The following is a 144,179-nucleotide window of genomic DNA, read 5'->3' as shown; positions in this document are numbered from 1 at the left end:
TGAATGGGAACCTCATGAGGTTCAGTGAGGGCAGGTGTAGAGTCCTGCCCCTGGGGAGGAATAAACCCCTGCATCAGTGCAGGTTAGAGGCTGACCTGCTGGAGGTCAGCTCCACAGAGGACTTGGGAATGCTGGTGGACAAGTTGACCAGGGGCCAGCAATGTGCCCTCATGGCCAAGAAGGCAAATAGTCTCTTGGGGTGCATTGAGAAAAGTGTGGCTAGCAGGTCAAGGAAGATTCTCCTCTCCCTCTAGTCTGCCCTAGTGAGGCCACATCTGGAGTATTGTGTCCAGTTCTGGGGTCCTGAGTTCAAGAGAGACAAGGAACCGCTGGGGAGAGTCCAGTGAAAGCTACAAAAAGGCTGAGAGGACTGGACTATCTCTCTGAGGAGGAAAGGCTGAGAGACCTGGGCCTGTTTAGCCTGGAAAAGAGTAGATCTTCTCAATGCTAAGCAATATCTAAAGGCTGGGGGAAAGAGGATGGAGCCAGACTCCTTTTAGTGGTGCCCAGCAACAAGAAAAAGGTCCACAAAGTGGAACCCAGGAGGTTCCATCTGAACACAGGGAGAAACCTCTTTGCTGTGAGGGTGCTGGAGCCCTGGCCCAGGCCATGCAGAAAGGCTGGGGAGTCTGCCACATTTCAGTGCATGGATTGATTTTCAGCTGGAAATCTGAACTGTTTTCATTGTTGACAGAGCTGTTTCTGTTCATGTGGGTTATTTCATAGATACTGATGATATAGATAAAAAAGTATGACTTAACGAGATTGCCTTTATGCTCTGAATTGAAACATTTCATTTTGACAGGTTAAAATATTGTGTTCTGCTTAAAAACTACCATAATATTCAGTTCCAGATGGAAAAAAAAATGTAGGTCAGGTCCAAGATGTTTAAAATATCTGAGTTTTCTTCTATGTAAAGTGACATCAAGCAAAAAACCTTAAATACCCCAAGTCAGGAAATCTCTCAAACCTGGCCAAAAGAAATGTAGCTGTCCACTTTGTAGTGAATTAATGCATTGTCCAAAGAGCATGTGCTTTGTACAGGCATAGGACTTTCTTGCAGTGGTCCCAGCTGTGTAGTGTAGGACCACCTGTAATAACAATAGGGCTACTGGGATGGCTTTTTATGCATCTACAGCAGCCAGGATTGAATCCTGCCTATGCAGAATCCCAGCGTGGTGAGGGTTGGAAGGGACCTCTAGGCATCATCTAGTTCACCCCTGCTAGTACAGCAGGGTCACCCATAGCAGGTTGCCTGGGATCACAAAGTCCAGGAAGGTTTAGAATCCCTCCAGAGAAGGAGACTCTACAGCCTCTCTGGGCAGTCTAGGGCTCTGGCACCCTCACAGCAGAGAATTTTTTCCTCATCTACAGATGGAACCTTCTGGGTCCCACTCTGTGCCTGTTGTTCCTTGTCCTGTCACCGGGCACCACTGAAAAGACTTTGGCCCCCAGTCTGAATTGCTGAGCATCTATCTGTGAGCCAAAGGGGAACTGAGATATTTCCTAGTGAAACAAATCTTATCAACAGCCTACTGGAATTCCCAAAGGAATCCTTCCCAAGGGCTGCTCAGTCTTCCTCATTCCTCCTACAGAAAACCACAAGTATATTGTCATATCAATGTGACTGTCTGCTCCTTGTAGAACGGAGGAGAGACCCAGAGGGAGAGTCCATTCCCATCTCCCATCCTGGAGCTGGAGACTCTGATTGTCTGCCCACATGTCAGTCTGCCAAGGGACAAAGAGTTAAAAATGTTTTTTTACAAGTTATTGCCATAACATAATCAGTGTTTTCATCTCCTGTAAAATGCCATCCTTCCTCGAGTTACACAGGAAATTATCACTATGTAAATCCAATAGGAAAACATGAGATTATTAATTCATCTGTAGTTTTGGGCCCTCTTTCTCTACACATTTCCAGGCTGATGACAGCTGGGATGTCATTTTGCAGAACTCTGTATTCCTGCATTGATTTCTAATGCACAGCACTTGCTGTTTCCCACTTCTCCACTCATTGTTGCTGCCTGGCTGAGAGCTGTCTTGGTGTTTATTCCCTGCCTGGCTTAATGTGCAGGAATTCCTTGTGAAAGACTGGTGAACACGGTGCTGCTAATTACACTGGAATGGCAACAGAACAGGCTCCAAACTTTCTACATTTATTTTTTTAAAGGATGGACCTTAGGAACATTCATTAAATCTCTGTCCCCTCATCTAAATGTTAAGAACATTTCATTAGGGTTCTTATTTATTTGCTTACTCTTACGGAGCAAGGATACCAAGCCAGGCTTTGCTTTCTTTTTTATACAGTTACAAAATGTGCTGAATCCAAGGGAAAAATTATACTAGAAAGAAGAAGACACCAACTGTCAAGAGCTTTTTTTTTTGGCTTGGGTAGCTGGAGATGCTTTTCTTTCCCTGAAGAATTCAAACATGCTTGTTTGAGCAATGCCATCTGCAGGCTTTCAAAGACAGTGGTTTTGTACGTTCTGGTCTCTTCTTTCGAAGACTTAAACCCATCCTAACTGTTACATGTTTTGTTTGGGCCTACTGACTTGAACAGTAAAAGAGGTGAGGAGTGGGGCCGTGGTGAGAAGACCCAGTTTGCCATCTTTGCCAATAGATGAAAGGACAAGGGGCGTTGGTTTTAAACTAAAAGAGGGAAATCCAGACTACATAGAAGGAAGGAGTATTTTACACTGAGGGTGGGAAGATACTGGCCCGGGTTGCGGAGAGAGGTGGTAGATGCCCCAAACCTGAAACTATTCCAGGTGAAGTTGGATGAGACTCTGTGCAACCTGCTCTAGTTGCAAATGTCTCTGGTGACTGCAGCATGGGTGGACTAGGAGACATTTAAAGGTCCCTTACAACCCTAACTAGTCTGTGATTCTATGCATTAGACAGATAAAATGTGCCATACAAATGTGTATGGACCAGCACATGTAGACATCCTGCAGTGGGTTTTAGCAGTGGATTTGTTAGTGTTAGGTTAATGGTTGGACTCAATGACACATCTGCCTCCTATCTCCCCGCTGATGGCATAAAACTCCCGTAAAAAGCAGCCTGCCATGCATGATGGCAAGTCCCCAAACTTGTTCTGAATCTCAAATTGTGAACAGGGACTTCTGAACAGTGCAGGAAACAGACTGGTTTCAACGCTCTTTCTCCTAGTGAGCCTGCACACAGAGGTCAGTGACTGTAACCTCATAGTCCAGCTCTTTCCACAGTTTGACTTGATGTACCTTTTTTCTTTTCACTTGAAGAATGATTGAATGCTCTGAATCTTGGGTATTTTCCAACTCTTTTAGTTAGTCTAATAAACCTCTTTCTACACACCTGCTGTTGGTTACACCCTTAGGCCATCACAGGTACAACACCACTTACCAAACCATGCAGCTCAAAAATAACAAACACATCTGGTTTGGTTTTTTTTTGTCTTTTAACTTCCTTATCAAGATGAAGTGAAATGTTAGCCCTTGAAATGTCATTCTGTGAGTGCCATGAGCAAAAGCAGGATGGCAGGATGCAGAAATGCTAGTGCTCTGAGCCTTGGCTGGTCTAAAACGCAATAAAGACGTCGTTTCCTTTAAGACCCTGCAGTCACTTTCTTTTCCTAACTCATAGCACTAATGTCTCGTATTTCTGCACAGGTCTGACTCCTTGAAAAGGTCTTTATAAGGTTTTGTAGCTCCAAACCATCCTTCTCTTAGTACCTAAATTTTCTTAGAAGAATCTTTTTTTGTCGAAAAATTGAAGTCAGTTTCTCTTCTTGGCACTCTCAGCCATTACGTCTGTGAGCTAGAAGGAGCAAGGCACATGTGATATATTAACTGCATTAATGTTTTAGTGTGAGAAAGAGCAAATGATACATAATCCTTGAAGACACCACTGGAAGTCCAGAGAAGGCCAAGCTGTTTTTCCTGAGGGCTGTTGCCCTCCAGAATTGCAAAGTTATTTTGGCCTAAAATAGATGGAAAGATACAGAATTGTCTTTCATCTGATATTGTGGTATCTTCATGCTCTTATCTAGGAGTGTGGTCTCATGCTTATAGCATGGGACAAGAAGACAGAAGAAATTCCTTCATTCCCAGCACTCCCCCAGATTCTCTGAAGGACTTTAAACTACTCATCAGAGGTGGTAGAACTAGATGGACAGTGGAGTTGGTCAGAGTTCAGTTTGCACAGTTTTCCAGGGTAAGAAATGAGGGAGACAGTTTTCTCTGTTCTCCTTGCCTTCCAGTAATGGCATGCACTTCCTTAGCTCTAAAGATGATATTTAATCATTGAGGGGTAATGGAAGAAGCTCGATTTAGATTAAACATTAGGAGGAAATTCTTCCCTGTGAGGGCGATGAGGCACTGCAACAGATTGCCCAGAGAAGCAATGGAGGCTCCAAGCCTGGAAGTGTTCAAAGCCAGGTTGGATGGAGCCTTGGGAAACCTAGTCTAGTAGGAGGTGATCCTGCCCATGATAGAGAAGCTGGAACTGGATGATATTTAAGGTGCCTTCCAAACCAAACCATTTTGTGATCGTATGATTTGGCTATCTCACAGTTACATCACTACAATGAAGGAATGGTTTCTAGACTGCACTGCACTGGTGGCTTGCAGAATACCAGGTGGCTGGGTCAGGATATGCCAGGCAGAAGCTGGAAATCTTACCTCTAATGGTAGTAGCTACAGAGGTGATGATGGTACTTCAAAAGATATGACCCGAATACAGGAAATCATCGAGCTAAAGGAACCCTGTTTTTCTGGTAAAAATAATTTCTGGTGAAATCTAAGAGTTTCTGAGGCATAACTCAAACCTGATTGTCAGCCAGAGTAGGTTATAATAGAACAACATCGCTTCTGGAGGACAGAACAAACAGGTCAGAAGGATCAGCTTTAATTAGAGGCGACAGAAAGTGGGCAGAATATTAGGTTTTGAAGGCAGGCCATGGAAAGCATAGCTGTCTCCCTCCTCTACAAGGCTGGTGGCATACAGTGGACCTTAGGTTCACCTCAGTCCTCATTTCCTGAGGTTCTTTTGACACCACTGAACTGTATTACAGACAATCTTCCCTGGCTGTATTTCAGGAGAGAAGGGATATTAAGAAATGCAGCCAGAGCAGAATAAAAATAAATGATCATCATTGTGTGTGGGGAAGGGGCACACACATGTAAGTAATCTGGATTTGAACTGATTTTTAGATGAAATGATATCAGATGCACAAAATGAACAGGGGGGAAAAAAAATATCTGCTCAAAAATATCAGAGGAGTGATTCGTACTGAAGCTGATGCATCAGGAGAAACAAATGAGAGCTTGGTTGTGATGTTTCACACAGGCTTTGTTGCATCTCTTTGCCTCTCGATAGGCAAGTAGCTCAGGGCCAGCACGCTGTGTATATTAGCAGGTTAACACACTGGGCCATACTTGCACTTTACTGTAAATGTTTTTGGTACTTCTTCTAAGGCAGTGTTTACCTTGGGTATTTTTTGTAGTTCACACATGTGAAATAACAATTGGGACTTGCCAAAGTTGAGCAGCCAAGTGCTGCACAAGTAATAGCTTTAAAACTAACACAGGTGTCCCAGATCTCTTGCGTAAACAGCAGCACATGATGAAGAGTGGCTCGGACTCCGCTCCCCTGGAAAGGATGTGTCTTGAAATGCTCCATCTGACAATGGCTCTGGTCTCTCAAGAAAGATGCATCACTCTTAGGTTCTACAAGGAATTGTACTACCTTTTTGAATGAACAGAAATGTATAATCATAACCTGAACTCACCAGTTTCTACCCCTTTTTTCCTTTCCTTTTCTTTTCCAGAGGAAAGGGAAGTTAATCTAATGAGCTCAGTTCACTCCTGGGTCACACCAGTAGTGGAAGAACAAGACCTCCACCACTGGGAAGACCACCCAGAGAGAAGGAAGCTGTGCTTGCCCAGGAAGGAGGGAAGCCCAGAAGGTCCCAGCATTTATCCTCCAGAGCCCAAGCCATGAGAACCAGCAGCAGCCCAGGGGCCTGTTTCTTTTCAGTGTGAGTACACCTCATCTCCTTTGTTCTTGCTGTAAACAAGAAAACACAATTGCAGTAAGCCTCTCAGGTTTGCTATGTTGGCTTTTTCTTTTGTTCAGAGTTTTTGTGTCCATGATTTTACAATATGCTGTTGTTTCTATATCTGAAAGAGAAACAAACCAGGATGCAGTAGAGCAATGGCAGCTCTTATGCACAGAGGAGGAACTTGCCCTGGGTTTGCATGGATGAAGCCAACCTGGAGTGAGTAAACATTTGAGAATCACACTGATAATGCACAGGAAGAACAGGAACTCAGGATAAAATTCAGAGAATGTTGTTCTGAGAGCAGTTTTGGCTCCATGAAGGTGACACACATAAAAGGGATATGCCCATGGGGACACCTGTGCCATCTTGTTGCTTGCCTGGGAGCAGACAGACAGGCCTAAGCACATGCAGGAAAGCAGAGCTCCTACCAGAGCAGCATCACCATGCAAGGAGCCCATTGAGAGCAGCTTCCAGAGTACTGTCAGTGAAGACACTCACTTGGCAAAGCTCACTCAACAAGAAGCTGAATTTTGCATGGTAATTCCATTGCCCTGAACCTTCTCATGGAAGTGTATGATTCAGAGTGTCTGTAAGGAGACAGAGGAAGCTGGGGGAAAAAAGCTGTCAATTCCCTGGAATCAGTGTGCTCAGCTTAGGAATTTGTGAGACCAGACAGAGGTTTCCAACACTACAAATACAACTAGTTTTGACAAATAAATTTGCTTTATTAGTGCAAGCATACAAGACCCTATGGAGGTATCTGAGGTTTGCTGTCTCTGAAATAAGAGCTAGGCATTTATTTCTAATTACACCATGAATAGATTTTCCATGGAGAGGATAAAAAAAATGCACCTGAGAATCATAGAATGGTTTGGGTTGGAAAGGACCTTCAAGGTCATCTAGTTACAATACCCCTGCCATAGGCAGGGAGACATCCTACTAGACCAGCTTGCAGAAGGCCCCATCCAGCCTGGCCTTGAACATATCCAGGCTTGGAGCCTCCACAAAAGAATCACAGAATCATGCAGAATCTGGCCCAACCTTTCTAGGTAATAGCATAGTTTAAATGAGCTGGTCCAGACCCATGTCAAGCTGAGTCTTCAAATGGTCCAATGCTGGGGAATCCTCTACTTCTCTTGGGAGATTATTCCAAACTCTAACTGCTCTCATGCTGATAAATTTTCTTCTGGAGTCCAATCTCCCCAGTAGTAACTTGTACCCATTACTCCTTGTATTTTCCATGTGGCTCCCTGTAAAAAGGGAGTCTCCTGGTAGCCACCCTTTATGTACTGGTCCATGGTAATAAGGTCTCACCTAAGCCTTCTCTTCTCAAGGCTGAGCAAACCCAGTTCTCTCAGCCTTTCTTCAAATGACAGGCCTTCCAGTCTTCTGATCATTCTCATGGCCCTTTTCTGGACACTTTCCAGACTGTCCACATCTCTTTTTGTATAGCAGGGACCAAAACTGAATGCAGCTTCTCTGTACAACCTGCTCTAGTGCCTCACCATCTTCATGTGGGAGAATTTCCTTCTAATGTCTAATCTGAATCCAGCTTCTTCCAGTTTGAAACCATTACCCCTTGCCCTCTCACCACATGCCCTTGTAAAAAAATTCCTCTTCAGTTGTCCTGTAGCCTCCTTCAAATACAGGAAGGCTGCCTAAGGTCTCCCTAGAGCCTTCTCTTCTCTGAGCTGAGCATCCCCAACTCTCTCAGTGTGTATTCACAGGAGAGGTGCTTCATCCCTCAGATCACTTTCATGGCCCTCCTCTGGATTTGCTCTAACAGCTTCATGTCCTCCTTGTGCTGGGGGCTCCAGAGATAGGCCCAACACTGCAAGTGGGCTCTCAGCAGAGTAGAGCAGAGGGGCAGAATCCCCTCCCTTGACCTGCTGTCCATGCTGCTGGCGATGAAGCCCAGGAGATGGTTGGCTAGAAAGGGTTAATTATGGAAACAGCCAATGTCAAAAGGCTTGTTTTCACCACAGGGCAAATATAGACTGAACTTCATTGGGTCTCTGTGTCTGGAAGTTTGCCTGTTTTGTCCAGCTCTATCATTTCACCTCCCTGAAGATCAACTCAGGAACTGATCAAAGATCAGGAGCTCACCTTGCCAGTTTTGTAGCTATTGTAGCTCAGTGTTGATGAAACACAGCTTAGTGTTTCATCCTGACCTCTCCATGGACATAAAGGTATCTTTGATTCAGATCTAGACTCCTGAATGCTTTTCCCGTAGTTCTTCCATGCTGTGCCTGTCCAGAACAGAATTAGCACAGCATTAATCAACCACAGGAGAATCAAGGAAGCGGATTAAAGCTGCCTCACAACCCAAAGCTGATGATCCTGAAGGTAAAGTCCGCTGATGGGGAGGGACATCAGATGTAGAAAGCAAGAGTTAATGAACTGCTTGGAGAAGAAGGTAAAGGCAATTTATATTCTGTCTTCCTAGTATATTCCAGTTATCCTTTGGGATAACTACATTTTAATACAATGCCAGCTTTCTTTTTAATACGATGCTTGAAATTCTTTTAGGTCACCTAAAATGTCAGGGCTTTTTCCTTCATCAATCAAAGCCTATTTTCTCTAACTGCAGGATGTTTGCTCAGTGTAGCTCGTTATTTTTCCTTCATTGATTTTCCTTCTAACATGCAGTTGCTGAAAACTTAATTTTGAGTTCAGTCAGCTTTGTTCAGGATGCATTGCTGTTCCAAGTAGAATTCCTGGTATGTTTTCTGCAGTCCAGTGTGAGGGACAGATGGCATGATGGATGATGTTTGGAGTGGAAAGCTGAATGAATACAGACATTACTGAAGCTGCTGTCTTGATCTGGAAAAAGAAATCCCTTTTTCTCTTGCTCCTTGATAAAGAATTTACAGTGACACAATGTTGGAAAGAATTCCCTCTGAAAAAGAAATACTACCTTAAATTTTATGGGCTTTGTCTTTTGTATAAAAACCTTGTGAGTATAAAAACATATACAAAAGTGTTGGAGGGGAGTGTGTTCCTATTTCTACTTTACAGAACTCCAGAGTCTCAGCAGGGTAGGGGTTGGAAGGGACCTCTGGGCATCATCTAGTTCGACTCCTCTGCTAAAGCACAGTCACCCACAGCAGGCTGTCCAAGATTGCTAAGTCTAGGTAGGTTTGGAATCTTTCCAGAAAAAGAGACTCCACAACCTCTCTGAGCAGCCTTGTCCAGGCCATGCAAGGCTTTGGTGGGGAATATTGTGTCACTAAGCCTTCCCCCTCCATCTAGTTTGGTTGCTGGGTTCTTTTTCTGGAGAGGCATATTTCAGAGCAGGGAAAACAGCTACTTGTCAATTATTTTGTTCCCTTGAGTAGTGATGAAGGAGCACTCAGGGACTGTTCAGTGTTGTACACTTGAGAGCTGTTGTCTGTTACTCATACTGTTGGAAGATAAGCTGCCTAAGCACCATGACCAGTTTGGGTGGTCTTTAAGGAACAAGGAACCGTGGAGCACAGCCTGCTTCTCATAACTGCTGTGGAGAGTGAGTAAAACAGACTTGAAATTAGATGTACATTGCCTCCATATTGCTTGCAACCAGCATGCTTTGGAGACAATATAAAAGCTGTTCATTAAGCAGTGATTTTTTATCTATATTCCTAGATCATTAAGAAAGCAAGGATGGTGTCAGCAGGTCTAACGTCACTGTGTAAGGTCTGAGCACCCAAAGATGTGGCAGCCTGACCAGGATTGAATACACTGACCAGGAAGAGTGCAGCTCTCTTTAAATGCAGGATGGGAACCCATACACACTGTTTATTGTCTTTGCATTAGCTCTTGATTGTTTGGGTGTATTTGACCATGAAAAGCATCATTAGGTTTGAGAATGGACGATACAAATGAGGCAGCATCTTTCAACACCAGGCTTTGCAGGTTTCATTTAAATACTGCTGTTGTCTGTCTGGTGGCTTCAGAGTCTTGTATGAAACCTGCAGGAAACACTGCAAGTCCTTGCTGTAAAACAACCAAACCATCTCTTCCACAAGCAAATCCTTGTTATGGCTTCAACAAGCTAAATTTTCCATCAGCACAAAGCTGTGCAGCCCTGACCCTGTTCCAGATGTGGTTTTACACCAGCCGAGAATCTGGGCCCAATAGCTTCATGCTTCCTGCCCTGATAGCGCTATGTAGTGATAACAGAAGTGATAACAGCCTTACACACAGACAAAATATCAGGTTATAAAGGCCTGAGTGGTGCTGGAGTGGAAAATGCAGTCTTTCAAGCAGTTTGAAGGCTGGGGAAGTCAAAGCACACTGATCCAACAGCATGAGGTAGAAAATACAGTGACAGATAGGAAAGCTTAGGAATAGCTTTGTTCTGAAGTGCACAGGCAGATTTGGCCTCAGTACCTGCAGAATGAGTTGCTATCCCCTGTGATTATCTTGCTGATATCACAGAAATCTCCCAGGAAAGAAGCTGTGTCTGAGCCACCACTCAAATCCTGACAGGTTCCCCCCAACACCTCTCCCCTCACATCCACACTCTTCTCTCTGTGTTTTCTGATGCTGGTTGCTTGTGAGGGGAGGAATATATAAACTTCACTGAGTGTCACAAAGAGATGGGAGTTTCCCAGGGGATAGCACTGATGGCTGGCTCGAGCAGACATCAGTCATTTCATAGAATGTCACTGATGTCATAGAATCATTTTGATTGGAAAAGACCTTTAAGACCTCAAGCCCAAGTGTTAACCTAGCACTGCCAGGTGATCACTAAATCATGTAACTCAGCACCACATCTACATGGCCTTTCAATCTCTCCAGGGATGGAGACTCCACTGCTGCCCTGAGAAGCCTGAGCTTGACAAGCCTTTCGAGAAGAAATTGTCCCTCATGTCCAACTTAAACATGCCCCAGCACAACCTGAGGCCATTTCCTTTTGTCCAGTCATTTGTGACTTGGAAGAAGAGACCAACCTCCATCTCACTCCAATCTCCTTTCAGGGAGTTGTAGAGACTGAGAAGGTCTCCTCTCAACCTCCTTTTTCACAAACTAAACAACCCCAGTTCCCTCAGTTGCTCCTCAGAAGCCAAAAACTGCTCCTCATTTCAGGAAGCTCCACTGCTGCTATCCAAGAAACACATCTATAATCTTCATGACTGTAGAGAGAAACCCTACTACCTGAGTTCCTGACAACTCAAAAACCAAAGAAGAAACCCCATTTTTTTGAAGTCAAATCTGCTTTTTTACTTTCTTCCTTTCCTTCTGGCTGCGACTGAACCCCAGGACTGCTGCTCTCCAAATAAGAGGCAGCCACCAAGGCTGGCCAGTGGAGCTGGGACAAGATTGGCCTCCTCTTCCTCCCCTTTTCCACCTGTCCACCTCACATTTGTGAGCAGAAGACAGGGTGATGAACCCTCCAGTACTACCCCACACCTACAGTGGGTCAAAGCAGAGGATGGGAGTAGGTTGGTGCACAAATTGGGGTCTGCACAACATGTCTGTGGGCTCATGGCTGAACATCCTCAGACATAAGAATGTGCCGCTTCTGTCCATGGGTAAGTAAAGCCCAATGCCTGCTTCCAGACAGCTCTCAGACATCCCCCCAAAAAGGAAAAAGGAAGTTTTGAAAGGTGGGATCTGAGGAGAGGAAGTGACTCATGAGCTCAAAGAGCGATGGGCAGGGAGCAACAGCCGGCTGAGGCAGCAGAAGCGATCCCCAACTGTGCCGAGTCGTGGGAATGGGGGTGAGGAAGGAGCCTGAGGCTGGGGGAGCCAAGCTTCAGAAACAGCTACAGACCTATGCTTGCCTCCTGGGTGTAGGATTTTTAAAGCATCCCCCACAGCCAGCTGCCAGGCTCACTGGTGTGCCTGGCTGTGGTACTCATGCGGTTTGGAGATGACTGACCCCTTGCAGAGCTTCCTTGTCAGGGTGGATTTTTCCCCACCAATGAGATGCCCTTTTTTACCTGGCTGAGGCACAGGCTCCTTTCCTGCACCTTGTCTGTGTAGCCTCTGGTAGAACAAGTTTTCTCCCCTAACAAGGAAGTTCTGACAGTCAGGACTCTGTGAAAACTAAACAAGGAATTTCCTGGCTTTCAAACAATTTCCCCCCTTAATTACAATGTTCTGATAATATTATTATTTTTTTTTTAATTAACTGATCTGTACTTGATCCCTTCTGTGCAGAGCACTCAAATAATGAACTGGCTGTAGTTCTGTGGGGTGTCTGCTAGAAAGGAAGTGAGAGCTGAGATAACGTGAGGTTACCTTTTGTTCTTTTACCTCTTTATTACCCATTTATCTTTAATGAGTTGTCCTATAGACCGAGGAAGGTAGATCAGATCAGAATATTCATGTTGACTGCTGAACAAGACCCTTTTCTGTTTAGCTCAGTAGTGTAGGACTCACCCAACACTGCAGGAATATTGCCAGTCCAAGTTCTGCTGGCTTTTGGCTCTGTGGCATTGACTGGCCTATTTAGGATGTGTGTGTAGACAGAGTTGTGTGTCAGGTAAGCACTTCAGGCATTGTTTAAAGAACCTTCTTCCCCAGAGGACTACAGAGCTAGAACTGGGAAAGAACTATTTCCACCATCACTGAGGTCAGAGGATTGGAATTAAAACAAATGGTAAGAGCTGAAACTAATGCTCTTCTGTTACGTCTTCAAGAGTTGCAAGTGACTGTGCTCTGTGTACACCTCCAGAACCAAAGCATCACACAGACACACAACTCCCTGCAGACAGCGTTGGCCTCTGAAACTGAATTTGAAATAGGATGCGTCTAAACCCCACCATCATTCATTAAGGGTAAGATGTCTTTTCTTCTATGCCCAAATGAAAAGCAGTGTATTGTAGAACTTTCCTGAGAGTTAAGAAGGGTTAAGATTCGGTTCTTGGCTACAGCAAATGGAGTTCATGTAATCATTAATTTTGCCTAGTTGCTTAAAGAGATGATGTTTGCATGTGTCAGCTCCTGCTATTGGATCTTACTTTTTGTCCCTCTCAGGCTTTTCTGTACTCTTAGCTTTTCTTTTTTCCCTGTATCTGTAAAACTCTGACATGCATCCTGAAGATACTGCCCTGGGTAGGGCAGGAAAATTATATGTCTTGGGTTATACTTTTATGCCAAACTTCTTCAGCTTTTCCTAGGACCTACTTTTGGCTTAGTCAGATCCTACTGAAATTCTGGAAGAACCTTTGTGTCAGGTAATTAAATAAGGAATCACAATGACATTTTTTTATCCTTCTCTGGTTCAAGTGCCTCATCACTTGGTCTGCTAAGTCCATTTGGGCCATCTGCTCACCTTCTTACTTATTTTGTATTCTACTCAAGGTAACAGTTGGATCAAACAGTGACCATCTGATTGGTAGCCAAGTTTGTAGGAAGTCATACAGCACATTAGATTTTGAAGCACTTCTCTATGATACTCACTGCCATCACCAACATTTCACATGTAGACACTGGTAGAATCACCTCAGTGCCTCATGACACCATGCTCCTCAATCTTTCATTTGAAGAATCAGCTTTTCTCCAGTCATCACCTAAGCTATCAGCACTTTCAGCAGACCCTGTCCATTGTATGAAGAAGCCCCTGAGGCCAGCTTGTATATAACATCACTCCTGTTTTCATTCCCCTGATGGTGTTGCACAGATGCAGCAGCAGAGCTCAGAAGCATGCTTCCAAATTATTATGTGTTGTTTGGTATTTGGCTGCCTACTTTGCTTGATCCTCACCTCAAACATGTATCTTTTGGTAACCTAGAGCTCTGATGTTATAGTAATTGTGAGGCCCAAAAGGCTCTTCTTAAACTCTCAGATGCCCCACTCCAGAACTTTTGCATCTGTGTGGATCATGGTGAGTTAGAAATTAGCGTCTCTGTGAAGCCCAAAGACAGCTTAATTCTCACCCCCATTTTTTTCTCTGACTGCCAACCCCAACATGCCTTCGCTGGCATTTAAGAGAGGTCATGGGCTCCCTCTGGTGGCTTCTGGAACTAGAACACTAGGAGAGCAAATAAATCAAGAACCAGGAGTTTCGTGCCTTGTTTGTTGATGGTTTGCAGAAGTCTGCATGACTAATTCCTCCTCTGTCTGTCACCACACTTGGTTTTAAGCTGAGCTCCTTTTTTTATTGAGTCGTTTTGCTGTAGTGATGAAGCTTGAGAGAGAAGAAACACAAGTTGATATATCAGAGAATTCTGCTGAGGGGCTGAGCTCTCCTTCACAGTTTCACCAACAAAACCCCCACGTTTCCACTAGTTCTTCATCTCCTTCTAACTAGTTCTTCACCTCCTTCTACTAGTTCATCTCCTGCATTGGATTTTAAATTACTCCATAGCTATTTACTGTAGAAAAAAATATAGTTCTATTTTTTATTTTTTCTTGGTAGGCTCTGTGCAAATTCATGACAGCATAAAGGAAGAGTGTCACACCCCACTCTTAAACAGCCATTTTTTCAACAGAGCTTTTATACCTGGACACTGAACGGGAAGTGAAGAAAGAAAACACTGACCTCACAAGAAGTTTCCTTTTCTCCCCAAGCACAAAAATGGGAATAAGCCTTTGGCTGGTGAAAGGAGAACTGGTACAGGAATTCCCTGTGTTAACTCACAGCTAATTACAAACATCGAGGCCATGCAAGGTGAAAATTGCTTCTAATCATGTTCTGCCTCTGCGGAGGTCAGTGCTGGCTTGCACATGGGCTGGTGGTGGGCTGGAATTTCAGAGCAGGCATGAGTAAGGTGAATGAAGCCCCAGTTCTGTGTCCAGGACGCTCAGACGCTAATTGTGCATCTGATACCGGAGCATTTGAGCAATCACATGATTACTGGATCCCAGGAATAGCTCTTGGACAGTCCCCTCCTCCTTTTCTATCACCACTCTGAAGGATTTTTTCCCTCAGTGATTGCATGATGATCTAGAGAGGAAAGCCTTTGATCTTCTGGAGACCAGAGGCATCATGGGTAAACTCCCAATAGATTTTCATAGAATCATAGAATCAGTTTGATTGGAAAAGATCTTTAAGATCATCAAGTTCAACCATTATCTAACTTTGTCAAGTCTGGTGCTCAGCCATGGCCCTCAGCACCACATCTCTGTGTTTTCTAAGCACCTCCAAGGATGTGAGGTGTTTAAACCACCTCCCTAGGGAGCCTGCTCCAGTGCTTGAGAATCCTTTCAGTAAAGAAGTTTCTTCTAATAGCGAACCTGAAACTCACCTGGTGCAACTTGAGACCATTTCCTCTCATCCAATCACATAATTTTCCTTCCTTTCAAAGTAGAAAAGTTGGAGGGTTTTTTAATTGTTTGACATTAAAAAATAGTTGTAGAGAAGGAGTTTTACATTTACAAAGGTGTGTGATTGGTCTCAGAATACCTCTGACCTATTGTCCAGCTTTGGCTAACTAATTTTATTATTCTCTCTCGTTTGATTACAATTCAGGACACAAATCAGTTGCATTACAATAACACAACCTCCACCTTTCTTATTTTGCTTGTATTAAGCAGATATTACCAGATAATTTGGTCACTGGCCATAGGAAATTGCCCTTTAATTTAATATTAGAGTTAAACTTGGAGTTTGAAGAATGCTCCAAATCAGTCTGTGTCATGTAACAAGGGATGAGCAAAATCCTGGACCCATCACAGAAATGGCAATGCTCTTGTTTTGTTCCATGGAACTGTGATGTTTGTCCAAATTACTTTTGTTCCACAGAACCATGACTTTTATCCAAATGGCTTAACTAAAAATGTTGTTTGACTCTATATGCATAGTTCTGTTTCTACAATCTGTAGGTATTTCCCATCCAGTGGCCTCCTGCTTCTGAGGGCAAGTGTTACAGGCATTATTTGCCTATAACAGTTAGAAAATATGGGTCTTTTTTTTTCCTATTAACAATAACTTTTATTCCACCTAAGAAATTTGCTCAATATTCAGAATTTCCACCCTGAATGCCAGCAAAGCAGCCAGGCCTGCAGGGTGCTCAGCAATGGCTCCCATCCAGCAAAGAATTTAGAGAAGTCTTTACTCCCAAATAGGGCTCTAATCCCCAGGACTTCACAGAATCATAATTCCAGCATGGTGTGGGCTGGAAAGTACCTTGGGAGATCATCTACTTCACCTGCCCTGCTTAAGCAGACTGTCCAAAATGTCAGTGTGCAGGCGGGTTTGGAATCTCTCCAGAGGAGACTCCACAATCCAAGGATCCACCAATGAAAGTTTATCCTCATGTACAGATGAAACCTCCTGTGTTCCATTTTGTACCTGTTGCCCCTTGTCTTCCTGCTGGGCACCACTGAAAAAAGTCTGTCTCCATCCTCTGGTCCCCTACCATTTAGATATTGGTAAGATCCCCTCTCAGTCTTCTCTTCTCCAGTTCACAGATGCACATATTGCATCACATTGGAAGACATCCTCAGATGCCGTCTTGACCAACCCTGCTGTAGTCAGCAGGGACACTTCCAACCAGATCAGACTGTCCCAGGGCTACATCAAGTCTTATTTTGAATGTCTCCAGGGACAAGGCCTCAACCGAATTCCTGGGCAACCTGTTCCAGTATTTTGCCACTCTCATTGTAAAGAACTTCCTCCTTATGTCTAACCTACATCTACACTGACCCAGTTTAAAACCATTGTCCCATGTCCTGTCTCTACATGCCTTTGTAAACAGTCTCTTCCCACCCTTCAAGTACTGGAAGACTACCCCTCACTACAAGAAGGACCTGAGGTGCTGTAGTGTGTCCAGAGAAGGTCAACAAAGCTGGTGAAGGGTCTAGATAAGAAGTCTTATGGCTGAGGGAAGTGGGATTTTTTAGACTGGAGAAGGTTGAGAGGAGACCTCATTGCTCTGTACAACTCCCTGAAAGGAAGTTGGAGTGAGATGGGAGTCAGTCTCTTCTCTCTAGTACCTGGTGATAAGAAATGGCCTGAAATTGTGGCAGGGGAGGTTTAGATTGGATCCTAGGAAAAAAATCTTTATGGAAAGAGTGGTTAGGCACTGGAATAGGTTACCCAGGGAGATGGTGGAGTCATTGTCCCTGGAGGTGTTTGATAAACATGTGAACATGGAGCAGGCAACCAGCACCAGAACAAGAGGACACAGTCTCAAGCTGTGCCAGGGGAAGTTTAGGCTCGAGGTGAGGAGAAAGTTCTTCACTGAGAGAGTCGTTTGCCATTGGAATGGGCTGCACAGGGAGGTGGTGGAGTCACCATCGCTGGAGATGTTCAAGAGGGGATTGGACGTGGCACTTGGTGCCATGGTTTAGTCATGAGATCTGTGGTGACAGGTTGGACCTGATGATCTTTGAGGTCTCTTCCAACTGTGGTAATTCTGTGATTCTGTGATTCAGGATGTGGTTCAATGACTATGGTGATGCTAGGCTGATGGTTGTACTTAATGATCTTAGAGGTATTTTCCAATTAAAACAATTCTATGATTCTATCATCCATTTACTAAAAAACAATGCAGTCTGCTTCCTTTCTGTACGGAAGACAGCAAACCAAAAGATGATCCACCAAGGTAGTCATTAGATACAGAAATGAAACAGTTTGGCTAGTGCAGTTGTAGTTACACAGGGAAATCACTTCACCAAGGAGAAGTTGAAGAGCTTGGTTCCCTGCAGATGCAACCCCCAAACTTTACCTCCACTGGTCTTCTTGCAGAGCTTCCATGGTTTTGTTGTAGTAATATGGTAAGAATTAAGCTGATGGTATTAAGGCATTGTTTTAAGAATACTCCACAAAGATAATCCACATTGTATCATGCAGCAGATCAGCTTTCAGACCAGGAAAATGAGGTTTGATGGGAGCTTCATCTCTTTTGTTTTTAAGTACGATAGGGAGCACTCTCAGAGGATTTGATGTGATTTTCATTAGAGCATTTATAATTCTTCAAATATTTCTTCAACAGTTAAGAAACTTGGCAAAGGAGAACCTTGAAAACATTTATCGTGGCTCAAGTGTTCAGGTGGGAAGAAAATGGGGCTTTCTCTCACCTTTGCAAAGGGTCTGTGACTTCTATTCATAGGATTGTAGAACCACAGAATGGTTTGGGTTGGAAGGGACCTTCAAGATCATCTAGTTACAACCCCTCTGCCATGGGCAGAGACACCTCCTACTGGACCAGGTTGCTCATGGCCACATCCAACCTGGCTTTGAATACTTCCAGGCTTGAAGCCTCCACAGATTCTCTGGGCAACCTGTTGCAGTGCCTCACCACCCTCACAGAGAAAAATTTCTTCCTGTTACCTAACCTAAATCTAGCTTCTTTTAGTCTGAAGAACTCTGCTTCAACAGAGCATCTTGATGTGGTACAATGGTGGAGCCCATTTCCTGCCTTACACACACACACAAGCTCTGTAAAAGTTGTTCGGACTCCTCAAACCACACAAATGCTGCCCTGAAGCAGTGCCTTTCCCACTTAGATGCCTGGGGATCATTTCAGCAGTGTCAGATGTGCCATTCCACATCTGCAGCATGCAGCTCTCCAGGAGAGAGATGAGTAAACTCTCCCTCCACCACCTGAAAGGTTTGTTTGCTTTGTGGTGATTGGCAGTGCTGTCACATGAAATACCACCGGGCAAATTCCACTTGATTAAATAATTATCACCTCTGACCAAAAAAATGTACCATGATGTGTGAAAACAAATTAACAGCCCTTCCCCACCCCCCCAAATTCCCTCCCCTTCCTCCTTTGCTCTGTTAATCACTCTTTTCATAGGCAAGTGACACAATTTTTGACTTTAGACTTAAAAGGTTACAGGGTTAGGTATGGAGCTTGGAATTTCAATTTTTATTCTGTGCTGATTACATCTTTTACACAGCTTATTTAAATCATCCTCCCTCATACAAGGTGGAAAGTCCACTCCATGGGCCCCAAGTAGTTTTCAGTATATTTAGTCCCAAAGAACTTTTCCTAGGAACTGAAAGGAGATTGTCTCTGCCTCCTAATGCAAATGTTTTGGGTCTTTTTTTGTGGCCCAGTTTCTCCAGGCTTTCTCTGGGCACAATTCCCAACGACTTTTGTGCAATCAGGATTGTTTAAAAGACTCATGGGATGACTTCCAGTTCTCTAAAGGGTGAAAAACCATGAAAATGGTGAGTACCTCACAAATAGCTACGATCAGCTGGATGCAGGCACTGTTGCAATGGGTGCTGGGGACAGGGTTTCATGCCCACACGAGTAGCGTGGTAAAAACATTATTAATGCTGCCTGCCAATCTTAAAAAGAGAAATCTTGTCCCCAGAGAGACTGGTGGAACAACCACCATTTCTACGCTTGTTTTGTGCCCTCTGCAAAGACAGACAAGGTAATGCATGGATCTGGCTGGTGAGAGGAAGGTCTGTGATGCTGCAGTGCCACCCTCAGCTGACAGTCGCAACATCAGTTGGAGAGAGTAAAACTGGAGGACACGTAGGGAAAGTTTGGCTGGATTTTTTTAGGTCCTAATTTCTAAATTCCTTTCCTTTTTCACTTTGTGCTTCATATTTTAGGCACTTGCTTTCAGGATGAAGGTCTGCATTGCGCCTTCTATCGCCAACAGCAGCCCTTCCTCTGACTTGCAGGAGGAGATGTCTTATCTTCTTTCATGCTTTTTATGTCTTTATTTTCCGAAGTGCATTGTCCAGCTCAGACTTTAGGTATTTTCCAGCTCAAGCTTTGTCTATAAAGTCCATGCTAAAGGAAAAGTGTTTCATTCCTGAACATCTTTGGCAACATTTCTGGACTCTGGCCACTTTGAGTGGCATCACTTCGCTTATGTCAGTACCTTGATGGCACTACTCTGGATAAGCCTGACCTGGTGAAATGAGATGTTTCTCATACTAGTTTCTCAAACTAAAGAGGCTGTTGCTATTTCAGGTGGCTTAAAAATATGTGCACAGTTTGTACTTTGAATGTTTAATAAGCTTAAAACATGAAATATATAATGCAGCTTGAACTTTCTAGTGTTATTTCATCACCAAAAAAGCAAAGTCTGGAGGCTCAGCAAATTGCCTTTGTCAGAATGTAAATTCCAGCGGGTAATACCCGGGCTGTATGTTTCAGGAAATCAGTATTAACCTATTAGCATGCCGTTTTCCTTGGAGAGGAGCCATCTTCACACTGAGCCTGTATTCCTGCCTCAAACCTTCCTGTCACTGTTCCGTATCCACGACCCAGCCTAAGGCTGCCTTTGACGGTTCTCCAGCCATTTCCTGCACACTGCACTAGCACTAATTGAAAATTTGGGTGGCCTTGCTTATTTATTTTCCTGGAATGCAGCGGGTTATATTTTCATGGCACTTTCTCAGCAGTGCAACGTTTCAATTTCAAAACCGCTGCAATCCGAGGAAAAGTGCCCCCCTCAGCCCCCCCAAAATTCAAAAAGCAACCCTCAAAAGCAGCATACCTTTGATTAATTTTTACAGTAGTTCTTTTGTGAAAATACAGAAAAGGGGAAAAGAATCCAGTGCTGCTTTTGTCTCTCAAGATCAGAGGCAGAAGCAGCAATTTAAACGCCCCTATGAGATGATCACACGCAGACACAACGAGGCATGAAGCTCTACATGGGCAGATGCCGTGGAAATGAAAAGATAATACAATGTGTGTTCTTTGCAAGTCTTGCAGAGTTCAGCAGAGACATAACGTGTGTGGAGGGGTGAGAGAAGCAGCCCCCCTGCGCTCACCAGGAAAATTCCAGCTATGTCTGGCTGTGCCATTGGCACTAGGGCTGTACTTTGCCTCCCTGGATTTCTGCAGGAATGCAATCCCAGTGGCCGGGGTTAGTGTGTCACTTCTGTGCCTCTGTGCTCAGAGGTACTTGGGGATAAGTGTGTTAGATTTCAAGCTCTGATCAAGTATTTTTCCCAATTCCTCTCCAAAATCTCAAATCCACATCATAGGCTTTTTTTTTTTTTTTCATGTTGTCTAATTCTTTTGATTTATTGATATGTTTGTGTGTGCAGGGGTAAAAAACCAAACAAAAGGTTGGTGCAACCAAGTCAACATCAACAAATAATACCCTGTTTGCTTTTTACTTCAAACATTAAGTGAGGTCTTTTAGGCATCACATTTTTGTCCTCAGAATGCAGGCATAAGGATATGTGTAATGATAAATATGCTACTGCAATAGAATAATGGAGTCATTAAGGTTGGAAAAGATCTCTAGGCTCATCTAGTCCAACCATTAACACAGCACTGCTGTGTCACTAGACCAAGTCCCTCAGCACTACATCTACCTGTTTTTTCAGTCCCTCCAGAAATGGGGACTCCAGCATTGCCCTGGGTAGCCTGTTCTAGGGCTTGAAAACCCTTTTGAGGAAGAAATTGTTCCTAACATCCAATCTCTTGAAGAACACACCAGGATTTCTATTGGATCATGACTGACATTGTCTTTAACCTCAGCTAATCATTTTGGGAAATGGAAAAGGGAAATGGAAATTATTTCAGCCAGTCTTTACATGCCACTTTTTTGGGGGCTTGGTGGTAGGGTTTTTTGTTTGTTTGGGGTTTTTTGTTTGGTTTGGTTTGGTTTGGTTTGGTTTGGTTTGGTTTGGTTTGGTTTGTTGGTTTGTTTTGGTTTTTTGGTGGGTTTTTTTGGTGGCTAGAAATACTTGCCCAGGCCAAAAAGTTGTCTAATCCTGCTGCTTGCTCAAAACTGAATCATGAAACAAGTTCTACATTGGTGAACACAAGAGTATCAACACAGAGGGCCAGCCAGCACACAGCCCAAGCCAAAACCAAGCCTGACACTGAACCTGAGATTTGCACAAAGCTAGAAGACACCGTATGAATGGCCTGGTACATCCTGCCTTGCAGGGAAGAACTAACCACAGCACCAGAAATAGCATCATTCCTGAAGGGCCTTTATCGAGCTTCCTCTCGAAGGCTTCCAGTAAAGAAGGCTCACTTCATTTCCTAATCCAGTATTTCATTGTCCCTAGCATTACAGCTCTTACTAATACCTCACCTCAAAGCTTTTTAGTGTGGTGTCTCCTGTTTATCACTTTGTTCCTCCTAGATAAGAAAAACTGACTCCTAGCCACTACTGAGGACTTCTCTCAGGCCTTCAGATGTAGCAAATACTGCCCACAAGCTGGACTAGGGTGTGCAAAAGACAATAAATGATAAAAACAATGAAGAAGAAGTAGAAACAGGACAGGAACTGTGTTGTAACTGTATCCAGATATTGACCATAACATATCTTAATGTGACCATAATGTGTTAAAGTGTGTGTGTCTCCATGCAGGCTCTCAAAGCGTCTTTGGTGACAAGACAGCCCTGAAATCTGTAATGTGCTTGAGCATTTTTGCTGCTGTGACCAGTCCCACCACTGAAATCATGAGTAAGGCCACTCAGGGTCCAGCCATGTGCAGAAGGGGCCTGGGGTCTGTGTAAGGCTGTGTGTAAGGCTGAGGTAAACAGGCTGCTTAACGTGAATGCTTAATTGGGAGTATCTGCATTTTCCTAAAGTGAATAATAGACCTCAATGTGTTTTAAAGTTAATGGGAAAGCCTAAGTGCTTTCTTGGCTCATAGCCAGAGAGCTCCTCACACTGTGGGGCTAAAAACAGATTTAGCAAGCTAAATTTAGCCCCCCCTGTTTTAAAACTAACTGACCAACATTCTTTGTTGAAATTTCAGTGGAAGCTGCTGTAGATCTGAAGTCAAGGCCAAGCAGCTCTCCTGTGTACACAGACTTTGGCATCTTAAGAATAGATGTTAATAAGAAACATTAAAGACTAGCACTGCAGTTAATTAAACTCAACTATTGTCACATATTTTATAGGTTTCAGATTAAGATGTCTGATCTGGAACCTCTGAGCATACATTTTGGGCACAGATCAAACCCTGCATTTTAATGTTAATTGCTTGTCTGTTATATTAAAATGTATTTTTTTCTCTCCAAAAGGAACTTCCTAATTACATCTATTTGATATTAAAGGCAACTTCTTGCTTATAGCACACAGTTGTGATACTACTTTGGACTTAATTTGAGTTATTTTTTTGAAAGAACAATTATACTTGATCCCAATTGCACAGTTCAGCCAACCACTTCTTGGCATTCTTGTTCCTTCTCCCCAGCCCTATTGTGCTATTTTCCCATTGTTTTTTGCCATTGGAGAATTAGAGATCAGGAGGATTGGAGGAAGAAGAGAGATGCAGACAGGGATACTTAGCAAGAATTTAAAAAAATGCAGTTAAGGAGGGGCTTAGAAATAGGTGGATGCATAGAATCACAATTCCAGAATCCCAGCATTGTGGGGGTTTGAAGGGACCTCATCAAGTCCAACCCCCATGGCTGAAGCAGGGTCACCCACAGCAGGTTGCCCAGGATTACAAAGTACACGTAGGTTTGGAATCTGCCCAGAGAGGGAGACTTCACAACCTCTCTGGACAGCCTGTTTCAGGGCTCTGGCACCCACACAGCAAAGTTTCTCCTAATTTTCAGATGGAACCTCTTGGGCTCCAGTTTGTGCCCACTGCCTCTTTTCCTGTCACTGGGCACCACTGAAGAGAGTCTGGCCCCATCCTCTTGCCTCCCACCTTTTAGCTATTGATCAGTGTTGAGAAGATCCCCTCTCAAGTCTGCTCTTCTCCAGGCTAAACAGGCCCAGGTCTCTCAGCCCTTCTTCCTTTGAGAGATGCTCCAGTTCCCTTAAGCATATTTGTAGCATTTGCTGGACCCTGTCCAGTAGTTCCTTGTTTCTCTTGAACTGAGGAGCCCACAACTGGACCCAGTAATCCAGAGGTGTCCTCACCAAGTCACACTAGAGGGGGAGGAGGACCTCCCTTTATCTGCTAATACAGTCTACTTAATACACCCCAGGAGACCACTGGCCATCTTGGCCACAAGAGTAGGCAGCGATGAACAGTCCTATGGCTACAGCTCAGCACAGGAGATCTGATCTCTGTCCTCACACAACATGATTTCAGACATCTGTGAAAAAAATATTTAATGAACAGCTTTTCCCTGCTTATTCCCAAAAGCACAGAAATGAAAGGAGATGTGGCAGAGTTTGGTCTTGTGGAAAAGAAGGATGGAATTTCACTTGAGACAAAAAACGTCAAATGGTCTTTGAAGTGTGGTGTTTTTTGTTTTCCTTTGAGAAAGAAATGTGGCAAAATGTGAAGCTGGTTTAGGTTTCAACATTCACACACCCACCCTCCCCACTTTCCCCCTCCCCTCCCCCCAATCTATTTGAAAAGACAGGCAGTAGAATCACATTGGTCTCAAGAAGGATTTAAATTGATGTGGGTTGGTAGTGACCCCCTTGGCAGAGCTGCATCAGACAGCAGCCAGTATTTTTAGCTGCACAAAATCACTTAATAACTTGTTTCATTGGTGCTGTTTAGAAAAACAATGCCTTTCGGTCAGTAGTGCACGGATTCCTTGGACAGGCCTTTGAAAGGGAAGAATTAGGATGGTGTCAGCCAAGGAAGTAAACCAGTGAGAGAATTCTGTGTACTGATGGAAATGGTTTAAAGTGCAAAAGACTCTGTTTTTATGTTTGATGTGGAAAAAGTGACTGTATGTGTTCTGGAAGAGAACTCAAAATATCGTGTGCATTAATTTATATGTTGTTGCTCTTGAAGCATACCAGAAACCATCAGGGGGAAAACACTGGGCAGTGAGTTGTCTCTTCCTCTCCTGCCTTTCAGCTGAGATAAAAACATTTCACTTCATAACCAAGATTTATGGCTTAAACTCCCAGATGAGAATCAAAATGCTGCCAAGGTCAAAGAACTTAGTTCTGCACCTTCACATACACAAGTATGAGGTTCAAGTGAATCACTTCCTGGATGTTGATTTGACAACAGAGATCCAGGTGATTTCTAGTTTAGGAGTCCAGCACATGAAAGGTGCCTGGAAACAGAGATAACTGTATGAATTGTTCATAAAGGCTGCTAGAGGCCAACATCTGCAGGAGTGTTCCATCAATAGATCAAGAAAATAAAGGAAAATAGAATCAGTGATGTGGAGAAAGGTCATGCAGGGATTACAGATCTGTTAGAGCAGGTAAGGATGGGTTGGGCTCCTTGGCTCTGCTCCTAGCTCTACCACCATGGCTTTGGCAGGTTATGGATCTCTGGTTCAGAAGACACCTCTCATGGTTGTGGAAGCAGTCCTCTTCACTTCCATCAGGCTTAAAGTTAAGTCCACACAGGAAAAAAAAAAGAAGAGGTTGGTGTGTTATAGGTCAGGTAGCTTCAGTTTGGGGAAGTTCTCAAGCAAACCATCTGTAAATATCAGAAGACAGACAAGTAACAACAAACACAGATTTGTCAAGGAGAAATCCTGCAAAACCAATCTGATCTCCTTTGCCAATAAGGTAATAGGTGTTCTACAAAGAAGGGAAGTATTAAAAAGTCATGTGTCATCATCTTAGCAAATGCTTCGTGGCAACGCTTCTTGGCAATGCTTCTCAAGAATAAGCAAAGACAATATGGTCCAGATTGAAAATCCCACGGAGTCAGGAAATGCAGTGCTGAGGAAGAGATAGCAAAATGAAGCCACCATCAAAATGGAGACATGTACTGAAAGAGGTTCCTTCAAGGGCCTCTATTTTGCCTTATACTACTTATAAACCATCTGAAGAGAAGAAAGATGAAGCTTGTTGCATTTGGAGAGGACAGGAAGAAGGGAGCAGCTAGAGGTGTGCTGGAGAACAGAATTAGAATTCAGAGGAATTTTGTCAAACTGGAGTGTATTTTTTTTTTTTTAGAGAAAATGCCAGAAAGTAGCATTCAATAGGTTCAAGTGTAGCATATCAGACAGAGCATCATCCGTTCCCCAGAGACAGGAAGGGGAAAAGTAAACAGGATCACAGTGGCATAGAAAGAAATGTAGAGTGAATCACAGGCTCAACCCACGTCACCACTGTTATGCTGGTGTGAAAAGGCAATTGCCACACAAGGGGGCCAGGAATAGGAAGAGGTGGAAGAGGCAAAGCAATTATTTTGCTCTGCTAACCCAGGGTACAACTTCGAGTTTAGTTTTATGTGTTTAGTTATGTGAGTATAGTTTTATGTGTTTAGTTTTATGTGTTTTGATGTGTTTTTCACCCAGAGCATGCTTGCCTTGGGGGACTGTGATCCCAGAGTGGCACTGAATGACTAGAGAAAAGTGTAGCAGAGATCAAACTTGATCACCAGTTCAAAAAACATTAAATATCAGGATAGTACTGAAATAGTTTGGATTACTAAGGAAGAAAAGATACAGGGGATGGAGCCTTTAAAGAAGTAAAGGACAGTTATAGAGGGAAAGCAAGCAGTCCATTCTCTGGGGCCAGCCAAGGCAGCCTTTTCATTAATGGACTGAAGTTGTAGTGGGGATAAAATCAGAGTATACATAAGGGTAGGGAAACACTGCAAAAGATTGCCTGAGGAGGTAGGAAAAGCACCACACTGTGAAGTCTTTAGGAACAAGATTGATAAAATAGTTCTGTTAGAACAAAGGAGTAGTTGATCCTGTCTTGGAGCATGGGAAAGGACTAGCAAGGGTGAATTCTTAAGGGCTTCTTAGCTTTTTTCTGTGCCTTAGATTTCCCTGGTTAAAACGTTCGTCTCACAAATTCAAACAGAAGTAGGGAGAGACCCAGTGTGCACGTCCACATGTTAAAAAGAAAGTACGGTGATAACTGTGAGCTTGGAGGCACTCAGTAAGGAGAACAGTTCTGGAAAGGCAGAATCAAAGTTAATCCATCAATTCATCAAGGGAAGGTGAGGGAGTAACTGCTGTGCTTTACAAACATCTTCAAAAGGGAGATATTTCTGTTAACAAGAAGCAGGCTTGCAATGGGCAGATGCTGTGGTTAGATGAATTTACCCTTTCAAACAACAGTCATGTTTCTATATAGGATATTTTTCACATGTCAGAGTCACCACCGAGAAAGCTTCAAAAGTGCAGTGATGAATTCACAGTTTCTCCAACTCTTTCAAACAAAACAAAGATGTCTTTCTAAGAAACCACTCTAGTAAGATCCTGGTGTGGGAACGGCTGGAGGAAATTCAGCAGCTTTCAATATCGAGGTTAGACAAGATGATCGTCATAATCTCTCTTGGCTTTCAGATCTGTTTACCCAACTTTGTAGAGAGATGTAACGTTTAGAGATCACTGTCAAATCTGCATAAATGGATTAGAAGCAGGCATGAATGAGCAATTACTCCCATGACCTCTGTGAGGTATAATACCATTTACCAGGTCATTATATTACAACTTGCAACTTCTTTCCTCAGTTTTAACAGCATATATTAATCTCTTTAATGGCATCTGGAGTTCCATGGAGTAATATATTTATATTAGCAGCACTATATATGACAGAAAATATATACTATATATTATGGTATATACATTATAAGCTGCATATATGAGAGATATATGTATTAACAGCACCAGTTTCCCTCTTTTTATTCTAAAGAGATGTGTGGGTGTTTCTTTTCTCTAGTGGGTCAAATCTACAGTCAGTCACCATCACCTTTGTTCTGGAGTCACCAAAGGGGTGGGTGACGGTTGCCACACGTCAGCTGGGAAAACCACCCACACTAGATTCGACAAAGTGAATCTACTGGAAGATGCAGGAAGCTCTTCATGGACATTGTCCAGGGCCCCTGCAGGTCCCAAGAGTCCTGGATACTGCTCTTTGCAATAGGAGGATTTGTCTGTGTGGATGCCTCTGATGAACCTACATACACCACTTTCAAGACTTGTGAGGAAACTTCTGTCATGGCCACAATGCTTTTTACATTGCTTAAATTCTTTGAGGTTTTACAAAAGGTAATTCATTTTCCCCACTAATATCCTGGTTTAGGCTTGGTTTGGCAAAACCAAGAAACAGTTTCTTCCTCCTGTATTTTTTCTCTCATTGCTTTTCCTCTCCTTCACTTTAAGACTTGGTCTGAACTTGGCTTTCGCAACTGAATTTCAAACTATTGCAATAAAAAGCGGGGAAAAGAAGTTCTCCCAACTTTCCAAAACAAGCCCATGTTCAGGACACCCCCCGGACAGACAGCATGGCGATAAACATTTGTACTTTTTCACTGAAAAGAGAGCCCTGATTGGCAGTACTCGGGGTTGACAGCACTACTATGCACCACCCACTACTATTTCCCCCACCACCCTTTCTTCGTCCACCCTCAAGCCACTCCTCATGCCATAGCACGGGCGTCCCCACAGTGCCGCTGTATGGCGGCCTCGCTACAGTGCTCGGGGCTGGTTTTCTTCCCATTTATTGTTGTGGCTCTGGTTGTTGTTATTATCGTTATAATGATTCTATTTCTCCCTTGCTCTTCTTCCTCGCCAGGGCACGCGGCCGCACTGCCGTCCACGCTTCCACGGTTCACACGGCGGGAAGTCACGGCGACCGCTGGGTGGTGCTTGGAAGAGGGCGGAGCTCGGCATCCCGAGCGGCTCCTCCTTGATGTCTCCGCGCTCCATCGATTGTCTCGGTTGGCAGCTGGAGCTGCCTGCGCCGGCCGGACGCGGAGGCGCTGCTGGGAGCGGAGCCGCCCCAGGTGCCGGATACGAACGCGGCGGCGGCGGCGGGTGAGTGACAGTCTCTGGCCTCCCGCCCCGCTCTTCCTCCGTCGGGCTCTGTGGAGCCAGCGCTCAGCGGGACAGCTCCGGCTCCTTTCCCCCCTCCCCCTCTTCTCCCTCCCCTCGCTGTCCGGGGCGGGGGGGGGGGGTTGTCCCGTCGGGCGGGGTCGACTGTCGCGTCCCACGCCCCGCCTGTGCCCGGGGATCGGGAACAGACCTGCCGTTACCGGCCCTTCGAGCGTGGCAGGTTTTCTGCTGTCTCCAGCCTTTCTGGAGACACCTGCTGGCCCCGCAGCGGAGACGCGCCGGTACCGGCCCGCTCGTCCCCTTGAGGCTCATCCAAGCCTCCTCCCGCATCCCCTTGGCAGGGGGCGGGGCTGGCCGCGGCGCTTCCCCTTCCCCTTTGAACCCCCTACCGGTGTCCTGCTGGCGGGTGGGTGTCCGCTGGGTGCTGGTGGCTGCCCTCTGCTATTCCGGCCGTTAGTGGGATTGTGCGGGAGCCCTATTCTTGGCCCAGCAAGGCAGCGGCAGGGCAGCAGCTCCGTGGCTTTGGCCTTGATTTCCCATCGCTGACAGTTCCTGGGCTCGCTTGGTTATGCGGTGACATGAATCTGGTTTTGAGCTGCCTCAAATCGTTCAGCTCAGTGAAGCCTGTGTGTGCGAGTAGAGGAAATAAGCAAGGCAGAGGCGCGGTGTGCCCAGGAAAAGCTGTTTCATTGGAGGTCTGCTTTGGTTTTGTTCCCAACTTTCATCTAGCGATGAAGTCTCAGAAATCGCTCCCCAAAATATGTGTGTGCTGCCACACACACTAAAGTACCGTAATAAGGAAAGGGTGGGGGGTGGGGGCGCAAATCATAATAGCATATAGTGGTTGAGAGGTGACTGCTTTCATTGGTATCTGACTGGAAATGTTACACTTCCTCTGTGGCTTTTTTACTTCCTACCCAGTTCTCTATTTCTCCTCCCCTTCAGTAGTCCAGAAGGGACCATGAGCTAAGTGACCAAATTCCTTGCCCCTTCTATATCTTAATTAGGAACATCTTTTAATGAGGAGTAGGCGATGTCCAAAATTGGGGGTAATCCTGTTTCCAAAAGGGAGCTTCCCATTCTGTCCAGTTTTACTGGGTTTCAGAGTAGCTCTCCTTCTACAACATCACCTTTTCTTTTTCTCTTTCCCCTCTGCTTTCAGTGTTTCCAGTAATTTGCTTCTTACTGTGGATTATCAGCTTCTAGCCGTACACTCCAAAGCTTTGCAGTGAAAGCCAGTGAAACATTAGCCATTTTACCTCTGAGAGAACATTGAGTTAAACCTAAATTTACAATAGTCAATACAGTATTTATACCCAAATATATTTCTTCAATGTTTAGTTTAAAATTATTATCTTGTTTGAAATCTCTGGGGCTTTCTGGTCGTTCTTAAGTAGAGTCTCTTTTCTCTCTAGTCAACTGTGTGGATTTCATCACTGTAAACTCTGTTTTGATTTTGATAAAGTTATCAAAACAGTTAAAGCCTTGGCATTTACTTGGGTTGGTTTGCTTGTTTGTTTTCTTTTGTGAAAACTGCAAATAAATAAAGGTTTGTTTCATTGCTTTCCCTTTTGCTCACCTGAAAATGAAAAGCTCTGTAATTCCTGGTTCCCTATTTCCGTGGTGTCTGTTGAAGCAGCAGAAGGCAAGTTCTTTCCCGTGGATAATGTACAAATTTTATGATTTATGCCCACCCTTGGGATTTCTTTTGTCTTAAACATCATTTAAACCAGGGTGCAGTTATTTTCTTTGTACTGGTATGACTTACCTCTGTGAAAATACCAGTAATCCATGTTGTAATGGTAAAGGGGGTTTCTGCGTGGAAAATGTAACTTGTTTCCTATGATAATATCTAATTAAAAGCATCTTAATCAAACTTGTGCTTTTTTTTTTTTTTAAGCAAAATGTGAAGCTGTGTTTTCATGGCCTTCAATAAATTAGAATATTTTTACAGACTATATAGACTTTTTTAATGCTTTAGTTGCTTCATCAGATATTAGTGCTGATTAACAGCCTAATTGATGGACATTTCAAATGAATTCTAACACCCACCTCCCCCCTTATTAAAGTAAAAATAAGCCTTTATAGAAAAATATTCCATGCTGTGTCTTTTGAGTAGTGGATATTGTTGTATGGAGAAACTGTTTTGTCGATAGTGCAGAACGTACTGCACACTAAGTGTTTCTGAATCTGTAGTATTCTGATTTATTTTGAGTTGTAGGATTTCTTGTGAATATAAGCAGAAGGTTGTTTTTTTTGCTGGCTGTTGAGACTGTTTGTAGGGAAAACAGACAATAAAGAGGTGAAAATGTATAATCTAGCAATTGTTTTTCTGAGATCCTACTGAAAAAAAGACTGTATCTACTTATACAATCTCTTCTCCAGTATGCTGCTCCTCACAGGGAAGCTGGACTAAAGCAAAAGAAGCTGTTTGACTAGAAGGAGAGAAGCCAGTGACTTCTCTTAGTGATTAACACTTTGATGTGTTATGTTAAACAACGCTTAACTAATTTCTTGCAATGTGCTGATATTTTTAGCTGTTAATTCAGTAGGTCTCAAGAGCTGCATTTGAAACTAAAGATCAGGTTTGAGTTATTTTAGTCCTGTTTATTCTGTGCTTTTCTGCTTTCCCGATTAAAAAGAGAAAAGAAAAAAAAATCCTGATAGGATGGTGGCAGAAGGCTGAATATAAAAGGTGTTCTTAAAAGCTTGGATTCTGACAGCTACTGAAAGTAGCCACGAAATAATCTAGAGTCGGAGTTTTGTTCTGCGGGACAAAGCAGCCTGTGAGACACAGACACAACCTGCTGTATGTTTTAAATAGCTGTACATCTCCACTTCATTACCCAGACAGGCACAGAAAATCTTCCACAGGCGAAATCAGTAGTGCTTTATTTTACAGTGCAGACTGGAAAATAATACCTGGAAGACTGCACATCTCACAGTGAATTTATTTTATGTGTGTGTGTTTTCCCTCAAAGTGGAATCTGCCTCTGTACTGCAGTGTGCCAAAGGTTCAAAATCCCAACACCAGCTAAACTAAGATCATTTCGCATAAGTCAGACATTAGGTCTTCAGCTCCACCTTCTGTGTTGGACCACCTACGTCTGCAGATCTGTGCTATGCACTGTTGTCTTTCGAATGACTTCTCCCCGGGGAGAAATACAGTGCTTGGTAATGGGGGAAAACTTGTTTGTAAAGGTGCTTGTAGGATGAGGGGTGATTAGACAGCACACTTGTAGCGCGGTCACCTTGGGTTGGTGTTTTGGCTTTGGCACTGCACATGAAAGCAAAGTCTGTGTTTGCAGCTTGCAAAGTATCGGTGTAAAAACAAAGCTGATTAAAATGTTTGTACCTCAACCTGAAAATTATTTCCTAGAGTGCCTGTCAGTGGTGCAGCTCAAAATCAGTTGGATTGCTCTCCCAAGGTCAAAAGTTAGAGGAGGAGGGAAGGGCAAGAGGGAGAATTCATTTCTGTGATTGCCTCAAAAGGAAAAAGAAAAAGAACTTGAAGCAACTTTGCACAGGGAAAGCAGACTAGGTATTTAATACTATAAATAACACAACCCCCTCCTTTCCCTCCTTTGGAGGAACTGTTTCTAATTGTCCTTTTAATATTATTTTGGAAGTATGTAGTCTTTTCAAGAGGCGGTTGGGCAGTGTAGCCATTTCTTTGCAACAGAAGCTGTTAATTAGTTTGCAGACATTAAATTCAGCGTTGCAGTAGAAAATACTGTGAGCACACTCAGTGCTGGCTGTGAAAAAGCCAGGTTTTCCTTTCTAATTTGGTTTGTTTTGTTTGTAAGGAAAACAAAATTTTCCAGACACCAATCCCTTACTGGGACTGCTTTTCTCTTGACCTTGAGGGAACTACAGATTCTCAGGTTTTCAGTTTAATTCTCAGAGGCAGACCCCAGCCTATATTGTACGGAAGCTGGTGGGGACTTTGGTGGTGTAAAAGTGTCTGTGCATTTGATTACAATACAAAACAGTGATTTTTAGGCATATCTAAACTTGCACTTTTCCTTTCACTTTGTGGATGACACGAACAAAGTGTACGCTGTGCTTGAAAGCTCAGTGAAAAGCTGGCAGCAGTAGTTAATGATGCAGGGCTGTGCTGAGCAACAGTTCCTTTTTAAATGCCCACTTTTGTACTGGGGACAAACTAAACTGATTTTTGGAGATAACCCTGAAGTGCCTCAATTTAATAAAAAAGCAATTTAAATTTCCTGCTTAATAATTTTCTGAGCCTTGGGACACTGTGAATCTCACTGTGTTCTTTTAAAAGGTACCTAGCTTCTTGCTGGAAAACAATGTTGGACTTTAGGCAAAAAAGTTAGACTTATGTACCGAGCTGGTGGGTTTTTCTTGTGGTTCCTTTTCAGCAGCATAGAAGGCAGAAGAGCTTCTGTTTCTCACAAGGCAGCTTCATTCCTCTGAAAGCACAATAGTTCCTTACAGGAGTTAGGATTTTAGGTGGAAATAGAGAGTATGTAAGGCAGAGTCAGGCTGAAATATATCAGAAAAATACCTGTGTGCACAGGCTTTAAGGCAGTGAAAGGTTTTAGTCCATATTTGAGTGTGCAGGTTGAGAGAGCTATTAGAGCTAACGGCTTCGGTGCTTCCCTGAAGAGAGGCTAGAAGGCGAATTTGGGAGAAAACATGAAGAAGACAGGGATCTCAGTAACACAAGTGCATGTCTCATCCCTTACATGTTGCTGAAACAAAAGGAACTGCCAAGAAAGCCACACAGCAAATGTTAAATTGAGTGTTACAGCTCCACAAGCACCCAAATTAAAACTCTGGCCATGTGAGATGTGTCATTACAGTGGTTATTGTGGGTTTACAAAGATATTGTGTAAAGTTACAGGGCTTCAGGAAAAAAAAAGAAATCGGGGTGTGTGTGTCTTGTTTCTTTTTTCTAGGGGGGTGGAATATCTCATCCCACTGGGACTTCTTTAGTTTATTTTTCTGAACTTCTGGATCTTTCTGAATGCATTTGCATGAACAAATGTGAAAGGTTTTGCTGCTTGGAGCATGCTTTTCCAGTTTCTGCCTGGGACTAACATAAGATAGGGGGATGATGAGAGTATTAAGATTCTTTCCCGTTTTCCTAAAACCTGAAATAACAGAAAATTGTGAACAGCTCTAGAGCAGAACCAGGATGAGTGGTTTAACTGAAGGACAGTAAGAACAGCTTCCAGGTGAAGCAGGGTTTGGATGGTGGAGGTACAAGCAGATGGGGGACGGCATGTGTTTCGTGAGCATGTAGAAATTAATGGGAGATTTATGGCCATCTGTGATATGGTTTTGTGTACAGCCAAGTTGACTTTTTTCCCTCTATATGTTTATACAGACATGTTTAAGGCTTTTCTTCACAGTGCTGCTAGATTATAGTGGTGTGTCACGTAATAAATACAGAAGCTTTTAGCTGAATAGAGGGCTGAATTTCTGGGGAGCTGCAGTGCAATTTGTAATGAAAAGAGCGGAAATTTTGGGGAGAAACATCTGTGTTCAGAGTGTCTTAAATTACATTTTCTTTGATGCTTTTGGCCTTTTCTGGCCAATTTAGTATGACCAGAGCAGATGTTCAGAAAACTTAAACCGATTTGACTGGAGTCTTGGTTCTGTAACATTGAATATACTAGCAAGAGTGCTCATTCAGGAACTGGTATAAACCAGCCTGTAGAGCTCAAAAATAAATTGGGGGAATAGTACTTTCAGTGTGAAGTTATTGAACTTTAAAGTCAACTCTTTTGAAAATGAAATGGGAATTTTCCTTTGAGATTTGCCCCAACAGAAGTGTCCTAATCCGTGTTTATGGGGCCAATACTGTCATTTGGGTTGTTGTAGTACTGTCACAGTCACTGAGGTAGAGAGATCTGGAGCTGAGGTCAAGATGGATTCTGTGGTTCTGGGGTTTTCATACTATATATGGATTACATCAAATTCATATCCTGGTGTGATGGAAGAGGTTTGTGGGTTTTCATGGGATTAGAGTGGGGCAGAGAGAAATCTTTATTAAAGCTGACTAAAATAGGTTTTACTACGCTTCAACCATTTTATTCAGGTTTTTCTGTTTGAACAGGTGATATATGTGGCAGATGAAGTAATTTTTCTGAACTAGAAATTTCCCCTGACAAGTACCATTTTGAGAGTCTCTGCTCATTTATACTATAGATTAATAATTCTTTTAAATCTATTTTTAGAGGTCTGTTAGTTTTACTGCTTGCCGATGGGTCACAAACCTAAACTTGCTGATGAGTCACAAACTTTGTTGGTTGCAGTCTCCTTAATTTCCTTCAGGTGGTTTATCGTGTAAGATGCTAATGAACAAAACTCCACTTCAGAACAGAATGCCTGTGGGGAAAAAAAAATGAGCCTTTAGATGTTGTAATGGCATTTGTGTGGTTAATTTTTCATTGAGGAGAATCTCCCCTTTCCCCAAATAAATAGCATGACAGAATTCCTGACGTAGGAACACATCAATATCTTGGTATCTTGTACATGTAACTGATAAGATACTGCCGTTTAATGAAATCCGAGAAAATGGATTGGCGTTGGTCTGGATTTCTTTCTTTTGGCCGTGTGACCGATAGAAGGTTAATTGATGTTAAATGGCTACTTTGTTAGCCCTTCATCAGCCGCTAAACTAGTACCGAAGGAGTGCGGATCATTACTACAAAAGGCCAAGATCAGTATGTTTTCTTAGCGAGGTTTATAGGTCTTTTTTTTTTTCCTTTTTATCCCGGCCTTCTTTTCCTCCTTCCCAACCACACAGGACATCACCAGCTGTAAGGATGGGAGGAGAGAGCGGGCAGCTTCTCTAAACACACACTCGGGTTCCTGCCCCCCGTTCTGCTCCTCGTACCTCCGCAGAGTGACAGCTTGGAGATGTTGCGTGCGAGCGAGTTCAGCTGGTGCTGTGTGGTCCGGGTGTGTGGTCTCCAGCTCAACCCAGAGGCTGCGAACGGGGTGGAGGAGAGAGAGCAACACTGTTTACTTTAATTTATTTCGGATGCCGGAACTGTGCCCGGAGTTTCTCCGAAGCTGGGTTCCACGGTGAGCAGTGTCAATCCCTCACAGCTGAACTCCTCTGCCGAGGGCTCCCGCAGCATCTGCCGCGGGGCCAACCTTTTCATCCCCTGGGACTCAGAAATGTTAATGGCATCGCTGAGTGCTGTGATTATTTTGCTTTCACTCCCCTCAAGATCTATAGCCATGGAGATGTACGTTGCTGGGTCAAGGGATGCAAGACCTCAGATACGGAGGGAATGCACAAGTCTGGCTGTTGTGAAAGCAAAACTGCTGTGCTACCCCAAACTAAAATCTTTAGTACACCCTTCGCAAGTGATTGTGATGTTCATGAGCCCTTTAACTAAGAGAATGGTACCATATTATGTCATCCAGGATTCCAAATTTAACCTTTTTTTTTTCTTTGCCATTTTCCCTGTCCATCACAAAACTTGCCCATCTTGCAAACTGGAACTAATTTTGGCATCTGATGTTGTCCTGCAGGTGAATGTGTTTGTCAGTGTTAACCATTGGCTTGAATCAACACATGGGATATACCAAAACAAATGAGGCTTGCTTTGTTCTGTGTGATGGGGAAATTACCCCCTTTTTTATGATTGCTTATCTTTTCATCATAGAAGTATAGAATGCATCAGGTTGGACGGCACCCACAAAGGTCATCTAGTCCAACCCTCTGCAGTGAGCAGGGACATCGCTCACTATAAGTAGCTTAGTGGCATTTTGAAGGGATTCTTCCCCTCTGTCCCAAAATGTAAGATTTGTGAGTGCTCCTTGTTTAAATTGACAAGTCTTCTTTTATTATTTAAATAAACAGGCACAAATTCTTAATATCACTTGGAATTTCAGCATTGTTTAGCTTATTCATTTCCCAGTCTCTTCTGGCAGCCTTGCAGGAATGGACTTTGTATTATTAATGCAGTGTTGAAGGCTGTGGAAATTCTAGGGCACTGCAGATCTCCAGAGGGGTTAATAAATGTCAGTTATTTTCACAGTGCTTCTTTTGAGATGCTTTTAAATCGTGGTTTACGGAGATTATCTGTCTGAATTTATGTTGTTGGGCAGATAAAGCACAGAAAAGGTTGCAATAGTGTTTTTCATCATTTTGTATTGGTCTGGAGTACAAACACGTAGGAAGCTTTTTTTCCTTGGCTTGTTTTTCTTCTTTTTTTGCTTTGTTGCCCTGCTTGGGGTCAGTTGCTGTGTCCCTTTACTGACTTGTAGTGTGTTGTACTTGAGGGACTCTCTGGGTTTTCCAGTGAAGACAGATTTTTAGATGTATTTGGTAGGAGCACAGGTTTGTGTCGTTTAAGGCGAAAAGACCATCAGCTAGCTTCTGGCATCTGACTATTTATGGCTCATTTAAAAAAGGGCATTTCATTTGGAAAGCATTCAGTGCTGTGGTTTTAGTGTGGGGAGCACCTCAGCAGTGGGGTTTAGGTTGGCTTGTGCTTTAAGAATTAAACACCAGCATCTGAGATGTGCTGTAAGTTGAACATGGATGATACTTTGATCATTCCTGCCTCCAAACTTTTAAATTGCATTCTGTCACATCTGTACGACTGAGAACAAAGAAATATTTGACACCTGAAGACTTGACTGCTCGCTTGTAGCTTAGACTTTCTCAGTGATGACAAATAGCCTTTTTCTTTCCTCCCTTCTTGACAGCTGAGATTCCCTTTGCTAGATGACCGTGGCACTTGCATCGACCTTGAGCCTGTCTTGCTCCAGGAGAGTCTTTTAACTTGTGTCTGTGACAAAGTACAACTGAAAACTTCAACTTAACTGAATTGTCTCTCACTTGCTCTCTTGTTTTAGAAGTTAGAAAGTCCTTTTTAAAATTTCAGTTGTCAATTTTAACACTGGTGACATTTGTAAGCTGGCACCTGATTGTTATTTATCTTCTGGAGTTCTGTGTCTTCATCATGTTTGCAGTTTTCCTCTGGGCTTTGAACTTACCAGCCTATTTAATATCCTGAACTTATGGTGTTCACTGATTTCATATTTTATTGCTTCTCCCAGGGTAAGCAACACTCTGCTCTGCTCCACAGAATAGAGAGCAGCATTGGGCATTTGATGGTTTTTCTTCTCTGCTCTCTGATGAAAGTTGGATGAGGAAGCCTGTATAAAAGCTCTGTTTTTAAACCACTATGCTTGTGATTTCCATTGTGTTGGGCCACATTCTGTGCCTTCACAAATTGTTTTTGAAATGGCTTTACCTAGGGTGAAGAGTGAAGGTGTCCCCTCTTAGCAAGCTTGTAATAATCAGAATTATCTGTGTTGTGGCTTTTATTATTATTTTTTTTAACCAAACCTTTGTGAGAGGACAGCTTATTTGAGAGGCTCATGGAAAGACAAAGCTGATATTTATGAAAGGCATTTTTTTTCACCATGGCTTTGTAGTAGATGGTCTTTCCAGGGGCTTTCGGACTCCTTGCGCTTTCATAACAAGAATTATGACAGAATAATGGAATAATACGGGCAAGATCATGGGAGCAGCCAAACAGATGTCATCCCTGCTAAACTGTTGGGAGATACTGTGAGGAAATGAAGTTTAAAGTGGTGGAGGGAGTGAAGAGACAGAGTCCTCTGTTAGTTTGGTGGTAGACTGTGCCCTGCAAAAACCTTGTTAATGCTTCTTCAGTGAGCCTGGCTACTCCGAGGGGATAGCTTGGATAGAGAATGGGCTTTATGCTGTCTCCCCTAGTCTCTGGAGGAAAAAAAATCTTTCAGTAAGAGGGCTGCTTTATTGTTATTGTTGTTACTCTTTTTGTTGCTATCATCATCATTATTTTATACAAAACAAAACAGAATTTCTCTCTGGGGCAATGTAAATAATTGCAACAAAAGCTCTTAATTACATTATGGCATCTTTACATGAAATGGAAAGCAGATAATTGTTGTTATTTTTTTTAGCTCTGCCTACAAACCTGCTTTTGGCCACGGCAGGACACTGGCTGACTTTCCCAATAAGTGGTTTGGTCACTTTTAACTATTGACATGTTAGTCAGAAAGAGGAGAGGAGATCTAAATGAATTGACGGCTCTCAAGCATTTGTTTGGTACTTGTAGTAAGGACAGGCTCCAAAGAGTTCCTTCACTTACTCTTTGGAAGAAAGACAACCCATTGCTATTTAAAAATGCTAATAATAGGGTCAGGGTATTGTAATGTGTTGAGATTTACTGTGGTATTCTCATTCCAGTGAGGTATTTTAAAGCAATTCTGCAGTAAGGATGGAAATACTTCAGAAGGAATACTAGACCTCAGGAGGCTCAGCATTTTTATTACATTTATTTAGCTCACCATGAAGAGGGATCTAGTGCCAATTTCTGAAATCCAGAAAAATACCTTGTAATATTACTTTTGAGTTTTGGTATTGATTCAGGCCAGTGCCAGTGGTGCTTGGGTATTTTGAAATAAACAATGTCTGCAGTGCAAGGGAACCATAATATTTATTGGAGGTGGAGGGAATCAACCAAGTAATACCCAAGTAGCTTCAATTTTACTTGTTCTCATCAAGATTTTTTCCTCTCCTGTTACCCCTGAGTTCCTGAAGATGGTTTTTTGACATCTGTGTTACTGAATAGTATTCTTTCTAGATCTTTACCAAAAATCATGCTAAAAGAGGTGGTTTATTTTGTCTTAATGGTCTCTAGACACATGCTTTTCTTTGAAGAAGGTGACTGTGTGTGTAGATGTGATCCCTCAGGTTCTTTACAGCTCTTGTGTATCTTTGAGGTCTGCTAGGGATCTGTGAGGAAAGCTGCACGGATTATGTTGATAACAAAAACCTTGTATGGAATGGTTCCTACATCAGCACCCTGCTCAGAACCAATACTGTGGCTACAAAGATGATGAGACTCTTTTAACAAGAAGTCCCATGGGAAAGATGAGGGGTAATAATTAATATGCAGGGGGATTGTGGTTGGACACAAAGAAAATGTTTCCCAGCAAGAACAATCAGCCATTGGAAAAAATCTCCTTAAGGGAAGTGGTGGAGTCCTCAGTAACAGAGGATTGAATAGAATCACAGAATCATAAATCAACCAGGTTGGAAAAGACCTCAGAGATCACCAGGTCCAACCTATTACCTAATACCTAACACCTCATGACAACTAAACCATGGCTCCAAGTGCCACATCCAATCCTTTTCTGAACACCTCCAGGGATGGTGACTCTACCACTTCGCTGGGCAGCATATTCCACTGGCCATTTACTCTTTCTGTGAAGAACTTTCTCCTCACCTCAAGCCTAAACTTCCCCTGGTGCAGCTTGAGTCTGTGTCCTCTAGGATAGGGTCATTTTGAATTCTAACACAGATGAGTCAGAGCATGTATATAGGTTCATTAAGCATTTGAGGGTTTAGTATTTTTCTGAATATAATTTTATTGGCAGCTCAGAACTAGACCTTGACTTAATTTAGCAGAAGAGGTGTAGATATTCTTGATGGGTTTATGACTGTGGCAAAGAGGCTTTGAGCAATGTTCCATTTTTATGTTCATATTTCTCTACCATTTCAGAACAACTTAAAAGCTTTTTGTTATTTTTTACATAATGTAATTATTGGTTTTGTTGTTGTTTTTTTTTTAATGACTGTTTCTTGCTGAACAGGTGAAAAGTAACTTGGCTCTCAGTAACTGAATAGACATCATGTCTCGAGCACGGCAGCCCCCACTTGTCACTGGCATCTCTCCCAATGAAGGCATCTCATGGACAAAAGTGACAATTAGAGGAGAAAATTTGGGGACTGGGCCAACAGACCTCATAGGTAAGCTGAAAACTAACAACATACTTTTGAGAATGTAGAAGGTCACATTTAGGATATGGTGAGAGAGTATTCTTTTGACTGGTAAAATCTATGCTGTGAGGAACGGCCTTTGCACAAATATGGTCTTGAATCCCTAAATTTAAGGATGCATCCAATGTGTATTAATCAGAGTGACCTTACTTTACTAGATGAACACTTATCCAGACTTAGTGTCTGGCTTAGTTACTGTACATTAAGAATGAATGCCTGTGGGAATGTCCTAAAGGAAGGCAGATGTATGAGATGCTCCTTAGTTACTTTCCCAGGCAATGAGAATTTCAGCATGGAGCCTTTCCTATCAGAATTCTGTGTTTTCAATGGATTGAGAAGGTCATTGAGCATCACTAGTCCTTGAGTTAGTGTATCTGAGCAGTTCTGCCAAAGTTTCAAAGGTTCAGTGATTTAACTATGTGTTCAGTGAAGAGTCATTTCCGTTGCTGTTTTGATTTTAACATACCAGCTGTATCTAACGCATCACAACTCTCTCGCTGAAAGAGGCAACAAGCAATTTTCTCTGATTCCTCTGACCATACGCACATTGCTCATCGCTGCTTTGTTGTCTCTTTTCCAGATTGAAAAGTTCTTAAATTTTCTGCATGTATCTTTGACCTTTCTTGTTGCTTTTCAGTCAGTCACTACCAGGCAGGGGTGAAGATCAGCTTGGTTACCTGTAGTGTTTGAGAGGTGAATGCTCTGTGCATAATGCTGTACCTTCACTTTTGTATTTCTTCCATGGGATTCAGTTTTCTCTGTAACACCTACTAAGCACTGAGCTATTTTTTGTTATCCAGCCTGTTACAGTCCCATGGTTTAATGCTTGGGGGCAAGTAGTCAAGGTTTTGTCTGTGTGTATCATGCTATTGAATTTCAGCTGCTGTTTTATAGCATCTACATCACAGAATCGTTAAGGTTGGAAAAGATCATCAAGTCCAACCATGAATCCAGCACCGCTATGCCTACTAAACCATGATGTAAAATGTCATGTCTACATGTTTTTTGAACACCTCCAGGGATGGTGGTTCTACCACTTCCCTGGCCAGCTTGTTCCAATGCCTGACCACTCTTTCAGTAACACAATTTTCCCTAATGCCCAACCCGAGGCTCCTCTGGTGTAATCTGAGGCCATTTCCTCTCCTCCGATCACTTACTGCTTGGGAGAGGAGGCTGACCCTCACATGACTACAACCTCCTTTCAGGTAGTTGTAGAAAGCAACAAGATCTCCCCATTATGGTGTATCCACACAGTCTCATAAGAATTGTCCCATGTCCTTCCTAGTTTTTAGTCTTTACATTCTGAACAGATTAACATCAGCAAACTTTAACCTTTTTATCTTATTTAGGAATACATTGAACATAAGCAATCCCAGCACATACCCTGTGGAAGCTTTTCCAGACTGAAAACACACCATTTAGTGTAACCTTATTTCTATCTTAACAAGCTGTTTAACCCTTTGAGGCTCATACCCTAAAGCTCATTTTCCTGGTCAAATCTTCTGGAAATCCAAGTTAACTCCAGCTACTGGAATTTCCCTTATTTCTTTTGTAAGTTGATCATATGTGTAATTCAGTGTTCATTTTAGAGACAATTTATCTAACATGTTGTGGAATTGTGACTCCTCTGAAGTCCACTGGAATTTTGTTTGGCTTTGCTAGAAACTATTTTTCACTTCATGGCTGTAAACCAAGATTCCCAAATTCCATCTTGGCCACCACAATGAACTTTATGGCCAAGCTTAAGCTACTATAATTTTCCCCTTTCCTTCTGTTTGCTGCCTCTCAGAAGGGGAATTGGAATTTTTTCTGAGCTGCTAGACAAGATTGTAGTACACTGAGAAATCTTTACTGAGAAATAATCAAGTAACTGATGATTGTAGAGGTCAGTGTATTTCTGTTTGTGTGTGTGGTTGATTCATTAGTTCAATCCTCTTGGACATCATCAGTGCTGGGGTTTTGGAAGGAAGATACCTCCTGAACGGGTGCCTCACTATTACAACTGACTAACTGCTAATTTTTATTCCTCATACTGGTTTTGGGAGTGACTCTAGTATCACATAGCTGCTGATAATCTCCTGCTTTGAGGTAAAAATAAGACTATCCATGATTATTATTTTTTTTTCCTTAGCTCTGTTCTCCGCTTCCTCCAGTGAGTGACTAAGGCTCCAGATATGTAACTATTTCTTTTCATGGTTAAATGAAGCATGTAAATATTGCCTGTGACTTGAAGGAAAGTACTTGCAAAAGGGAGCCTTGGTAGGCATGAGATTGATGCAAGCTCAAGTGAGAGTTAGATACAGTCTATAATCTGCTTTTTGCATTAGAGTAAAATGAAAAGCAAGAAACTTTTTAATATGTACAAGCAGAAAATCACATGATAGAAGAAAATACCTTTTAGTTTCATTTAGGAGAGGACCTCCTGGTAATCTTTGTCTTTGAAATCAAATCAGCTCCTTATTTGTAGCTCTATAGCTCATGGTACAAAAAGTCCAGTCCAGGAGATACCTGTAACATTTAGTTTGTCTTTAAGACATTTTCAGCTGTATTTTGTAGTCATTGTAAAATTATATATAATTATTTATAATGCATAATCATAATGAAAATTGGGAAGTCTCTGTAATAGAATTACTTCTGCCTGTTAATTGAAAAGCACATAAAACCTAGAACCTCATTGTGATGTTCTCAAAGATGTTTGTGCCATGCAATAGATTAAAATGTAATGTTATTTAAAGGGAAGTTTCTTCTCTGGAGGAAAATATATTGTATGGCCTCCACCAAAATGCCTTTAGTCATTTTGGAAATTGTCTCAAGCCATTACTCTATTTAGGGTGGCATAAAAAGTGTTAATATAGACTTCATTTCTTTGCATTTTTAAGATGCAGGCAAAAGCTTCATTTCAGGAGTGTCAGATTTTGTGGTCTTGTCTGCTTTAGGAACCTCTGAGTAGAATATAATCAACACAAGGATCTTTAAAACAGTTGTCCAAAAATGTTTACCCTGCTAAATTGCTATAGCTCAGATCATGATTTGAAAGTATTACTCAGTTTAAGCATAAATTCAGACCTTTAAAATTGTGGGGTGAAATCCTTTGTAGATGGTTCAGACAAATGACTTCAGTTATTCTTAGTTTCTACCCCAGTGTTTTTTTTTTTTCTTTCAGAGAAGTTGCTAACATAAAGCCAGAAGAGATGTTACAAAACTAGGAGAGATGTGAAAACATCCTCAGGTTAAAACCAGTGCTTCATAAATGTGTTATGTTTTCCTTTGTCTCTGAAAAAGAAAATGTAGCCTGATTAAGATGTTGCAAATAAATAGTAGCCAAAATATTTTTGTATTTTAAGAGGTTTTGAGGTTATGTATACTATTTTTGCTCTCCCCTTCCGGCATCTTTTAAGCACCAGGTCTAGTGTCCTTGCTGCAGTCACATCACTCTCAGTTGTAACACGATTCGGTGCCTTTCTGGGTCTTTATTTTTTGGTCCTTGTTTTCACAATAGTTTTTGGCAGGGAGCAAGGCATTTTTACATCTGACAACCATGAGAGCTGCCAAATTTGTCTGCTGGGTAATGTCAGAGACTTAACATTGTGAGAAAAAGTAAGTGTGAGGCTTTGGTGCTGAGCCACTTAACACTGACCCTTTTCTGTCTGTTGAGTATTTTTTAAACTGTGCTGAGCTTTCTATAAAGTAAAAACAAAAGCCAGGCCAACAGGGAGGAACTGCTGTGCTTGACTAATTTATACTCCAGGACAGCCAACACTAGTATAGGAGTGTCCTTTTGGACAGCAGGCAAAATGTTTTTAGGTAAGGTGTTATTTCAGAAGGACCTAATGAAGTTGTTCTCCTAAGTTAGGATCTTGTCAGTTCTTCAGAACAACGGAGGTCTGATTAGGAATCTGGAATGTAGTTCTAGATCTGAGAAAACAAGCCATCTGTTGCAGCATCCAGCATCCCAAGCTGACCAGAATCACATTGGTGAAATCATAGAATCAATAAGGTTGGAAAAGCCCTCAGAGATCAAGTCCAACCTATCACCCAAAACCTCATGACTGACTAAACCATGGCTTCAAGTGCCACGTCCAATCCTTTTTTTGAACACCTCCAGGGATGGTGACTCCACCATCTCCCTGGGCAGCCCATTCCAATGGCTAACTACTCTCTCTGTGAAGAACTTTCTCCTCCCCTCAAGCCTAAACTTCCCCTGGTGCAGCCTGAGACTGTGTCCTCTTGTTCTGGTGCTGGCTGCCTGGGGGAAGAGACCAACTCTCACCTGCCTACAACCTCCTTTCAGGTAGTTCTAGAGAGCAATTACCTGAAAGGAGGTAAGCCATATGAAGCCCCAGGTAGCCTTGGATCTTATATTGAGGTGTACCTTGACTCTTCTGTGTTAAGAGATGTCCTTAAGTGCTAAAGTTTGACATATTTTAATGCACCTTTTCCTGTGAGAGAGCTTCACGGTTAAAATGTTATGTATTTTGATTTCATAGTTTATCATTTGTACTTCTGTTATAAGGAAGCTTTGAAAGGGAAAGGTATGACCTTTGCAAGAATGTCCTTTCATACAAGGGCAGTTTATTCAGCAGAATCAGTCTTGCATCGTGGATTTTGTAGAGGAGAGATTGGGACAGAATATTTGTCAATTAATACTTTTTTGACCCAGAAACCCTTGTGTGTCCACAGAAGTGCAACTAAGCATGTGAAGTTAAAGACACACTGTTCATTGTGAATATTTTGCAGAGGTTTTTTTAATGTATCTTTTTTTGCAGCAAACTTAGGAAATAATTTTTTTTTTCCAGTTTGGAAGTTTGATGTAAGTATGATATTGAACAGCAGTTCTCTGGTGCCTGGCAAACAGAAGATCTGTTGTACAGCCTGAGGTCAAAGTCGCTGTGGCCCAGAGCTGGTGGAAGAGGTTAAAGTAAGTTTTGAGCAGCACGTGAGGTGTCAGTAGGCCAAAAAGTCCTGAAGTCACCTAAGGAACATCTGGAAAGTGAACTTGTGACTGTCATTGTGGTTGGCCCTGAAGGACTGCAGAAGGGTCATGAATTTATGTAAAATCAATGGAGCATCACAAATGTTTTTTGCAATGCAGGATCTCAAAAGGTACTTCTGTTCACAGTGAGATACTTCTTGTTGTCTTTTTCCCAGGTTTAACAATCTGTGGGCACAACTGCCTGCTGACTGCTGAGTGGATGTCTGCCAGTAAAATTGTGTGCCGAGTTGGGCAGGCTAAAAACGACAAGGGAGACATCATTGTAACGACCAAATCCGGTGGCAGAGGGACTTCAACAGTTTCCTTCAAACTGCTTAAGCCTGAAAAAATAGGTATTTTCCTTGTTCAGATTCATCTATTTACCTTGATAAGCAAATACATGACTGAGCACCTCTTTAAAATGGATCCATTTCAGGACAGTCTTCAATTGTGTAAAAAAAAAAAACCCTCAACATATCAGTAAACTGTGCAAATATATACGTGGATGAATTGATGGTATACATGAAACTAACCCTATCTCAATGTCCTGATTAACCCCTCAGTGACTAAGGAAAAGTAACCCTTTATTTCTCTGTAAGGAGCAGTACTAAACTTCTGAGATGTTTAAAAATACTATTCAGAACAGCTCCAGTATTGACTCCTAAGTGTACCAGGTAAATACAAAATACAAATCAGCTCATGAGCTTTACACCTAAATCCTGAGCTGACAGTTAATCCCTGAAGAAAAGTAGAGTCCTCAGTGCTGTTTCTCACTGGTAATTCAAACCACCCTGCAAGACAGAAAGTCTTAAGGATTTCTCATGAGATGCTTAACCATTAAAATAATGTTGCCAAGCAGTCTAGGACCTCTGCTTCACCTAGAATCCAGCCTAAATACCATCTGGATTGAAATGGCTTGTTTTCAGAACAACCTGTTGATGAAGCTGGGTAGTTCTCTTTTCTAACACAGGGCTTCCCACAGGAACTGCCTGAGGCTTTTCTTCTCTGTGGTTCAGTTAGCGTGGCTTCTCCCAAGCTGTGCTAAGAACTTAATTACAGAAAGGTCAATCGAGTGCAACTGTTGCACAGTCAAGTTTTTGGTGATGAAAGAGGAGAATTGGTAAAAAAAGGATGAGTGTGGGGATGGAATAACCTGTGGTGATGAGTTTCTGGTGGATATGTTAAAGAAGGGCCAAGAGTATGGCTGGATGCATTTTGGGTCTATGTTGAGCCTTGCTCCCATGCATTGTGATAAAGGCTTTGGAAATAGTCCTGTGTCCTTTGACTCATCCATCTTGGAATACAGCCAAAATTCACTTAGTTTTGGTTAGTGAGTGGCACAGAGAAAAAGAATTGTCCCTAAAACACGCAAGTAAGACCATCTCCAGGTAACCACTCGTTTTGGAAGTAAGGGATGACAAGGCTTGGACAGACACTGAAAAATACTCTGCAGCCAGGAAACTGCTCTTAGTTTAGCTGAAACTGTGCCCTGTGTCGGAGGGTAACACTTGATGCCAAGCCATGAGCACCGTTTCAGCAGCTGTAATAAAATAATGTAGCGTAATTGCATCCAGGTTGTTTTGTGGTGTATCTTCCAGTATATTACCTAGGCATGCATTTTCTATTTATCAGGATTTCTCAAATTAATTCAGCATGTCAGAAGCTGATGGTGCTGGAAGGCCCTTGTTGTTTTAAGGATCTGTGCTTTGTTTTCCCTAGGTATCTTGGATCAGTCTGCTGTCTGGGTGGATGAAATGAACTATTATGACATGCGCACTGATAGGAACAAAGGGATTCCCCCCTTGTCCCTGCGTCCGGCTAATCCGCTTGGTATTGAGATAGACAAGTGAGTACCAAATGCCTCTAATCCACTTTTTTAGTGCTTTTCTTGATATGTGCCTTGGTGAATTCCAGAGAAGTTGAATGCTTTATGGGGCAGGGAAAGATTTGAAAATACACAGTATGAGCTGTTGGGATGCTGTTTGGTACCCGAAAGTTGTTGGTATTTAGGTCATCAGGTAGAACTGTAGGTAACCTAAAATTGTGATTCATAGAACCCCAGAGATGTTTAGATTTTTAAGGACTGGTAAATAACCTCAGGCTTTGGATTTATATGTCGCAGTTATGGAATACTTACTGTTGCATCAGAGTTTCACGGGGCTTTTAAGGATGTTTAGATTGCCAAGGGTTGCTAAAATTGCCCTGTACAATGTGAATTATCATCAACTAGTTCATGTTATTGAAATATTTGTACTGTCTTCCAACCCACAGATGACTTCTGTTCATAAGCGTAGAGGAATTTATGACGTTTCTGTGTATGGAATAGAAACTTTCTAGTGAGTGATAAATGGAATCAGAGGGCTTTAAGGTGGGTTGCCTTTAGGGCTCCAAACCTGCCCAACTCCTAGAAATAAAATGAGGAGTAATATTTCTCTTGATCAGGACACCAGCTCTACCAAACCCAAAGGCTATTTAAAGTTAAGCTGTTGCTAGAGGTCTCACCTGCTCAATGTTCTGTTTGTGAGTGGGAGTGCAGTGGAGAAAGCCTGCAGTGCCAGTTACCTTCTTGTGGTGGAGAAACTGCACTGTCCCAAAATCTCTATGGGATTCTAATGGATCCATCATCACTGTCTGGCCTCTGACTTTGCACCTTTCCTGCTTTGAAGTAGTATTTTTCTTTCTTTTCAGAGTACTAACCAATTTTTTGTAATAAGGTGAATTGTTTATCTCCAAGTACTGTTCTCCAGCCTCTGACACAATTTCTGACAAGTCCTTCTTTCATCTTCTCTGCTTTTCAAACCTTATATAACATGGATGCCAGGACTCTCCATTCCAGCCTCTAGCTAGTAGACTTCTTGTGTCTTCTTCACTCTCCATCCCCTGTTTTATTATAAAGACCCCTAATAATCCTTTTTACCATGGTGCTGGACTGTCAACCAGCAGCGAGTGGCTTGTTAGCTGGTTCTCCTGGCTTGATAATCAGGCTGCTGGAATAGTTGCTTGTTATTCTGCAGAGATGGGCTTGATTCCTTTATCCTAGTGGTATCTTTTGGCATTTGACTGTATTCCTTTATTTGTTCTTCCTTGACAAGTCTGTCTTCTCAGTCCAAATGAGTCATCTTAATGCTTTTACCATTTGCCAAATCCTTGTAAGAAATAGTTGATGACATATATTGTAGAAAGAACAATATAGTCTCAAAATATGCACTAGAATTCTCTTTTCATATTGAAATGTTGCAAGAATGCAGGATGAGGACTATGGGTATGCACTCACCTTCCTGGTTTTTACATAGTCAAGACATTTCCAATGTTCTATGTGTACACAGTGTGCAAGCCATCAACTTTTAGCCTGCAAGGTGAACAAGCAGTAAGTACACAAAATTTCTGGCCAACAAATACTTCCTATTTTCCAAGAATTAATTTCTGTGCTTGTGCTATACAACTAACTGAGGATCTCACTTGTTAAATAATAAAATCATTTATATTGGAATGGAACTTGAACTCACCGATCGTTATGCTTTAGTGGTGAGCCTTAAAGTCAAAAATGTGTTGGTGGAGAAGTGTTTGCCTGTGGTTGTTTTCCTGCCTTGCTAAGAGTTATAGAATCATAGAATCAATAAGGTTGGAAAAGACCTCAGAGATCAAATCCAACCCACCACCCAACACCTCCTGACAACAAAACTATGGCTCCAAGTGCCACATCTAATCCCCCCCTGAACACCTCCAGGGATGGTGACTCCACCACCTCCCCAGGCAGCACATTCCAATGGCCAGTCACTCTCTCTGGGAAGAACTTTCTCCTCACCTCCAGCCCAAACCTCCCCCCCAGTTGTTTGTCATCTTTTAAAACATAGTTGATACAGTTAGCTGAGTTATTTTATGTTGCTGCCACTTACTGCATATTGTGTGTGTGTGCTCTGAAGTATTTATCACACTAGAAGAGAGATATTTAAAAGGTTTGAGCTCTAGCATTCAAATTTTCAGAGTGGACTAAAGGCTGATAACAAAGACTTAGTTGTCTATCAACATCCTTTATGCTGGGTTTAAGTGCAAAGCAAATATTCTGTCACATTCCTCTCCAAGGAATATTCCTGGGTGCGGTGTTAGGCAGGTGTAGCCAGAAACCCTTAAAGAAGGCTTGAATGGCTTATAGGAAGGAAAAGAGCATACAGAGTCTTTGGTCCACTCTGAGAAGTGCAGAAGCTCGGTATGAAAATGCTGACACAAACATTGATATTGCAGCACTCAGATTACATCCTACCATTGTGGGGTTGCTCAGCAGTTTGAACAGTTCCTGGAGAGAATGCGCTGCCTGTTGCATAAAGGCGTTGTTTGACATCTGTTGGTGGAATATCTGGATCAGCGTAAGACTTGTGAATTAATTGCTAGGTCAGATTCTCCACATGCTTTTTTCCACTCCTGCACAACAAGTCCTTCCTCAATCAAAGGTTCCCTGCCATTCTCTGTGAAGCAGGAACCACAGCCAGATCCAGTGGTGGTTAGGACATTTTTGAAGCGTGTTTGTTGTTTCGCATGTAGCAGAGGTCATGATGGTGGATCCATCTCGTACATGAAAGCGACTGCTGACATGCTAAGTACATTCCACATATTTCTGCATCCACCCACTCAACACAGATGCTTCCCTCTTCCCACGCCAGCTTCCAAAATGGTCCATCTAGAGCTGGGAAGAGCTGAGCCTACGCTGCCACCTAATGGTAAATGCCAGCTGCTGACAGGAGGTCGGGAAAAAGCTGCTGGAGGCTTGGGTATTTATTTCACAGAGGCATAAACTAGTTTGGGTTGGAAGGGACCTTGGAAGGATACCTAATCCAACCGCCCTGTAGCCAGCAGCGATGTCTGGAACTATAGCAGGTTGCTCAGAGCCCCAGACAGCCTCATCTGGCAGGTTTCCGGGATTGGAGCATCTCTGGCCAACCTGTGCCAGGATCTCACCATCCTCAGTGTAAAACATTTCTTCCTTCTATCTAGTCTAAATCACCATCTTTTAGTTTAAAACCATAACCCCTCATACTGTCAGAACATGCCCTGTTAAAATGCCTGTCCCCATCTTTCTTACTGGTCCCTTTAAGTACTGAAAGGCCACAAAAAGGTCTCCCCAGAGCCTTCTCTGCTCGAAGCTCAACAGCCCCAGCTCTCAGCCTGTCCTCACAGCAGAAAGGTTCCACCCTCACATCATTGTTGTGGATTTCTCTGGCCTCACTCCAACAGGTTCGTATCTCTTCTGTGCAGAGGACTCCAGAGCTGGACCCTGCACTGCAGGTGGGACCTCAGCAGAGCAGAGGCACAGAATCCCCTCCTATGACTTGCTGCCCACACTGCTGGGGCTGCAACCCAGGATGTGATTGATTTGGTTTTAAGTGGCTTGTATGGAGATGCAGTCAGTGTGAGGGGCTGGTAGAGACTCTAGCACAGAGATGAATGAGGGGAAAATTGTAGAAGGTGGATGCAGTAGAGAGTAGTGTACACTGCTAGTTTATGATGATAAAAAATAAAGCAACACTTACTGCTTTTAAGTCTGATGCATCCATTGCAGCTATCTGTCATGGCTCAGCAGATTTCTTACCACACTCTGCCATTTCTCAGACAGAGTTGTCATTTTGTTGTCCTGTTTCTGACAAACTCAGCACTACTAGGAGTAGTTGCCAGAGTGCATCCTTTTCTTTCTGCTGTTGAGAGGGTCTCTCCTTTGTTAACACCTTCTGATTTGTCGTGTTTAGTCTACTCCCATGTCCCTTATGCTAGTCTTGTATGTCTTACTAACACAGCACAGCTGCTGCAAAGCCTGACTGGTACACACAGAGCAAGGAGTTGACAGCAGCTTGAGATGGAGCTGGTTTATGCTGGTTGCTATTCAGAATCTGTGTTTATTTAAAGTTGCTCCTTTTGACCTATAAAATCCTGTGGAATTGAGGTTCAAGTTACCTTTTTGGTGGCTGCATCCTGTTGTGGGACCTGCCGTTAAGCTTCAGACACTGTCATGTGTGCTGACAAAGCACACTATGAGGTTCTGAAACTGTGGGAGCAAGATAACCTTTACAGAACAATTCCAGCTTGCTGTGAGCCTAGCTGGGTGCTGGGTTCATGAGCACCCATTGTACTCTGCTGCTGTTAGTGACCTGTGATTGCTTGGAGGTGACTACCCATGGAGATGATAACTACCCTTAAACCTTTGGAGAACAGAAATGCTCTGCATGTGCAAAAGTTCTGTAGTAGAATTTGTAAGAGATGATAAATTTTATCACATTTCTTATCAGGCTATACAGAACCTGAAGTTAAGGGTAGTGGTGGGAAGGATTTGTATTGATGGGCATATGTGAGAGAAGGTTTGAACAAGATCTAAGGAAGCAGTATTTTATAGTGAGGGTGGTGAGACACGGGCAAAAGTTGTCCAAGAAGGTGGTAGATGCCTCATCCCTAGAACCATCTGAGGTCAGGGGCTCTGAGAAATCTCATCTAGTTGATGTTCCTGCTGTCTGCAGGAGAGTTTGACTTGGTGACCTTTAAAGGTCTGTCCTAACCCAAAGCAATCTGGGATTCTGTGTGCAAGTGAATTGGTTGTAACCTCTGTGTTTGGAATCCACAGTAGACGTGCATGCCCTGCACATGCAAGCAAGGACCACTACCTCTAATGCTGCATGACTGTGTGGAATGATAGGGTCAATATATGGTTGAGGGAAGTGAGAGTGTGCAGTGACTTGAAACCACATTTATTTTTATGATAGTTGTCATGAATGTAAATTATATCTGAAATCTTAATTACTTGATTTAAAGTTATCACTGATAGATGAAGTCAGTCTACTTTAACATGTTCACTGGAGGTCTAATACCAGGTCTGGCTGTGTTTTAAATAAAACAGTCTGCCTAGCAGAAAGTCCAACTGCATATATCCAACACATCCCTCTGCTAAACTTCTAAAGGGAATGAAATAGTAGAATAATTTTGGTTGGGAGAGATCTTTAAGGTCATTGAGTCCAACCGTTATCCAACTCTGGTTCTAAACCATGTACCTCAGCACCACTTCTCTGTGTCTTTTAAACCACCTCCCTGGGGAGCCTATGTAGAGCTGTCAAGGATGGTAAACTCCTCTCCTGTTTCTGAGGTTTTCTGGATTCAATTTGTGGTTCCCAGTTTCTTTTGCAGTGATTGCTTTTTAATCAGTGCTTGAAGGATTCAGAGTTGCTCCCTGAGGTGATTCTTACACAAAGAGCAATTCAAGAGAACAACCATTGACAGTTTCATTGCGTGTCAGCGTGGTCTCAGCTTTTGCTGCTAATTAATATTCACTCCATAATGCTGGAATGAGCAGAGCAGAAAGTTCCTTAAGTCACAGATGTGCTTGTTTAGAAGTAAACATTACCCAAGTTTTCATGAGAACACATTCCCAGGACTGGCTTATTTGATTTGCTAATGGAAGTTAATGAAACAAACTTGTGTGTCTGTGGAATCAGTCTCTTCTTAGCTACATCTGGCCAGGCATTTTAGTCATGCAGTTGCCTTCAGTCTGAACTTCCTATTGAGAAGACAGCTGCAGCAAGTCATCCCAAGCTCTTGGTATCTGTTAGTGGAAAAACTACTGCTGACATTGATGATAAAAGTAAGGATACTGCAGCACAGGGTATAACATGCTGTTGACATACTGCACACATTCACATTCGTGTGTCTGCTCTGTTGTGACTACATCTAAAATATGTCTGCACAGATAAAAGCACCCATAAATGCATTGATAATTTATGGTTGTGCATGAATACAGCTGCTGGGAAAAAAGCTCACAAGATCTTTTCAATGCAGTCAAGCATCAAACTGGAAAAAAAATACCCCTCCCTTCATTTCTGTCCCTCTGTCTGTGGGCAAGACTCATTTGCAGGAATCTATTACATCCCAAGCTAAATTATTGCCCTTTATCTCTCCCTATGTGTATGAAATGGTTGAGCTTTTTCCCCTAGGAATTGTGTAGCTCATGCATAAGCTTAAGCTGTCACTCATGTGTCTTGTAATCTTGCAGCAGTAAGTAGCATTTGGTAATGGTCTGTCTGTCTGATTGTGTTCTTTCTGTGTTGTATCTGTTTCTTTTGGCTCCTGGGGAGAATACATTGAAACTGAAAAAATGTGAACAAAATCCTGCTTCTGTATTGTGTGCCTGCACTTACATAGTGCTTATGCTGGAGGTCTGAGTCTTTTCGGAGGTAAAAATTGTAGTTGCCCACAAGGTGCCACCATGAGTGGGGGTTGGAGAAGATGACATTTGAGGGTCCCTTCCAACTCAGTGCAGTCTGTGAATCTGTAATACAAGAGCTTTTTTGGAGAGCCATGCCATGTATCACCTATGAAGTTCTATCCTGCAAATTCAAGTGCTTCCTGGGCACCTTTGACTACTGCCAGTGAAAACTAAGATGGATTAAAATGCCTTTAAGGAGGAATAAATGGAAACTTTCTTTTCCTCCTTACTTCCATCAGCATTTGCTGCTCACTAACTGGCATTCAGAAAATTTCAGGTCATTTCTAAACCTGAATCTCACTATTTACCTTCATGAATTTTTATATTAACATTTTTACTTTATCATTAAATGCAGACATGCTGGGACCTTCATTTTCAGTTGCTAGGTTTGTTTTTCACACTGTTTTTTCTGTATCTCTACATTTCATATCCAGCATCACTTTTCCTGGCATCTTGAGGCAGTTGTCATTGTTGGGGTTTTTTTCTTGTCTTATAGTTTCATGCCCCTGTTGTAATCAGGTGCTGCTGAGGACAGACTTTTGTGCTCTGGCATTATGTATGCAGGGCCTTGTGCATGTCTGTGCTGATGGTCAGTTGGGTGCGCACAGAAACGTAGGGAAACCAACCTGTATTTCTGGGGTTTTGTACTTTTTAATGCACTTGCATTTAGGTTGGAAAAGACCATTAATGCCATCAAGTCCACCCATTATCTCATTCTACCAAGTCTGGGGCTAAACCACATCCCTCAGCATCACATCTGTATGTCTTTTAAATACCTCCAGGGATGAAGATTCAACCACCTCCCTTGGGAGCCTGTTCCACTCTTTGAGAACCCATTCAGTGAAGAAATTTCTTCTAATATCCAACCTAAACCTCCCCTGATGTAACTTGAGGCCATTCCTTTTGCCCTATAACCTGTTATTAGGGAGACAAGACCAGCAACCACCTTGCTCCAACCTTCTTTCAGGGAGTCAGCAGTGTGCTCAGGTGGTCAAGAAAGCCAATAGCAATAGTTTGTATTAGAAGCACTGTGGCCAGCAGGAACTGGCAGGTGATCATTCTCCTGTACTCAGCTTCTATGGTTCTGTATTTGGGTATTAGTACCATGCTGAGTCTGTCTGGTCTTGTTCTCTGAAGCCAGCAGTTCTTTCTGTGGAAGCATTGTGTACAGGCAACATTTCTGTTGTGTAACTGTGCAACTGAAATGATAAAATCAGTTTTACTTAGGTTGGATTTCAGTTAGTTTTGAGTCTTTTTTCCCCTCCAGTCATACTATGTATGTTTGTAAAACCAGATTTAATTTCATGGCGGGGTACACGTTTAGTCTTACTTGCCTCTTGTTGGAACATAATTGGGGGGGGTTGGTGGTGACTTTTTTTGTCTGTGTTGGGGCTTTTGTTGTTCTTTCTTGGTTTGTTTGGGGTTTTTTTTAACGTGACACTTTGAATTGTAAGCTGTTAACAGGAACATGTCTCACTGAAGAAACAAATGTTCCTTTTTTCAGAGGCAGATTTCCTCAGAAAGATTTGGAGGCACTGTTTCCTGGCATGAGTGCTGATTTCACGAGTGAAAACTTCTCTGCTGCCTGGTACCTGATTGAGAATCACTCAACAACAAGGTTTGATGCTCTTGTATAAGCAGTTGTTTTAAATGCAAGTTCATAGAATCATAGAATCAATAAGGTTGGATAAAAACCTCAGAGATCATCAAGTCCACCCTGTCACCCAACACCTCATGACTACTAAACCATGGCACCAAGTGCCACATCCAGTCCCTTTTTGAACACTTCCAGGGACAGTGACACCACCACCTCCCTGGGCGTTCCAACGGCTAACTACTCTCTCTGTGAAGAACTTTCTCCTCACCTCAAGCCTAAACTTCCCCTGGTGCAGCTTGAGACTGTGTCCTCTTGTTCTGGTGCTGGTTGAAGTTAATACAATTGGGATTAAAACTACAGAGCAAAACTTCTTTCAACTAAGAGTAAATTATCATCACTGAGAAGCGCTCTCATTAGCAATTACTCAGTCCTTAATAGTGGCTGCAAAAGTAGCTGGCTTTATTTTCTGGGTATCTTGTGCCATTGAGTCAGGAGCTGAACTTACTGGTTGTTTGAATGTCATGGATGTTTTCATATCTGTTTTCAGTTTTGATCAACTCAAAACAGCAGTTGTAAACTTGAAGAAACAAGCCAATAAGAAAAATGAGGGGAGCCTGGCCTATGTCAAAGGAGGTCTCAGTACGTTTTTTGAAGCACAGGATGCTCTGTCAGGTAAAGATTCTTTGCACTTACTAAGTACACTAAAAAAGGAATGATATTACCTGTGTGTATGGTTGAACTTAATATTAAAAACATTGTTTTTTTCCACAGTCTCTTCTTCAGGTGTATAATGAGCCCAAAATCTTTGCTGTGTTGACCACAAGCTGGGACTGGCTAGCTGGTCATTGTGGTAAATTCACAAATGATGTCACCAAGTATCTTACAGGAACTGGAGGCATTCGGCCTTCTTAGACCACGGATCCCAAAGAGAGAAGAAATGTTAAAGTGGAGATCATATTGGGATGACTTACAAACTATAAGAAGATAAAAACTCGGTTTTAGAATGTCTTATCCCATAGCCCAACTATAACATTGATATGGATAGCCAGTACCCTCTGACTTGCCATAGAGAAAATGCAAAACACACTCATTTGGGAACTTTTAAGGGGAGAACTTTCTTTCCTCCAGTGCAAACATCCATGGTTTGGTAGGGAATACCTCTTTTTGAGACATCTCTAGATTTATTTTATTTTTTCCTGTGAAGAATTTAATTTCTAAACATCTTTATTATCCCACCAGAACTGACCTATTACTGAGCAGTTTTGGTAAAACTTGACCTCAATCTAGACAGGCTCAATCACAGAAGCATTAAAAGATAACATAAATACTGAAGAGTGTGGTGGTAGTCATAGAAAAAGGCACTAAAAAGTATCAGCATGTGGTGTTTTGGAACTTTTTTTAAGATGAGGTTTTATTAAATGCTAGGAAAACCTCAATTCTGCTTGTTGACAGGACAAGGGACAGTGGGCACAAAATGGAACCCAGGAGGGTCCTTCTGAGGATGAGGAAAAACTTCTTTGCTCTGAGCGTGCCAGAGTCCTGGAGCAGGCTATCCAGAGAGATTGTGGAGTCTCCTTCTCTGGTGGACATTCCAAATCTGCCTGGACAATGTGTTTCTGGGCAGCATGCTGTGGGTGACCCTGCTTTGGCAGGGGCCTTGCACTTGATGATCTCTACAGGTCCTTTCCACTGCCCACCCTGCTGGGATTCTGTGTGTTGAAATCATGATTTTCCTTAAACAGTTAAAAATGTTAAATAATTCTGACCAAATAGTAAGGGGTGACTTTTTTTCACAAACAAATCTGTTTTGCATACTCTTAAGAAGATTCAGAGTTCCCTTTCCAAAAAGTTACTGCTGTGGATAAAGAGTAGTGCTGGTAGATATGTGTTGTCTTGTAAGGTGGTTTCTTTGCACCAGCAAATACTTAGGAGTAGGCATACTTAGGATTGAGCATAACTGAGTGATTTTTTTCTCATGTTCCCTTTGTAGACTTCTTGCCTTTGGAGACTCACTCCCTGATCATTGTACAGTCAGCAAGCAGGAATGTAAAAAAACATTAATGAAATAATGACAGGGAAAGCAAAGTAGTTTGTTTCCCTAACTACCATGTTCTCCATTTAAAATTATGATAGCTATGATATTGTTTAGCATCTTTTCATCAGAGTGCTGTGTTTACCTGAAATTAGGGTTTATCAGTGCAGTCTTTTAGATAAACTATGAGCTCAAACTGTGAGATGACTCCTGTAGTTCTTGGTATCAGTTTTTGTCTGTAACCAAAATGGCTTATTCCAGTCTTCCTCCCAGAGACCCCCTTAGGTGCACATTTAAATGAGTATTGATGTTTTCACAAGTAGGAAACAAAAGCCATAAAAAGCTGTATGAGATGTTTGGTTTATTTTATGGTTTATTAGCTGTTTACTAAGGAAAGAAGAAATTAAACAGGCCAGAACTGTGGTTTCTTTGGTTTAATTTGCTGGAAAGCAGAGTTGCCTCGTCAGACCCTCAGGTCTCTCTGCTGACAGTCTGACAGTGGCTTCGCTTCAGACAAGATGTTCCACAGGAAGTTTGTTTCGTCAGCTGAAGAGAGCTGTAAACTGAGCTGGGGGGAACTGCCTCACCTCAACTTGACCCACTTGTCAGCAATGGGGAGTTCAGCTGATTTATTTCCCCATAATACTGATTGCAACCTACAAAGTTGCATTCCTAGAAGGGCTGTTGTTTATGTGGTCGTAGACAAGTTGGGGTTTATTGTCCTGAGCAAGTCATGTCCCACACAAGAGTCTTTGGAAAGTTAACAAATTAACTTCCTTTGAATAGACTTTTTCAGAAATGGTCTTCACAAAGAGCCTTAGGCTGCAGAAAGGGGGAAAAAAACCCCCAATAAATAGGGAAATGACCACTTCAGTCACTCAATTATGCAAAACCAAATATGATATCTATACTGGCAAGTAAAGAAAATGCTGTGTTGTCTTTGAGACGTGGATATGTTGAACAAATTTAGATTGAGATTTGACTCCCTAGTTAGCCATGATGAATTCTTCTTGTGCAGTTACAACTGCAAACATGTTTTACATGATTTTCAGAAAATGTGTACAAAACCAGCACTGACAGCTATTGTAGCACTGTTCCTCTTTACCCTTTCCACTCTTGCTTAGATGTGTGGCCTCTGGGAATAGCAGGGTGAGATGGGGAACTTGGACAGCAATTGGCCTTAAGTGAAATACCTTATGTAATGTATAAGCTATGATAATGCTTATCTGGCTGAGATATCAGGATATCCTATATATTGTGTCAGGAACAGTGTGGCCAGCAGGAGCAGGGAGGTCATTCTCTCCCTGTACACCGCACTGGTTAGGCCACACCTTGAGTACTGTGCCCAGTTCTGGGCCCCTCAGTTTAGGAAAGATGTTGAGATGCTGGAACGAGTCCAGAGAAGGGCAACAAAGCTGGGGAGGGGTTTGGAGCACAAGCTCTATGAGGAGAGGCTGAGGGAGCTGGGGTTGATTAGCCTGGAGAAGAGGAGGCTCAGGGGAGACCTTATTGCTCTCTACAACTACCTGAAGGGAAGCTGTAGACAGGCAGGGGCTGGTCTCTTCTCCCAGACATCCAGCACCAGAACAAGAGGACAGAATCTCAAGCTGTGCCAGGGGAGGTTTAGGCTGGATGTTAGGAAGAAATTCTTCATAGAGAGAGTGATTGGCCATTGGAATGGGCTGCCCAGGGAGGTGGTAGAGTCACCATCACTGGGGCTGTTTAGGAGGAGACTTGATGGGGTGCTGCGTGCCATGGTTTAGTTGATTAGATGGTGTTGGATGATAGGTTGATGTGATGATCTTGAAGGTCTCTTCCAACCTGGTCTATTCTATTCTATTCTATTCTACTGAACAGAGAAGAGGAGGGATGGAAGGCTCTGTAAGAGTGGGGAAGCAGAGGTATATACTCCATCAAAATGCTCTGCTGAAGCAGAGTTCTTCAAACTGGAAGAAACCAGATTTAGATTAGAAGTTGGGAAGAAATTCTTCCCAAGAGGGTGCTGAGGCTCTGAAACAGGTTACTTGGAGAAGGTGTCGAGGCTCCAGGCCTTGGAAGTGTTCTAAGTCAGGTTGTATGGGGCCTTGAGCAAGCTGGTCTCGTGAGGTGGTGTCCCTGCCCACAGCAGGGGAATTTGAAGTAGATGATATCTAAGGCCCCTTCTGTCCGAAACTACTCTATGATTCTGTGATGTGTGTTTTGAGAGTTCATTAGAAAAACTAGGGTAGAGTGGAACATTCTAGCACTTAATTTTGGGGCCATCCAAGTTCCTCATGAGGCTCTGCCCTTTAGTTATTGGTAATTCCTTTTTGCTGAGATCAGTGTAAAAACGTTGCCTTACAAAGCAAAGGTACTTTATGCTTAAATTATACTTGCTTTTCAGAATACTCAACTGAATTGGCACTTCTTCTACAGGAGAGCTCTTTGGTGCTATTCTCTATGCTTTTTTTTTTTCCTCCTGGAGTGTTATTTTCTTGTTCAAGATGATAGAGCCTGTGTCAAAGCAATAGTTAAAATTCTGCAACGTCTGGCTCCGAGCCCTGTCTTCCACTAGACTCTGCTGCCATGAAGCCTGTTTGTGTTGGTGTTTTTTTTTTTTCTTATGTCCAACAAGAAAAATAACACTTTATTTTTAATTTTAAAAATGTTTAAAAGTGTCACTTTGATGTAATGTATTCCCACCTAGTAAAACGGCCTGCCTTTTAACGAGACACTTTATTCCAGCAATCCATCAAAAACTGGAAGCGGATGGAACGGAAAAAGTAGAAGGATCCATGACGCAAAAACTGGAGAATGTACTGAACAGTGAGTTTTGTCCTTCCAGCAGCAACTATTTATGGACTTTGGGCTTTCTAACAAGCTTTAATGTATCCCAACAAGCAGTAATGTATTCCTAGGAATATGATGGAAAGTAGAAAGCATCCTGTTTGATGGTAGTGATTTTGGGGTGTGATAAGGCAGCTTGGGAAATAAGCAGCAGCTTTTGCCGTGAGTTTCAACGATGTTTCTGGTAACAGATAAAATAAAGATGTTCTAAGACATTTACCTTAAATGAGTTGCGGTGGCAGCTTAATTTTGGGTGGTCAAAGAAAACAGAAAAGCTGTAGGAATAAACAGAATAGTGAAAGCATGAATGAAGCTAAATAGCAGGAGTAAGAAGTTTGATTAAAAGAGGGGAAAACCAACCCCAAAATAAACTGCTTGCAATAACAAAGGTTATTAAGAGAATATTTTCCAATTAATATTCTACCATTTGGGCTACTTGGAATCAACATTCAAAGGTTGGACCAGATGATCCTTGAGGTCCCTTCCAACCTGGCATCCTGCAATTCTTAGAACCTTTGAAAGTCAAGCTGTCAGTGCTTCCTTTTCTCTCGCTGTATTAGCTGTAGGCTTGCATTGAGAGAGAGCTTGAATGTGCTGCAGTTGGGTTTGTTTCAGCAGATCAAAAAAGTCTTTTTTCCCCCCCCTTTTTCTTTAATTCTGGGACTTCAGCCAAGATAATTTGACTTTGTTTCATTGTGATTTTTTTCACAGAGGAAGGGATGTTTCCCTTACTGCTGTATCAATAAGCAGGAATGACATGCAGATAGCTGACTCAGTGTTGGAAAGGCTGAGTGTGTTTTATGAAATCAAGACAGTGACATGGAAGTTCACTGTTTTTCTTCTCTGGCATGAAGAAAGCAGCGACTGTATGTGTGTTTGTGTGAGGAGCACAAAGAGAGCAGGGGTTTTTAGGAACAGCTCTAGCTCTTTTTTCAGCAGAGATTCATCAATGCTCACAATAAAGGTATGGTTTGATTATTCATATTCCTTCATCTTATTTCTACACCAAAACCCCCAAAAACCACTAAGCAGCAAAACCCACAAACAAAACCAACAAATAAACAAAAGCAGAAAAGGAAAACCAAACCAAAAATACAACCACCACCTACCACAGTTACCAAAACAACCCAACCTAAAACACTCACAAAAACCTATATGAAGACCATGGTGTGCATCTATGTGCAGAATGTTTGATGTGTGTAGGTTAAGAGGAAAAGAAAAAGGCACTTGCTGAAGTTTACCAGTGCAATCTTCAGTGCTCTGTTTTTATTCCATGCCATGCACTAAGCACAGATTCCTTGGAGAACACTTTTCTCTTGAGAAAATGGTGTGACAGACCTGAAGTAAAAAAAGAAAAAATGTAGATCTGTGGCATTTGCCTCCATGCACTAATCTGAAACAAGGCACCTAAAATATCTGCTCACTGTTCCATTAGATATCTGGAGGCTGCAGTCTCTATGCAGATAATGCCTTTTTTCATCTGGGTCTGTTGAGGAACCTGTGCCAGGCACTTCAGAGTGGTATTAAGTTTGGCTCTGCTGAGGAAAGAATTGGCTGCTTTCCTCCTGATACTTTGCAAGTCATGACATGGGGGAGAGGCAGGGAAGTAGGAATACAAGGATTTAAAAAGAGTAAATAATATTATGCAAAGCAGTTTAGGATCAAAGCTTTGTTTCTTGTCTGACCATTGAAAAGCTTCTATAATCTTTGAGTAACAGGGGCTGCTTTCAGAAATTACTTTGATTTTTCTGGACTGTAGGTGCATATTTTGAGGGAGAATTGGTGGTGTGAGCTTGATCTAAAATCCTGGGAATAAAGGTGCTTTCCACAACATCTCAAAGTGTATTAAGAGCATTCCAAATTATTGGACTGAGCTGGCATGGGATAGCCGAAGCGCAATCTGGTGTTATAGGTGGAATTACAAACACTTGGAGTCTTGCTAAATTGCTCATTTAATTGCTAAACAAGCTACTAAAGGCAGATTTCAAAAGCAAGGTGTGTTACAATTCTTGGTGAAATACATCGTGTCTTAAAGGAGATCAGTAAGGTGCCATTTGGGGCTGGTTTTGTCAGGTTCTGTGAAAGACAAGTGGGTAGCTAGAGCTTTAGCTTCAAGTAAAAAAAAATGCTCAGAGTAAGCAAGTGAATCATCTGTTTTGAAAACATAGTGAGTCAACATGGACCTGAATTTTTACCATGGATTATATGGGTTTTAGTTAGTCACTAATCAAGGGCTAGTGTTGATGTAGAAAGGATTTAGAGGGGTGAGGGGGGAAGAAATGTTACAGTATTTTCAGTTTAAAAAGACAGACCTGCTTGCATGAAGTTCTGAATGTCATTTAGACCCTAACGAGTAACCTGATATATTTCAATTTCTATGTAGAGAAAGTGCCCTGAAAAGAAAAAAGTGAAATATTTTACCTTTTACTTGAATTGAGAATTTCTACAGTAAATGAATTTATAGACAGATGAAGATGTGTAGCATTAAACTAGAGGTGGAGGTCACTGTCCTACAATTCTCAATTGCCACTTAAAAACATTTGCGTTGAGCCAAACCCAACATTTTGTGAACGTAACCCAGGTTTAGTACATTACTTGCTGGCTGTTAAAAGAATGGACAAACAACATATGAATTCAAATAAAACAAATGTTGCTTGCTAGAAGGATTTACCAAACAAGAATGAATTGTAACCACAAGGAAAAAAAATGTGAAAAAATCATACTCTGTATGTCAGTGGCCAGCTAGCCGTCTGCACTGCATGTTTCTCCTTCATGGATTAAAGTATTCTAGGCTAAATAGCATGCAGCAGAAAGAGTTGCCCTGACAGAGCTCTTTTTACATCAAGGCTTCAAAATTTCAGTGGAGTTTAAACATTATTTAGCTATAACAATTATTTTACAAAGACTACTTTTAACATGAGCCGGCCACCCACGGTGCTGACGGGGGAAAATGGCATGCGAGCCACCCAGCGAGACTGATGTAACTGGCTTCGTCTTTGCTTAAAGTATAGTCACTAGACCAGATAATGGAGAAACTGCTACATGCAACAATCAAAAAAGGCCAAAACAATTCCACTTATGTTTTTTCTTTTTTTGTGTGTGTGTTTTAATTAAAAATAAGTCAGGAGTTGACAAATGCCAATAGTTGCGTGCAATGTAAATCTGTCCTCCTTTAAATGAAACTCTGTTACACTGTGTGAGGCAATGAGCCTTATTACAAAACATTAAGATGTATTTCAGGCTGCATAGAAAAGGGTTTAAGGCTGTAGTTTTACTGTATTTAGGATTTGAAGGATATTCATCCTTGTTCAGCAGTTCCATGCAGTTGATGCTGTTGGTGACAAAGCCAGTGAGACTTAATATGATGTGAAGACAATTCGTGTTCATTCTGTTACAGCCAGCAGCTAATTAGACTATTCTCAGCCATGCCTTTGTCTTAATCATTGGTACTTGTGACTCAGATGTCAAATATTGTTGTTAATTTTAAAGACTTAATTTAAAACACCCAAAACATGATTTGCAAACCCCAATGATAAAGCTTAGAGCTGTGACATTAATTAACGTCACAAAATTTATCCATTTTTGAAACAGAAAGCTTTCTGTGGCTTCTTCCATATCCTGAGCTGCATAATTTAGTTGTGAAATGCAGAGCTGGAGCCAAAGCAAGCTATAAAGTATCTGCAGTCAAGTTAAAAGTTGGAAATAGGGAAGAGTGATTGTTTTTAATTGCACAGGGGTCTTACCACATGAAAATGGTAAGTGGTTTGCTTTGAAATTGTATTTCATCCCTTGTAAAAAGTTGACACAGTTGGACTAAAGACCTTAGAAATTTAGCAATAGTTACTCGTTTGCCATGAAATAACTTGAATGACTTATTAAGATGAGGAAGATCTGGGTGTCATTTGAACTGATTACTTACTTTCATTTTCAAACCATTTTCAAACCAGGAGCCAGCAACACAGCAGACACTTTATTCCAAGAAGTGCTGGGTCGTAAGGACAAAGCTGATTCAACAAGAAACGCACTTAATGTTCTTCAGCGGTTCAAATTTCTTTTCAACCTTCCCTTGAACATTGAAAGAAATATCCAGAAGGTATAATCTTCTGTAATCCCCCCCAAATACTTCTCTGTTGGTTGAAATCAGCCTGTTGCCTTTTTCTTGATAAATATAAATGTTTGGTGTTTGTGTGTTTGTTTGTTTGTTTTTAAGGGCGATTATGATGTGGTTATTAATGACTACGAAAAAGCCAAGTCACTCTTTGGAAAGACAGAGGTTCAAGTATTCAAAAAATGTAAGAAATGGGTTTTGTTGTTTGCTGCTTTCTTTTTTTTTTTTTCTTTGTTAAAGGCTAAAAAGCACACTATAATCTAAAGGGCTTTATGAGGCCTTTACAGGCATTTTAATCCCTAAAAATTACAGATTTGTAGGAAGCAATGACTCTAAGCATTATTTCTGGAAGTTTTCTGAGCAATGTGAAATTGCAGCCAAATTTATTTATTGATTAAGGCTTGGTATTCCTGGACATTAAAAAAAGCCACAGTCACAGTAATTGGAATGTGTCTTGAGGTATCTTTCACTGTCCTATTGCTGGAGAGACTTCACAATCCATTTTCCGTTGCTGTAGAACTGTTGTACACACAGCTTTCAGATGTGGCTTGTTATGAAATGAGTTCTGTTGATTTCCACATGAACTCCAGAAGTGTCTACTGTCTTAGGAAAATGGCATAAGTTCTAGTTTGTACCACTGCTGAAGGCACACACTGGTTTTATTTCCTCTCCCTACTCCTAGATTATGCTGAAGTTGAAACCAGGATTGAAGATTTAAGAGAACTTCTGTTGGATAAGCTGCTTGAAACTCCATCAACATTACATGATCAGAAACGTTATATAAGGTAATCATTTGACCAGTGTCCTCAGCAGGCGTGTGGTGTTAGATGTGTATTTAAATGTTTTCCTAAACAAGGTGGTGACTGTTTTTATTATGATTTCCATACTGATTTTAAAGCTGTAGGTAGAGTATTTGGGATTTTATGACTGTATAAGTAATTGCAATGAATTGGTACTTGATGGTTGAAAAAGTTCTTGAAGAAGAACAATTTCATGAAGAATAATGGAATTTAAATTTAAAATATCTTTTAAGGTGCACTTAGACTCTGTTGCTTTCTACAAACCAACATAGTGCAAGCTGTGTCTGAAGTGATTACTCACAGGTTGCAGGTCTCAAAACAAATTCATTATTAACCTGCCTTACGCTTTATCTTGACTTGCTGTTGAAAAGCAGTCATTCTCAGTCAGATAATAGGGATTTTTTTAAGCCAGACTCTTGTTTAAGTTTGGTTTTTCTCTTTTACTACTCAGCCTAAATAATGTAGTTCATTTGTATTTCCTGAACATGAACCAGATCCCCAGTTTTCACTGAAATTCCTAGATCTTCTGTCATTCACAAAGCTGTTGTCAAAGTCTATCGTAGGCATACTGGCATGAGCTGGTTGGACATTGTAATGATAGGTGTTAATTTGCTTTATGGTCCTTGGAGCCAAACTTTAGAGTGCTCTGGAACATTCAGTGTATTTATTTAGGGAGCTCTTGAGTTTTGGGCATATCTAGGGCTCTTTGTGTGGCTTGACTTTAGACAGAGCCCAAACATGTTGTGTGAAAAGTGTCCTCAACATTCTGGCATGTGTGTGAGGTCTCCAGTGTTTTGTACACTTACCAGGACCCAGCTGCATGGCACAAAGTGCAGAGATGTGGAATAATTTAGTTATAATGAACTGACAAATTAACATAATCCCAGTAAACAGTAATTAAATTAGTTCCATCACTCAAGGTATAGTAATGTGCTTATAGTATCATGAGTCTTCTGGAGGCAAGGTGTGAGGAAGGCTCTCTTCAGAGCCCTTCAGCTAAGAGGAAGTCATCAAAATTTGAACTGTAAAATCATTTGCACAAACCTTGCTATTTTATAAGTTTGGGTTTTTCCTTCCTTCATACATTTATTCTCTGTATGCCCAATATCTTAAGTATGAGCAAGACCTAAAATACTGTGGGGTTTCCCCTCAGATAGTCATTGCTTATAATTAGGCTTCAATTCATATTTTCCTCTCAGTTTATTATGGTACTTTTCACAAGTGTCCACCAATAGGACAAGGGTATAGGGATATAAGTTGAAGGACAATAAGTTTAGATTGGATCTTAGGAAAAAATTCTTCACTGCGAGGGTGGCAAGACTCTGGAACACATTGTCCAGAGAGGTTGTGGATGCCCCCTCCCTGGAGATATACAAGGCCATGTTGGATGGGGCTTTGAATAACCTGGTCTAATTGAGAATTGTCCCTGCCCATGGCAGGTAGGTTGGATTAGATGATCTCTAAGGTCTCTTATAGCCTAAGCCATTCTATGATTTACACTGGTAATTATTTTATACTGTGCAGACACAGAAAGGACATGGAACTGAAAGATCAGATCCTCTGCTGTGAGGACAGGCTGAGATGGTTGGTTTGGATTGTTTAGCCTGGGGAAGAGGAGGCTCTGGGAAAACTTTATCATGGGTTTTTAGTACTTAAAGGGACCTATAAGAAAGATGGGGACAGACATTTTAGCAGGGCCTGTTGTGACAGGACAAGGGGTGGTAGTTTTAAACTAAAAGAGGAAGATTCAGATTAGGTAGAAGTAAGAAATGTTTTTACACTGAAGGTAGTGAGACACTGGCCCAGGTTGCCAAGAGAGATAGTGAATACCCTGTCCCTGTCCCAGGTCAGGTTGTATGGGGCTCTGAGCAACCTGCTCTAGTTAAAGATGTCCCTATTGACTGCATGGTGGTTGGACTAGATGACTTTTCAAGGTTCCCTTCAACCCAAACCAGTCTATGATAATTACAGTCATGACACTTAACAGCCAAGGTAACTTTTTACTACTCTGTGTAAAGCAAAGACTTCAGCAAAGACTGAAGCCGCCCTTAATGCCACCCTGTCAGAATGTTGCTTGTGTAGTATTCTCATCCCTCCAAACAATCCTACTTTGACAGTTTATTTTTTGTTCAAGTACTGCAGACAGTTCTTAATGATGACAGAACTTTGCAACATACTCCTGATGAACATTAGATATTATTCTAGTAATGCAGCATTTGTGAAGGTGTTAAACATTCCCTGTGATGCTTAAGATGATGAATCTGTGCTTCACCTTGAGCATCTTAATTGCTTCATCTGTCCCAAGTGTCATGATTGCAGAATGCAATGGTGTGCAATAAATAGTAGAGCAGGTAGTTTTGAACGCTCTATGTTAGACAAAGCTACTTCTGTGCTCTCTCAGAAGGCAGCTGGTATGATTTCAAATGCTTTCCTGAAAGGCAAGAGGCTGTTTTGCTTCTGTATATTGGAAGCCCAAATCCTTTGTGTTATCTCTCCCCTTGTTCCTGGGGTTTTTCTCAGACTATGTGTGCACATCCTAACGTAAAACCACCTCAGAACAAACTGAAAACTTGAGGAGCTTGATTTACATTTGTTTCTGTGTGCATATACTGAAATTGTTGAGTGCCAAAAATTAATTCCTCCTGTACTTGTTAGGGTCACATGATGATACAATCAAGACACATAAAATGTGAGGAAAAACCACCGCATTTTATGTGCTTGAGATGTCGTCACTGATTCCAAGTGAAACACGGAGGACTGAACCGCAGCCTTGGCTGATAAAGATCTTGGTTTCCCAAGTACTTTACTAGAGCACAACTGAAAATGCATATTAATGATGCTACTAAATAAATAAGGGTTGGTTGGTTTGTGCCTGTTTTTTGATTAAAGTCTGCTTCCCTACGTGAGGAAAGGTGGATGCAAAGCTTCTGTTTGCATTAGGCATGAGTGTATCTTAACAACTCTTTCTGACTGCTGTTTTCGTGAGGCTTTCAGTGTGTCAAGCCAGAGCTGTGATTTTTGGACTGGGTTTTGCAGATATCTTTCTGATCTTCACGCGCCTGGGGACCCTGCTTGGCAGTGCATCGGTGCTCAACATCAGTGGATTCTGCAGCTCATGCACAACTGTAAGGAGAGCTACGTTAAAGAACAAAAAGGCAAGGATCTATTTTCGGTTTATACATATTTGACACTTAGGAATTTGGCATTGCCTTTTATTTGACAAGTTTTAGTGTACAAATGGTATTTGAGTGTTTTTCCCATCAATTTTGATAGCTCTTTGCAAAGTTGAATAGCAACTTGTGTTTTTTTTCCTTTATTCTATTACAAAACCAAAACAGCAGTTGGAGTTTTCTTTTTGTTTAACTTAAGACTTTTAAGCTCTTTACATGGGAAAAGCATTAAATTTCAATCACTTATCTTAAGTTTACTGTCTTCCAGAAATATTTCTTTGAGGTCACATGGAGTTTGGATGGTTGTCTGAATCTGCCAGTTAGATTTCTTTGTCACAAGATGTGCCATTAGCATAAGGGTATGCAGGCCATGGGGCTTAGTGGAATAGAGTGTAATTTCTTGATTCATAGTGAATGATGATTTGGTATTCTCTTGTTCTTTGTGTACATTTTCAAAATCCAGATTACACTGTTTGGGCACAGACTTGTGAGTTGGACAAACAGGATATTCAGGCACGGTTATGTCAAGACCAGTATGAGTCCTAGAATCCCAGCATGGTGGGGGTTGGAAGGGACCTCTGAGGATTGAGTCTAACCCTGCTACTAAAACAAGGTTACTCAGAGCAGGTTGTCCAGGATTACAATGTATGGGCAGGTTGGAGTCTCTTCAGAGAAGGAGACTTCACAACCTCTCTGGGCAGCCTGCTCCAGGGCTCTAGCACCCTCACAGGAAAGAATTTTTTCCTCCTGTTCAGATGGAATCTCCTGGATTCCAGTTTATGCCCATTGTCCTTTGTCCTGTCTCTGGGCACCAGTGAAAATAGTGTAACCCCATCCGCTTGTCCCCTGCCCTTTAGCTATTGATCAGCATTGAGAAGATCCCCTCTCAGTCTGCTCTTCAACAGGCTAAACAATTCCAGGCTTCTTAGCCTTTCCTCCTTAGAGAGATGCTGCAGTTCCCCCCCTCATCTTTGTAACCTCTGCTGCACTCTCTCCAGTAGTTTCATGTCTCTCTTGCATTGGGGAGCCCAGTACAGGACAATACTCTGGATGTGGCCTTACTGGGGCAGAGGAGATGGGGAGGATATGCTGGTGACACTTTTCTTAATGCACTCCAGGAGGCCATTTGCCTTCTTGGCCATGAGGGCACGTTGCTGGCTCATGGTGAACTTATTGTCCACCACCACTCCCAGGTCCTTCTCTGCAGAGCTGCTTTCCACCAGGTCAGTCTCTAACCTGTACTGGTACAGGGGGTTATTCCTCCCCAAATACTTGAATAAAGACCCAATTCTTATTATTATTACTCTTGCTTGTATTCTGTTTGTCTCTCAGTGTTGTCCACAGAATCACAGTATGTTAGAGACCTCCAGAGATCATAGAGTCCAACCCATTTGTCAGAGCAGGATCAGCTAGGGCAGGCCACACAGGAATGCATTCAGGCAGATTTTGAAAGTCTGCAGAGGAGACTGCACAACCTCTCTGGGCAGCCTGTTCCAGTGCTCCATCACCCTCACCATGTTGAGGTGGAATCTCCTGTGTTCTAGAATTCTATGCAGAATCACCTCTCCTGCTGTGCTGGCCAGAAATGTGTAGGTCTTGCTTTGAGGTATTGTCAAATGTCAATAGTTTTCTTCCATCATTTTGTATGGTCCTTGTTTGATGTAGTTTGCCCATGGAGGTGGTGGAGTCACCATCACTGGAGGTGTTTAGGAAGAGAATGGATGGGGTGCTTGGTGCCGTGGTTTCGTTGATTAGATGGTGTTGGGTGATAGGTTTGACTCGATCTCAAAGGTCTTTTCCAATCTGGTTAATTCTATTCTATTCTATTCTATGTACAGACTGTAAAATACTCAAGAGCTGACCCTAGTTGGTGGAATTCCTCTCTTAGTATCTAGTAGGACAAAAGAAGGTTGCTAAATGCCATTTTTCCTTCCTGTAGATCTTTAATTTTGGTATACACCAGATGGGAGAAAGAAAGAACTCTTCATCAAATTGGTTTTAACTGCCAAGTAGAAGAATGCTGATTGTGATCAGAGACGTGGAATGTGTTTTAATCTACTTCACTGGATGGTTTCAAACAGGAAAAGTGTGGTGTTTTAACTCAGAGATATCAAATCGGTTCTGCAGGACTTTGAGGAATCTAATCAAGTTAACCAAGTTAGAAATGTGGTTTATATGGTCATAGATTCACAGGCTACTTTAAGAGAGAATAGTAATATGTTTTCAAACATTAAACTCCTCCACTTTAAAACATGCTCCCAAAACCAGGATTCTTTTATACATCAAGCATTTGGAGGAAGAGGTGAGTCCATAAGGCTGATACTCTAATGAAAAAGAAAGCTTTTTCTAGGTTTCCCTTTTAACAGCAGGGAATAATGGACCTTGTTTCTAGCAGATGTTTCTGGCAATTTCTTCATATTGCCTGTGCTGGAATAAGCAGACAGCTATTCCAGTCCCACCTTGAACATATCAACAATTTCTGACCATTCTTAGCTTACTTCTTCTAACTGTGGGTCTGTGGGTTCAAACTGACTGAGACAAAACTTTCCAGCATAGTGAACTCCAACCTCAGCAGCAAATTGTGCCTATTTTTGTATTTGTGCTCAAATTTTCAGGTTTCAGCTGAGTTTGTGCCGAAGTGTTTTGCTGCTGGTTATTAGTTTTCAAAGCAGAGCTGTGCTCTGAGTCGTTAAATGTGACTTTTACTACCTGAAATGGATTTGGGATTAGACAAAAGCCTTGGCTTCTCTTACATGGAAAAGTCTCTTTTGAGAACTCTATTAGACATTTTGGATGGGATTTTTGAGGCTGATTCTCAATCAGTAAATATGCTCAAAAAATTTATTTGCTGGCCATGATGTGTTCAGGGAGGGAAGGTTAATAATGCAGTTATTTGCTAAACTAGTTAAAATCCAAACTGAAGTGAACTCCAAGGAGAACTTATGAAAAATTCAGTCACTGGTATGGCAAGCCAACAGCATACTCTGGGAGAAAATCATTCCAGTTCTCTCCACACTACTAGGAAGCTGACCCTTTAGTCATTAAAACTTCAATAATTTCATTTTCTTATACAGATATAGTAGCATCTATTTTCTGTAAGAGATCTAGTGACATATCTCATCCAGGCCACTAGGGCAAATCCTTAAGACTGATGAGAAGAAAACCTACTTTTCTGCATCCTCTGGAGGTTCTTTATTGTTATCTGATGATTGTACTTTTCTTAAGAACTACTTTCAGGGTTCTCCTAAGCATAGTTGGAAAGTGGAATGATCCTAATACATGTGCTGAGGTGGTTGAAGGTACTGTCAGAAAATCATGTATTAGAGGTGTATTTAAATACATGTTTATTTTGAGTTTAAGTATGTATTTTTGATCCAGATATGAATCCTTCACTCTCAGTCATACTGTCACATGAAAAGTTTAACAAGCAACAGATAAACAATCTCTGTGCTTGGCTATTACTAGAGATTAAGTTAATTTTGTAGAGATACTCTGCAGTTCTGGGTCTTAGAACTTCAAAGGATCATAGCATAGCACAGTCTGTGGTGAAGTCTGAAAGGAGGAACTGGGCTGAATGCTCTTTTTTCAGGGGTGAGCAGAAATCCTGTGTGTTTCAAATACTGTCTGTTTTAAATTTATTCAGCTTGTGTTAATATTGATTTCCCAAAGCTGAAAGGTATATCAAGCTGTGTTAAGCTTTGTCAGATGACTTGTCAGCATGACTTTAAAAGGCCGACAGCAAATTCTGCAGTTGGATGTTCCCTTTGATTTTAATAGACAATTATTAAGCATAAAAGCTGCAGTAATCTAATAATCAGTTAATTGGTTGTGTTTATTTTGATGGGTGCAAGTATGATGGGGAATTTTCTCAAGCCATTTGTATGAAGTACTTCACAGCAGCATTTTGGAGCACACGTACCTTGAGGAATATCTCTACAGAATCACAGAATTGTCTGAATTGGAAGGGACCTCCAAAGGTCATCTAGTCCATCCCCCCTGCAGTGAGCAGGGACATCTTCCACTAGATCAGGTGGCTCAGAGCCTTGTTGACCCTGACCTTGAATATTACCAGGAATGGGGCCTCAACTACCTCCCTGAGCAACCTGTTCCAGTGTTCCATCACCCTCATGGTAATGAATTTTTTTCTGACATGATAGAATCATAGGATCACAGGCGTTGGAAGGGATCTCCAGAGTCAAGTCCAACCCCGCTACCAAAGTGGAGCAGGTCGCACAGGAATGTGTCCAGATCTTGAAAGTATCTAGAGGAGACTCCACAACCTCTCTGGGCAGCCTGTTCCAGTGCTTTGCCACCCTTACAGCATACCCACATGTATTAATGCACTGTTTCCTTTCAGTCTGAATAACCCTGTTGGTTTGCTGATTAGCCTTGAATTATGTAGATCAGTGTTGCATTACATGCTCAGATGTGTCTGTTGTTACTCACCCATTATTGCCTTTAGCCTGTCTCCTGATCTGTGTAGCTATAGCAGACCCTCCTCATTTGTGAGGTAAAAAAATGCAGACAAATGATGCTCATATTATGAAAACCTGTTGGAATCCAAGCCCCCGTGTTTTACTGAATGAGTGAATATGTATCTGTGACAGAAAGTCGAAATCTGCTCTGAATTGTGAGCAGCCAGGACAAAGAGACCAAACAGCATAGCCAAAATCAGAGTGGAAGCATGAGACAGTGCAGGAGATGCCCAAATCATAAAGCTCCAGTGCTCATGTCCTTATAGTAAGTCATTCTCCTTCTGTGGTTGTCAGTTGCTTCCTTTGAAGCTGCCGGTGTGGATACGGGACCCATGTGCCATAGAGCTCCATGTGGTCAGAGCTCTAGCTCTGGTGATCACAGAATCACCAAGGTTGGAAGAGACCTTAAAGATCATCAAGTCTAACCTTGTCACCACAGACCTCATGACTAAACCATGGCACCAAGTGCCACGTCCAGTCCCCTCTTGAACACCTCCAGGGACGGTGACTCCACCACCTCCCTGGGCAGCCCATTCCAATGGTGAATGACTCTCTCAGTGAAGAACTTTCTCCTCACCTCGAGCCTAAATTCCCCTGGCGCAGCTTGAGATACAGCAATTATGCTAAATATATGGATTTATTAACTTTGTTGTTTTCTGTTGAATGGAATATTCAAAGGGAACAGGGGATTGTGCTCTTCTGTTGCTTTTGAAGCCTTTTTTTTTCCCTGATTTGATTAGTTTATTATTATATGGCTGTGAAGTGATTTCCAGAAGCATTAATGAATTCCTTTTACAAAGCTGATCACGCCCACTGTTGCTGGCCACTGGAAGGGCCAGAAGTAAAGCCAGTTTGCTGCTGTCTTGTTAGAGAAAGGGAGATGTGTGAGTCTGAACAAACAAGACAAAGAGACATTTTGAAGGCTGTGAATATGAAGCTTAAGCTGGAAGAGTACTGTTCCCACTTAATTCTCTAGCAAGAGATAACTGAGTGATAAACTGCTTTGTGCTACTATTTAATGCCTTGTAGTGACTGAAGTCTGATTTGCTGCTTCTGAACTTTGAACTTAAGAGAGGTAGATGTCTGGGGACTTTCAAACCCAGTACCTGGACAGTAAATAGTTTCCTTCAATTAAGATTTTGCATATTATAACTTTTGCTTGTTAATACCACTCTTATTGGGGCATAATTGTAGTTTTCCACTGTAGTTTATGCTTCCCAGACTTGTTGGAGTACAGGAAACATGGGAGATATAATGACGTAAAATGACATGAACATAAACGTAAATAAATGAGGTTTAGTTTAAAATGTGCCTGGGGCACTGGGCAGATAGCCAGAATGAGATTCTCAACGTGAGTATTGGGGAAAGAAGCTGTGGAGGTTAAGGCTGGTTTCTGTGTGGCCGTGGATTATTTACTTAGATTTTAATAATGACTTAGAAGGGTTCGCGATTCTTTGAGCTAAAATGAGTAAGGATTCTAATCTAGGTATGAAACCGCCTGAAAAAGGCCTTGTTTCCTAACAAATCTTTCTGAGCTATGATATAACGTTATTACAGTCATAGAATTATTTGGGTTGCAAGGGATGTTCAGGATCATCTCATTCCAAGTAGCCTTGCTGTCAGCAGGGACACCTCCTACTAGACCAAGTTGCTCAAAGCCCCATACAACCTGACTTTGAACATTTCCAGGCTTGGAGCCTCCACAACTTCTCTGGGCAACCTGTTCCAGTGCTTAGTCCCCCTTATGAAGAAGAATTTCCTCCTAATATTTAATCTAAATTGAGCTTTGTCTGTTTTGAAGCCATTTTCCCTCACCCTGTCACTACATTTTACAAAGTCGCTCTCTGGCTCTCCTGTAGCCTGGTTCAAATCCTGGAAGGCAGCTCAAAGGTCTCCCTGGAGCCTTCTCTTTTCTCCAGACTGAACAACCGCAACTCCCTCAGCCTATCTTCATAGAAGAGATGCTCCAGCCCTCGGACCATCTCCCTGTTCCTCCTCTGGACCTCTAATAACAGATTATGGCAAATTATCTGTCTGTTAATACCCTCTAGACTTGTCAATGGAAACTCTAACACAGTTGTCATGTCAGCTTTTTGTGACCCTTTGGGTTGCAAAATATGTGATACACAACCTATATTAAATACCCTAACATGAAGATAGCTCTCAAGACAGAAGTATGTGAGTTCGGTCATGATTTCTGTTCTGTTTTTTTGCTGGAAAAAAAGAGCTGGTTTGCAGCACTCAGAGTATCATGCACAGATGCTGTGTAAGTGTTGGCAGGGTTTTTCTGTGCCAGAGTAGCAGCAGCTGTACATGGTGTGAAGGGCAGATGGATGCTTAGACCATGTTGCTCTTCTGTGCCACACTGAGATTCTCTTCACCTTGCAATGAATGGTCCATCTTTGTTAGATCAGACAGGCCATCAGGGCTCGTGTCAAAAGGGCCTTTTCAATTTGTTATCCTAGCAGCTGGTTCTCTTCCATTGCCTTTGCTTACTGTACATCTGGAAGAAGGCTTCTTGCAGCTGGGAGCCATTTCACATCTAAACCACATCCCCTGGCCATAGCAGAAATACCCTTTTGACAGCAGATGTCAAGCAAACCCTTAATGGGTTATTAATTAAATTTAGAAAAAATAATTTAATCTGTACAGAATTTGGTGCTGGATTTGTTTTTTCCTTCTGCCACCTGTGTCTGTAACTGTGCTGTGACTTAGAGTTTTCAGTAGAGTCTGACACATTCAGAAGTGCAGGGGGCATTCCTATTTTATATAATACTTAAAACGCTCATAGGATCATTTGGATTGGAAAAGACCTTAAGATCATCAAGTGCAACAACAGAGCAAGCCCAACCACAGTACTTCATAATTTAATATCTGAAGTGTCATAAAGACAGTAAATATTGTCATTTGAGAAGCAGACAGCAAATCCTGTGATTAAAAAGCAGCAAAGGTAGTTTAAAATCAAAACTGAGCAGGTTAGCACTGCTGAAGGTCAACTGAAACTCTTCTGGGCTGCCCAGAATTTTAGCTCTGTTCGTGCTCTGATCTTTTAAGCCCTTATTCGGGCAATTCAGTAAAAGAGAGTTGTTTTCCAAGCTGCTGAAGATCTTCATGTCTGCTGGTGCATTTTACTAGTGCTAGTAAAATGACGTCGTTTTTATTTCTGTGCTGGACTTGAGGTGTTTGGCTCTGGCTTCAGGACTAACAGGGAAGGTTACTCTTAGGCTGCAAAACGCTTGGAACACCACTAGAAATGATGGGCCGAGTTGCCCTTTTTGTGGGAAACAGAAAAATGCTTTCACTGTAATTAAGGCTAGTCTTTGTTATACTGAACATAAGATTAAAAAAATAAATAAATAAGTAAAATGATTGCATTTTTAGTGCCTTCCAAAATGTGCTTTCCGTAGATTGCAACGCTTTAATTCTCCGCACTCATCCCCCTGCCGGAAATACACCCCAGGGGTACAACCCATTTTCATCTTGGTCATTAAGAAAAAAAAAAAGTCCAATTCCTAATAAATGAAAGGTTAGAAGGAGAAAGTACTCCAGGAGAAAAAAAAAAAAAAAAGAAAAAAGAAAGAAAACAAACCAGACCTAAAATGCAGCCATTCATTTGCTGAGCAGGTTAATTTTGGGGTGATTTCTCCCGCTCGCCTGATTTCTTGCCTAGACAAATGGAAATTCTCAACGCTGTGTCCTTGAAAGGAATCTTACCCGGGTGGTGTCGGCGCAGGCTGCAGGCACTGTGTGTTTGGTCAACAAGCAACAGTGGGTGGTCAGGCTGTAGCACAGGACAAGGACCCGCTGTGCGCAGGAAAAACTGTTCAAAGGTGTTTAAGGGTGGTAAGGAAGTCTGCTGCCCTTCGGAGAGCCCCGAGGCGAGAGCCCAGCCTCCCGCACTATTGTAGCTGCTAAGAAAAAAGTCACTCTGAGATCCATAATGGATGAAAGGACACAGGGGCTGTATTCACCTGGGGGCACATCTGTAGGGTCTCTGTATTTTTAATTTAAGATCACTCATCTGCATGCTGTATGTGAGGAAATCTGCATAATGCCTGGTGTTTGACTTGCTATTAGCAACGGGGTTGCTCTTATCTCCAGAGGTTCCTTCCCACCCCCACCATTCTGTGATTCTGTGTGGAATATCGTGCTGAAAAACCACTCAGCCTGAGGTTGGTCACTTGTTAGCAAATTTTCTTTGTCACTACAAAAATTACTAATTACAAAAGTCACATCAGCAATGCTCCAGGCTGGCAGATTGCAAGGTGACTGAGGCTGGGTTATGGAAGGGAGGTGAGGGATTAGGGATATGTGACTTCCATGACAAACCTTTGCCTGGCAGACTAGGGGGGGGGAAAGCAGAACTGTGAAGCAATGTATATTGCAGAGTGATTTTACACTCAGCTGGGTAACAGTTTTGAAATAGCAAAGTAAAACTGCTTTTATAGGTTTGGAATCACAAAATCATTAAGGTTGGAAAAGACCTCTAAGACCATCAAGTCCAATTGTCAAACCAACACCATCATGCACACTAACTGGTTGCAAATCATGGGAAAACCTGTTGTAGGCAAACTTCAAGTTTATTATTTTTCAGTGAGGCTGCAACGTGCTGCCTGCAAGTGGCTTCTCAAAACATAGGGTTGAGATCTATATGTGAGCCATAGGTTCTGTAGGCACATAAGAGACCCAAGGCAACTCTAGTACCGATAAACTCAGGGAAAACCTGCAACTGGTGGGTCAGCACAGATAACTTCTGGTCTACAGAAAGAGAAAGCACAAATTAATGACCTCAAAAGCATCGTGCTCTTCTTCTGCTCGGATCCTCTTGCTGCACTTGAAGAGGAGAGCTCTGAATAAAACTGTTGAGCAATTTATTTTTCACACATTTGAATGTTTTTATTTCACTCTGCATACCTTTAAAGTGTTTCCATTTCCTCCTGCAAACCTGTAGGATATCTGTGCACAAAAAGCTGCAACTCGGTGAAATCCATTTTAAAACAAAATTAAATCAACGTTAAGATCCTTAAAACTTTTAATTTGATCTTCTCCTGGTTTTACAGTTGTAAATGTAATCAGGCTATAATTATACTGCTGGCATGCCATGACTGTTTGGTGGCAGAGGAGAATGTAGCACATTTATTTTTCCTGTGTTTCTTTGGTTAAATACACACTTGGCACTGGAGCCACCGACAGATATGCTCCGTGTAGATGCTGTATTGTGGAAAAATGTGCTATTGTAACTTCAAAGCTGTGAAATCTTCTTTATAAAAGTGAGGATCTGCCAAGACTGTGTTGTTCCTTGCTGTTTATACAACATCCTAAAGCCTGGTAGCACAGGAAAAAGTTAACTTTAAACTTTATATTGTTGCTGCCTATACTCAGGGCCAGGAATGCTGAACTAGTACACAACTTGAATCATGAATAGGCAGTAAATAATAATTTGGCTAGTTTATTTAGGTTCATAAATATTATTGTCTGCCCTCCACACTACCATTAATTCAGTCTATTGCATTATGCAGATAAATTTAAGCTGCTGGCTCCAGCCAGGGACCAAGCTGGGGTGGGAGAAAGATTGTTTGTCTGTGAACTCTCCCTTTTTCACACTATTTTGGTGTTGGTGTGCAGTCCTCAAGCGCTACCTTCTGGTCAGGGGAAAGCAAAATCTGCTTTCCTAATGTGGTCCAGATGTTGATGAGTCCTGAGGGTATATGCGCTGTTGTAACTCCCCACTGCTGCTTTGTGCTTGCTTGTAACACTAGACAACCAATTAAAAAATTAGCTCATGTTAAACTTTCTTTTCCTGGTACAGCTGCATGCTGATGATGTGGTTTTTCTGGTGGAACAAGAGAGTATTCTTTACATGTTTTCTGTTACTGGGGAGTATATAAACCAGTTGGGTGGTGGGGGTGGTGTATCAGCAGCAATACAGGACACTGAGCTTTTCAGCCACCTCAGGCAAATGGGTTTAATTGAATCAATTCACATGAAGCTATTTTGGTAAGTGTGCTTGTCTTAATTCCAAGGTTTAATTGGCACTGTCATTTCTAGAAACCAGCTGTTTACATGAAATTCCTCATATTAACAAATTGTTTGGAGAGAGAGATGTTTTGGTGTATCGAGGTTTTTGCTAATGGCAGTTTTTGTGAAGATAATATTGCTGCACTTGAAAGGTTTTAGGGGTTTGTGGGTTTGTTTGTTTGATTGTTTGGGTTTTTAGTACATATTTTAACAAGTAATGCCTCTGAAATTTCTGATTTGTCTTTGGATTACATTTTTTTCACTCAAGTAAAATGCAGATATGTAGAATCTCAGAGTCAAATTCTTATGGAAGCCTGAGAGCTATGAGTCACTTAAAATTTCTTTATGCAGAGATTCTACCCAGAATAAAGAGAACATTGAAAGATACTGTGAAATCTTCAAATACTTTAGATTGGAAGGGACCTTTCAAGGTCATTTAATCCAACCCCCCCTTCAGTCAGTAAGGACATCTTCAATTAGATCAGCTTGCTCAGAGACTCAAACGACCCGACCTGGAGTGGTGTCAGGGGTGGGGCATCTACCACCGCTTTCTGGGCAACCTGTGCCAGTGTCTCATCACTCTGTGTAAAACATTTCTCCTCTCTAGTCTGACTCTTTCCTCCTATTAGTTTAAATCCATCACCCCTGTTACAACAAGCCCTGCTAAAAAGTCTGTCCCCATCTTTAAGTATTGAAAGACCACAATAAGGTCTCCCCAGAGCCTTCTTCAGCCTTCAGTGTTAATCATGTGCCTTTTTCATCTGGTGAGGAAGGATTTTTAATTTTTTTACTTCATTCTGCAGGCTTGCTGGAGTGTTTATGCAGAACTTAACATTGTGAATTTGGAATAATAAAAATGTATTTTAGCAGTCAGAGGTGTTTAAATTGTTGATGCAGATAACGTGTGACCTTAAATCAAACTCTTCCCTGTGTCCAGAGTTAAGTATTTGCACTTGAAGCATAGAAAACTGCTTTAAAAGCTTCTGATATATATGTTTTTTATTATTATTATTCTGCATTTTTAGTTCATTCAGATGGAAGAGTCTGCCCCTAAATTCTTGTTCAAACTCATGGCAGAAATTCTGTATGGTGATGGTGGATATTATATTTAAATCACTGTAGCAGAGTCCCTGTGGCTGAAAACTCAGCTATTGTAAAGATGCCATAAAGATAAGTTTTGTAGGATTTAAATAGTCAACAAAATCATCCTGCAGGCTAAAGACACCACAGATGGGTTCACCCAGACTGTTAAAGCAGTGTAGCCAGCACGATGGCGAGCTGCGTAGCAAACAGATCTGTTTTCTGAGGTATTTGATAGTGTGAAGAGCTATAAGATGAATGGGAGCGTCAACACTGAGTTTGATGAGGTGACAGGAAACCTCTTCAACAACCATTAAAGAATTAGGGGAGAAAGACTTTCTTTCAAAAGGGAAGTTATTGGGATTTTGAGACTGTTCCACAGCACTCGCTGTTGTTCTTTGAGCTCCAGCGTTTGAAGTAAAATGACTGGGTTTATCTTTACTGCCATGCTGGTCTGAAAGCAGCATAAATTCAGGATGAATCTTCAAATCCTTTTTACTCTTGCATCTGTGCTTTGCAGTGTTGCAGCTGGTTCTCTTACTGCGTGACCTTCCTGTTATTGTGAGTGTGGGTACTGATGGAAAAGATCAAGCAATATAACCTCAAATACTGAGATCCTCACTACAAACTTCAGCTTTAAGTACCAGAAGTTTCATCCTGATATAATAAAGACTTTTTTTACTGTGAGGGCAGTCAATTGGACAGGGTGCTATGTAACATCCTTGGAGGTGTTTAAAAGATGCATAGGTATTGTGCTGAGGGACATGATTTAGCATTAAACTTGGCAGAGTTAGATAATGGTTGGACTTGATCTTAAAGGTCTTTTCCAACCAAAACAATTTGGTGGTTTTGTGATTTTGCCAGATAAATCTTGCCTTGTATCACTTCAGAATTAAATTGGAATTCCACATGCACTGTACAGTTTCATGTCAATTGTTGTGCAAAAGTGTTACAACTTTTTCTTCCCCCTTTCCCTAGGCAACCCACTGCTCCACAGCCCCATGCTAGACCTGGACGGTGATGTGCGTCCATCCCCAATTGGCCATCTCAGTCAAACTGCTTCCTTGAAGAGGGGCAGCAGCTTTCAGGCTGGCCGTGATGATGGTAGGCATTGGTTCTATCTGGAAAAGAAAAGATGCTGTTCTCTATGTACAGTGTGTGGTACAGTAGGGGAGGGGGGGAAGGGGAGGGGGAAAAAACAACACACCTAAAAACAACGAACCAAGCAGAAATCCAAGTTCTGTGCATGTGGTTTGGTTTGTTGTCAAACAAAATCCTTTCTCATGTGTTACTGTTGCTGATTAAAGGAGACCTCTGGCTTTTTTTGCATGCAAAGAGCAATTCATAGGTGAAATCTGCTTCTTAAAATATAATCAAAATAATGAGTGTATTTTCTGGAAAACAAGGCTATTTTTACCTACCACCTTTTGTTGCTGTTAAACCTTATGTGTGTGACTCACCTTGCCTTTGCTCTTCCTGTGACTTCAAGTATGTGGTCTTTGTTCTCTAATGCTGCAAACCCAGAAAGGGAAGAAAAAGTGTGTGACTGAGCTTGAGCTATGTGTCCACAATGAACTGAGCCTTTGTTTGGCATAAGTGTCTTCACCCCACTTTATCACTGCTTGTAGAAAGTAGGGTTTTATGAAGAACTTTCTGGCTGTGGTTGGCTTTGATATTTTTTCTCAGTTTTGTGGACTCCCTTGAAAACTCATCTATAAACAGGCTTGAAGGGAGAGGGACTTGGAGGTACTGGTTAATGAGAAGCTCAATATGAGCCAAAAATGTGTGCTTACAGTCCAGAAACCAACTGTCTCCTGGGCTGCATCCCCAGCAGCATGAGCAGCCCAAGCAATGCAGTTCTGCTCCTTTGCTTCACTCTGTTGAGGCTCTACCTGCAGTGCTCAGTCCAGACATGTACATGTTGGAATGGGGCCAGAGGAGGCCATGCAGGTGGTCAGAGGCTGGATCACCTCTCCTGTGAAGACCTTATATCAGCCTTTCAGTATCTGAAGGCAGCCTCCAGGAGAGCTGGAGAGGGACTTTTCATAAACACATGTATTGACAGGAGGAGACCTCATGGTTTCCAACTGGAAGAAGCTTGATTTGAATTAGACATTAGGAAGAAATTCGTCCATATGAGGGTGATGAGATACAGGAACAGGTTGCCCAGAGAAGTGGACGCTCCGAGCCTGGAAGTGTTGAAAGCCAGGTTGGATGGGGCCTTGAGTAACCTGGTCTAGTAGGAGGGGTCCTTGCCCATTGCAGTGGGCTTTGAACTAAATGATCTTTAAGGTCCCTTCCAACCCAAATAATCTTATGATTCTATGAATCTTTCAAGAGCACATAATGAAGAATAACGAGAATTGAACATCCTTGTGTTGCCACAGTGTATCTTCACATGCAAGCCAATAAAATTGTGTTGCAGTTTGAAGTTCAATATTGGTATTTCAGAATATAAAGTGCACAGACTCTTCAAAAACATGTGTGTACCAAATTATTATACTACTGTCACCTTTGTCTTTTCTCAGCCCAAAGCCTTGCACAAAGCTGTTTAATGTCAGTACCAGTTTTTCATTTTGCTTTTTCATTCCCTCTCTCTGTCTCAGCCTGGCGGTATAAAGCTCCTCAGCAAGTTGTCTTTGTGGAAAAGTTGACAAAGCTTGTTGTGAGTCAGCTGCCCAACTTCTGGAAGCTCTGGATTTCTTATGTGAATGGAAGTTTATTCAGTGAGGTATGGATTCTTCTGGATAAATGGCTTTTAAGTAACAAAGCTCCACAATGATTATGTTTGAAGTCTTACATTTCACTAAAAGAAGCGAGTTAGAGACATTTATAAAAGAACATATATTCTCAGTGTAGATATTAGAGAGATGCTGCCTTGACATGTCTTGCAATTCTAACCTATATAAGCAAGTTTTCTTTTTAAAGGAATAAAAGCATACAGTGGAGTCACTTAGAATTCTGCCAGTGATGTGTGTGTTTCAGAGGCTGGAGTCAATAGTTGTGTAGTTTCACCTCTTACTTCTATCTAGCTGACCAGCTGCTCTTCTTTGGTCATCTGAAGATCTAGCAGATTGATGGATAGAGATATGTAGAAGACAAAATCATACAGGATAAAAAATAAGGTTTCTTTTCTTTGGAAGAGGAGTACTCATTTCTCAAGTGTTAATTGTTTGTAAGTGAGGATAGGTTCAAGACCAGAGTCCAAAATGACCAAGCACTGAGTGGTAGCCACAGACATACTACAGTGAGTCAGTGAAGGTCACCAGCTCTGTGTCCTTGGTTTTTACAGATTATATAAATATCATCTTGCTATTCCAAGAAGCAGAAATAAAAAGTATGATTCATGCAGTGTGCTGGTTTTATATGCACCCAATTAACTACTTTTGAAAGGATACATAATTTGGTATGGATAGTATAAAGCTCACTATAAAAATCTCTGCTAGAGAAATAGAATAGCTTTGGAATTTCTTTCATTGTAGAGATAGTTGGAATAACACAGAGCAGGTGGAAGATAAGCAGGCTTTTGAACATGTGTTTTTATTATCATCTTCTATATTGAACTGAAAAGTTTGTGCATCTAAAACTTCATTTTAACTGTGGCAGTATCATTTAATTTATTGACATTGCTTTCATCCTGCCATGCTTAGAGGGTTCTGCTGTGCTTAAAACCTCAAGTCATCACAGCTACAATATCCCACCTCAGAATCTTTCCTGAAGCAGAACTGCAGCCATAGATATCTATTGTTCATTGCAGCCTTAGAAAACAAAACAAAAAATCTCAAGAAAAGGATATTTGGAACTTATTTTGTCATTTTTCTCTATCTAAAGAATTAATTTTTCATGTGGTTGTTCTATTTATTGACACTGCCTGTAGATAAATATAATGCTTTGATATCATGATCCTGATAGAAATATACATTACACTTGAGGTAATTAATTCCCTTGGTTAATTAAACATTATAGCTGCAGTGAAATGGATTCAGTTTGTGATCCTCATTTTACATCATAATGTCAAAAGGAAGATGTGACACATAATGCTCAGTGAAGGAAGGAGAATCAAAAGTAAACCTTAGTGCTGGTGACTTTCACAAAAATAATAGATTTCATAAGGGAAATGACAACCTTTATATTTGACAACAGTGCCATTGGAACTGGGACTTTACTATGATGCTGTTTTCTCTGAGTACAATGAAAAAGAAAGGAAGTTCTAGAGAAACTGAGACTTGAACTGTAAACAAGGTTAAGAAATTCTGCTGATGAAATTGACTGCAAGTGGAAAAAGCAATAATTTTATGACATCTGAACAAAACTTTGTTTCCATATATTTAACACAAAAAAACAAGGAGGAGGTAGTTTTCTGTTAGTCTTTAAGGCTCCTCTGGTCTTCCTTTGTTGGGCCGTGTTCTGAGTTCTGAGCTTGTGAGGCATTAATCACCCATACACTTGATTTCTTTTGGTTGTTATGGAAGCCCCCCATGTTCTTGGGCAAAGAGGAGGGATAATGTCCTCAGTTCATTTTCTGCTCTGCATGCCACAGTCCACTGAGAATGAGTGGACAAAGGGGTGGCATGAACTTGGAAACTCCTTCTGGAGCACCTATCTGTCACCCTGTCACATTCAGGATTTAAGGTTTATCTATATTTCACTATCAGAAGCCATTCAGATTTTAATTGCCCATGAAATGTCTTTGCCATGTTGCTCACTATTTATTATCATTCAGGAAGCAAGGTGATGGCTGAAGAGTTTTACAATCCCTGGACCATGGTACAGAGGATCATTTGAGTTAGTTTATCCAAGTTTTCATGGCCTTTAAAAGTGTGGAAAGAAAATTCCTGCACATGAATTTCAAGATGTATTTTCAGTTTGTAGGCTTCAGAGAGGTGTTTAGTGCTTCTTAGTTCTGAAAGGTTCACTATATGCCCTAAAATATTGTCAGTTAAAGACTTACATGGTATTTTCAACAGTTTAAAAAGCTGAGTTCTTTGAATCACTCTAGGGGAGGTCACATACGTGGGGAGTAACCGTTGGTCTTACCACAAGATAGTTTTGGTCTGTCTGTGCACGAAAGGTTTAAGATTACGTTTCAGCAAAACCACTAAGAAAAAAAAATATATCAAAGATCTGTGAAATCTTGTTCTTTAATCCATCTGTAAAACTGTGTGGATTTTGAGTTGCTGCCTGTGGTTTAAAGGAATGCAACTCATTTTCTGTTCACGGCATTAGAAGAGTAGATATTAGATGCAGCAATAACTTCATTGTTGTTCTAGACTGAAACTGTGTAATTCATAGCTTTAAAGTGCAAGAGTTTCATAGCTATGTATTTCCTAACAGTTAAGCAGTTTTATTTTTCTCTCACTTCAAATTATTTTACCTTAAAATTCTGTGATGCTTTAGCAAAAGAAGGAAGTTAAAATGCAGAGCATTTCAAGTTAGTGACTTGAAAGCAAAGTGATCTGAGAGTGCTCTTATCATGGTGTTGCTCCTCATGTCCAGTAGATGTTGCTGTACATGCAGGAACAAGGAGATAATCTCACTATGAAGTTCTACATCAGCACTTAACTCAGTATTTGAAATCACTTTTTCAGTACAATTTTTGGTATTCTCAGTAGGCTCCACAGAAAACTAGACCTACAAACAGGAAGGCATTAGTCAAACCATGTTTTTCTTCAACTGTAACTGTCTCATGCAATGTGTACTCATGTTCCTGGGTTTGCAAAGAAGTGGCCTGTCCATGAAGATGCTTCTGCTCTTGCAAAGTGTCTTTAACATAATCAGTTGAATTAGTTGCCCTTCTCTGGGCAGCTTTCATGTTGATAAAGTAAGAGTTTCTTCACTACAAACTCGATGCACAGTTGGACTATATATGGTATCGCTCTTGCTAACGCTGCAGTGAAAGAACTTTCACCTCATGAAGTTTGTATTGTTAGAGCTGCTCTTATCCTTGTTTCTGTCTTAAATACACATAGCTCCTCAGAATTAAACACTTTTTTGCACTGACCTGCAGGAATTAAGAGTTTATTGGTATATTTAGTCCTTACTTATTTAGGCCCCATGAGTTAGTGTGTGTAATCGCATCACAAAGTCGTTGGTTTTCATTTCTTCACTTTCAAACCCCCTTTTTCACAATAATTTTAGCGGTGGTTATGACATACTTACACTTTTCAATGTTCTCATTTTCACAAGACTGCTGAAAAATCTGGCCAAATGGAAAGATCAAAGAAGAATGCAAGGCAAAGACAAAATGATTTCAAGGTAAATTTTGTGGGGGTAACTTTGATTTCCTTCAGTTGTGCTCCATAGCAAGTTACTTTACTGTCACCACCTTGAATACCAGATATCTTAAATCATCTTTGTGCCCTTATACCTTCTTCTTCTCCTCTTACTACATGTGGGGCTATGTATATACTATCCACTTCAGAATACAGAATTAACCAGGTTGGAAAAGACCTTTGAGATCATCAAGTCCAACCTATCACCCAACACCATCTAATCAACTAAGCCATGGCACCAAGTGCCTCATCCAGACCCTTCAACAGCTTCTCTGCATATGCCCTTCTCTGGACCTGCTCCAGCCCCTCAATGTCCTTCTTGGAGTGAGGGACTCAAAACAACCCGGGATTCAATATGTGGCCTCACCAGGATCCATTACAGGCTGTGGTCCTGGTGTCACACTGTTGGTGATCCAGGGCAGGACACTTGTGGCCTTCTTGGCCACCTGAGCACATTGCCACCCCATGTTCATAGTCTGTTAACCAGCACCCAAGGTACCCAACCAGTGAATATTAGAGGGAGTGGAGGTGAGATCATGCAATCTGGGAAAGAGTAGGTTGCTTGGGACCACAGCCCATCCAAGCCACCTAACTCTGTGTATAGCAAGTACATGGCTACTTGAGCACAGCAACAGAGCTTTTAACTTTTTTTTTCTTTTTTTTTTAACTTTCCCCCTTCTTCTGATGCAGAAAATGATTCAGGAAGTGATGCACTCTCTAGTGAAACTTATCCGTGGAGCTTTGCTTCCATTCAGCCTCAGAGAAGGAGAATCAAGAGAGTATGGTGGCTGGGAGATGAAATCAGAACTTTCTGGCCAGTGGCTAACACATGTTGTCCAGACAGTGAGGTAAATACATCTGTGGAATGCCTGTATGCTTTCAGACAAATTGTTTGTTGCACTATATACCCTGAGTAGTCATTCAAAAATAGGATTACAAAACAAAATTACTTATAGGGGATTTAGGATTCTATGTCCAGGAGTAATTAATAAACCTGTATTTTCCAGTTTCTGAGTTAAGTATTTAATCAAAGATAAACTGAGCTACCATATTCAAGTACACAAAAAATGTCCCAAAAAAGATCAATAAAATTTTATCAGCTTAAAAACACTATAGATTCACACTTCAGTCTAAGTTTATTTGCTTTCCAGGCTTAGTTCTGAGTCTCTTACTGCGCTTGAGATACCCAACGATATGCTTCAGATCATCCAGGATCTTATTTTGGACCTCCGTGTGCGCTGCATCATGGTGACCTTACAACATACAGCTGAAGGTAAGAGAAAGCTGCAGGTCTCTTTGCTTAGGGTTATTTTTACTTTTTTTCCCCCTGTGATGATGCCAAAACATGTTCTGGAAGATAACCATATTTGCTGGATATTATAATGGCAGGAGACTCCTGAGTTCTATGATATCTCACAGGACTCACTCAAGTATTTCACTTTCTGGACAGAAATGTGTTGTGAGTCATCTCATCCCCTAGTCTAATGGATACAGGAATTTAGATCTGTTTCCTTTGCACTGAGACAGTTGATTTATCTTCTCATTCATCTCTCCCATATTGGAAATACAATGCATTTGCTTTTTTGGGTTCTGCTCTCTTTAGCTTTTCTTCAGTTAGTACAGTTGACATCAATTATATACTTTGGTTCTTTAGTTGGTAGATGAAAACATTTATTTTGTTTCATTATGACCTGAGGCTGGTCCTATTGGACTGACTGCCCTCTGTCAAGTTGATTCTTCAGATGGCCTGTCTGCCTCAAAGGAAGAATCTAGCTCCAAACCAGTTTGCTGACTCTTTCCTTACCAAATCTCTGAGCTTTCCATCTAAACTTCTCCAGTTCAGTCCAAAGAGCTCCGATACATTATTAATGATGAAGGTCTCAGCAAAAAAGTCTGCTGTCCTACTACTTTTTCCTATTCATCACATCGTAGTGATAGCCCAGTGTAATGTTCAGATCCAGACTGTCCTGGTGGCTGGCCACAAACAATCTATGGAAGAGAAACTCCTGTAGTAGTCCATGCCTTAGGTTTTGATACAAGCAGATTTACCATCTGTGAATGATTTGCAATTTGGTCTGAATGTCTTTGTTCATAATTTTCTGGTTTGGATTGGGATGTCACAGAATCATAGAAGTAGGGGTTGGAAGGGACCTCAAAAGATCATCTAGTTCAACCCCCCTGCTAGAGCAAGATCACCTATACCAGATCACACAGGTACACTTCCATGTAGATTTTGAATATCTCTGAAGAGGGAGACTCCACAACCTCCCTGGGTAGCCTGTTCTACTGTTCCATCATCCTCACAGTGAAAATTTTTTTTCTCATGTTTCCATGGAACTTCCTATGCCTCCACTTTCACCCACTGCCCCTTGTCCTGCCATTGGGCATCACTGAGAAGAACCTGGCTCTATACTCTTGACATTCACCCTTTACATATTTATAAACATGAATGAGATCACCCCTTAGTCTCTTTCTCCAAGCTAAAGTGCCCCAGCTCCCTCAGTCTCTCCTTGTAAGGAAGATGTTCCACTCCCTTAACCATTTTGGTGGCTCTGCGCTGTACTCTTTCAAGCAGTTCCCTGTTCTTCTTGTGAACTGAGCAGCCCAGAACTGGACACAATATTGCAGATGTGGCCTCACCAGGGCAGAGTAGAGGGGGAGGAGAACATATCTCGACCAACTGATCGCACCCCAGAATGGCATTGGCCTTTATGGCCACAAGAGCACATTGCTCCTTTAAGATGCCAGTATGTTATGTTGACTGGATAACATCTCTCCCTTTCATCTACCTGATAACAGCAGCCTCCTTTGCTGCTTCCATCCCCTCTCACTGAAGCAGTTCCATGTACTGACTGTAGCATCTAACATGAAAAGAGCAGAGACACCTGCCTGTATGATGACTCCCATTTCATGTTGTGGCACTGTGTGCCTTATTTATTTCCTAGCTTAAGCTAAAGTGCCTGTGTTGAATATGTTTGGATAGTTTTTCTGGACATGGCCACATAAATTTGGCCCTTGGAGAAACTGTTCTTTTTAGGGGACCAATGAAAGAACGGATATTCTCATGAATCTCAGATGTAGTTATATCTGTAACATATAAATCAGAAAAGCTTCTCCTGCAGATGAATCTTGCTTCTAGAATCTCTCTGAAATATCTTGACATATGATGTTGATAAAAAGTTCAAATCTCATCTCTGCTGCATGTTGTAAGTTGGTAAAGGCCTTCAGATCAGCTAAAACTCTTGATAAAAGTCCTGTATCATTAGCTAAATCATTAGATTTAGAGAGTAAATCTGCCCACACACAGAGGGGTTTTTTTGTTACGATAAACACCTTGAGGAGCAGTTTGTGTTCTTTCCCTCTCATATGTGATCGCTGGTCAGAAAGGTCACGAAAGCCAGATTAAGTGAATGCTAGACTAGAGAGGGAGTTTACTTCGATGCATAAGACTGGAATTGGGTGAGCTGTGAAATATGAGAAAGTAATTTGTTTCTTTTGTATTGATACTAGCTCAGAAAGGAATGCAAAAGTGAGCAGCCACAAAAACATGTAAAGGCTGATCAGCACAATCTAAACCCTGCACGAATATTGGTTAAGTGGTTTAGTAAACAGGGAAATGAACAGAATAATTCTGAGCAATTCCTGAATACCTTCTATCCTCATCAAGTCTATATTTCCATGAGATGTAGAATTGCAGGATATGACACCATAACCAGGCTAATTAAAGCACCAGGATAGTGAAGATACATTCCAGCACACATTAGTTATCTTCTTTCTTGGATTTTGGGAATAGAATAGAATAGAATAGAATAGAATAGAATAGAATAGAATAGAATAGAATAGAATAGAATAGAATAGAATAGAATAGAAGTTAACCAGAATGGAAGAGACCTTTGAGATCATCGAGACCAACCTATCACCCATCACCATCTAATCAACTAAACCATGGCAACAAGCACCCCATCCAGTCTCTTTCTAAACACCTCCAGTGATGGTGACTCCACCACCTCCCTGGGCAGCACATTCCAATGGCAAATCACTCTTTCCATGAAGAATTTCCTTCTAACATCCAGCCTAAACCTGAAAATAGCTCATTGAAAAGGGAGTTTAATGATGTTCAGACAGTTCTGGTGAGCAATTTGTGTGAAAAGCTATGTCAAAACCCCTCCAAACTGCACACAGTTTATCTTTATTCTGTTTATAAGCTGATTAAGCCCACAAGAAAGCAATTATGCAGAATGCATGTGTCCATAGAGGAATTCTGTTTACAGCACATGAGCTTTGTGTTCACATCCTGCCTTAGAATCACAAAATCACTCAGGCTGGAAAACACCCTTAAGGTAATGGAACCCAATGCTACCAAGTCCATTGCTCAACCATGTGCCTCAGCAACACACCTGCAGGGCTTTTAAATCCCTCCGGGAATGGGGACTCTGCCATTGCCCTGGACAGTCTGTTCCAGGGCTTGACAACACTTTTAGGGAAGAAATTGTTCCTTGTGTGCAACCTAAACCACCTCCCAGCACAACTTGAGGCTGTTTCCCCTTGTCCTATCACTTCTTCCTTGGGAGAAAAGACTAACTCACATCTTGTTCCAGCCTCTTTTCTAGTAGTTGTAGAAAGCCAGAAGGTCTCCCTTCAGCCTTCTTTTCCTCGGATTTAACAATCCCAGATCCCTCAGCTGCTCCTCAAAAACTTGTTCTCTAGACTCTTCACCAACTTTTTTTTCCCCCAGTCTATGCACCTGCTCCAGCAATTCAAAGTCCTTCTTGTAGTGAGGGATCCAAAAGGGAACACTTCGCTCCTCTTACCATCGATTGACACCTGGGTAGCAGAAGAAACTGTTTTGCTTATGCCTTCAGGTGTTTTTGAAAACAGTCCAGCACCAGGATCCTTGACACCCAGTGGGCATTCTGTGCCTCTTTTATAGTTATTAAATACAAATGACATGCTGTCCTTCCTGTCTTTGCTAAAATGTTAGGCTTTATTTCTTTTCTTTTTTTTTCATTTTGAATTAAGAGATGAAGAATAATCGACCAGAAACCTGGCTTCTTAAGTGCAGTATTTTATGTTGTGGTGAAAAATTTACCAAATACAAACAATCCCCAAGCCTTCACAAGATTCCTTTTAGTTTGAAGCTTTCCAGTAAAAGTTGTGCTTCATGCATGTATCACCAGTCTGCTTCTCTATGCGGTGTCACCAGCATACCCTACATGAGTTCCACTTTGAGTCATTTGAGAACGCTGAAAGCTTTGAAGCTTTTAGTGCTAGTTGCTTGTGTGCCTACTCATTGCAATCCCAGTGTCTGTGGTTTATCTTTTCAAGTTCAAATCATTTTTAATAATGAAAATTAGTACATTTTCCCTGCCCCCCACCCCCTCTCTCTTGCTCTCTCTTGCAGATATAAAGAGGCTAGCTGAAAAAGAAGACTGGGTAGTTGACAATGAAGGTTTGACATCGTTGGTGGGTATACTTCTGGGTGCTTTCTTTTGCAAGTGTAATGAAACTGGTTTCAATAGTCTCCAAAAACTGAATTACTTTGGACTTTGCCTGGTATTTGTCTGTACTGGTGTCTGTAGTTCTATTAAAATATGAAAATACAGGAAGATGGAAAACCACAAAATTGTTTGTTTAAATGGTTACCAAAAGCTCTCCTAACAGATCCCATCACAAAACACAAAAAGTTTGAGTCTTTTTCTTTTCTTCCTTTTACGAAGTTTTTATTTGTACTTCTTAAACTCTTCTTTCTGAAGTAACTTGCAGTGTTAATGGCACTACTGAGCAGCAACATTTTCAAAGCTGCAAAATGGGGAAAAAAAGAAAGAGCCTAAATAAAAGCTTTGCAGCTTTGTGCCATGTATTGAGAGAGGAAAATTCATAAGAGCTGGGTGTCAGTTACAGACATGGTTTAATGCTGCAGTTGACAGTGCTGGTTTAACAGCTGGCCTTATTGATCTTGCAATATCTTTTCCAACCTTAATGATTCCTTCATCAAGGTATGTAGCATGACATTCTACCTTAAGTAGGATTATTTCAGTCTAAGTACTGCTCACCTCTAGCATGATTTTGCTGGTATAATAATAACTTCCATTATTAAGCACCTTATTGTAGGGATGGTTTACCAAAGTAAATAATTGCTAAGGTCACAAGTTCAGCTGACATCAAAACACTTCATAATGCAGTGGGTACACTACCATGGAATTGGTCGGTAGCTGTGTGAATAGGTCACTTACATCTTATAATGAGAAATTGAACTGAAAAGCTACTAATTTAGGAGAATGCCTACACACAAGCAACAACTGCCTTGAAACCAAATTCAGATAAATTAGTGAGATGCTTTCTGGAACTAAACAGTAATGAGTAATGCCTAAAACACAGCACCTCGTAGGTGTGACTTAAAAACAATCAGCGAAAGCAGAAAGGGCCCTGTGGGAGGGAGAGTTGCTTTGTGTGTATTATCTAAGAGAATGCTCCACAAACTTTCTTAGTTTTTCTTATTTGCATCTAAAAATATGTGTTCAAAGTTGAGTAGGAGGGCATTAGGCAATCACAATATACACATTGTAGGAAGGAGTGTTTTGGGGCTGGTAGTAGTATTGCATCCAGATTTACGCTTCTGGTCTTGGTTTCAGTTGCTGCTGACTTGGGCAAGTCCCTTAACTCTTGTGCTCTTCATACATCTGAAACTGGAGGGAGGAGGAAGAATCTTCCACCAAAGCTTTGTTTCCTTATGGTTTTGCTGTATCTTAACCCATCTTTGTTTAAAAACTTAGCTTAAGTCATGGTTGGGTTTGTTTTGTATTTTGAAATCACCCACAAATTCCTTGGGTGCAGCACTTCCCTAGATAGCTTTAGAGACTGTGGTTGAGACATGCCAAATTGTAGTAGTGGCATTTGACTCTGTTTTGTCATGGTAGAGTTATTTATCCACTAAAGCAGACTTCATTTTGATTGTGTTGTTAGCAGAAATCTGGGGACATTTTAGGCTTAAGGTAGAAGCTGTATTTGAAGTTGTAGGAAATGCTGGTTCGTAACCCCTTTAGCATTTATATTCCAGGTAGAGAAGTAAGACACACAGCCAGCTTTCCTCAGTCTCACAACATAACATATCTGAATAGCTTTCTTCTCCTAAACTATGAAGCAAAAAATGAAGGAAGCACTTTACTACTCTTCATTTTCTTTTAAGTCAGCCCAAAAATAATAAATACAGATTGTTTTAGTAGCTTTGTTCATGATTTTCAGTTTGCCATGTAGGCATCACTTCCACAATCCACCTCCACACCAGCTCTGACATAACTTCTGACCCTGAAGTTGGTGATGTGTCATGAGCTATTTGCTGGATGAGGAGCAGGTTTACATGGTTTAGAAGTGGGGGGTTTGTCCACATCTTTGACCTGAACCCAATAGGATATGGTCTTCCTTCTCCAGAGCAGTGACATCTGGCTGGTTTGTGTTGCCCTGTACAGCAGCTTCCTGCCCAATGCCCGTAGGCAGGCTCACTAACAAAAAGGTGTGACTTGCCAGGCAAGAAAGAAAGACAAGGAAAAACTGACTAATGACTTGTTAATGAACTCGTTTGCACTTTCGGGGTGAAATTGATGCATGCATCAAGAAATTCATACTTCAGATTTGGAAACCTGAAGGTAAAGAAGGCCCCAAACCAGTGGGTTTTTTTCCTTCATGTAAAAACAGTTTAAATCCATTTTTCCTATAAATCTTTTGCTGAAATCAAGTGCAGAAGTATAATGTGACATTCTGTCCCAACTTAGATCAAAGAGGGGAGAAGAGAGGGTGTCACTGGCATCATCTATAATTTAATTGTCAATATATGGCACCACAAAGAAACAATAAAAATGCTTCATGACCATTTTAGAGGAGGCTCTTTGGTGTAGAAGTTCCTCATTCAGATAACAAAAACATACATAGAAGAATATAATTGTTTAGGCTGGAAAAGACCTTTAAGATCGTTGAGTCCAACTATTAACCCAGCACTACCCAATCCACCACTAAACCATGTCCCTCAGCACCACATCTACATGGCTTTTAAATCCCTCCAGAGATAATGATTCACCCACTGTCCTGGGCAGCCTGTTCCAGGGCTTTGCAACCCTTTCAGTGAAGAATTTTTTTCCTCATGCCCAGCCTAAACCTCCCCTGGGGGAATTTCAGACCATTTGCTCTTGCCCTGGTTCCTTGGGAGAAAATACCAACCCCCACTTTGTTCCAGATGACTTTCAAGGAGTAGTAGAGAGCAGCTTCCTTTCCTCCAGACTGAACACCCTCAGTTCACTCAGCTGCTTCTCTGAAGGCTTGTTCTCTAGACCCTTCACTAGCTTAGTTGCCCTTCACTAGACACACTCCAGCACTTCAATGTCCTTGTAGTGAGGGGCCCAAAAGGGAACCCAATATTCAAGGTGTAGCCTCACCAGTGCCCTGTACTGGGGGATGATCTCCACCCTGGTCCTGCTGGTCACACTATTCCTGATACAAGCCAGATGCTGTGGCCTTCTTGTCTGCCTGAGCACACACTGGATACATTCAGCTACGGTGAATGTTCTGCAGTGAAGTGCAAAAGCACAATCAGAACAAAAGGGTCCTCTGGTAATTTATAAATTGTGATTGTTGTGGATTTTTTCCCCCTCTTTGGGATTATACGGAAATGAAGATCTTACCATGTGGCCTAAAAGCTTTTATACTTGTGCTTAGCACACCTTTGTCTCTGAAGCTCATAAGTGATTTGCTTTTCAGCCGTCCCAGTTTGAACAGTGCATTATTCGTGCCCTGCAATCTCTGAAAACAGTGCTGGACTGCAAGCCTGGAGAAGCCAGTGTAAGTTAGGAGCTCTGCTTCTGTTTTCTTTCTCTTCATGTAAATTACTGTTGGGTTTCAGAACAAGAGCTTTCAGAGGATGATGCAGGGCTCTAACTTGCCTCTTCATTTTTTCCACGTACGCTTTTCCCACTGCTGCTAGCTTTTAAAACTCTGATTGTGTTTCCTTTGTTAGGAGTAGCTGTGTGTGTCTGGGGCAGGTTGGACCTGCCATTGAATCTTTTAAAAAAGCTATTAATGTAATTTTGAGATAGCACTAGATGTTTCTTTATGTACATGGGAAACAAAAAAGAGGAAGGGGGGATGTTCCTAGGGGTTACTTTTTCTCTCAGTGTTGCACCCAACTGGTTGTGAAACTTCAATTTTGCCCTTTTTTCTTCTGTAAACTTTATTCTAAATCAGGATTCCAAATTGTCCCCTTCCCCTTAGAACCCTGAGGCCCTGGTTGATTGTGGTACTGATATTTTCTTTCAGGTTTCAGTGGTCTAAGGGAGTTTGACACTTTTGTAGAGTCCCTCAGGCCCCTCCTGGATTACTGCTCTCTCCTCCCTTAATTTTAATGCCTAGCTTGTCTGGATTCTGAAATAAACGTCATTCAAAAGACTCTGCTGCATGTGGCAAATCCTTCTGATTATGGTGCAAAGATCTTTGTGAACTTCCTGAGAGCTTTTGCTGCAGTTCCATCAGCCAGCAATGATACATATCATCTGCTAGGGTCTAGAAGGTCTTCCTTTTCAGTGTGGTATTTGTTCATGCTTTTCAAGGTGTTTAGTTAGACCTGTATTCTCTCTAACCATTTCATGGTGAGGAAAAACTGAAGTTGATTTCTGAAAGAACACTGTGTCCCAGCAGCCATTCCCATAATTGTGTCACCTCTTCAGGGATAGGTTACTCATCCATTCCTTGACAATAAGGCCACATGAAGCTGGCGTGCTGAAATAATGTGCTTGCATCCTCAGGTTTTCCAGCAACAGAGAACACAGGAGGACGTGTGCCAGTTGAGCATTGGGATCATGCAGGTAACTCAAGTGCTTTGAAGTATGAAATTGTGAACACAAGCAACCACCAAACATGTGCTCTGTGCTGTGCCCACCTCACTAAAGATACCACAAGTTGGTGACTGTCATTCCTCTGATTCACTGTGGGATACTGATACATGCTTAACTTTACTTAGAGCTTGCTATCTGAATCTGGTGATATCAAACCCTCAGAGGGCAAATGACATGTTCAAGTATTTTCACTCATTGTGACTGGTCAGAGGTTGAGAGGCAGTCCCATATAAACCAGAAAATGTGCATTCAAAAGGTGTAGCTAGAATTACTGAACTGAGGTAAGGTTTAACATGAAAAAGGTGTTGAGGACTGTTCTGCTTCTGTTGACTGTAGTTAAAAGTAAATATAAGGATTTTGTTTAGTTTTGGCAGTAAATTTAGACCTTACTTTGTTTTCTAGGTCTTTATAGACTGTGTGGAGCAACTGAGCACCAAACCTGATGGTGACATAGATACAGCACAGTAAGTAAATAGGACCTGAAGTAGTAGTAGTAGTTCTGAAATGGTGGGTTTGAGTCCCAGATGTCAGTGGTGGTGTGATTTTATTCCTCCTGCTGTTTCATATTTGTTGTGAATGCTTTTGCCTCTGGTTAGTGATGCTTTGAAATAAGGGCAGATACTTCTAATGCCAAAGAATTTGAGCACCACTGTGTAATATTGTGTAAGTTAATGAATATGGTGCCATTTTATTCCATGACAGGAGTTGATTTTGACATGACCATACATGGAATGAGTTGTCCCTAAGTAATGTCCAATCATGGAATAGCAGCCCTTGCCTTTCTTCTCTTCTATTTTTGACTTACTCTGTTGGTATTTCAGTTAAATTCATAGAAATGTATATGATATTAGATCATGATACACTTGTTTTAGAGACCAAGCCATGTCAGAGTGGCCTGAATTGCCAAGAGCACCTAGCGTTCATTTGTGAAAAGGAAGAGACTTGGCAAATATTGGTACCCACAGTATGCATTAGGATAGGGCACATTAACTGTGTTCCTAATGCCTCTTCCTTTTACTATTTGGATGACTCTGGCTGGAGAGGTGTAAAAATAAACTAGGATATCTGGCAAACCAGGGAAATTACAGAAAATTAAAATGTTTTCAGCAAGAAAGGTCTGTAGATAGAATAGTGCTGTCTGTCCACAGACCTCATGCAGGCTTTGTGGACACCTTGTCAAAACAAAGCCTTGTGGACTGCCGTATTTTGTGCGAGGGGGCTTGAAGCCAGATTCCATTCCAGCTGTATATTTGAATCCACCCTGTATCCAGTAATCCAAAGCACTATACTACTCACTTTTTAAACCCTATTCCTAGTCTTTCAGTTGATGTTTCATCCCCAGACATGTTTGGGAGCATTCATGAAGACTCAAGTTTCTCTTCAGTAAGTTTGGCTTCTTTTTCTAGCAGCTGCTGCGAAACTCGGTACTTCTCAAAGTTGCAGGAACGTGATCCTACTTTTAATTCAGTGTTTCAGGATTATGTTTTCCTTTCTTAAAGTGCACCTCTGTATTTTAGAGGCATTTCCTAGGTACATATGCATATAAGCATAAGAAAATATAAGGGCATAAGGCTTAAAAAGCATTGCTTGTTTATGATATCTTAGTATACATCTTAAAGTAACTAATTTAAGACATTTTGTTAAACCAGTTCCTCCTCATGCTTGAATAGATCATGGAAATCAGTGAAAGCAGACCTGACTATGGATTTGTCACCTTGTTTGAAATTATAAGAACTGGTCTGATCTTAGTTACTTCTAAAAACCCATGGAGATGCATATATTCAGTAGTTTACATTTTCCACAGACAATTACTAAGAATACATATTTGTTTGGCTTCTTTGGATTTGGTTTTCTTTATTAGGAAACAGGAAAAAAAGGGTTCATGTTCTTGATACTTTGACTTTAGTGAATGTACTTTCTTCTAGTCCAGCAGCCAATGAAAAAAATGCAGTTAATGTATCTGTTCCCTGCAAGAAATCTCTTAGGAAGTTAATATTTCATACCACAGGTTCGAAATGTTGTCCAAGGCCCAGCTTTGTCCCGTTTACAAGAGCAATAAACGTTCCTGTTACAAAGAGTGCCAAATCAGGCCATTTTTCTGGGTTGCAGACTGTCATAATTAGTTCTTAATATAGTTTTATTCATGCAACACATAGATCCTGATATTAATTGCTGACAAATAACTTTCTGTGGCTATTGCTTCTTCCCACATGTCATAGGTATGAACATTTAAATAAAAGAGAAATCAACAATTTTAGGCAATGTTTGGTTTCCATGGCACTGTATTATTTTCTTTTCTGTAAATCCCAGAACATTTTATATTCTCTTTCCTGACTGAGTGATGATAGCAAAGAATGTGCGTGGCCAGAGTAAGATTTGTCACTGTACCTTGAAAATTCCCTGGTTTTTAATAGTCTATAACCAAATGAGTGTGATTTAAAGCAGTATGCAACTGCAAATCTCAGTGCTAGTCATCAGACTACTGGGATAAAACCTGTCAGGGGTTCTCCTGGCTCTGAAAACCCAACACCATTTCTAATCACATATGCACTAGTATGATGAATTCATTGGCAAATGAATCTAAGGTAGAAAAATGCCTTCCCACTGAAAGAAGGATTGGGGACGAAGGAAGACCAAATCCATTTAAATGGTAGTTGTGGATTGTCTGGTTATTTGTCTTTTTGAGAACTAGACTTTGTTGCACCAAAGTCTGGGGTCTCCAGAATACACTTGACTTTCTTATCATTGAAAAATCACTGAAGAACAGAGATGTGTTATAAATGCCTAGATATTTTTAATTTTTTGTCATTTTAACTGCTGAAGTTATGTTTTATACCTCTGAACCCTTCTAGAACATTCAGGTATTATATAACCAATGAGTGTATTCATTCAGGACCTGTTTGGCTTCCCTGGTTTTAGCCAGCTTCAAGTGAAGGTGAAGATGACCTTCAGTTGATTTGATTGATGGTCATAATTCGTAGCAAATTTCTTGAAACAAAGTAAAGGCCAGAAAGAGCTTCCTGAAAAGCTGTCCAAAACTGATTTTAGTGGAGAAGTCTTAACCACAGTTCTGTATTAGTCATCTAGTGAGTGCTCCAGATCCTGTAAGACAAAGCATTCATGTTTCAACTGCCTTGCCTGAAATCATCACATTCACTCAGTTCTTGGGGGTTTATTGACAAAAATCTCTCTAAACTCTACTTTATCAGCATGTTTATCACACCGAGAGTGAAGCACTGTATTTACAGTATTGGTTATGCTGCTACTTCTGTTTTTCTAACTGTTACACTCTTTCTTCTCTTCAAACACATTTTTAGGAGCAGAGGCTTTTAATTGCACTCAGTAACTGTCGTTACCTGGAGCGTCACACCTTCCTAAATATAGCTGAGCACTTTGAGAAGCATGGCTTTCAGGGGGTTGAAAAAATAATTCAAGTAAGTGATGAGAGAGCACTGGAAGGAAAGATCATTGCTTGAAGGAAACAGCTCTTTTCTTTTTTTCACTTCCTGTGAAAGTAAAGTGAAAGTGTTCAGATGGCCAGAGGGACTCTTGGGTGAGCCCCCTACAAATGAGTGGGGCTCCAAGCATCAACTGGAAACAACAGTGACGTGGTCGTGTGCATTCCTATCAGGCTTCAGTGGCAAAGCTTATCAGATTTCTTAGTAAGGCAGCCTAATGTCACTGTTTTCTCTTAATGCGGAGAATAAGATTAATATCTCAGAAATACACTTGATAAATATTTTCATCTGGTAATCAGCCTTACTGAGAGCTGTTGTTCATAAACTAGTTCAAGGATTTTTGTTGTATTTTGGGTTGGGTTGTGTTTTTTTTTCTTTCAAAGAATGAAAATGTCAAAGTGGGTGTCAGTAGCTGTCTCATTTTCCTGTCTTTTTGTAAAGATTAATCATTTTTTTATGAGAAATGTTATGGCTTAATCTTTAGCTAGTTTATTTCCAGAAACACTTGTTGGTTGGAAGTAAAGTGTTATCTTTTCCAGTACACAGTATAGTATTTCCCTCCAACTGATGTTCAGAACATCCTTAACACCCTTCTGCCTGAGCATTGTTTGAATTTCTGTGGCTGAAGTAATTTTGATTAGCATTTAAATAGGGCTGATATGAGTTGCATGGTTAGCACAGTTCAGAAATCACTCTGGATATCATCCTTTGCTTCTGAGACAACAGAGAATTGATCTGGGTGCAGTTGGGGTTGTTTAGATAAGCAAGTAAGACATCTGTTATGTATATATTCAACTCTGTCTGGTATGGCCACATCACAAGTGTTACCTTTTAAAGTTTGTAAATGACAAAATTCCAATGTTGATGTTGCAGGTTAATTGCAAATCTGTGTTAACCCCTTGAAAATGCTGCCTGGAGCAGTCAGGCGTGGTAGCTGGGAGGATTTGGGGTAATTAAATCATCTTAAGAGTGAAGTTTTGAACACTTCACTTATTTGAAGGGAAGGTTAGAAGCTTACAGAGGCTTAGAGGTTTGGTTGATTTTTATTTTTGTATTTTTTTTATTCCCCCTCCCCCATCTTTTTGTTCTGTCATAGAATCACAGAACAGTCTGGTTTGGAAGGAACCTAACAGATCAGAGGAGGGCCACAAAAATGATCAGGGGGTTGGAACACCTCTGCTACAAGGACAGGCTGAGGGAGCTGGGGTTGTCCAGAATGAAGAAGAGAAGGCTCTGGGGAGACCTAATAATGACCTGCCAGTACCTGAAAGGGGCCTGCAAGAAGGATGGAAAGAGACTGTTTACAAAGGCCTGCATTGATAGGACTGAGGGGCAGTGGCTTCAAACTAGAGAAGAGTAGGAACAAGTTCTTTACCATGAGGGTAGTGGAACACTGGAACAGGTTGCTCAGGGAGATGGTTGGAGCCCCATCAAGGTGAGGCTCAACAGGGCTCTGGGCAGCCTGATCTAGTTGAGGATGCCCTGCTTACTGCAGAGGGGGTTGGACTAGACAACCTTTGGAGGGTCCTTCCAACCCAGACCGTTCTATGATTCTATGATCATCTAGTTCCAATCCCTTCCACCTAAACTTCTCTAAGTCTCTAAGTCTGGAAGTATTCAAAGTCAGTTTGTGTGAGGCATTGAGCCACCTGGTCTAGTAGGTGTCCCTGCCCATGACAGGGAGATCAGAACTAAGTGTTCTGAAAGGTCCTTTCCAAGCCAAACCAGTCTATAGTTTTACAAAGTACAGGGCAGACAGTGAGAAATTGTGATATTACAATTGGTAGATCTTAGGTTATATATCAAAATCTTCATATTAAGATAAAAACTATTATGGGCATATTTCACAGCATTGACAGAGTTCAGTTCTTTACTTGGTGCAAGCTCACGACCTGCTGACACACAGGAAAAGATACTGTTAGACATTGAGTGACCTACCTTCTCTGGCACTCCTTGTACTTCTCCCAAAAATGCCTATTCCTGAGCACAATCAGAAAAAAAGAAAAGAAAAAAAAAACACCCAAAAACCAACTTATACTCTGTAGAGTGTAGAAATAATGTGGAATTTCCTAAGTTTTTATATATGTGATTTTGAAGTGAAATCATGGTATCACAGTATCAGTCAGGGTTGGAAGGGACCACAAGGATCATCTAGTTCCAGCCCCCCTGCCAGGGGCAGGGACACCCCACACTAGATCAGCCTGGCCAGAGCCTCATCCAGCCTGGTCTTAAACACCTCCAGGGATGGTGCCTCAACCACCTCCCTGGACAGCCCATTCCAGGGCTTCACCACTCTCATGGTGAAGAACTTCCTCCTCACGTCCAGTCTGAATCTCCCCACCTCCAGCTTCATTCCATTCCCCCTAGTCCTATTACTACCTGATATCCTGAAAAGTCCCTCTGCAGCCTTCTTGTAGGCCCCCTTCAGATACTGGAAGGCCACAATTTGGTCACCTCGGAGCCTTCTCTTCTCCAGACTGAACAGCCCCAACGCAATTGCTGCTCTTCACCAAAAATTACATGAAGTAATTTTTTGGGGATGTGATTCAATTCTTGTAGTTACTGGCTATTTATTGTGTTATCTTTTTGGTCTTTTAGGTTAGTATGGAGTCCTTGAAAGAGCTGGATCAAAGACTGTTTGAAATGTACATTGAATTCAAGGCAGATCCGATCGTTGGGTCTTTAGAACCTGGCATTTATGCAGGATACTTTGATTGGAAAGATTGTCTCGTTCCAGCAGGTAAATATCTGATTATTAAACTCTAAAATTATTTTAACAGTGATTGATAGGAGCTAAAATATACTGTACAATTAAAAACTTTTTTCCAGGGCATGTGTTCAACTTTTGACAAGTCCTCATTAAAAGTTCTTTCTCACAGGCTTTACTTAATTCCTAAATAATTTTTCAAATGCCCCCAGGTGATTAAGGCAGCTTTTATCATTGATAATATCTTTAATACTTGTTTTTTGTGATTATTTTGCTTCATTGCTTATACATAATAGGAGGTACTCTAAAAGACATCTTTGCTGTTTGCTTATGAGATTCATTGGGGTTGTTTGGGATTTTTTTTTCTCCCCCAGTGAATCTGGCTACTTTTGTAATAGATGTAATTACAGTTCTGAAAAGTAACATGATGAGAAAATGAATGTTGTAAGAGTAGTTCAGCAAAGAACATTCAACCCTTGGAGAAGGGCGACTATAAAGTATTTAAGATGACTGAGGTGTTAGTCATTATTTAGACGCTTTAAGTAAGCATAATGTGAATGAGTTTTTCAGTGATGAATACTGTGCACATCAGAACATTCAGGTCCTTTTGACTATCTAATTTGTCATATCTAAAAACTAATCCTTTAGCATGTGAATGCCTGGTTAATACCAAGTATACATCAGTCACAGTAACATAAAACATGGCATTTTGAAGGGGATCTTGTCTTAATTTGGGGTAAATCAGTGATTGACATGACAACATGTACTGCATTGATTGCTTCTTAGAATTGGATATTGCAAAATTATATATAATTCATGGGGAAATGGAAGAATGAGAAGATCTGTAATAAAGGAACAGTTCCAAAGAATAAATCAGAGAAAAATCAAGCACCTTGAATTATGGGCAAGCTTTGACAAGTACCTAATATTGGAACAAAACTTTAAATATTAAGTATTTTTCTGTTCTGTCAGCGTGGTTGTGATAGGCAGAAAGGGCAATCCTCCACCACACAAACCACAGCTAACTCAAAGAATAAATCAGAGAAAAATCAAGCAGCTTGAATTTTGAGCAAGCTTTGACAAATACTTAATATTGGAACAAAACTTTAAATACTAAGTGTTTTTCTGTTCTGTCAGCATGGTAAAAGCCTGTGCTCTGCTCACTTGGCCAACTGTCCTGTAAGTGATCAGATATTTACTTAGACATACCTTTTTTTGTTACACTCTTAAACTGAAGGAAGGACAAATTGTTTACATGGGGCAGATTTTAATTTAGCCTGTGTGCCAAAACTTTCATTGTTCAGTTTTTCAACATAACTGCCCTTTGCAATATGGAAGTTCGGAATGCCAGACAGAACTTGAGCACAATGAAATTAAACATTTGCCCCTTGATTTTGATCTGAGGTGTTAGAAGGCAGCATTATTAACTTAATTAGGTTTATTGTTAATAAATAACTTTCATTCACACTTCAATTTTGATGTTGAGTTGTGAGTCTTTGCAATAAAGACTTCAATTTTAATGTGCAGCAACAATGAAATCTAGTTTGGTTTGCTTTTTCTTGTTTGAAACTGGTCTAATTTAATCTACATTATTAACAGAATTAAGAGAGATGAAAGGAATAATGGGAAACAGAATGCTAATCAGTTGCCAAGTATGTTTTTGTGTCAATCTGCTAGTTCAGCCTACAAAATGCTTTTGTGTGTGCTTGTTCATTCTTCTCTCTTTCAGCAGTAGGTTGTGTTGGATTTTAGTTCTTTTTTCAGTGCTCTGAATCTGTGTAGAAAAGATTTCTGTGTGTTGAAGTTTGGGCAGTACAAGAAAAAAGTAGAATCATAAAATAACAGTCTGGTTTGGGTTGGAAGGGATCTTGGGCATCATGCAGTTCCAAGTCTGCTGCCGTGGGCAGAGACACCTCTTGCTAGCCCAGGTTGATCAAGGCTCTACCCAGCTTGGCTTTGAACCCTTCCAGGCTTGGAGCTTTCACAGCTTCTCTGGGCAGCCTGTTCCAGTGCCTTACCACCGGAACAAAATGGTGCAGTATGTGGACATTCAACCTTTTAGATGATTAATGTGAGCTTTTTCTTGCAAGTATCAAATTACTTTTAATGATATGGTAAGTTTCATCATATTTCATTTATTTCCATATACAATGGCATAAATTTGGGGCTATAGGAAGTGTGGGTTTGTTTACTATGCAAAAGTGGGTGTTATTTTTCTGGGGTGTTCAGATATGGTGATTTCACCTCATAAATTATTTTTGAGCTGCAGTTGCTGTGCAGTCTGGCCAACATTCACTCAAAGCTGACAGCATCAGAGTTGTAGGGGCTAGTCTAACAAACTTAAAATACGTATCTTCTGTTTAGCTGGTTGTGTCAGATGTTGGGTTGTATTTTTTTAGTAGCATTTAGAACTTCCCATTGCATTGAAAGCTTCAGGTGATTTCACACTTCTAGCTGAAAGCTGATTGTTTGTGCTTTACAGCTATTCATTCTGTACTTGGCATAAATTGAATATCATAGAGGCAAATCTCTATTTCTTCTCATTTGGCATGTTAAGGGAGCATTGTTTGGAACATTTCAAATATATCAAATGCCACCCTTAAAGTAAAAGATTAAGCATGTCAGCTCTGCTAAATCAGATTCGATACACTTGTCAAATTTCTTATCTGTTATTTGTCTAATTTTAAAAATCTAGTAAAAAACATGTGATGGCAACAGCCTGATGAAAAGGGACTCAACAGTTAAAAATGAACTCTCAAAAGGTGTATTTAATTTGTAGTTACACAGTGACATACTTGTCAACCCTAACTTTTCTTCTCTTGTTTAATTTGGGGCACCAGCACCCTGCTTACATGCAAGATGACAAGTACATTTACGTCTTAAAACCATCTGGATATAGTAGAAATCTTTTTTATTATTATTATTATTGAGATATAGGCAATTACTTTCTGACTGAAACACACAAAATAGTTTGGTTTCAGATCTCTGTAACCCTTTAGATTTATTCTAACGCTCCGAATGTCTGGCTTCAGAATTATCTTGCTAGGTATAGATAATTTTGAACTCCCAACAGATCTGAAACTGTTGATGCCCTGTGTTTAGGATTTGTCTGTCTCTTATCATAGAATCACAGACTCATTTGGACCTTTAAAGGTCATCTACTCCAACACCCCTGCAGTCAACAGGGACATACTCAGCTACAGCAGGTTGCTCAGAGCCCCATCCAACCTGATCTAGAATGATTCCAGGGATGAAGCCTCTACTACCTCTTTCAGTGACCTGGGCCAGTCTCACTAGCCTCAGTGTAAGCAGTTTCTTTCTTCTATTTACTCTAAATCCCCCACTTTTAGTGTAAACCCATCACCCCTTGTCCTGTCACAAAAAGCCTTGCCAAAATATCTGTCCCTATCTTTCTTATCAGTCCCTTTAAGTACTGAAAAGCCACAATGAGGTTTCCCTGGAGCTTTTCTTCTCCAGGCTAACTCTGGCTTGGCCTATTATGGCCTTCCAGTATCTTAAGGGGGTCTGTAAGAAAGCTGGTGAGAGACTTTTTAGGGTGTTGGGTAGTGATAGGACTAGGGGGAATGGAACAAAAATAGAAATGGGTAGATTCAGATTGGATGTTAGGAAGAAGTTCTTCACCATGAGGGTGGTGAGACACTGGAACAGGTTGCCCAGGGAGGTGGTAGAAGCCCCCTATCCCTGGAGGTTTTGAAGGCCAGGCTGGATGTGGCTCTGAGCAATCTTGATGTAGTGTGATGTGTCCCTGCCCATGGCAGTGGGGTTGGAACTAGATGATCCTTAAGGTCCCTTCCAACCCTAACAACTCTATGATTCTATGAATCTGTTATGCTTAAGGAAGGCCAGATTCTGCTATTTTACTGCAGGACTGTAACATGCCAGTTAGTCTTTGTATGTGAACAGGAAGAAAACAACGGTGCTGTTGCCAGTTCTATTGCATGTAAGAAATAGATGCTATAATATTAAGGGAGAAAAAATGTTCTGTGTTGGCAAATAAAGCTGCTAAAGGACTCATATCTACGTCAAATTATAAAGGATTAGTGTGTGTGGTATTTAAATGGGAGCTCCCAAGTTACAACTTAACTCTTTTTCTTACTAGGACATCTGTATTAAAACAACCAGATGTGTCTGTGTGGGTAGCTGCCTGCATGGCGCCTGTGATCCTCACTCTTGTGCTTAGGGAACAGTTTTGTCTTGATAACTTTTAGCATGTGAGCACTATTTAAAAATAATCCAAAACAATGTGTGTTCTCTGATAAAGACATTCGGTGTCCTGTGGTGGGGATACTTCAAGGGCCATACAAAATACAGTGTTGCAGTACCTCCTGTATAGAGGAACACCTGCAGACTCTTTTTAGTGGTATCCAGCAACAGGCACTAACTGGAACATGGGAAGCTCAATCTGAACAAGAGGAAAAATTTGTTTCCTGTGAGGATGCCAGAGCCCTTGACCACACTGCCCAGAGTGTTTGTGGAGTCTACTTCTTTGGAGGGATTCCAAACCCACCTGGATATTGTGATCCTGGGCAACCTGCTTGGGGTGACCCTGCTTTAGGAGGGAGACTAGACTAGATGATCCCCAGAGGTCTCTTCCAACCCCCACCATGCTGGGTTTCTGTGATCTTAAAATCTCTGGGGTTTGCCCCAGACAGCTTGGCAGGATAGGTCAAAAAACCTCAGTGCCCTTGGTAAACTCACTGATCAGTTCATGTTCTTGATTGTGGTTTGAAATGGTGCTGAAGGGGCTTATAGTCAACCATAACACAATACTGAATTCATGACAGAAGAGGAGTGATAAACAGGATTATGCCCCTAATCCCTTGATACCTGCAGTAGTTGGGGATGCCATAGTTATTAACATATTAAAAACACTAATGGGAATAAAATCTCCAAGATGAACCTTGCCACTGAACAGCCAAACTAGCAGAGTCAGCAAGTAGCTGCTCAGTGCTTCTGCAACGCTTTCTGCCCAGGGCTGTGCCTGGTTTTGAGACTTTTAGTGTAATGAAGACTCTCATCGTTCTATAGAAAATTTCTATGCAGAATTCAGCTGGGAGCATATTCTTTCTGTAGCCAAGTTATCAAGCCCTTGAACTCTTACTTTTTAAGTGGGAAAATATGGTAGACTTCGAAGAGTTCAGCAGATCCAGTGCAATAAAAAGCTTTTCGTTGGCTTACAATTCCTTTACACGATGAACAGCAATTTAAATTTAATGAAACACTTAAACTTTATTGATGTGTGGCTGAAATTATGGTGTTGGACTTGATCAGCGCCTGAAGTAATTCAGAATTATTAAAAGCCTTTACTTTGAACTGTAACCAAAAAAAAAAACCTGAAGCTTTCCAGTTACTGTGGGTCACTCCTGAGTCCAGATAGCTTCCAAATGTCGATTTTTGGACTCAAACAATTTTTAAGAATCTATTGTTCAGGTCATGCAAAGGCATTCTTCATTTCAAATCTGTGCCCTTTTCAAAATTCTGTAGGGATTCAGTGGAACTTGGAAGGGGAAAATGGTGAAATGATGACCCTGGAAGCCAGGGTCTCACCTTTGCCCAAATAAATGGGATAAATATGTGGCCAGAGAACACTGTATGTGCATTCTTAACTATTTTTATCCCATTTTACCTTTTCTTAGCAGAGCAGAGAGCCCTAAGGTTCAGGTTTGGTTTGGTTGGCTTGTTGGTGTTGATTTGTTTTCTACTGCAGTGACATCTCTAAAAGCGGCTGTGGTCTGGTCCCAGCTCACTGCTTGTTTAGACAGATAAGTAAAGTTCTACATGAAATTCAGTTTGTGGCATTTTTTTTCCCATAAATTTAAGGTATACTTTCATGAGTTATTGTTACTAATTTGCTGATCTACCTGTGTTTGAAATTCAGTTTGTGGCATTTTTTCCCATAAATTTAAGGTATACTCTCATGAGTTATTGTTACTAATTTGCTGATCTACCTGCGTTATATGGTGCAGTTGTAAATGCAGTTAAATGCTGGCTGAGAGGCAGGCTGATGAATTCCTCCTCAGTGTCATCCCAGGTTGTGAAGTCTAGAAAAAACAACCACCTAGATTATACCATAGAATTCAGATTTGAGGATTTGATGAAAGTAAGCAGAGCACAACCTCCTTCCACAGCTTCCAAAGAATCCGCTGTATCTGTAGCCAAGGTCGTTTGCTTCAATCAGATCTTTCCTGTGACGTGATATTCCCACCGTGCCTACAAAATACCTATTAGTAAGGTAACACTGCCTTTGATTTTGTTGCAAAGTTGCTGAATTTGTTTACTAAGGACCACTAATTCTGCCTATCCACAAATGGAGCATAAAGCAATTTGGAAGAAAGGATGTAAAAACATTAACAGCCAGTCCTGTGATTCCTGTCAGTGCAGCAAGCACTGCCATTTGCTTAAGAACATTCACAGACCTTTGCAGAGTCAGGAGGGTTCCTCACAACTTCCAGTGTGCTGAGATTCTGTAATACTATAAAAGACAGGAAAATTGTGTCTTATTGCTGCTAGAAATCTCTGTGCTCAAAGCACCAGATTTAAAGGTTTCTACTTTAAAATATCCTTTCTAAAAATAGGCCATCCTCTACTTCCTTTTGCCACGTTTGGCTTTTCTTACCTGTCTTAAGTTGCTGTAATAAATGTGGGACATGTTTCATGGGTAGCTGAGGTGTTTTTCAGTATCTTGAAGGTTAGAGAGATGCAGAACATAACCAGACACTGAAATCATTAGTGTCTATAGAGAAGGGTGGTTTTAGATTGGACATTAGGAAGAAGTTCTTTACTATATGAGTGTGGTGGAACACTGGAACAGGTTGCCCAGAGAGGTAGTGGAGGTTCCATCCCTGGAAACATTAAAAGGTCAGGCTTAATGGGGCTCTGAGCAACCTGATTTAGTTGGGGATATTGTCCCTGCTGACTACAGGGGAGTTGGGCTAGATGACCTTTAAAAGTCTCTTCCAACCCAGGGCATTATATGATTCTATGTAGTTCCAAATACTTTCTCTCTGAAATTGGTCTCTTTCGGATTGGTCAGCTCCCTTTTTTTCTCTTTTCTTATAATGATAATATTTGAGTGACAAGTGAAGTAAATTCATAAACATAGGATATCTCTATGCCCATTCTTCATTTGTGAAGTTGCTGTCATTCTGCATGTGACAGGCTATTATTACAGTACGGCTGACTTCAGGAATTCTGAGAAGAACACGCCGCTTCCCAAGTGCGAGTCTCTGTTTTGAAAGGTTTTCATAATTCTAGGTTTTATAAAATCATAAAAGGACACCTCCGGGGTGCCTCAAAAATGATGTGTTTGAAAGAAATACATGAAGATTCTTGCAGACTGTGCTTGGTTTGTGTTAATGAAAGGAAATATTGCTTGAGATTTTTGGATTCGACTGTTCTCAGTTTTGATAAAGCTGTTGATTTCTTCTATACCTTACAATTACAGAAGTGACTTGCTCTTCCCATTGAATTGGTGCCATTTGCTTGGTGCCATGGTTTAGTTGATTAGATGGTGTTGGATGATGGGTTGGACACAATGATCTTGAAGGTCTCTTCCAACCTGGTTTATTCTACTCTACTCTACTCTACTCTACTCTACTCTACTCTACTCTACTCTACTCTACTCTACTCTACTCTACTCTACTCTACTCTATTGCTTGGTGAATTGGTCATTCTATATCTTTCTGGTGCATAGAGCTACCTTCTTTTATCTGTGATATACATTTTTTTTTTTATTGATGTTTCTTGTCTTCTCTAGGTGATTCTGCTCTGGCAGGTGGGGGGTGGACTAGGTGAACTTTTGAGGTCCCCTCCGACCCCCTAACATTCTGTGATAAATCCTCCTAGTCAGGATATCTGGGGGCAATGTGAAGGGCTTGGTCCATATTGCTGACTTTAGTCACCACTGGGACTTGTTGCTGGGTATTAACCTGCATGTCTGTAAAGTGAAATGTGTCTGGGATTGGCAAGGACTACCAAACAGGAGAAGTTATCACACTCAGGCTGAATCCTGCTTTACAAATCAGTGAGAACACGGTCATACCAGGGACATTTGCCCCTTGGGTTTTTCAGCACCTTACCTGCAGGTAAGATGTAGCAACAGAAAATCCTTCAGCATCAAAACTGTTGTTATAAGAGAAATCTAGTGATATTAGAATTTCCATAATGTTATGGCTATTACATGCTGAAAACTATGGAGGGGGTTGCTTAACAATTGGTATGTGATATTTACTTGGGAAGCCATCCTACAACTGATGGATTGCTTGTGGAAAAGTTTGGGTAATACTGAGACATTGTTGGATGTATTCATTTTCACATCAAGAAGGAGTTGTTGTATTTAGGAATCTCACACATAAATTTCACAGTATCACAGTACATTGCAGGTTGGAAGGGACCTCCAGAGATCATTGAGTCCAACCCCCCTGCCAAAGCAGGATCATCTAGGGTGGTCTGCACAGGAATGCATCCAGGTGGGTTTTGAAAGTCTCCCAAGGAGACTCCACAGCCTGTCTGGGCAGCCTGTTCCAGTGCTCCATGACCCTCACTGTAAAGAAGTTTTTCTTCACATTGAGGTGAAATCTTCTGTGTTGAAGCTTGTACCTGTTGTTTCTTGTCTTGTTATTGCACACCACCAAAAAGAGATTGGCCCCATCCACTTGACACCCGCCCCTCAGATATTTATACACATTGATCAGATCCCCTCTAAGTCTTCTTTTCTCAAGACGAAACAGCCCCAGGTCTCAGTCTCTCTTGATAGGGAAGGTGCACAAGTCCCCTAATCATCCTCATGGCTCTCTGTTGGATTCTCTCCAGCAGGTCTCTATCTCTCTTGAACTGGGAAGCCCAAAACTGGACACAGTATTCCAGGTGTGGTCTCACCAGGGCAGAGCAGAGGGGGAGAAGAACCTCCCCAGACCTTCTGGACACACTTTTCCTGATGCACCCCGGGATACCTTGTAGCTCTCTTGGCCACAAGGGCACATTGCTGTCCCATGGTGGTCTTCCTGTCCACCAGGACTCCAAGGTCTTTCTCCCTGGAGCTGCTTTCCAGCAAGGCAGCCCCTAGCCTGTACTGATTCCTCCCCAGATGCAGGACCCTGCACTTGTCCTTGTTGAACTTCTTGATGTTTGCCTTCACCCAGTTCTCCAGCCTGTCCGGATCTCACTGGATGGCAGCACAGCCTGACAGGATGTCAGCCACTCCCCCCAGTTTTGTATCATCAATGAACTTGATGAGGATACTCTCAATCCTCTCATCCACATTGTTGATAAAGATATTGAACAAAACTAGACCCAGTGCTAATCCCTGGGGAACACCACTGGCCACAGGCCTCCAACTTGAGTCTGTACCACTGATGACAACCCTCTGAACTCTGTTGTCAAGCCAGTTTTCAATCCACCTCATGGACCAACCATCTGTGCCACATTTCCTGAGTTTTTCTATGAGGATGTTATGGGAGACAGTATCAAAAGTCTTACTGAAGTCAAGGTATATGACATCAACTACTTTTCCCCCATCTATCCATTTGGTCATGGTTTCATAGAAGGCTGTCAGATTAGTCAGGCACGATCTCCTCTTGGTAAGTCAATGTTGGCTACTGATAACCTTCTTGTCTTCCATGTGGTTGGACATAACTTCCAGGATGAGCTACTCCATCATCTTTCCAGGGATGGAGGTGAGGCTGACTGGTCTGTAGTTACCTGGGTCTTCCTTCTTGCCTTTCTTGAAGACTGGAGTGACATTTGTTTTCTCCCAGGGTTGGTAAAAGGCCCTTTACACGTTGTTTCTGTGTTTGATGGAAAAAACCAAAAGTAACTCTGTGTTTTAACCAAACTCTCTCAAGAAAATGCACACCTATCAAACTGACCTTCAGCACCTGCACACCTTTGAAGTAAGAGTTGCTAGCAAACATATCCTCTTCCTGAGTGAAGCACCATCGGGCTTCACATTTCCTGCAGTATTCTTTTGACTTTTAAAGGTTTTGCTCCTCATCTTCTGGCCCAAAAAGCAGTGGACTTTATTGTGTGTGGTCAGAAAGCAGCAAGTATTTCTACTGCAGATGTCCCTCAAATTCTTCTCACTGTTGGGATGGAGTAGCAGAAGGTTCAAAACTGCCTCAGTGCCTTTTTTGGTGTGGGTTTTTTTGACAAGCTTAGATTGGACAATGCCATGGGGCACCAGTGTTGTTCTCCTGATGTTCTCCCCCTGTAAAGTGAAATCCATACATAGACAAAGGTATTCATCACAGTATTGGTGGAGCTTTTGCTACTCCAAGACAGCTGAAACATAGAAACTTTCAGGTTCTTTGAACTTCATGGCCTAACTTCTGTGGCTTGTATTAAAATAGTTCAAGTAATGTAAGTCTTGCAAGCCTTTGTGTTTAATGCTTTTGGAAAGGAGTTTTGGGGCTACTTCTGTCAGGTCCTTCAAGTGATATCTGCTGGTTTGCATCAACATAGTGTCATGGATGAAAACAAAAGCAAGGCACCGACTTCAGAGAAGTATCACTTTAAGGCCTCAACATGGTTATCTCGGTTCTAATTCTCAGTGATCAGACTCCATCCTCCCTTGCTTCTGAGCTTTCTGAAAGCTCTTGCCCACATTGATTGCCACTAATTTCTTCATTAAACAGTAGTTATTGATGGCTCTTTTTGAGGTCCCTATTAGCACTCAAGGACTTTCTCTGATTCTTAAGGACATGGTGTATTTATCATTACCATGAACTATGCAGAGGAGGATTTCAAGGAAACATTAATCTAATTCACAGTTTTATTAGCACGAAGTTAGTAAGAACAATAGATTTATCAAAACATTTTCAGTTTTACACTAATAAGCTATTTATAGCACACTTGTATCTATTTTTGTCAGTAGGCTAAGGACTGGCTTAGGACAAATGGGTTAAAAAACAGGAAATGTGGTTAAATAACTGGGTAATCTCTCCAGAGAGTTTCCAATTTGCCTACACGTTCACATTTTCTTTTGAATGTGCTCTCAAAACAACACCACTAAGTACAGTACCTTGAAATCCATCTCTGCTTAAAGGAGGGAATGTTTCCATTAACAGCAGGAAGTGGCCTAATGAAAAATTTTACATTCTTGGTTAAATTCAAATGAGATTTTGGAGTTACTGTCTGCAACGGGGTTGTTTTCTGCTCTGATAACGCAGGAGCAGTTGTGTGACATTTAGTTAGGTGTATCATGTGAATCCATAAGTTTGTGAATGCCACAATTATATATTCAGTTCTACACTGGTTTAATATAATAATTTCCCTCCTACTTTACCCTTTTTTTTTCTTCCTTTTTTTCTTTAACATGAGGCTGGTTTTATTTGTTAATACCCAATCACGTTTGGTCACAGCATGGTAGGGGTTGGAAGAGACCCTTGGAGGTCATCTAGTCCAGCTCTGTGCTAAAGCAGAATCACCCAGAGCAGGTTGCCTAGGATCACAAAGTGCAGGTGGGTTTGAATTATCTTCAGAGAAGGAAATAGTAAAAATAATGTTATTATGTTGGAAGAGGTTTTGTATAGCTTTAGAAGACTATGGAAAGATGTAAAAGAGGTTGTTTTCAGATAGCTTTGTGGGACAGTAGGGAAGATTTGCCTTTGCTCGAGTTAGAGAAAGCTATGTTTTGTCTTTGACTCTGAGAGTAATGTAAACACCTTGGAACTGAAGGAGACAAGCTGGGTAGAATTTGGTTGAATGTGTTAAAATATGTTTTGTTATTTTGACCTATTGTATGCCTTAATTACACATATACCAGTAGAAAATGACCAGTTGAGATGTGACACATATGCCTTCTCATAGACTATATAACTTTGCTGTATAACGTAATAAACAGTCTTTGCTTGCTTACATCTGGTCCTGAAAGCATTGCTCCGAGGTGAATCCGAGCATCTATACTTTTACATTATTAATGTAAAAATGGTGTTATTAATTAATGGTGTTATTAATCAGCTGCCAAACAGAAAGGAACCTGGGGGTGCTGATTGACAGCTGCCTAAATATGAGCCAGCAGTGTGCCCAGGTGGCCAAGAAGGCCAATGGCATCCTGGCCTGCATCATTAATAGTGTGGCCAGCAGGAGCAGGGAAGTCATTGTGCCCCTGTACTCTGCATTGGTTAGGACACACCTTGAGTACTGTGTCCAGTTCTGGGCCCCTCAGTTTAAGAAAGATGTCGAGACGTGTCCGGAGAATGGCAACAAGGCTGGTGAGAGGCCTTGAGCACAAGCCCTACGAGGAGAGGCTTAGGGAGCTGGGATTGTTTAGCCCAGAGAAGAGGAGGCTCAGGAGAGACCTTATTACTGTCTACAACTACCTGAAGGGTGGTTGTAGCCAGGAGGGGGTTGGTCTCTTCTCTCAAGCAACCAGCACCAGAACAAGGGGACACAGTCTCAAGCTGCACCAGGGGAAGTTTAGGCTCAAAGTGAGGAGAAAGTTCTTCACTGAGAGAGTTGTTAGCCATTGGAATGGGCTGCCCAGGGAGGTGGTGGAGTCACCATCCCTGGAGGTGTTCAAGAGGGGATTGGATGTGGCACTTGGTGCCATGGTTTGGTCATGAGGTCTGTGGTGACAGGTTGGACTTGATGATCTTTGAGGTCTCTTCCAACCTCGGTGATTCTGTGATTCTGTAATCAGACTGATCAACACTTGCCATGAAGGAATTTAGTGGACATGATGATGTCCGTGAAGTTCTCCAAGAGGTGGTGTCCAATTTCTTTGGGCAAAGCAGAAGCAATAACTAAATTAAAGTCATTCTGTTAGGTTTTTGACAGTTACTATTTATTATCTTATTTAAAATCAACTTGAAAAATTATTTGTGAGTCAAAACACAGAGAGAATATAATAAATAAAGCAGCCAAAGTGGTGGTAAAAGTCATGTTTTGGTGGAGTTCTGTTTTCAAGGCTGCCACCAGATCTGTGTTCTGCTCTTAGCATCCTGCAAAGAATCCATTCAAAAGATTTTATCCAGGGGAAACAGCAAAGCATGAAAGCAAATGAATTTTTAGCAGAAAAAATTAGTACTGGTATCTGAAGCTGGTTTCCTATCAAGCATCTGAAGGGTGAAACCTGTGAGCAGAGGGAAGCTGCTTTGTTATGTCCAGGGGGAAGTTCCAAGTTACATCTCAGCTTTGTTTTTTGGTGGGTTTTTCTGTGGTTTTTTTCAGTTGTCAGGTTAGGTGATGTCACTGTGTAGGTGGGGGCCCTTCACTAAACTAGTGTGACATCCTCATGTGTCAGTGCTGTAGCTCATGAAAGGCTTGGGGCTGTAGATGAGTTGAAGTTTTTGGCTACTCCAGGGCTAGCAGACTGTCTGGAAAGGTTTAGGCTTCTTGGAAATCAAAACACTGTTTCTCTAAATGAGGTGTTGCATTCACTATAGTAATTGTAAATAATAGCCAGCTTTTACAATCCTTTTCCAGATACATGGAATAAGTTAGGGCATTTCATTCATCATGGAATTTTAATTCCTGTGTTGGAATTAAACAAACTCAGTCACATTAAATGTCAGATTTCTAAATAATTGGGGGGGACAACACCTTGATTCAGATGTATTTCATGTAGTCTGCAGCATATTTAGAGGATACAGTCTCAAGCTGCGCCAGGGGAAGTTTAGGCTGGAGGTGAGGAGAAAGTTCTTCACTGAGAGAGTCGTTCGCCATTGGAATGTGCTGCCCAGGGAGGTGGTGGAGTCACCATCCCTGGAGGTGTTTAAGAGGGGATTGGATGTGGCACTTGATGCCATGGTCTAGTCATAAGGTCTGTGGTAACAGGTTGGACTTGATGATCTTTGAGGTCTCTTCCAACCTTGATGATTCTGTGATTCTGTATTTTGGACCTCATATATATCAGATGCCACTTTCTTCTTTCATCTCATTCTGGAATTCTAAGTTCTATGGTTTTTTACCTTTTGTGGGAGTTTTGGGTGGGTTTTGTTTGCTTGGTTTTTGGTTGTTTTTTATTTCCAATCCAGGTTAAGTCCTCTGGAAGACTCAATACATAAATTTCTTCAAAACAGTATCACGACCTTGAAAGAAGGTTGGAGTGAAGTGGGGATTGGTCTCTTCTTTGAAGGAACAAGTGATAGGACAAGAGGGATTAGCCTCAAGTTTCACTGTGGGAGGTTTAGGCTGGACATCATGAGAAACAATTTCTTCCTCAAAAGGGTCGTCAAGCCCTGGAACAGGCTGCCCAGGGAAGTGGTGGAGTCCCCATTCCTGGGGGATTTAAAAGTTGTGGAGATGGGGTGCTGAGGGACAGAGTTTAGTGGTGACTTGGCAGTGCTTGGTTAACTGTCAAACCTGATGATCATAAAAGCCTCTTCCAGTCTAAGCAATTCTGTTACTAAAAGCTGCTGCTCTTCTGCTGGGCTAGATCTTGGAGGTATTTTCCAGGCCTAATGTCTCCATGATTCTACAATACCAACATAATGTAAAATATTTTTTGCTATACATACTTCATGGTTCTATAGCCTGAAATGTTTTACACTTCAGGGATTAGTACAAGTCATGTTTATTTGGAATGCTGCGTAGTAAAAACAGAAGTAGTTGAGTGTTCATCTTAATTTTCACTTTTAATCTGCACTGCCTCTTGCTTATTTCTTTGGATAAGGTGGTTGATGGATAGACCTTCATCATGCATCTGTAGCTGTAGGAAGTCTGAAACTATTCTGTGCACCTCTTAGGTTGAAGTTTGCATCCAAGGCATGTCTGCACAGATTCTTCTTTTTAATTCTTACAGCAGCTCCTACATGTAGACAGCTCTGACCCACTGTGACTTCAAGCACTGTTTCAATTCATACAGCCTCTTCCCCCTCCCACCCATTTTGTCTTACCTGTTGGTGGTTTACCTTGAAAAAAACAAAACAAAACAAAATTTACATTGAGTTTAGTCGGAAGTTATGGGTTGGGTTAGACTGAAAAGTGAAATCCTGTGTGGTGTGCCAGGCAGTGGGGCAGGCTCGCTGTCAGGAAACATCCATCCAACCTGTATTTCGACTCCTTGAGCCTGCTGCATGGGCAGGACAATTCTCACTAGATGTATTAAGAGCTGCAGAAATACAGTTATGAGTTGCCATCACACAGGGGCATCGTGCTAGTCCATGGTACTGCTTGTGTAAAATGAAGTTCCACAGAGGAAAAAACATCCTGACCCACTGGAAATCACATTAGTAGTTAGAGCAGTTGGTAACTGCTGCAGTTGCTTCACCTGCAAGGCAGCCAGAATCTGGAGGAAATGGAACAGTTAAAATCAGACTGTTCAACAGAGCTCCATGGTTTTGTGGATACCATGCTTTAGTTTCTTTTTTAATGTGCACTACACAGCACTGATTAACGACTTGCAGTAGATATCTGCAAGTTGGTGTTTTACTCCAGCAGTTTCATACAGCAGATTAAACAGTCAAGAGTTGCAGGAGCTTAACTGACACATGGCTCAAACCACTTTGTGTGTGACTTGCAGTGAAGCTTGATTATGACATAGCTAAAGCTTGGAGAGCACCATTTCCAATATCATAGAATCATAGAATCAGTCAGGGTTAGAAGGGACCCCAAGGATCATCTAGTTCCAAACCCCCTGCCAGGGGCAGGGACACCTCACACTAGATCAGGCTGGCCAGAGCCTCATCCAGCCTGGTCTTAAACACCTTCAGGGATGGGGCCTCAATCACCTCCCTGGACAACTCATTGCAGGGCTTCACCACTCTCATGGTGAAGAACTTCCTCCTCACGTCCAGTCTGAATCTCCCCACCTCCAGCTTCATTCCATTCCCCCTAGTCCTATCACTCCCTGACACCCTAAAAAGTCCCTCCCCAGCCTTCTTATAGGCCCCCTTCAGATACTGGAAAGCTACAATTTGGTCACCTCGGAGCCTTCTTTTCTCCAGACTGAACAGCCCCAGTTCAGCTAAATCTGTCAACAAGGGGTCAGACAACTTTCATCCATTTGTCCTCTAAATTTACTCTCAGCATAGTGAATGAAACGTCCAGGAGCAGTCCAGTGTCAATGGATACTAGGTATAAAACACATTAGCTAGGTGTGAAAAATATTAATCTTTTGGACTAATTAAATTTATTTGTTGCTTTTGTTTAGGAAAGTTTTCAAGAAAAAGTAATCAGGAAAAAACTAGTCTCTGAACTGTGTGACATAACTCACCCACAGAACAATAAATTGTAAAAATATTTCATGCCCTTGGATGGGTTTAAAATTTGAAATTTTGGACTCCCAGGCATCGATTTTCCCAGCTCAACCAAGTTCAAGGCAAATAAATTTAATGTTCTGTTTTGTGAGGCACTGAGGAACATTGCTGCCCATGCGAGCGCTGCCTTCCTGCAGAGGCCGAATGCTCTCTGTTGTTTCCTAAACTGGTGGCTCTGTGCCTACCCAAGTCTCAGCACTGTTTCAGACCATCACAGCTTAGGTTTCTAATAAGTCCATCAGCTAAGTCTTGAAACAAGACTGGGGACTTGGTTGACGTATACAAAGAACCATTTATTCCTCAGTGGCTCCTTCTCTTTGCTTTTCCTGAACTGAGTGACAACTGTCAAACTGTGTTCCCAATGATGGCTTTCCTGACTTCTCCACAGAATTGTTAAGGCTAGAAAAGACCTTTAAGATCACCAAGTCCACCCATTAATCCAGCACTGCCAAGTCACTGCTAAACCATGTCCCTCAGCATCACATCTACATGGCTTTTAAATCCCCCATAGATGGGGACTCCATCATTGCCCAGGGCAGCCTGGGGTTTGGGGGTTTTTTTCTTGGCTCTCTGCAGCTTCTCCTCCTTATGTGTGATGTGGTTTGTTGCCGATGAGCAGAGGTACCTGCTGGTGCCACATTTTGTAAAAAGTTATGAGCTTTTATCCTTCCCTTCTCCTGTTTGCACAACAGGCAAGATGAAAAGCTTGTTCAGCAAGAGATAGCAGCAAGGTCAGCTGCCCAATTGTCCATCTCAGATGAGGTTTCAGTCTCAGAAGAGTTAAATGTGTCAGACCTGGATGCTTGGGTTAAAATTTCCTGTGTGCTTTAGTTGTCCTTGCTGAACCTCAGTTCGATCTTTGAACATTTGAAGACATGTTTGATGCTCATATCCTCCCTCTCAAGTTACTTTAGAAGGACTGGGAACATCTGAAGACCTGTGTTGCCTTCTGGCACAGAAGCATCATCCTGATGAGTTCTGTTTGGCCATATGTGTGACTTTTGCTCTGTATGTGCATGCAGTTTGTGTTAGCCTCTCCATGTCTTAAAATTACACATCTGCTGGTGCAGTTCCAGCCTTTGCAGGCTTATTCAGTCACTCTGGAGGTTTTGTAGTAGCATGGTGTCATCTGTGTACTTGGGGGAAACATAGCTCTGCGAATTACATGTGGGACAACTGGTAGCAGTACACCATCTGAAGATCTCCTGCATGACTCCCGCATTGGCAAGCTCGAAGCTGAGTTTCCGTTACTCCTCAGAACCACAAATCTTTCTCCCTTCTGCTTTTCCCATAGTTCACACAAGCATCTTTGCTATGCTTTTAGAGTGTTGTTAAAATTGCTGATAGATTTAATTTGCAGGGGGGGGGGGGGTGGATAAGTAAATAAATAAGTAGGTGATGTAAACTGGGAGTTAAATTTAATGGATAATCTTGCTAGATGTTTACTGGTGTAAATGTGTCTAGAGGGGAGGGCCCAATATTGGAAGGTGCTATTTTAAAGTTTCTGTCAGCCATTGTGATGGCTGAAACTGTCCTTCATTTTTGTGTCTGAAGCCTTCTCATCCATTTTCCTCTCAAGCAGCACTGGGGCTTTGTTAGTGGCGGCTAGAATCTCAGCGAGTGGGAGTGCAATGCATTGATGTTGTAACAGAATAATAATGTTTTCAGGAGAGAAACTGCAAGGGCTTGTCGAGACTTTCTTTACCACTTTTCTGTCAGAAGCTATGGGCAGGCATTTTGTTTATGCTTCAATATCCTGAAAAAAAGAGGTATTTTCATCTTCAGAATGTTGTGTTTCACTCAATTAGCCTCAGAGTTGCAACCTACAGCTCCGTGGTGCGTTAGCTTTCAGTGCTGTATAATAGGGCTGGCAGCGTGGTGTCCCAAAAACCGTGAGTGCGTGGGCTGCTGAGCAGTCCTACAGAAAGCTGCACACAAATTCTATTCCAGACAGAATTTTTCTTCTTTTTGAAATGAATTTCACAACAAACTCACAGTTGGGTGCCACTGTTTGTGTTTCCAATGAATCATTCTCCAGGAAAGTAATGCTTTGCTTCAGCGAAGCCTGCCACAAACACTCTGGTGATATAAATCAGAAACTGGATATTTCTTAATTGTAATTTTTCAGAATGCAGTACAATTGTTACATGCCTGCAGGTTTGGGTTTGTCTCCCCATACAGAAATGAAAATCCTTCACAAATAAGACCAAAAACAAGGGCTGGAGGGGGAAATACCCTTTTTATTTATGCTCTGTTCATGGTAGGGAGCTGACTGCCCAGTAGCAATGGTTGTTACAACACCATCTGTTTAGCAGTGTAATCAGAGCAAACCTGTTACACCATTACCTTCAATTTCCACCCTAAATTCACTGATGGTCAGTTCATTTCTACCTTTCTTGTGCCAACATTGTTCTTCACCTCAGCTTGTTCCTTGTCTACTTCCATGTGCTGGCATTTTTGGAGTGCAGTTGCAACCTCTCTTTAGTTCATTTAGCTTACCAAGACAAGGTCTTTTAGATTATTAGATGCTGCAATTAAGGCAGCTATAGTTTCCTGTACAGACTGTCTCTACACTGCACAGCTTTGCACTGTTTGTGCCAAATTATCTCCTCTTAAATTGTACCTTTCTAAGAAGGTGAGTAAATACTTGAGTTTGTGCTGAGCTCCCTTATCCTGGGATCCCCCATTCAAGACATGTAAGGAGCTACCAGAGGGAGCCCAGTAGAGGCTACAAAGGTGCTGAGGGTACTGGATCATCTGTCTGAGGAGGAAAGGCTGAGACAGCTGGGGCTGTATCACCTGGAGAAGATCAGACTGAGAGGGGATCTTCTCAATGGTATCCAATAGTTAAAGGGAGTGGGGCAATGATGGCACCAGAATCATTCCAGTGGTGTTCAGGTGACAGGATCAGGACAAGGGGGAACAGGCATAAACTGGAACCCAGGAGGTTTCATTGGACCATGAGAAAAAACTTCTTTGCTGTAAAGGTGCCAGAGCTCTGGAGCAGACTGTCCAGAGAGATTGTGGCATCTCCTTCTCTGGATAGATTCCAGACCCACCTGGACATTGTGATCTTGAGCAACCTGCTGTAGGTGACCCTGCTGTAGCAGCAGGGGGTGGACAAGATGATCTCCAGAGGTCCCCTGCAAACCCCACCATGCTGAGATTCTGTGAGTGAATGAGTGGAATTTTCATTTACTAATGAAGATGCAGTGGTGGTGCTCAGACATCCTGTAATAGTTTAGCTCAAGGGCTAACCTCCCTGCTCCCCCAACACAGAATTGAGAAGAGGAGTGGCACACACAACTCAGGATTGAGATAAGAGTTTAATATAAGAGATAAGAGTTTAATATAAGATATCATAAGCACAATGTGTAATTACCTTACCTAATAATCAAATTAATAATACAGTGCATGATTACCTAATCTGAGCCTATTTTCAGAAGAAGCATAGGGAAATACACAGGGGAAAAATGCAGCATAAAGGCGAAAACCAAAACCATCAGCAACCCATCTCCCACCCGTTCTGCTGCCATGCCTGCAGAAAAAGCTAACACCCAAGAATCCAGAAGCAGCAACCAGAACAGGAAGCCTCCCATGTTGCAATCTGAACTTCAAGCCCCATGATACTTTGCTCCAGTTAGCACTTTCTATTTTTTGAAGCTGGCATGACTGCAGCATGGTATGAATAACAGCAGCAGGTTCAGCTCACTCCGTGACACATCCATAGAGAAGGGAGACCCTCAGAGTCTTCATCTCATGCAGCAGGGGTGCAGAAGTGAAAACACGTGGTTCCCACATGAATATTCTTGCTGTTACAAGATGATGCTAGTAAAAAGCTGAACACTGCATGGGTTTGTAGACCAAAATCAACACCCTGCACCCTGAGGTTAACTGCAAACCCAAATTTGCCTCCTACCTCTTGAAGTGATTTGCATACCACCTTTTGGTGCCTAGTCAGGTTGTATTTGCTTGTGACGTGACACACATGTTCTCCTCTGTGATATGAAGCCTGCAGAGGATTTAAACTGGGGCAGAGTGAAGTAGGAGGACAACAACAGTAGAAGAGGAAAAAGGAAGGGAGTGTTGTGTTTCCACATACCTGTGATCCTTTGGTGTGGTTCGAGTAGTGGTGTGTAGCATTCATACTTTGTTTTGCACATTACAGGGGAGGATAAAAAAGTCATTGTCAGAAAATGTGTAGTATTGTTCTATTTCTCCCTCCCTTCTTTTCCTGTTGCAAAACAATCACCAAGATAATGAGAAATTACACTCTGCTGTTTGACTTGCTGGCTGGGATGGAAAAAGTGAGATTTGTCAAGAGTGAAGCTAGTGAGATAAGGCATTAGAGATGTTTTGGAATGTATGGGGAAAGGTTTCTGTTTTTCTTTACCTTTTTGTTATTCATATATCTCTCAGAGTGAAAACAGAACACTGCTTTCAAGAAGATCTTTATTCTTTTGTGTGTTCAGAAATCAAGCTGCTTTTAGTGAGAGCAGTAAAATCTTCTTTGACACTTCTTTGTTATGAGCTTCTGGAACAGAGGCTATGTTGGTGTAGAGCTCAGCTCTGTCCCAGCTGCATATTAGAACAAGAATCACCAGTCAAGGCCTCTCCCTCTGCTTCCCCTAAGCAGCCTTGCTTCCAACAGGAGACTCTCCAGGAAGCCCCCTCCAGCCTAAACTCCATTACATCACACAGGCAATGGAAGCATTCATCATGCAGGGGGGTCCTGTCATCCTTTTCCACAACAGGAACCTGCTAGCTTTGTTAACCTTTTGCTGTAAGGAGACATGCCTCTCTCCATTTGATTTGAAAAAAGGAAATAGGCTGGTGGTGTGGCTGTGGAACTTTCTCTTTCTGCCTCTGGTTGCAAAAGCACTAGTGAAAGAATTAAAAGAAAAAGTCGTCTTTGCTGAGACAATAGAATGAAAGTAATTAATTACCCCATTTATTTTGTTTCAGGTGTCAGGAACTATTTGAAGGAAGCATTGGTGAACATCATTGCTGTGCATGCAGAGGTAAGGAAACTCGAGATGGTTCCATTCTTGCATTCCTGTGGATAATTTTACTGTACTTTGCCTGGTAAATCCTGGCCTTCATGACCCCTGAAAACTGAACCTCTGTGGGGGTGTCTTCATTATAGCTGTAGATGCTTTGGGGTTAGGTTTAACCAACCAAGTGGGCAACTGCTGACTTCTCTAAGGGCAGGAGAAGAGCAGTTCTTGTTTATACTCAGTCACACTCCATCACACCTTTTTGTTTCCATTTTCTGATGAAGCGGAAAGCCAAAGTGTAAAGCTCAATTCTTCCCTTTTCATGCAGTTTAAATGTATCTATAAAGAGATATAGCAAGATAGCATGCTGCCTCTCTCCAATTAACTTTGTTTTCCACAATACATGGAAACGAGTGTGTGCTTTGCTTCAGAAGTTCAACACCTGCCCCTGGGGATGAAAAGGGAATGCATGTCATTCTTGCACGATAAAATGCTGAAACCTTCACCCAGAAAGTTTCCTAGTGTATGAACAGCACAAATTGTCTTCAGTACTTGGGTAGGTAGTGGCTTATGATAGGGAGTGCATACTATCATTAAATTATTAAAATAATATGCTTGAGAAGCTGCAGTTCTTTGGCCTTTTGTGGTAAAATGCAGGAATTTTCTATATCCTTTAAATTCCAGTGTCAGTTTCTGTAGCCTCCTTCCTTCTTACCATCATGAGTCTTACCAGATTACTATTGGTAGTAACATCATTCATCCCTTTCAACACACAACAAGTGTAGCTGCTCTACCTTTTCAATCCACTTAAATTCTGATGGAATGAATTTGGGAGTTTTATTTTATTCCTCCTTAAATTACCATAATTCACATAAATTGAAATCTTTTCAGAAGCTTTAAACATCACTTGGAGTAGTTCTTACTCAGTTTCAGTATTTACTCGGAGCAGTTTTCACAGAAGCGTTGCTGCTCTTACCCACAGCTTCCAAAAAGGGAATAAGCAACACCAAAAATACATCCCAACCTGGGTTTTATCAGTAGAGTGGAAAATCATGAAAATAAAAATGGGAGGTTTTGCTTCAGAGTCAAAGGCATTTCATAGAATCATAGAATCAGTCAGGGTTGGAAGGGACCACAAGGACCATCCAGTTCCAAACCCCCTGCTATGGGCAGGGATCAGGCTGGCCAGAGCCTCATCCAGCCTGGTCTGCAACACCTCCAGGGATGGGGCCTCAACCACCTCCCTGGACAACCCATGCCAGGACTTCACCACTCTCATGGTGAAGAACTTCCTCCTCACATCCAGCCTGAATCTCCCCACCTCCAGCTTCATTCCATTCCCCCTAGTCCTAGAACTACCTGACACCCTAAAATGTCCCTCCCCAGCCTTCTTGTAGGCCCCCTTCAGATACTGGAAGGCCACAATTCAGTCACCTCGGAGCCTTCTCTTCTCCAGACTGAACAGCCCCAACTCTTTCAGTCTGTCCTCACAGGAGAGGTGCTCCAGCCCTCTGATCATCCTCATGGCCCTTCTCTGGACACGTTCCAGCACCTCCATATCCCTCTTGTAATAGGAGCTCCAGAACTGGACGCAGTACTCCAGGTGGGGTCTCACCGGAGCTGAGTAGAGGGGGAGAATCACCTCCCTTGACCTGCTGGCCACACTTCTCTTGATGCAGCCCAGGATCTGATTGGCTTTCTGGGCTGCAAGTGCACATTGAGAACTCATGTTGAGCTTCTCGTCCACCAGCACCCCCAAGTCTCTCTCCTCAGGGCTGCTTTCCAGACAGTCACTGCCCAGCCTGTATTTGTGCCTGGGATTGCCTCAACCCAGATGCAGGACCCTGCACTTGGTCTTGTTGAACCTCATGAGGTTGGCTTGTGCCCACCTCTCCAGCCTGTCAAGGTCTCTCTGGATGGCATCCCTTCCCTCCAGCTTGTCTGCTGCACCACACAGCTTGGCGTCATCAGCAAACTTGCTGAGGGTGCACTCAATGCCTCTGTCCATGGCACCGACAAAGATGTTGAACAAGACTGGTCCCAGGACTGATCCCTGAGGGACTTCGCTTGTCACTGGCCTCCACTGGGACATGCACCTATTGACAACTGCTCTTGTAAATGTGCACACTCCTTAGATTGCTGCCACAGAGAAGTGTGCTGCCTTGCTGATTTCATCGGCACCAATACCGATTCTGGCCCAAATAAATTTCTAGATGCGAAATATTACAGACACATGAGAGCATGTGTCAAGATGAAACTCCCATTTCCACTGTTTTCTGGTGAAATTCTGTGAGCTGGGTCAAACTGAAGTTTATTTAGCAAGGCAGCAAGTTTCTGTAGCTTGAAACAGCAAAAAATTAACCATCAGCTGAACAGCAAGCACAGACTTGGGGCGGAAAGAAAATTCTTTCTCTGCCTTTGAGTTCTTGTTCAACTGCAGTCAAAATAAGGGCTTCTCACTGCAAATTTTTGATGATTCACCACTGCTGAGAATTCTTTTTTTCTGGATCTTGTGTAGTAACTTCAAGAGTGCTTGTCGTGGATGCAAATACTCTTTTCTCAGTAGAAGATTTTGGGTCATGTTCCTGGTATGTTTGTCTTGAATTGCTCAGCAATACCTGCTGCTGAGTAAGGTGACCCTTCCCAACTTGTCACTTGCTTGGCTTTTTTCCTGCTGTACAGCTAAGTGTGTCACTTAACTGCTTTGAACCACAAAAGCTAAAACAGGCTCGTGTTTGGATTATCCATTGCTATTTCAGTGGCTGAGAACTGGCATTTGTGGTCAGTGCACTCAGCAGCTATATGGGATCCCTGATACATGATTCACTGCTTAAATCCTGCATTTATTTCATTTTCTCCTTAATTCACTTTTATACACATGTATGAATACTGCACTTGTCAGGAGATCACTTCTTCATATAAATCCAAAGGCATTTTAGCAAAGCAGCATTCCACTGCTTATATTTTTTAGGTAATTTTAAAGCAAAAATCAGAAGGGAAATGTTTAAAAGCTGTGCAGCTGATTTTGCCTTCTTCCACCACTCCAATCGTGTCATCTGCATCCCTGCCTATGGTAGGGGATTGGAACTTAGATGATCTTTAAGGTCCCTTCCATCCCAAACCATTCTATGATCTTCAGTTCCTTATGTCATCATCTCCCCTAACCCTGTACAGTTTTAGGACAGCTTTATTATCACCTCTAAGTCTTGACACAGGTTTGGTCTCTCTAACCTATAATCTCACTTCCTCTTATTTCCAACCTCTTGGCCTTTTCCCCAATGCTGTGTAGAAAAATCATACTTTTCTTTTTTGTTTTTAATTCACCAACAATTTCTCACTTCCTTAAAGCTCCCTTTAAGGGTAATTGGTCTCTTCATGCTTTCCTTCAGGTATAGATCTAACATTCATGGCTGTTGTGTTGCAGTTGGTGTTCTAAACCTCACATTCAAGAAGGAGGATTCAAGTACCAGTTAAAAAAGTTATAAAATTAAGCATAAAAAGGTGGCCTTGATCATAGAATCACAGAATGGTTTGGGTTGGAAGGGACCTTAAAGATCATTTGGTTCAAAGGCCCCTGCAATGGGCAAGGAGCATTCCTACTAGACCAGGTTACTGAAGGCCCAACCTGACTTTGGACACTTCCAGGCTTGGAGCCTCCACAACTTCTCTGGACAGCCTGTTCCAGTTCCCTGCCACCCTCATGGGGAAGAATTTTCTCCTAATGTCTAATCTATGTTAAGATTCTCCCAGTTTAATGCCATTACCCCTTGTCCTGTCTCTACATGCCTCTCCTTCCAGCTCTTTACTGGAATTCTGCTGTGGAAGATTTTCTGTTATTACTACTTCTGTGCTCACACTGCTTCTTTCATAAAATCAGGTGTTTACAGTTTCCAAAGACTTGGTTCCTCGGGTGATGTCAAGGGTTGTAGAAGCAGTCTCTGAAGAGCTGAGTCGACTGATGCAGTGTGTGTCATCCTTCAGCAAAAATGGAGCTCTACAGGTACTTGGGTGCATTGTACTGTCCAACAGCTGAGTCTAGAACACTGAGAAGGACGGGGTGGGGGGATCCATCTTTGTAGCTGTTGGATTTATTGTAGCAGCAAGGGTAAGAAGATAAAAAGGATCAGATACCAGTATACAACCTATTCCACACTCGTGGATGCATACCCTTTGGAATACTGGTTGTTGGATTTGACTGTATTTTGGTGTTGTCTTTGTGTCTGCATGCATAAAAAGTCATCTATATTGTGTGAGATACACTGGTTGCTGTGGCTGTAACAAGCCAGAAGAACCAACTCACAGTTTCCATTATACATGGCACCATTCTGCATTATGATGGGAGAGTAATTGCCCAGTTGCAAACCTTATTTTCCATTTACTGGTAGTAATTAATATAGAAGGATCACAGCCAAACAAGACTGGCTGCCCATTTAAAGCCAAATCTGTGAATATCCATTTGAACCAAATCAAATCTACTCATATATCATTTTTGAGTAGACAATCCACCATAAGAACTTGCTGCATAAACCTGTAACTGGATTTCTTCTCCTTACTGTAAACTTTTCAGTCACAGTCATTTTCTGTTCCTCTGAAACTCCTGTCTGGAAGAGAGCCGCAGTGTGAGCTATCTGAGCCTGGTCAGAGTGGTCAAAAAGTACCCATTCCCAGAGAGAAGCCTGATTCCCACATCCTATAACCCATGGTTTTCCACCACCTCTGTTTAGGCTGAGGTACTTGAAAACGTGTCACTTCCCCATGGGGCTGCTGCCTCCTAAAATGCAGGAAAGACTCCAGAATTTGAAAGGTAATACTTCAGAATGTCCAAGGCTGTTCAACTTGGAACTCCATAGAAAAAGAGATGAAACATTCTGTGGTGAGAAAAGCATTTCTCAGGAGCATAAAATTGGTGGGTGGCAATGTCAAATTTTGTACCACAAAGTTTAGCACTAAAAGCATAAGTCTCAGCTGGCTTCCTACCTTAAACCCCAGCAGGTTACCTATCTGAAGTCTCTGCTGGCTTCCTGTCTGGGGGAGAGGTGAGGGGAAGATCCAAAAGCCAAAGCCTTTCATTAGAACTGGAATTAGATGTCTGTGGTGCATTATAAAAGGTTTTGTTTTGGAAGATTAATGCCCATTCAGGTCTAAATACAGATTGATTTCTGTAATGGCTAACTGGGTTAAACTTTTTGATTAACACAAAAAAATGTAAATTTGGATGAAGTTGACTTTATATTTTTTAATCATGGAATCACAGAATTATTTCATTTGGCCAACGACCTTTAAGATCCTCAAGTCACAGTATCACAGTATCACCAAGGTTGGAGGAGACCTCAAAGATCATCAAGTCCAACCTGTCACCAAAGACCTCATGGGAGCTCCATGACCGTGGCACTTGGTGCCACGTCCAATCCCCTCTTGAACACCTCCAGGGATGGTGACTCCACCACCTCCCCAGGCAGCCCATTCCAATGGCGAATGACTCTCAGTGAAGAACTTTCTCCTCAAGCCTAAACTTCCCCTGGTGCAGCTTGAGCCTGTGTCCTCTTGTTCTGGTGCTGGTTGCTTGAGAGAAGAGACCAACCCCCTCCTGGCTACAACCACCCTTCAGGTAGTTGTAGAGAGCAATGAGGTCTCCCCTCAGCCTCCTCCAGGCTAAACAACCCCAGCTCCCTCAGCCTCTCCTCACAGGGCTTGTGCTCAAGGCCTCTCCCCAGCCTCGTTGCCCTTTTCTGGACACATTCAAAAGTCCAACCACCATCTAATTCTACACTGAAATGACTTAAAGTGTTGATCTCACACATAACATTTCTGTTCCATGTAAAATCTGTGATCATCATGATTTTATTTTTTACTTAAAAGCTAAAGGACCATCTATGAAATCAGTTTAATCTTTGGAGTCCATCCTTCACCACAGTCTGCCCAGGTGAAAATTAACACCCAGACACAGGAAAGTGCAGGGGTAAAAACCCCAAGCCTGGGGTGCCCACCAGGTGACAAGCGAGAAGCCGAGCACAATCATTCTCTTTCTTTGTCTCATGGAAAAATAATGAATTTAAGAGGAGAAGCAAGAATGAAATGTGTGTTGACAGATTTTTGTGGTCTTGTGTTTTCCTCACAGCACAGCCGAGCCAGGGAAGAGAAGTTAATCTCACTGTATTTAATAAAAAGGTCATGTCCTTCTGTCTTCCTGTCACAGCACAAAGAAGACTGGGCCAAACTGAAGATTTTTTTGCTGTTACTGAGAGACAAACCAATGTTTTCACTGCTTCATAGTGACCGTGCAAACAGTTTGACTTGAATCAAAAGTAGGAAACTGTTCCTTTTCACAGCCTTCTTCACACAGCAGCGTGGCAACGAGAAATACAGGAAACAAACTGTTCAAAGCCACAGCTACAGTGTATGGCGATACTCACCTTGAAGCTTTGGCATATTGGTGTTCACCTGATGTTGTTGTTTCAATGTTTGTGTTTCTGTCTTTAGGCAAGACTGGAAATCTGTGCCTTGAGGGACACTGTGGCCATATACCTGACACCTGAGAGCAAGTAAGATGGGCTGCAGGATCCAGTTTTCTGTGTAATGGAATCCTCAGTAAACATGCAAAAGAATGTCAATTAAGGAATTTTACTTTGAATACAATCATAGACTCACAGAATCTTTTAGCCTGGAAAAGGCCTTTAAGATTACCAAGTCCCAACCATTAACCCAGAACTGCCAGATTACCACTAAACCACGCCCTTCAGCACCACCTCTAGAGAATCACAGAATCATTAAAGGTTGGAAAAGACCTCTAAGATTATCAAGTCCAACCTTGTATTGAATACCTTCATGACCACTAGACTGTGGTCGACACATTCTCTTTTTTAGCACCTCCAGGCATGGTGGCTCCACCGTCTGCCTGGGTAGCCTGTTCTGATGACTAATCATTCTTTCAGTAAACAAATTCTTCCTAATATCAAATCTAAACTCCCCCAGCACAGTGTAAGGCCATTACCTCTTCTCCTGTCATTAGTTATCTGGGAGAAGAGGCCAACACCAGTCTCACTACAGCTCCAGTTAGCTGTGTAGAGCACTGTGGTCTTCTCTCACCCTCCTCATCTTCAGGCTAAACAATCCCAGCTCCCTCAGCCTCCCCACTCACCACTTCCCTGGGCAGCCCATTCCAGGGCCTGACAACACTATTAGCAAAGAAATTGTTCCTAGTGTTCAATCTAAAGCCCCTCTGATACAACCTGAGGCTCTCTCCTTTTGTCCCTATGTGGCACCAACCTCCTGTCAGGCAGTTATAGCGAGTGAGAAAGTCTCCCCTCAGTCTTCTCTTTTCCAAGCTGAAAAACCTCAGTTTCCTCAGCAGCTCCTCATAGGACTTCTTGTGTAGATTAGTCTCCAGCTTCATTACCTTCCTCTGGACACACTCCAGAGTATGTGACAATTTGGTATCCAGTTTTTCATAGCGTTCTCACCACACGTGGCAAAGAACCTGCAAGATATCAAAGAGTCCACAGACTTGGGCCCTGCTAGAATCCCCTTATAGAGGTATGGAGAATTATGGCTGTCCACAAGTTTATACAATACCCTGTTTCTTCTCCACACACCTCACTAGAGAAAGCAAGTTCAGCTTCACTCTGTCTCTGAGAATTAAAGCCTTCAAAAGGCTTTCAGCAGTTTATCATCTCCCAGAGAGGTGCAAAACCAAAGGTAGCATGGAGGGCACCCATACATTAGTATGAAAGAGACAAATAGCAGTAGGAACATTGGTGGTTGATGGCATCAAGGCATGTAAAGCCAAACTATGATAACTGTCAGCAGCTTTGAGTGAAGTTGATTTGCATTTCTAGGTGATTATGGTGGGGACTGGATACAGGCAGGTTCATTCATTATTTTGGTTACTCACACTTCTGATAGGATCACCTGCATGTTCCTGCAGATGGCACTGGCTAAAACTGGATGAAATGGAAGTGGCTTGGTCTCTAATTGGCCAAAGCACAGTGACCCCTGGAGACTGGAGCTTCATAAATGCCTTTTTTCCCTTGACTGTCACTAGTAACTGTTGCCACAAGTCACCATATTAACCTTTTGCTGACAGTTGTGCTTACCTGCATCATTCCTGCACTTCCAGTCTACATCTGCTGCCCAGAGAAGCACAGATACCTCATTTTTGTAGTTGCTCAAAACTTGACTAAAGAATGCCCCAAGAGAACTCCTCTAACCTCAAAGTTGGCCCTACTTTGATAGCGAGGTTGGACCTGAAGACCTCCAAAGGACTCATGCAACATAAATTAGTCTATTAATCTACCTCAGTGCAAACCTACTGTAATTACTTTTGTAGGGTAGAATGGAATGACCTGCCTGCTGAGCACAGAAAGCCAAAATCCATGGTTTTATCCATGCTTCATGCTCTGATGGTCAGTTAGTTTGAGGCAGAGGGAGGGATGACAACTATCTGCAATTCTTGAAGAGTCCAGAAGGTCAAGTACAGTCTTGAATCAGCCACTGTTGTAACATTTCCCATTGAATTGTGGTGTACATCACACCTGTGACTATTTTATGTTTAATTTGCACATGAACATCAGTTCTCAAGCCAATAGTCTGTTAGTTTATTGACGTAAGAATGGGTAACGTATCTTCATGGAACCTGAAGAGAGAAACTCTGAATGCTGGGACTTGTGCCAGGGAAAAATTAATATTTCCATTTTCCTCATAGGTCAAGCTTCAAGCAAGCTTTGGAAGCCTTGCCTCAGCTCTCAAGTGGGACTGACAAAAAGTGAGTATAATAATGGACCTTCTTGCCTCCTCTCTGGTCTTTAGAATAAGTTCTTTTTACTCTTTTATGAGAACTTTGTTATAAAAGGGTCAACCTATAGAATAGAATAGAATAGACCAGACCAGACCAGGTTGGAAGAGACCTTCAAGATCATCATGTCCAACCCATCATCCAACACCACCTAATCAACTAAACCATGCAACCAAGCACCCTATCAAGTCTCCTCCTAAACATCTCCAATGATGGTGACTCCACCACATCCCCGGGCAGCCCATTCCATTGGCCAATCACTCTCTCTATGAAGAACTTCTTCCTAACATCCAGTCTAAACCTCCCCTGGTGCATCTTGAGACCGTGTCCTCTTGTTCTCGTGCTGGTTGCCTGGGAGAAGAGACCAGCCCCTGCCTGTCTACAGCCTCCCTTCAGGTAGTTGTATATTTGACCCTTCTGAATTAGAGAGCAGAAACCTCTTTGGACAGAGTTTGTTCATCATCACGCAGAAGAGCTGATAGCTTTCTGGCACATCCCTCTTGCCATTTCAGCGTAGCTTTTATGTATTTTGTCATTTCAGTCCATTTTAGCCTTTTTCATTTTAAAATTTCTCTGAGGTCCAGAGTCTTTTCTTACTGACTTAACAGCAATAAACAAACAAACAAAAATGGCCAAGGAAAATAATCCAAGCATTTGCCAGCTGATATTTGGAGAGCTACCCAAATTGGTCTGTTTAATTTTAAAAGCAAATAAGAGTCTGTGGTTCGTTCTTACACATCACAAGTTCTGGATTCCTCCTTCCACACCATAGCAATCTGTGGCAGCCCAGCTGCTTTGCTGTGTCACACTTAGCACGCTGCGGTTTGGTTTACAAGCCCAGCTTCATAAAGAAGAGCACAGTAAAGCTAAGATGGGTTTGTAATAAGCTTGTTGGTGTAACTGTAGATGTTCAGGACTTGAGAGTGGTGCTTTCAGGAACTGAGCTGCATCCATGAGTCATTTCACCCTTAACAGTTGGAATTGTAGAGTATGTTGCAGTCACCTGAGGAGACTGTGCAGCCTGTGCTTCACAGGCTGTGCCTTCTTCCAGATCTCCTCTATCTATTCAAATTTGCTCCTTGCTAGCCACAAGCCTTAAGTTACCTCCTTGCCTTACTTGGCTCTTATGCCTTATTAGAGAGACACCAGTTTTGAGTAAGGAGTTTTCTTTCAAGTCAGACTTTCTGAAACACCTGTAGAATTATTTTGTGTTACACTTAATCACAAGCATCTGAGCTTCATGGGACAGATAAGAATCAAGAACTGCATCATTTTAACATCTGCCTCAGAGTTCTGAGCCCTAGACAGTGTAGAACTGGTCCTGTTTCCCAGGTTGTTACACCATAATTGTCATCATTCCAGGCATCTTGTCATCAGTTTGTGTGAAGTAACACCCATTTATGCCCTGATGTAGAGCTGTTCCTTTATGCCTATTAGTATGAGCAGTTCATTGTTCATGTGTTTATTTCATAGTCACTGCTGTGACACTAATCAGTGAGTGTGGCCATAGTCACCTTCCAGAGGACCTAATGAGGAAGCAGAGACTGATTTTGTGGTTCACATTGTTTTTCTTGGGTTTCTCTCTTTTTTTCTTTTTTAACACACTGTATAATTTCTTCTGTTATCTGTTGTTCAAAAGTCACATCTGAGGTGATGCCTCTCTGCCCTGTCTAGCTTGGGTTTGAAACAGAGCAGGAACTTCAGAGAACTCATTCTTCCCTAGAATACAGGATACATAAAACACCCAGGCAAGGGTGTAAAACTTCCTATTGCATCTCTACTACCATAAATACCTCCTACACCAGAGCCATCAACACCCTTGGTCCCACACCTGCAACCTGTGGATTACAATGAATATTGTCCATTGCACCACACACCTTCATGGCAGCTATGCAGATGTAAAGGGACCATTGTTATGCTCCAGAGTAAGTGCCCACATAGTTCCTCTATCCAAGACAAGAACACAGTTTCCAGTGAATCAGTGTTTCTCCTAGAAGAGTCATAACCAGCTTCAAGTTTCCAGCCACGATACTTGAATCTACAAGATACCTTCCAAAGACCTGAAATTAAGCTACACACAAGAAGCTGTGGCCTTGAGAAGGGTTACTGGGTTTATGGCACACAGGCAGCTTCTGGATTTTTCCTGTAGAAGTATCTTACGATGTTTATGATGTTCTCCACCAGCCCTGTGGCCGCATCTCTCAAGGTGATCTTCATCTGTAAGATTCATCTGAGAGAGTCATTGCCATTGGAATGAGCTGCCCAGGGAGATGGTGGAGTCATCATCCCTGGAGGTGTTCAAGAGGGGGTTGGGTGTGGCATTTGATGCCATGGTTTAGTCATGGGGTCTGTGGTGATAGGTTGGACTTTTGATGATCTTTGAGGTCTCTTCCAACCTTGGTGATTCTGTGTGATATACACATTTTATCACCTTGATAACATCACGCCATGCTTAGAGACTGGGTGCCTTTAAGAAACCATAGAGTACAGGCCTCCAGAGGCCAGATAGGTCCAGGAGGTGGACCAGGAAGTGTAATTTTTGTTATTTCATTCCCAGAATGCCTGCATCTCCCATATATGAGGGGACAGCACAAGCTGTTCCTGCCCCGTTCTTCCCCTTTCCCTCTCTCTCTCCTTTGCAATGCTGCTCCCTTATCTTTAGGGGGGAGTGAGGCTTTGAGTGGCCTTGGCAGGGGTGTGAAGCTGGCAAGCTGAATTTTAGCTGCATCATGCAGGTTTGGTGATGGGGGTGCAGAGAGGCTTTGTATGGTGGGGAGGCATTAGAGGCCTGGATTTTGGCCTGATTTGGTAGAGGTTGGGGAAATTTTGTCCTAAGGAAGTTCTTGGATAACAGTGACCTGTGAATTTCTTTGTATTTTATAAGCTTTGCACTGTAGTGCGTAGTTTGTGAATTGCACTTCCATTTAAACTTCCAATAATATTCTGTACTTCTGCCCAGTCCTGTGTGGCGTTTTTCTGTAACGACTTTGAGAAGAGTAGGAGAGCCTGTCTTGTTCCTAAAACTGAGACACACATTTGTGCCTAGGTTGTCCTTCAGCCTCAGATCATCCCAACTCAGTTGGTACACTTCTACCTATCTGCAATGTTCAGATACTTGACCAGATCTGATTTCAGGCCCTTTATTGAAGTCTCAGAATACCCAAAACTTTTGGTAGCTGTTCCCTTTCGAGAGTTTGTGGAGGTTGTAACAATTTCCCTTTTACAGGTTGCTGGAAGAGTTGCTAAACAAGTTCAAGAGCAGCATGCACTTGCAGCTGACCTGTTTTCAAGCTTCTTCATCAGCAACGATGAAAACATAGACAACGACACAATGCAGACAGCTCAGAAGACAAACATCAGCTGTTTCCTGAATACTTCTTCAATTCCTTTGAAGACTCTGAAGAAAAAAGGGATTGCACTCGAATGATCATGAGATACAACCCTTTGTGTGATGGTGTGGGGAGTCCTGCTGAGTGAGACTTTTGGACATAGATACCTTAATAAAACAATTTTTCTGTCCACTCTGTTTCATTCTGAGGACAGAACTAAGCCACTTTTGTTTACATACACTCCTCTTGGCTGTACACTGATGAAGAAATGCTCGGTGGGGTGCTGCAATCTCAGCTTCAGTTGTTAAAAATGTATTTTTCACCCACTGGGATGTATTTTTAGCAAATGCCACCTGTAATTTGAGTATTACTCGCTTTGTTCAATGTATCAAGGTGTCACTTTCTTGCTGTAGAGCAGTACTGGTATGACTGGAAAACTCAACTTGTGTAAACTGTTGAAAAATATGTAATAAAAATTGCTACATACAGTGTTCAGATACAACATGGAGAAGGGCACTTTCTGCTCTTGCATTGAAAAAGGATCACTTTTTTCCCTGGTGTTTTTGAGTGGTCTTAAGTCTTCAGTTCTTGAGAGCTGCTTTTTTGCTGCTTTTTTAATTAAATGTATTCCTGCCTCTCTTATTTCTCCCTTCTATTGTAAAACTGATGGTAACCTGACAGAAACATTTCTTTCTTTGATAATGAAAGAGAAGCACTCCGAGTTTATAAGATTGGTAGAAATGTTCACATGAAATACTCTTTGGTGCTAAGAGGTAGAAAAGTTCCTAGTCCCTCACATCAGCAGAAGAAAGGAGAAGCACAACATGCCATTGGTTTTACTGCTTCTTACTCCTCTTGTCTTGTTCTTATAGGCTCATGACCACCATCTTCCTTTTCCTTCTTATTAGTCTCTCCTCACCACCACTTAATGGAATTGGTGTGCAGGGGTGTAAGGATTCAGATGGAAAGAGCAATTTTGCTGCCATTGAGCTCTAGTTACACACAGATCGTGGACCATCTTCTCAAGATTTGATGCTGACTTTCATTTTGGGCATTGGTAGAAGATGCAGGAAGCTGTAAGAACACAGCCACTAATAGAAGTGGTCCAGTTTTGGGGGCTGAGGTGTGGGTTTAACTAATAACTGAAATCACAACTTGCAGGTAAATCATGAAGTAATTATTCATTCCGCATTTGCAGCCCTCTGGAGTGGGACTTCTTAGAAACAGTGCACCGAGTTTTCAACAGGGCTGCTGATGTTGACTCTTTTCTTCTGTCAGTTCAGTTATGTGCTTAAAACACAGCATCCAGTTCCTTCATTGTTAAATACTGGAGAAGCAGCTTCATGCACATGTATCTGCTCATTAAAATTGTGTATATAGTAATAGCTTGTTGAATGGATGTTTGAAACTTCAGCTGTATGTCGTTATTGGCTTCCAGGAGAATTGTTAAAACCCCTGGAGCAAGGTTGGTTTGTTAAGTGTAGTCCTTTCTGAGTTGGTTGTAGTCTTAGCTGTTGGTATTAACCAAAATAGTCACCCAGTTTCCTCCATCTGTAAAAGATTTCTCTTTGGAGTAATAAAATAGGAAGAAAGGTGGTCAAAAGCTCTTGTTGTATTTCTCACTCTCCAATAAATGTGGTTTCTGTATGAATTTTGCCAGTGCTCATGTATCAAATATGTTCCTAAGTATTAAAAACACGTTTTGTCACAGTATCACAGTATAACTAAGGTTGGAAGAGACCCCAAGGATCATCGAGTCCTACCTGTCTCCATAGACCTCATGACTAGACCATGGCACCAAGTGCCACGTCCAATCTCCTCTTGAACACCTCCAGGGACGGTGACTCCACCACCTCCCTGGGCAGCACATTCCAATGACGAACAACTCTCTCAGTGAAGAACTTTCTCCTCACTTCGAGTCTAAACCTCCCCTGGTGCAGCTTGTCATCTGTACTGAACTGATATGTTCACAGAATCAGAATCCTCAAATCCCAGCACAGTGAGGCTTGGAAGGGATCTCTGGAGATCATCTACTCCAACTGCCCTGCTAAAGCAGGGTCACCCACAGCAGGTTGCCCGGGATCGCAATGTCCAGGCAAGTTTGTAATCTCTCCAGAGGAGAAGAGTCCACACCCTCTGGGCAGCCTGCTCCAGGGCTCCACATTCAAAGGTAAAGAATTTTTTTTTTCTCCTATTTGGATTGAAACTCATGGGTTCTAGTTCGTGTTCATTCCTCCTTGTCCTGCCACTGGGCACCACTGAAAATAGTCTGCCCCCATCCCCTTGACACTCATGATATGTGCTAATATGAATTCAACTTGATATGAAATAAATGCTTGTGGTCATGTCAGAGCACTGGATTATAATAAATCCATTTGGTGGAATGAAAGAATTCAGTGAGCAGCAGAATGTGTTGGCATCCCTCTGCCTGGAAAGAGAGTTAAGACTGCCAAGACTCCCAGGCCAATGTTCTGCTGTAGTTCCTCTGCAAAGATGATCACTAAAAACAAGAAGTGGTCAGTGTAGGTTTTGCAAAAAGAGCCAAACCTGTACAGGGCTAGAATGAAGCACAGCAAATGTTATTGGAAGTGGAAAAACGTGGGGAGACCACACTGAAATCCACAGGCAGCTGCGGGCATGCGAAGAAATGGGAGGTGGCAAAGAAATCAAAGTAGCAGAAGTGAAAGGCTCTGACATTTGAAGCAGAGGTAAATGTGGAGAACAAGAGACAATTAAGGGAATTGTTACATGAACTTGGAACCTCTAGAAAAATCTGAAATGGACTGGTAAAGCATTTAAATAAAAATCTGGAGAGCTTTAGTTTTCATTTAAGAGAAAAATATTAGGAAGTGCTAAGGCTGTGGAATGGATTTGGTGAAAAGTAGGTTAAGACTTACAGGAAAATGCAGCTGTAATATGCTGTGTTGAGATCTTCAGCCTCTGGAGATGTTGAGCCATTCTATTATTTTAAGCATGCATTTTCTATGGTCAAGAGCAGTTCAAGAGGGAGGCATAGTAGTAATAAAAAGCAAATGTTGTATCAATGTAAGGGGAGAAGAAGGAAACAGAAAAATATTTCAATTCTCCATTAAAATGATGGAGAAAATAACAGGGAAGAGTTCAATACATGCCTGAGGGTTAACTTCATGAAATAGAGGTTGTTCAGCCTGGAGAAAAGGAGACTCAGGGGAAACCACTCACTCTCTATAACTTCCTAAAAGGAGGCTGGAGCTAGGTGGGGGTCAGTCTCTTCTCCCAAGTAGCAAGGGATGGAACAAGAGGAAACGGCCTCAAGTTGTGCCAGGGGGAGGTTTACGTTGGACATTAGGAACAATTTCATCCCCAAAAGAGTTGTCAAGCCCCAGAACAGGCTGCTGGCTCGGTCCAGAGGAGCCTTGTTTCATAGTCTTTCCACCTTCCCCCTGGGCAGCTAGTGTCACTGTGGGGAGCATAGGTGATTTTATTTTTCTTGGACATTCCAGAGGGTCTTCCACCACACCCCTCCCCAGGCAGCTGTCTGGTGAGCAGATGTAATTTTATCTTTGTTGATTTACATGTACCAGAGAGAACTCTCTCAGCTACCCAGGGAAGTGATAGAGTCCCTGTCCCTGGATACATTTAAAGAGCTGTGTAGATGTGGTGCTGAGGGCCATGATTTAATGGTGACCTGGCAGTGACAGGTTAATGGTTGGACTTCACAGAATCACTAAAATCACCAAGGATGGAAGAGACCTCAAAGATCATCAAGTCCAACCTGTCACCACAGACCTCGATGATCTTTAAAGGTCTTTTCCAGTCTAGCATGAAAGAAGAAATCCTGTCCCTTCTCACTCACAAGATGTTTCTTTTTTACATCTGTTTTCTTTACAATGTACCTTTATACAACGTGCTCAGAGTGCAGCACTGTCAATGTTAACCACCTTCCCACAGCTTTACAGAGCCACATAGCTTAAAATTTCAGAAAGAAGCATGATTCTGCTAAGTTTGATGCTTGTGCTGAATTTCAGGCCTCTGAGTAGACATGAGACTGCTTGCTCAGAAGATTTTCTAACGTTGCCCACATGTGCCTGAGGGTGTAGGAGCACTGCACCAGGCTGTCCAGAGAGGTTGTGCAGTCTACTTCTCTGGAGAGATCCCAAACCCACCTTGGCAACCTGCTGTGGGTGACCCTGCTTGAGCGGGGGGATTGGAGTAGATGATCTCCAGGGGTGACTTCCAAGCCCACCATGCTGGGATTTGAGGATTTTTCTCTTTGGAGGATCTGGGAAGTTGTATTCTGGGATGGGGTAAACCCCTTCCATTCTTCCTTAAGTAACATAAAAAGCCCCAGGACTCCAAAAGTATGATAGAAGAATTTCACAGAGCTCTTTGACTTCTGACCCTGATAAATGAGATGCATTCTTGCCTGGGAATGTCTGACACTTAGCTAGGGAAAGCCCTAGAAATAATAAAATTTTCCCAAATCTAACTCCTTTTTCACCAGGAATGTAGATGGTCAGCCTTGGGAAGAAGGAAACATCAAGACACAAATCCTTCGCCATGGTTACGCACAATCATCAGACAACGTTGCACAGGGAATTTATGCCTCCAAACCTGCTGCCAGACCATGTTCAACGCAGCTCCAGCCAACTTCTCTGAACCTGTCCTGCTAAAATAGTTTTGAAGTGCTGTGATTTTCCTTGCAATATTAACTAGTGCAAATGGTGCAGTGGGTGCAAACGTTTCTCTTTGTGTCCAAACAAGTGTCTGCACTTCGGAGCAATGAGGAGGTTTACACATTTTATACACTATAAGCTATAAGTTTTGCTCTTTTCAGGCTGTAACACCTCTAAATCGAGAAAGAAAAGAGCTTTAACTTTCTCAGAACACATCAGAACTGCAAAAATGAATGAAGGGATCCTGCTAAAGCCTAAGGTTCAAAATTCAGACCTGGATCTTTAACACTGTAAAGCTTTGGCTCGTGGGATCTGATTAATCAGGTGCATCTTCTCCTGGGACAGGAAGCGGGACCCCTGAGGTGTAGAATATCTGCAGCCTGCTCCTGGACGTTAGGGATTGTAGTTCCTCAGCATTAGCAGGAGTTAATAATGGGCTCTGAGTGCTGTGTGTGATTTATTTAACTAGTAAGAAACAAATCTGGGGAGATTATGGCTCACACAAGAGGAAAAATTTTCAGAAGGTCAATCAGCCATTGGAATAACCTTCCCAGGGAGCTGGTGGAGCCCTTAACACTGGACACTGTTAATGTTCATCTGGACAGGAGCTGGGCCAGCTTGTCTAGACTCTGCTTTGGCCAAGAAAGGTTGGGCCAGATGATCCTGGAGGTCCCTTCCAACCTGGCATTCTGTAACACTATGTTTTGAGTTAATCAGGCTTCCAGGTGGGCTGAAACATTTGGGGATTTGTTCATTGTGACGATAAACTTCAAACAGGACTTTGATCCTTCAGTCTCTTGGCATTTTTGGCCTAGCTGTGTACCTGGAATAGCTCTGGGTGACAACCCTCACCCATGAAAAAATCAAACAAGAAAATAAAAACCATTGTAACTTGCAGAGTTGTTTTAAAAACATTTTAGGGGAGAATCTGGTGGGCTTACAATTCAAGAAAAACATGATGCCAAAAAAATCCTGCTCCAACATGAATAGAATAGAATAGAATAGAATAGAATAGAATAGAATAGAATAGAATAGAATAGACCAAACCAGGTTGGAAGAGACCTTCAAGATCATCGCATCCAACCCATCATCCAACACCACCTAATCAACTAAACCATGGCACCAAGCACCCTATCAAGTCTCCTCCTAAACACCTCCAGTGATGGCGACTCTACCACCTCCCCAGTCAGCCCATTCCAATGGGCAATCACTCTCTCTATGAAGAATTTCTTCCTAACATCCAGCCTAAACCTCCCCTGGTGCAGCTTGAGACTGTGTCCTCTTGTTCTGGCTGCTTGCCTGGGAGAAGAGACCAGCCCCCACCTGTCTACAACCTCCCTTCAGGTAGTTACAGAGAGCACTAAGGTCTTCCCTGAGCCTCCTCTTCTCCAGGCTAAGCAACCCCAGCTCCCTCAGCCTCTCCTCACAGGGCTTGTGCTCCAAACCCCTCCCCAGCTTTGTTGCCCTTCTCTGGACACGTTCCAGCAACTCAACATCTTTCCTAAACTGAGGGGCCCAGAACTGGACACAGGACTCAAGGTGCAGCCTAACCGGTGATGTGTACAGGGACAGAATGACCTCCCTGCTCCTGCTGGCCACACTGTTCCTTGCCTTTTGCCATTTGCCTTCTTGGCCACCTAGGCACACTGCAGGCTCATGTTCAGCCTACTATCAACCAGTACCCCCAGGTCCCTCTCTGCCTGGCCGCTCTCCAGCCTCTCTGACCCCAGCCTGTAGCACTGCAGGCTTGCATCACTAGTTGCATTCCAACCTGCTCAGATCCTGGTAAGGAGACAGTTTGATTGACCTGTTCTGTCCTCATTAGCATTTCACTGGTCTGATGTGTCTTCACTTTTCTTAGGCTCTGGTTTTTCTGTGGTGCTGCCAAAGGTTCAAGAGGACGTTTGTAGAATCCAGCTCCCTTTCTGTTTCTGCTGTTTGAACTGCAGAGCTCCAAAAGCTTGTCTTTAATGAAGATACTGGCAAAGTATCTCCAAAACAGTAGGTTTATTCCAGAACAAAGTGTTTATTGTGTAAAGTGTATACTGAGAATCATAGAATATCTCAAGTTGGAAGGGACCCATAACAGTCATTGAGTCCAACTCCTTGCTCCTTGCAGGGCTACCTAAAACTATTTCTTTCAGTTTTACTTGACAGCCCAAGGGAACTTTCACTTGGAGAGTCATCAGTGCACCTTAGGAGCCCTTTAAAAATACTGTGTGTTCACCTCTGTTGAAGCTGGTGAGCAACTTAGATGACAAAGTTTGTGACATTCATCACTGCCCGGAAATGCTGCTTCTAGAGTAGCAGCACTAACCGATCTGCTGCGGTTTATTTTGGAGATCAAACGAGGCAGGGACTCCTTTACTGCATCTGATCTGTTCTAAACACCCAAGAAGACATTTGTGATACTTTTCTCTCCTGCCTCTCGCTACTGAAAGGCATGGAACAGAGTTTATTTTTCGTACCACTCCTCTACAAGCATTGAGGTCAGGACCAAGGAGGGGAAATCTTCAGCCAAATTCCTTTGAATTGGAAAATTTAAACAATTTGAGGAAAAAAAGGAGTAAGACAATGGAAAGCAGAATCTGCCCTTATTTGTAACAGATGCTATTAACACAGGCTTAGTTTTATAGCCCTTTTTGGCACCCTTTGGTGAGGGCTTTGGAACACAAGCCCTATGAGGAGAGACTGAGGGAGCTGGGGTTGCTTAGCCTGGAGAGGAGGAGGCTCAGGGGACACCTTATTGCTCTCTACAACTACCTGAAGGGAGGTTGTAGACAGGTGGAGGTTGGTCTCTTCTCCCAGGCAACCAGCACCAGAGCAAGAGGACACAGTCTCAGGCTGCACCAGGGGAGGTTTAGGCTGGAGGTTAGGAAGAAATTCTACACAGAGAGAGTGATTTGCCATTGGAATGTGCTGCCCGGGAAGGTGGTGGAGTCACCATCATTGGAGGTGTTTAGAAGGAGACTTGATGGGGTGCTTGGTGCCATGGTTTAGTTGATTAGGTGGTGTTGGATGATGGGTTGGACGTGATGATCTTGAAGGTCCCTTCCAACCCGGTCTATTCTATTCTATTCTATTCTATTCTATTCTATTCTATTCTATTCTATTCTATTCTATTCTTTCACCTCTTCTGAATTAACTTTAACATTAGGAGTCTTTAACCAGTCCCAGGCAAAAGCACCTGAATAAAAGGATAGTTTCACTATAGCTCATTAAAAAAAAAAAAAAAAAAAAAAGCATTAAATTCATATTAAAAATTATGAATTATCTTTGCTTTGACTCCTGAAATGGGCTTGGAGTGCAGGTAGGGACAAGGAGAACGTTGCTACCACTTCTGTGCCTTGATGACACCGGTGCAGTGAAATTCAAGCAGTTCTGATGTGGCTGCAGATATCCAGGAGGTTATCTGGAGGACAGAGTCTCAAGCTGCACCAGGGGAGGCTGGATGTTAGGAAGAAGTTCTTCACAGAAAGAGTGATTGGCCATTGGAATAGGCTGCCCAGGGAGGTGGTGGAGTCACCATCGCTGGAGGTGTTTAGGAGAAGACTGGATGGGGTGCTTGGTGCCATGGTTTAGTTGATTAGATAGTGTTGGATGATGGGTTGGACTCAATGATCTCAAAGGCCTTTTCCAATCTGGTTAATTCCATTATTCCATTCTATTTTATTCTATCTAGAGGCTCTGTGTCCAGTAAGACCTAGCAGACCAGATGATTTCTATCTCAAAACAACCACATTTTGGTGGCTGGGGGCTTCACTAATGTGACAAATCTTCTGTGGCCACAGATTCTGCTTCAGCCAAGAGGATTACATTCCTTGCTCTTCTTGGCTGGTAAGAAGAGCTTTAGCCCAGAATGTCAAATCAGATAATTGGTGAAGTAAAATTAGCAAAATGTGACAAGGCTTCCTCACTGCTCATTACTCATTTTTTCTGCTAAACTGTAGTCATTTAACTACACTGCACCTCTGCTCACAGAGGGGCTTCCCCTTCCAGCTTGTTTTCTCAGATATTCAGGAGATAATTGAAATTCAAAATGTTAACAGTGATGCTTATTTTTAGAACCTGACAGGCAGATGTAGATATGAAAAGAAATTAATAGAGACCAGAGAGGTGGATGAAAAATAGTGATAGACACCTATTCTAACCCTCTTTGGTACAGCCTGCACAAGGCAGGGAATCTCTA

The 144,179-nt window shown here is 41.9% G+C and overlaps 1 protein-coding gene across 1 annotated transcript; it reads left to right on the top strand.

The window, feature by feature from the left end:
• The first annotated feature begins 28,483 nt into the window (after positions 1–28,483).
• EXOC2 (exocyst complex component 2) lies at positions 28,484–137,003 on the top strand. The gene is made up of 28 exons (XM_054164459.1): positions 28,484–28,524; positions 40,186–40,342; positions 45,521–45,697; positions 47,064–47,190; positions 55,085–55,198; positions 55,725–55,849; positions 59,934–60,014; positions 63,983–64,128; positions 64,246–64,327; positions 64,826–64,928; positions 67,980–68,098; positions 80,665–80,790; positions 82,293–82,417; positions 85,873–85,941; positions 86,649–86,806; positions 87,110–87,231; positions 91,360–91,421; positions 94,707–94,787; positions 95,747–95,806; positions 96,239–96,300; positions 97,153–97,219; positions 99,154–99,270; positions 101,893–102,034; positions 123,184–123,239; positions 127,093–127,215; positions 129,696–129,757; positions 131,917–131,976; positions 135,233–137,003. Exons 2-28 carry the CDS (start codon positions 40,225–40,227, stop codon positions 135,324–135,326), a joined length of 2,778 nt encoding a protein of 925 aa, XP_054020434.1. The 5' UTR covers positions 28,484–28,524; positions 40,186–40,224; the 3' UTR covers positions 135,327–137,003.
• Positions 137,004–144,179: the final 7,176 nt, after the last annotated feature.

The sequence above is a fragment of the Dryobates pubescens genome, chromosome 9 (genome assembly GCF_014839835.1).
Source record: "Dryobates pubescens isolate bDryPub1 chromosome 9, bDryPub1.pri, whole genome shotgun sequence".
In the NCBI taxonomy this organism is placed as follows: Eukaryota; Metazoa; Chordata; class Aves; order Piciformes; family Picidae; genus Dryobates; species Dryobates pubescens.
Note: the sequence above shows the minus strand (reverse complement) of the source record. Positions and strands in the feature narration are given on the sequence as shown.

Coding starts and splice junctions, on each gene's coding strand:
- EXOC2 (XM_054164459.1), top strand. CDS start 40,225: ATGTCTCGAGCACGGCAGCCCCCACTTGTCACTGGCATCTCTCCCAAT. Junction 45,698..47,063: donor GCTTAAGCCTGAAAAAATAG/GTATTTTCCTTG, acceptor TGTTTTCCCTAG/GTATCTTGGATCAGTCTGCT. Junction 80,791..82,292: donor TCAGGCTGGCCGTGATGATG/GTAGGCATTGGT, acceptor TCTCTGTCTCAG/CCTGGCGGTATAAAGCTCCT.